The following is a 144,179-nucleotide window of genomic DNA, read 5'->3' as shown; positions in this document are numbered from 1 at the left end:
TGCTCCCCTGCAGTGGCCACGTGACCAACTTCTGGCCAATGGGGTGCAACAGAAGTCTCACCTGGGATTTTGAGAGTAGGGGCACGCCCTCCGTTTCCTCTTCTGCCTTCCTGCCCTCTGGAATGTTCTGCCAGGGCTGGAGCTTGGACTCTAAGGAGGAATCAATGTACTGAGGGGTAGTGAGCAACAAGATAGAAGTCACTGAAATTTCTAAGCCTCAGAAGGCCTGACCAGCCCTGGACTTCCGAAAAGGGAGAAGACTTCCATGGTGTGGTCTAGGGAAGGTGGGAGATGGGAGGTAGGGGAGTGTCTTGACACAAACTGAGCGAATCCTTCCTAATTTTCTCTTTAAAGAGATGGTCTCCTGAAGGTTTTGTAAGAAACACTGTAACAATTAAAGAGCATCTTAGTGGTGTACTATCAAAGGTCGTAAGTGGGCAGGACTGACCCCAAGGTGCCAATCCAGGAAGCATAAAGAACTTCCTGCATAACATCAGACGAACGTGGTCCCTGTCTCCTTTTGCCCATGCCCATAGCCCTAGCCTTACTGTCCTGGATTGCCCAGGGCTGGTCCCTGATGGACTAGAGGAGAAGAGGACCCGATCCAGCTAAGAAAGATTAATGACATGCCCAATACCACTGAGTTGCAAACGGTTGAATAATATTGGGTTATGGCTATTTTTCTTATTATAAAAGCACAAGAATGAAAATCACCAATAATTCCACGATCGAGTTATCATTTTTGATCTATTTTCTTTTAGTCCTTTTCAATGCAAATATAGATGTTTGTCTTTTTTATGAATGGTAGCATAGGACATATATTTTATAGTTTGTCTTTACAACCTTTTTAATATAACATTTTCACGTATCATTATGAATCCTTCTATGACATGATATTTAATCATCTTTATTCCAGACCATCATATGGCTACACTCTAATGTGTTGTCCAATCAATGCCTTAGTCAGGAAGACATTTCTCCCACCCTCGCTCTTAACTTCTCTCTGCCTCTGTCTCTGTCCCTGTCTCTCCCCCATTATAAATAACACTGGGATGAACATCCTTGCAGATAAATATTTGCACACAGCCTGATTTTTTATCACGGTGAGTTCCTGGTGCTGGAATACGGGAGGACTGAAGCACAGCGGCTGCTCCCCCTTCTGAAGACCGATTTTGACATGAGTGGTATTTCACTGTCTCAGCTGCTCGGGCCACTCTCGGTCAGATTCCCAGAACAATAACCCGTTGTCGGGCTTAAGCTAAATGATAAGAGAATTTGAACAATTCTTGTTCTGAAATATTCATAGGTTTTTGTTTTCATCTTCTGCCCCTGCAAGCAGTTAAAAACACAGCTCGGAGAAGTGGCATTTTTCTTTCAGAAAATGAATTGGTAATTTATTCAAATGAGGCTGGGTGGTTGTTTTAAATTATTACCTTATGCAAACCTCTAATGGAATGAAGTCAGTTTACATCTTTAAATAACCTTTAATATTTGTACAAGTAAATATCTTCATTTGACGATAATGGAAATTGTCAGAATTTTCATTTTCTCACAGTTTGGCTCGCTCACAATGGCTGTCAGACAACCAAATGATACGACGCAGAGACTGCTAATTGTTTCAGCCCGAGACAGCGTTTCGGAGGTAAGGGAAAGGAGCGGCAGACACCAATGAAGTTTTATTATCAGAACATAGAACTGGGATTGTGACAAGAGACAATGATGGCAATGACATGTAGTTAGGGTGTTAAAGCTTGTGACATCTCTAGCTGGATCTCAGGGACAGAGATAGTGAGAAGGCTGGGCTGATGGACAGCCCTGGATTAAAACAGATCAGGTCTCAATTTATCTGGCTGGAGGGAAAGCAAAAGCAAAGCAAAAGCAAAAAACAAACAAACAAACAAAAAATGGGAAACAAAACACAGAACAAGCCGATCTGTGATCTATACAATACACAAGGGTTGTGAGAGTAGCCTTGACATGTCCGAGTGGTGCAGTCAGCACACCTGGGTGTGTTCGTTCTTGTGCATGCTGAGGTAGGGACAGCTGGCTCTGATGGATCACAATTCTGCTAAGGATTCCAGTTTTGGAATACTGTTTTATCAGGGATTTGTGATTATTCTTCAGAGGAAGGGGAAGGGAAGTGAAGAGAGGAGAAAAGGAAGGAGAGGAGGGTCCATCTTCATCCAAATTGGAGCCCACAACTATCAATCTCAATGAGATGGTCACTGCAGAGTAGCCCTTCCCATTTTTCTTTCATTCATTCACTTAATACATTTTTTATCGTCTTCTAAGCACCAGACACTGCTCTACTAAACACAGAGGATATGGTGGTGAATACGACATTTGAAGCTCCCATCCTCACGATTTGTGTGCCTCGGGGGGTTAGAGAGATAACTAACCAATAAGAAAATACATCAGATAGCTCTACATGTCATGCAAAAAATTATAACAAAGTGAGGAGATAGAATGATGGGAGGCTATACTTAGAGCATCTGCAGTGTTTTCTGCTCACTCTCCATCCCCATGAGCGGCGCAACCCCCCCCCCCGCCCCCGCCCCAATACACACCCTGACACACTATGCACTCTTGAGCACTTGCCAGCCTGAGCTTCTTGCTATGTTAGTTCAGAGAAAGAAAAGTAGTCAGAAAAAAACGTAGAAGCCAGCGAGGCAAAAAGGTTTAAACTGGAAGAACAGGAAACTCAGACCAGACAAAAAGAACAGCTACAGAAAGACAGAAGGGTAAACGGGAAGAAAGAGCCTCTTTGAGGTGTGAGTTTTAGTTAGAGTCTTTTGGGGTACTTAGAGTGAGGGGAGGAAAGACTTTTGAGGGCTTTTCTATATAGGTGGGAAGTAGAAAGAGAGGGGGAGATACAGAAAAATGATTTTGAAACATTTTGTTGCGTAGTTTTAACATAATCCTTCTCACTCTTAGGTATACACTCAAGAGAACTGAAAATGCACGCTCATATAAATCTTGTACATATGTGTTCCTAACAGTATTATTCATCACAGCCCAAAAGCGGAAACCCAAATGCCCACCCACTCATGAATAGGTAAATGAATTGCGGTGTGCTCACACAATGGAATATTATTTAGCCATGTGAGTAAATAAGTACCAATACACGCTACAACATGGGTGAACCTTGAGAACATTACGCTTTGTGAAAGGAGCCAGTCACAAAATAGCACATATAATATGATTCCATTCATATGAAGTGACCAGAATAGGCAAATGTTTAGAGACAGAAAGTAGATTCATGATTGCCTAAGGTTAGGGGAGCTGGAAAATGACTGTGGAAGGGTGCAAGGTTTATTTTTGGATGATGAAATGTTCTAAATCTGACTGTGGTGATGGTTGCATAATTCTGTGACGGTACTGAAAACCATTCCACTGTACACATTAAGTGGGTGAATTGTAGTCTGTGACTAGCTTAATAAAGCTTTACAAAAACAACAGCAACAAAACCCGACTGACATGTGGGAAGGTGGGAAGTTGGTCCAGAATCAATCTGTATAGTTGTCTAACTGCAGTGGGTTTGAGTGAGTATCTCTTTAAATTGTAGGGTCAGTATAGAAATGACCCATCCGTGCCAGGTCTGTGTAGTGTTGTTGCTTTGCTGTGGTTGTGGTTGCTGCTATCAAGCCACAGTGTGGTAGACCAAACTGAGGTCCCTACCAATAAAAAAGCCAGCAGCACACACATGCGGGAATGGTCTTCCTCTTGCCTCTTGCACATCACACGTTCCATCCTGGACAATGTTTGATAATCACCAGTTATTTCATGAAATGTAGGGCAGTGTAAAACCACCTCATTTCTTGTGGTGGCGGTGATAGTGGGAAAGGATTCAAATCATTTCCTCTCTCCAGATTCGAAGCCAGTCATCTGGCGCAATTTTGGAGGCCGTCCACGCTGGAGCCTGATTTTTAGACCAGACTATGAGGCTGCCACAAAAAGCAACCATGGCAAGAAGGAAATGAACTCTGTCACTGTTGTGCGTTTGGCATATAAAAAAATGTAGCATTTGGCTTTTGTGTTAAAATCTTGAATGGGTATCAGTAATTGTTATTCTCCTCCACCATCTTTCAGATATTAATTGACTAATCTGTGGACTAGTCAATAGACAATAGTCTATGATTGGCTAATAAGGTACAATGAGAGCTTTAGTTATATTAACTACCAAAGGGAAATAGTTTATTTATTCATTTTAAAACAACAGCATTTCTTCTTTAACTAGAGGATTTGTACTCTTACATTAATTATTGAGGGGGGAGTGTTAATATTTAGCACTAGAATTAACATAAAAATATAAAAATATAACATTGTATGTATACATATCATAGTAGTCTCTTAAACCAGTTCACTGTCTCTAGCCCCTGGGGAGGGTGCTGACTGACAGTGGAACAGAATGTAGATGTGACTCAGCTGCATAAATGCTGTGTGACCCTCAACAGGTTGCTTAACCTCTCTGAGGTTTATTGTCCTTAGCTCTCAAATAAAGATCGCAATTCTTCACTACTCTCCTAGATATGTATGTTATTGCTTGCCTTGTCCATAGACCCAGCTAGCCAGTAATTTATGATTTACTATTAAAAAAATAGGGAAGCATTCAAACAACCAGATTACCTCTTCCAGCAATGTGAGCGAAGGGATGCGTGTTGGTGGTCGGCGGGGCGTACAGCAGAGCAGGCACGAGAGCTGCCCTGTGGGGCCGTGTATGAATGAGGAAGCGGGGAGGGAATGGTCAAGAAAGAGAAGATTGTGTGCAGGAACCCTTAGAGAAACAGAGACACGGGAGAGAGGCCACGTGGCCACCAGAGGCAGAGCAGCTTGCCCATCCAGTTCCTCTGAAGCCTGGCCTCACTTTGGTCACACTGTCCTTGGATACTTCGAGCTTCTAAATGTCTATGCTGAACCTCACTTTTACTTACTTTGAGCAAGCTTGAGTGTGTGTTCTTGAAAAACAGAAAAGGTGGTGTGTGATGTAGACTCATTTAGAACATCTTCATGGTTACCTTACAGAATTAGATCAAGGACCATATGATTTCCCCTGTTGAATGTGGGCAGGAGCCGTGCATTTTTTAACATGTGTGCTATTAAAATATTTGCTTAATTGAAGTGAAATTGATAAGGTGTGTGAAGATACTTTGAAAACTGCAAAGCACAATGGTGATAGAGAGCATAAGCGATTATTAATAATCTGATTAAAATTGTATGAAACCCACATTGGTCATTTGTGTGTATCTAGCACAATGAATAAAGCGAAAAAAAATGGCTAAGATATATAGAGACATTGGGTGAATGTTCACGTCTTCATCTGAGCAACTTAAACTTGAACCCTCTTGTAAAATGAAAGGAAAACTGAAGTTCTCTTCAGTCAGTAAGCAAGGCAGCTCCTGTCCAGAAGCCACCCTCAGGTCCCTGCAGCATGCCTCTTCCTTCTGGAAACTCTCTAACAGGGAGCTGCCAGGGCCTAGGGAAAGACCAGCTCTTCCATCTCAGCTGAATTCCTGGCTCCTCTGCTGGAGATGAGCTGCGACAGGAAGTGAAGGGTTGCGTCTCTCAGCTTCCCAAGTCTCCAAATGGGCATCATGGCAATAACTAAGCTCCCCATTATTGAACAAGGGCTTCTGGGGATGCCCAGTTGTCCAGGTCATCTCTGTTGGCCAACTTCACTTTGCGCCTAAGCTCCAGGCTATGTACTAAAATGTGGAGAAAAAAAGAGAAGGCACCACGACTCAAGGATGAAAGAAAGACAAAGGATGCAAGAAAATGTGAACTATTCTCTTCATGGTGTGGCCACCTGCCATGTCCAAACTTGTGGCGGTTTCCATTTTGCGGGAGAAAAAAAACTCCCAGATGCAGGGGTATTACAGAGGGCACGCGTACATTCAGATCGGTGTCTGGTAGCTGACTGACCCCAGGCGCTGTCTTTGGTCCCCTGGCGGCTCACTGCTCTGTGCTGGCCTCAGCACGATCCCGTCCCGTCTCCCTGTCACCACCACGTTTGATAAGGCAAACACATGTGTCAGAGAGGATGGAAAGGAGGGACCACCTTTAGAATGTCGGCAAACAACCTCTCCCCGTTTCTGACACAACCTTCTGGATTTTAATTACTCCCCGAAAGTGAGAGCCATCCCAGGATCCTTCGGTGACATTTTCCAGTTTCCTGTCGGCTCCACTTACGAGAAACAAATGGGCTGGCTGGCCTCCCTCTAGATTGAGTTTTTCATGAAGTCATTACTTCTGTCACGGGGTGTATTTTCAAATTGAAAAATCTGAAACAATAAATGATGGTGAAGCAGTTAATAACTGTTAAGAAATCACATTTGGAAAATTGCATTTAAGCAATAACCTTTCTCCCTGTAATTAAATGACAGAAAGGTCCTGGTTTTAATTAAGTCAGCAATTTATAGTTATGAAGCTATACTTCACTATGCAGATTAGCAAATGATAGGTCACAGAACACCCTGAGTGCATTTTGAGTGGGCCTGATATGGTAATTACTCCACTGTTCAGTGGTGACCACATTGAACCGTATCTCTAGATGAAACAATTTTCTTTTCCTTGCTCCATGATGTATAACTAGGATGAGTAAATGTACCACGAGCACTGCCTTGCGCATCTTTAAATTAAAATGGATTTTAAATGAGGGGGCGCGCGCGGAGAGAGCGTGTTTGAAGAACGGCCCCGGGAGTGAACGGGCCGCTCGTCAACGCCTGCGAGCGGGGAATATATCATTGTTTTACAGGGCTCTCTATCTTGTGCCTGAGTGTTTGCCGCAGATTTATGGGGAAGTAAAATGCTAATGTTAGTGTATTTATAAACATATGATGGGGGTTTCATCTATAATTTATTTGCCGGCCCTACTCTCTGCCTCCTTGGGAAAGGAAAATGAAATGCTATGCTGGACGGCCCAAAGGGTCATTAATACCGGCTCTCACATTTTATTTAAATAACCCCAGCTCATATTACACACTGATGATCACATTGTGAGATGGGTTTTGAAAGGCTTATTGTGTCTTGTCTCCCGTCTGCCCCAGCCACGGCTGGTGCGGGGTTCCAGCAGTCCCCAAACCACTCCAGGTAAACCTGGTGGGAATCGGCTGAGAGCGAGGTTGGGGTGGGCGCGCTCGGAGGGAAGGAAAAATCCACCTCCTGTCTTTTTCCATTTCTCTTCAAGTTTCACAAACATCGGAACTCTAGACTTGTTTTCAGGTGTTTCATTTCTTCTCCAAACCCCCCGTTTTTCTGCCTCTCTTCATGAACGCGTATCTCCACCCCAACCCAGGGGAACTCAGGCTGCGGAGGGAGAGGTCAGAGCGTCGGAAGGCAAGCACATCCCGCCTGGCGGAGGGGGCTGAGATGGAAAGCCCTCTGGTCCAGAGCGTGTATGTGATGGCGGTTTGTCTCCCGGACAGAAACCGCGACCCTCCTGTTTATCAACTTCATGTCAGGCCCTCTGTTCCCGCCGCTGCACATACAAGAGGTGAAGGGAATCAGATTTGATGTAAACTGACCGGTAAATCACCGACTGCATCACAGCTAATAGTGATTCACTAACACTGAGTCCCTGTCCCGATGAATCAGGAGCAAGTCAGGAGTCTCCTAAGTCAGGAGTTTCTTATTGAAACATATTGAGTCTTCTTGGAGGAAAAGAAAAATGACGCAAAAACATTTCCCACTCAGCCTTTCTTGGGCGTTTTGGAACCCTGGAAGAGGGGTCAAAATTATTGTATTCCCAGAAAAATTATCTATATTATATTTTAAAAGAAAAAAAAAAGTATCACCATAACATTTTAAAGAATCGTGTCATGCACATTTAATTCAAATGTCAGCCACATGGATGTTCCCACCTCATCCAGCCTGCGGGCGACATGCTGGCCTTTGAGAATTGTTTTTTTGTTTTTCGCCTCAAACCATCATCTAACATACAGAGGGGAACACAGGGTTCTTCTCGATTTGTCGAGGGTGACTCTTGGGGTGGCTCAAATTTTCCAGGCACTCTGAACTGAGTTCCTCTTTTTGTTGAATTTTACAGCTCCTCTCTGTTTCGCCTTCCAGGCCTCCCACTCTTTTTCTGTTCTGGGTCACCCCATCGGGCATCACCCCGATGTTTTGCTTCCCTGGAGTACTCCTGGGCCAAGGGTTGGGAGGCAGCAAGCCCCTCCTGAGGGTTTGAAGCAATGGAGGAAATGTCTTCCCCACTCAGGAAATAACTTAAAATAGAACTTTAGACATTGTTCTCCAAAGCATTTTGCGTGTTCCCAGTACCGAGAAGTTCCTGAAGGAGAACCGACTTCTAATGCTGTGTTGATCTCAGTCCCTCTTCCCTCAACGGGGTTGCTCCTCTCTCCTAACTCCCAACTTCCTGTGCGTCACTCAGACCGGCTCTGTGGTTCTCTCTTAGTCCTCCCTCCCAATTTCCCAATGCACTCCTGCCATGCTGAGGGGCCTCATCCTCAAGATCTAACCACCTCTTTCTTCCTGAGAGGAATTCTGCTCTCATCTTTAAAACTGCCTTGTTTGTTTTGCGCCACTCGCGCAGAGACAATAAAGCCGTACCCCTGAAGGAGGGGCCCTCTGCAAGGAAAGCACCTGGGTGCCCTGGGGACAGGCAGTGGGGACCGAGACGGCCCAGCAACCTTGGGTTAGGCGGTGCTCCTGAGTCTCTCCGTGTCATTAGCGACGGTCTTTTCTAGAAGACAATTCATCCCTCAGTTGTTTATTTCCTGTCTCTCAGATCCAAGAAGCCAGTGGGCCCCTGAGCTTGGATGTCTCCTCGAAGCCTCAGCCTGACGCATATGTCAAAACTATGTCTGGTCCCCGGTATCAGTTTAGGGTGCAACTTGGAGAGAATCTCCAGGCAAAACAGGAAGAGACGGCTGGCCAGAATTTCCTCTGGACTGACCCATGTGAGTGAGGGTCCCACCCCGGGCCAGATCCCACGCCTGTGCCCCCTGCTGGGCTGGGAGGACAGCAGTGCAGGGCAACGAAGGAGGAGAAAAGGAGTCAGCCTTGCTTGTGCAAAGACTTGGACACGTGGTTTCAGACATGTGGCCCCTTTATTTACAAAATAAAGTGAGATGGTATGTGTTCTTTTTGGCAGGAGAAAAGTTTCTCCGGTAGAAAGCTTAGAGAAATGTTTCTTTTACAGTTTCTCTTTGTAATCTTTTAAAATTTTTTTTAAATATTCCCACAGTTGGGTCACCTGACATACAGAGAAGATGTCTGGCTGAATTTCCAAGTTGATAGAGATACACACTAGAGAAGTCTTTTCTTCCTCCTTGAAGGTTTGATGTGTCTTCAACCAGAATTAAAGTATAGATTTTATATAAACCAGTGAGTCTGGAAGGAATAGTTACCAGTTGACTTTCTTACACATTCATCCATGTAGCTATTTTTTATAGTGCTCACCATAGCGAGCACCTGGCACTCACTGTGCCCTGTGCTGGGCAGTAGGGATATGAAAATGGATAAAGCCAACCCATGCCAGGGAATTCTCTCCCCTCTGCACCCCTGCAGCCAGGGGTGGGGTCAGGGGGAGTGGGTGGGCAGCAGACACAGAACAGGTCATCGTAATGTTATATCAAAGAACTTAAGAACGAGACTTGGAGTCAGATCATCACAGATCAAGCTCTACTTCTAGTACTTATTGGCTGTATGACCTTGGAAAAGTCACTTAGCCAGGTTTTGTTCTATCTTCCTCATCATTAAACTAGAGATAATAACTGTGTCTACCTCATAAGGTCATTAGGAAGACTGAATGAAATAATATATATAAAATTCACGATGCACATTAAGTACTCAAATGTCAGGTATTGTAACAGCATGTGACTCACATGATAACAATATTATCTGACAGCACGGAGGAGCGGTGGGCATCTAATTCAACCTGGAGGGAACAGAGAAGGCTTTTTAGAGACACTTATATAACTTGAAATTTAATGGCTTTTCAAGTAGGGCATTCAGTTTAGGAGTGATGGGCTAAGCATTCATGGAAAAAGTGGGTAAATTTGAGTTGAACCTTATGATTCTGATCCTGAGCAATCCATCAACAAATTTTGACACCCTTATATCTTATGTGCAATGACTGGAGTCAAGGCTACTGTCTTGGAGAAGGGAAAGCAAGGGTCTTTGTGCTTGTTGTGAGCAAGAAACCATGAGCAGTGCTTCTTCCTCTCATCACATGCAAACAAATGGTCCCTAAAACCCCCTCCAATGCTGAATTCCATGGTTCCATTAGGTGGATAAATTCCGAGCCTTCAAGGCTACAAAGCATCATCTCTTGTGCATGCTCGTGGAAAGGCAAGAAGACAGGACTTCCTGTCCTGTGCTTTGATGCAGGAACTCCCCTAAAAGAGTTGCCAAGGCAAACAGAAGCTTAACTTTCTGATCTTCTTGAATACTCCAGTGAATTATTATCAAGTGGAAATGCATGTAATTAAGGTGGGTGGAAGGCAGGAATTGAATTATGATAAAACCCATGCCTGCTGATGTGTTTGATGACAGAGGAGAAAATCATAAAGGGGAAGATGATGAATTTCTGCCTTTGCTCTGGGAATAGCTGACTTAGAATCAATGTAATGAAAAATTGTCAAGTGAACGCAGAACGGCACAGGGGAAGGATAGGTTTCTGATGGAAGTATATTAGCTCACTGCAGAGCCACACTTTCCATTTTGATCTCCGGGGGGAAAATACTGCCAAAAATGTATTATTTGGAGAATAACTCTGATCATACTACTTTCCTATCAAAAAGCTTTCAGGGACTTTTCCTCATTTCCTACAGAAAAAAGTGCAGAGTTGTGAAAATGGCCTTCAAGGACTGTTTTAAACCGACCCCAGTCTTCCTCCCCAACCTTATCTTCTACTGTACCTCATGCACACATATGAACATATGTGTGCACACGCATGCATACACATCCACACCCCAGTACCCTGTAGACTGAGAGTATCACTCACCCTGTCTTAAATACAAGTACCTGTATGCAGGTCCCTTGCTCATGCCACAAAGCCCTCCCACAAATCTCCAATGATCAGATGCCAAGCTCATCTAAGGCCCAGTTCAAATATCTTTTCTTCCCTCAAGTCTTTCCCAAAGCCAGAATTAATCTCTCTATTGACGGATATTTTTCTTATCATCTTCTAAAAACTTTGAGGGCAGAAGCCATGTCTTATTTATTTTTGTAGCTTTCATAGAGCATGGTACAGTGTGTTGCATGATGCTGGCTTTAAAATAAGCCCCACTTTTTCCTTTGACTGTTGGGAAGCTCAGAACTAAGTTTTCCAACTCAATTACAGTTGCTTTGCATTTGGGTTTTCTAGTACAATGGTTCCCCACCTTTCCTTGCTTAGCTCTTACCCTTGCACTCTCACTTCATTGTTCTACTGTACTGGGCCTTTTATTATAAGCTACCCCAGATCCATTCTGGAGGTAGCTTATAAAGATTGAATTGGAGTCAGTATTGTATGATGAAGTTATCAGATGTTAGCATTGTCCAGGGTACAGCCCAGGAGATAAAAAGAAATATAAAATAGATCAGATAAAGATAACGATAACATCTTACTGAGCTTTGTAGCCCTCAGAATTACTTTACATTTGATCTTTCCATAAATTCTGTGAAGAATGTATGAGATAAGAATCTTCATTAATTTTCATGTAATATATTCAGCATGGACTGAGGCAGATTGAGGCTGAGAGGCTAAATGACTTGTTCAAGATCACGCAATCATTTAGAAGCAGTACCAGCTGTAGCTCTTTGAAAATCTTGTTTTCAAGTCTCTTGCTGTACCAGTCTACAAATGGTGAAGTGTGGTCAGTGAATATCCATCGCAGGGCCTGGTGGGCTCAGAGTGGTGGGCTCAGGGTGGAAGTGGCTATTCACCGCTAACATGGTTGTGATTTCTGGCTTTCTCTATTCCTCCCTGCTTGACTTCCAGCCTGTGTCGGAGAGTAGATTGTTATTTGGCTTGGTTCAAAGAACAATTGCGATTGAGGGCAGATCAGTTAGACACTTTTGGCTGCAGGTAACCAAAACTCCAATTGAAAGTGGTTCGAAAGATAAGGTTGTTGATTGATCCCCATAACCAGAAGTTTAGGAGGTAGATGGGCTTCAAGGTGTATTTCATCCAGTGGCATCTGCCTCCTGTTATTCTCTTGTCTCCTCTCTGTGTCGGCCTCATTCTCAGGCCAGTAGCAGGATGGTAGCCCTCTTTCTAGACCTCAGAAAAGAAAAGAGAATAACTTCTGGGGGCTCTCCCAGGATGAGAAAACTTCCAGAGACCTCTAGCAAACTTTCCTTGCATTCCACTGACCCCAAATGGATCATATGAGCATTCCTGAATCAATCACTTGCAAGAGGATGGAATTAATCTCAGCCAACCAGGTCCACCTGGGAGTGGGGTCGGTTTCTCCCAAGTCACAGTGGCAGCCTGGGAGATGGGAGAGGCCTATGGGATGGGGAGAAGCATGGCCTGATCAAAACAGGAGTATTGAAGTTCTGCTAGTGTTGTCTTCTAAATAAACACAGTCTCTCCTTTCCGCTCTGTCATTGGCTTATGCCTGAGGCACTTTCTCTAGCTACAGCCTTTCTCTACTTCCCTCCCTCCTTTTCTCCTTCCCCTCTTCCTCCCTTCCATTCTTTATTTCTTTCTTCTTTCCTTTCATTCATCCATTCAGCAAATATCCTTTGCACCAGGCCTGTGCTAGACACTGGAAGTACCTAGATGGTCAAGGCACCACTGTCCTTCATGTGGGAGCTCCCTCCTGACATATGTGGCCTGTATCCTGCGGAGTCAGTGAGCAGCGCCCTTCAGGTGTCCGACGGAGGTTATCAGCAGATAGGACACAGGCAGTCCTGAGAGTTATGACACTAATCAGGAAGTTTGTTTCATTTAAAGGAGAGGGCAGCGAGGCAAGGAAGACTGATTTTTGTCCACCCAGAACCGAAATATCACATTAAAATGCCTCCTAGCACCGAGAGGTTTGTCCATTAAATTTAATTAAGCTTTCTTTAGAAGCACATGTCTCAAGAAATCTATTACACCCAGGGGACAAAGCATTTGCTTTTTCAGCTTTTGCTTTGCTCTTTGTATTGTTTTTTTCTTTCCAGAAAACCCCTGTGCCTCTATTGTTTAGCAAAGTGTTCATATTTAGTAGCCAAAAACAGGCATGTGAATTGTGGAAATTCTTCCTGAACAATCCTCCCGCAGTTTCTGGATTCAACAGCCTCTTCAGCAAGAGCTCTGAGGTCCATGAGCTTTGTTTTTTTTCTCTTAAAACAGAGCACCTTTAACAGATTTGCATTGTTCCAGCTTCTCTGGGTCTCTGAGATTCTCGTAGCTCTCAAGCAGCTCAGACATCCTAGGAGCTGAGATTCCTACAAAGAGACCAGCTGGGAGCGGCGTGTGCCCAGACCAGCCTCAGAGTGGGTGTGAATTCCTCAGTTCCAAAAAGGAGCAATTCTGTCTAATGGGCTGTCCGTGCCAACTCTTACCCTGGCAACTTTCTTGGTAGTGGAACCCTGGCATGATGCAAGGAAAATATTTCAGTGTTTCCCAGCTCTGGGGACCTGCTCCATCCTTTTCCTCCAGAAAAAAAATATGCCACTCAGAGCTGCCACATTAATGCTGTTACTGACAGCAGCCACTGACACCCCAAGGGATGGTATAACACACACATGCCCCCACACAGTGTTCCCCCAAATCACAGCGCAGAAAGTTGAAGAGGGTGAGTGTTCCAGTAGCAACTGCCATTTGTCCCAAGGGTGTTCCCAGAATATTCATAGGTATTTTGAGGGGCTTGTAGGGGAGGCTCTCTGGTCAAATATGCAGAAGAAACACTGGATTAAGCAAAAATGAACAGGTTTATTGCAGGGCCTCTGGGAACCTTTAATGTGCTGATGTGTCCTGTGAAGGGTTAGCATGTGCCGGAGGAGAGAAACCACAGTATTTGTGTTTTCCAAAGTAATGTGACCATAGAACCTTTTTTTCTTGGAACATCACCCACCTGGAACTGATATTCAAGGGAATATATATTTTTTTTCATACAAACTTTCCTTGATTCTTGCTCATTCTTCCTTCTAATATGAACACTTTATTTTCTGGTGTTTTTCTGTTGCTTTTGAAGCAGGGGTTCTGGGTATGCCTAGTGACCTGGTGGAGTGGACCCTGCAGGGGACCTCGAGAGAAATGTGTGGCTTCCTGCGAGAGATGCATCCTAGGAAAGAAGAATGAGGCAGACAAGCCTGACCCAGTGGCAAAGCCAGACTCATCAGAGGGAAGACGCAAACGAGAGCATAGTGGGACTCTCAACTGGCTGTGTCGTCTCTGTTGCATTGAACGCATGCCTTAGAACCGAGGCGAATTGCAGGACTAGTAATAAACACTCTGGCATGCTTCAGGGCTCAAGCAATGTAGCCGTGCAGCCCTCTAATAGAATTCAACAGATAAGAGGGAGAAGTGCTTTTCCTCCTATTTTTGCAACAGAACCCTGAATAACTCTAGCCTGTGCCTATGCTGGGCTGGAGGGGCAGTGGAAGGACTCTGGAGAAAGGGTCCAGGAAGAAATATCAAATAGCATGTGGTTACTGACAAGAGAGCTGACCTACCTCGTTTGTACACAGATGAGATGCTTCTGGGGAATCTCTGGCATAATTGCTACCACAATCCTGTACTAGCAAGTGGGACAAGAGCTTTTTGGACATTATTCACAATGAAATTCAAGTTGTGCTCCTAGGGTGGTGAGGCTTGGAGAAAATTGATGACTAGTGAGGGTGTTTATCTTTCAGCTTTAATAGAAACCTGAATAACATACAAAAAATAGAAAAAAATACTTCAGATCAAACTATTGTTAAGATTGAGCAGCATCCCTTTAAAGATGTGACCTGAAAATTGCACATAACACTTTTCTTTATATCCCATTGGTAAGAATTCAGTTACATTGCTACAATGAGATGCCGAAGACTTGGAGACATAGATTCTTCCTGAGTACATGTATATTCCCAAGTAAAGGCATGGAGAATACCTTTAATGCTGACTATGCTATCGACATCTGCAAAAACCAAAGTGGCTTATATCTGCCCTCTGAAACAAAGTTTTAGGATGAGAATTCTTTTTTTTATCAATAGGCCCCAGCTGGGATTAGAGGTTACATGACTTTTGGCTTCAATTTAGGCTCAGCTGATTCAGCAGAGATCAATGCATATACTTTTTCTGAGTGGGCTCCAACATGTTAAAAACTCTACTTGGACGTCTTTGGTGACTGTGGGTTAGACATCCTTATGAAGAAAGCAAGAAAGCTGACATCTATATAGGGTCTTATTTCTAGGTAAGTTTAAGTCATCTGCTCTTTATGATTTGGGTCTCAATTTCCTAGTCCATGGAATACAATGGTTGGTGATGCTCTTCTCTGTGAAAAGAAAATGGCTACTGAAGTCTTTTGTGACAATATCATAATTCAGTGAGAATTAGGTTAACAGAATGACTGTGGCTGGTGTTGTTTAGGATGTGTTATAGACTAAACATTTTTGTCCCCTCCCCAATTCATATGTTGAAACCCTAACCCCCAGTGGGATGGTATTTGGACATGGGGCCTTTGAAAGGTTGGGTAGATGAGGTCATGAGGGTGGGGCCCTCATAGTGGAATTAGTGGCCTTAAAAAAGGAGACATCAGAGAGCATGCTCTTTCTCTCTCTGTCTCTCTCTCTCTCTTTCCCATATGAGGATAGAACAAGAAAGCAACTGTCTACAGGCCAGGAAGAGAGCTCTTACCAGGAACTGAATCAACTGGCACCTTGATCTTGGACTTCTTAGGCTACAGAACTGTGAAAAAATAAACTTCTGTTGTCTAAGCCACCCAGTCTATGACATTTTGTTATGACAGCCTGAGCTGACTACCATTGGATGCTTAAGTTGTAGTGACAGAAAGTCAAAGTGGCTTCTGTGATGAGAAGCATACAATATCCCACAGTGAAGCAGGCTCCGGGGTTGGTTTAGACAGGTGGTTCCAGCTCAGTTTTTCTGACATTCTCTTGTCTCAGCCATCTTCTGTGATGCTGAGATGCAATGACCACAGCAGGCCTTGTATCCCAGGCAGGACAACATCCACACACAGGGAGACTGGCTTTTCTGTGGTTCTCTCATAAGCATAAGGACAATTTTTCCAGAAGACTGCATCAACTCTCCTATGTAACTTACCCACCCGAATGAGACTCCATTGTTTATTCTTACACAAATTCTTGTGGCCAGAGAATGCCACGTTCTGACTGGGTAAACCTGAGTGTCTATACCAGAGGGCAAAGGGGTCCCCTGGCAGTTGGCTTGGACTGTTCAGTCTACCTTAGAGCTAGAACCAACTCCGTACCCACTAGCTTACATCGTGGAAGGGAAATAATGAGTGTGCAAGAGGTCACCAAAGTGCTTAGTTCATGATCCTTCAATTTTACTTTCTTAAAAGGATCTAAGACTTTAACCCAGAAAAAATTTTTGCATGAGCCAATATCCTATAAACACTATCATTAAAAAAGCTCATCTCCAGATCTGTAAATTACTCTTTATTACCAAGAGGTTATTATATCATAATGATATTGCCAGTGAATCACCACAATGAATGTTACTAAAGTCTTTATGTTCACTTATTGGTTGACAAGGAAAAACATGAATTTAGCAAAAAAAAAAAGCATGCTTTTGACAAGTTATAGTTTATTCCTTGCCAACAGATTTTCCCCCCTGAAATGAACTCATTTGTGAAAGGATTTTGCTGCCTTGGTTAAAAACCATCCAAGGCTTGTAATAGCTAAATGTCAGAGAACAATGGGATGCATGCATCTTGATTGCTGCAATAATTTGTACAAACCAAGGGGAAAAATTACTGATGGGCCAGATACTGCAGGTGAATGAGTAAGTCTTTGGGTACATTGAAGACTTTCAGAGGGACATTAGCTTTCCACGGTCATTAAGTAGATAAAACTTTACTTCTTCCATCAAATAGCTTAGAAATTAGAAAATGGACACAGGCTGAGGTGGAGGGCCATTGGCGAGCCTGTGACTTCAGGCACGTTAGCTAGGCACTGTGGGCCTAGTTTCTTCCTCTGTAAAATGGAAATAATAGTCTCTACCTCTAGTGAATTTGTGAAGATACAAGGTGATGAATGTGGATTAACATGGTATTGGGGACATAGTTGATAGTTAATGAATGACGGCTGTCCTTAAAATGCCCAGGGATTTCCAGAAACTGCTGGATATTCCAGGAAGTGGGCTTTTAAGTGAACTTGGGCTTGTCTGGAACAGCAAGCTCTTGGTGGACTCTATCAAATCAGAGACTGAGTTGGTGGTCTCTCTCTGCCACCCATGGTGACTGCAGATTAGGAAATGTTTTTTTTCTTTTAAATTAGGAAGTGTTTTGAGCCTGAATTTCTCATGTGGATTCATGAAATGGACAAATATTTTATGTTAAATAAGTCAGCCTTTGATAAAAAATGGCAACTAAATTTAAGGTAGAAAAGTCTCTGGTCTTTTTTTTTTTTTGGTCTTCTTCATAGGTCCTCAGTTGATGGAATGGAAGATAGCACATAAAAAAATTGCTATACATTTTGTTCTTCCATACAACATTCAACTAACTTAATTTTTTTTGGAAAATGTGTAGTATACTTTAAGAAAAATTTCAGCAATGTTAACAAAAGTGAGAATCCCTCCGTGATACAAATTCCCCTCAAGATTTGTTCCTATCACTCTTCTAGAACTTTTAAGCACATGTGAATATAATAAAAGTACATGGAGACAGACATATAGTATTTTCCAAATTTTTCTGAGCTTCCATTATTTGAGAAATATTGACCAAAGAACAACCTAAAAACCAAGTCAAAAAATACTCCCAAATACACCATTTCTCCTTATTGGTAAAACAATTTCCACAGTATTTCCTCTAAAAGCAGAAATTCCTCAGTTCTCACAATATACTATACAAACATATTATTTTCTTCTGGTACATTAATTTTTGGATTACTTTGGGGGACAAAAACACCACCAAAGTAGTGGTTTGGCTACTAACTCCCTTGACATCTGGCCAAACCTCCAAATAACAAGGATGTAATTGCCACAGAGATTTCCTGGCCACTTTGCACATCGATGGAAAAGTTAGCATTTATAGTTTTGTGGTAATAAGACCCACAACTTATCATAATATTTACCAAGTTGTGATATGATAAAAGCACACTTTGGGGGACATCAGGAATAATATTTAGTGTAGTCAATTAGGGCATGGTGAGCATTGCCAGCAGTGACTGTTTCCAGAGAGCTCGCGGGTTTTAGCTTCTTTCCCATGCCTGAGATGTTCCTTAAGATGCACAGAAAGCCAGGGTGAGTGTGTGTTAACTAACTTGGACTTGCTTTGCTCTTCCTTGGGCTTTCCAGTCTTACTTAGTCTCCAGAAATATGACTTTCTCCCACAGAGGGTCCTTCTCTGAGCCTGTGTTTTCCAGAACATGGGATACACACCTCTAGTGGCCAGAGAGAATGTTTTCGGTGTTGCTCAGCATCCAGGCATTGAAGAACCATGAGTCATGGGGTGAGAAAGTCATCTCTCTTAATTTTCCTTGAAGCTTTCTGATTATCCAGAAGAAAGCTTCTATTTGCCTTTATCACCCCACAACACATACTAACCTCCCTTTCCAACAATGAGAATGCGGGCTTCAGGCTGGACTCATCAGAATTGAGGTAGAATTTAATAAACTTGGACATCTATTTTTTAAAAGATTTTATTTATTTACTTATTTTTAGGGACAGGAGAAGGGAGAGAAAGGAGGGAGAGATATCAATGTGTGGTTGCCTCTCACACACACCTTACTGGGGACCCAGCCGCAACCCAGGCATGTGCCCTGACTAGGAATCGAACCAGCGACCCTTTGGTTCACAGCTAGCACTCAATCCACTGAGCCACACCAGCCAGGGCTAACCTGAACTTCTATTAATCTTTATAATTAGCTTCCATTAATGGCAAGCCAGTGTTATAGATTTTCTATTTATGGTAATAATGTTAAATTTCCCTTGACAGTGCATTTAAGTGAAGCTTTTAAAAAGTGAGTCTTTTAAAAAATAATACAAGTGGGTCATAGATGTGACCAAATCCACAAGCAAGGTACAGGAATGATGGAGTTCTAGAAGACTCTGGAGGAAAGTTCTGAGCTTATTCCCAACATGGCCCATTCCCTTTCTTCTCATTTCCTCTCCTACACCTCACTTCTATCTAGTTGGTTTCCCCAAAGTTTCCAGAAGATGCCTTGTGTCTTTAAGCAGTCACCTCTGTGGTTCCCTTTGTTGAAATTTCCTTCCCCCTAACTTCTGGTAATTCCTGCTTGTCCTACAAGAACTCTCTCAAAAATCAGGATCTTCCCCCTCATTATCTGCTTCTCTTGGATTTACCACCAGAGTTTCCCCATTGAGGCACTTCCCACACTGCATTGTCATTGTAAGTTGAATGTCCCTCTCTATGAGCTCTTTAAGATCGAGGATTGTGGCTTATTTATCCCTCTCCCCACCTGCTATGTGGTGCTTGGCTCACAGTAGGAACCCTATAGATGTTGAGTGAAGGAGAGACGGTGAATAAATGAAGAAGGAACTTCTGGCTCCTTCTGGATTCAAGTTTCAACCAATCTGCTAATAAATAAAAACAAAGCAACGTCTAGCCACAATACAAAGGACAATTTCCACGTTCATAAACCTTTCCCTGGTACTAAATTGAGAGCAGACATCAATATGACCTCTGATGAGGTTAAAGTGGGCCAGTAGATGCATGGAAGCTGGTATTCAGGGATCCTCAATATGAGCGCCCTAAACCTTGGACATGGACAGACTATTTCAGGTCACTGGTTCGTGTGTGCCTGACTGATCACCTAATTTCCCTTTTTCAGACCTCAGTAATTTCTAGCAGAGTGTATAGAGTTCATGACACGAACACATCTGGATTTGGGGGTGTGGATCTGAAATATTCACAGGCCAATATGTCAGGAGCAGATGTTGACTTGGCAGCCAGGGATGATGGGTGCAATCTCATTGGAGTCCCCATCTGGGGCTTTGCTTGGAGCAACACAGCCTTGTCTGCTGATTTCAGCTGAGCCTCAAACCTGGGTGCTTTCTTGCCTGGCCCAAAGCATCTTGTAGTTGTCTCTCTAGAGATGAGGAGGTACCCCAAAACTTGGCATCACCGCATCTCATGCAGAAAATGCCAAGAAGGTGGAAAACTGTTGCTTTTTAAAGGAGACAAAGTGCCACCAATCAAGGCCAGTCAGAGCCAGACTCAGTCAGTGCCCACCCAGAAAGGAACTCCTGGAGACCAGACGTGAAGGCAGGCCCCGCTTCCTGGGCATGGTGCGGAGGATGGCCCCGGGGGCTGTGAAGCCACACTGAGCTGATTCTGAACACAGATTTATCACTTTCTAGCCATTTGATATTTCTTAGGCAAGTCACCTCTCTGACATTCTGTTTTCCTCGCTATGAAAACGGGAATATGAAAGTCACTTCACCAAATTGTTCAGAAAACTAGACAAGTGGCCGACACATATAGGAGGGGCCCTTGCTCCACCCTTTCCCTTTATGTAACTGTTTCTAGATTGCACATTATCATAAGAGACCCATTTGTCATGGCCAAACTGGCAATTGAACAGAACACAATTCAACGAGTAGAGCATGGCCCTCCTACATGCCAGGCACTACAGTACCTACTCTTTTATGTACTTTCTGTCTCGGAGCCATGTCTCTTGCTTTTGCTTGCCTAGAAAGCTTTTCTCCCTTATTTCCACCCATCCTCCTCCAACCAGTGCAGTTCTCAGCTTCTCACTTTGATTCACCTGGCAGGATGTCTCCCTTTACCACAGTGCTCAGGCCAGAGGCTCTCAAATGTTAATGCATACAAAAGGCATCCAGGAAGTTGAAGGCTCTGAGCTTTCTGTCCACATCCACAAGATAGAAATAACCATATTTCTCTCAGACTTGTTTGATGAGACGTTGGGTGAAAAATATCTAGCACAGGGTTGGGAACACACTGTATACACAGTAAATGTTGGCTAATATAAACATAGCAGCAATATATTACAATAACTAATCATAGTGTTATATCATATAACAAATTTCGACAATACAAAGAGGAGGAGGAAACACTGCAGGGCGGGCAATTGAAAAGAGCAAGGCTGCAAAATCTAAATGGACTCTAGACACCAGCTTCTTCTGGAAATGTGACTATAACTGCTCGGAGTTAATGCGTTTCTAGAATAAAGTTCTATGTAGAGAGAAGAGGTTTCAAGTGCCAAGTTCTATCCATTCCAATTCTCATGCATTATAACCCTTGGCAAATCTTCTTCACCCGAGAGTTCTGATTCTGGCTTGGCTTTCTAGCATGGTACCAGTTAATTATGGTAATAGGATAAGGCATTCTCAGGCAGCAGGGAGATGCTGGACATGTGTGGGACAGCAGGGTTTAGGGCAAGAGAGTTATTATAAGCCAAACAAATGGCATCGGAGAATCTATGAGGAAGTCCTTGTCCACTGAAGTTAAGTTAAAAGCTGGTGGGCAGGCAACTTGTAAGGAAGACTGGGAGGATACTGGAACAACTGTTTCATGGTAGTCAAGGACCGTCTATGTCAATGGTGAATATGTGGAAGAGAATTGGGTGGGTTGAGAGAATGCCCTGGATGAAGACAGAACCAGTGCCTGTGAGAGGAGGTGAAGCGGATCTATCAAGGGCCACAAGTTTCCCACAGTACCCTGGAGCAGTCTTCCAGGCGCCAACACCAGGTGGCCAACATGGGTGCCCTCCTTGCAGTTGAATATAGTAGCCCAGCTGTCTTGGGAAGGCAGCCTGCTACCTTCTTCACCAAAACAGCCCAGACGGAAGCCACGGTAAGGCTCATCTCTGGTGGCCCTGAAGCATGCATATGGGTCTTAGGAACCAGAGTTCCCTGAATCTGAAATGTTAAACACCAGTAATTCTTTCTGTCTTTGGCATCTGCCTGGTTGGCCCATGTTCCTGTGGTTAGCACATGACTTGGGTTAGATGAACCTGAGGTGGGATCTTAGCTGTGCTGCTCCCTTCCTCTGTCATGTTGGACAAAGGACCTTACATCTTTGAGGTGCAGGTCTGTCAACTGTAAAAGAGAGATCATTAAACTTATCTTACAAAGTTGTTGTTAGGAGAGAATGAGAGGATGTGGAAGGTACCCAACAGAATGAGATGAGGAGGCTGTAGTTGGAGAAATGTCTTTCTCAGCAATTAACAATCTGAGAGCTGCTTAGCTCATTTCATTTAATCCTCCCAACCATGCTGTAGCTCAATCCCTATGTTATGGCTCAAAGAGGCTAGGTAACATGTTGGAGGTCATAGGACTACAAATTGGCCAAGCTGGGATTTGAACCCAGGTCTCTCAGACTCTGTAGCACTAACCCTGCCTCCCATATCAAGCACATAATGCATCTGTGCTTTATATTGTTTCTGAGCACAGCCAGGGTTGGCTGCTCTGCTGGGCGCAAAGCAAAAGAAGCCTTCCTGACTTGCTGACACTCACTGTAAGAATGCTGTTTCTTGCCCTTTCTCTTCTCATTTATCCACAGACCCCCCAGATGGCCGTGGAGGTAGCCAGGTGGCCAAGAATTTCAGTGTGAGAAAACTCCATTTGCTTTCCATCCAAGATGACCGCGCACTCTCCAGGTAAAGCCGGGAGCTGCTAATGCACAAGAGCAGTTGAGTGTGGCCTGGGCGGCCCCTTCATTTCTGACTCAGTCCCAGCAGAGGGCTCGCCTGTGTTGTTTGTGTCCTTATTCGTTAAGGATTCTCTGTATTGAGATGCAACCTAATTAGGGTTGAGCTCAAAGCCTGTTCGTTTGGGGGCTTGGTTCATAAAAGATTAATGTTCATTTTCCTTGGGTTTTGTTGCAGAATTCAGCTGGAAAAAATCCAGGGTGCACTTCTTCCAAGAGAAGTAGCACTTTGGTGGTTTGCGAAAATCCCTTTTCCCTCATGTTAAAAACCTTGATTTCTATGCTCCCCTCCCTGTTGCCCCCATTCTAGCATTTAGTTTCTGAAGATGTAGAAGAGAAAAAAAGGAATTCTGTACTCAGAGAAATGTATTGGAGATGTTATTCAAAGGGAACGTATTTCCTTATAGATAATTTTTAAAAACAGGTGGCCAGCAGAACAGGGCACAGTGGAAACCAGTTCCGCATTCATTCATTGAACAAACATTTATTTTGTTTTTTAAACTTTTCCATCACCATTTATCTCCCATGTATTCTCTTCCACCTCCTCTTCCCCCCGCCCCTGTGATCACCACACTGTTGTCTGAGTTCATGAGTTCTTTCTCTTCGTTGCTCGATCCGTACAACCACTGACCCCCACCTCCCAGAGCTGTCAGCCTGGTCTCAATCTATGAATGTCTCTGTTTTGCTTGTTAGTTCAGTTTGCTCATTAGATTCCACATATGAGTGAAATTACATTGTATCTGTCTTTTTCTGACTGGCTTATTTCACTTAGCAAAATGTTCTCCAGGTTCACCCATGCTGTTGCAAAGGTAAGATTTCCTTTTTTTTATGGCAGAGTAGTAGTATTTCATTGTGTAAATGTACCATAGCTGTTCTATCCACTCATTTACCAACAGACACTTGGGCTGCTTCCAAATCTTGGCTATTGTAAACAGTGCTGTATCAAACACTTATTGGATGTCATTCAGGAAAATTTATTGAGCACCTGTTATATGCCAGACACTGAGCTTTTATGTTTTGTATTTCATCCAGTTTTTCTTTTTGTGATTTGCTTGAGCAACTAAATTCCACTATTAAAGCTAGTAGGAAGTGCTAATATGAATGGAGAGCTGTTACCATTACTCAACAGTAAGAAAAACATGCCTGTCTAATAAAAATCAACTGTATCTCTGACAACAAAAATAATAGATGATAAAAATGCTCAACAATATGGATTGATTAAATTGAAGGCAGAACATTCTTTTACAATTCCAGCCCCCAGAGACTTCGACTGTTAACAGATTTGTGTCTATTCTTCCAGATTTATTTTAAGCAATAAACTACCAACCACACTGTTTCTGTGTCTATGAGTTTTTGTGTGCCAGAGGGAAAGAGGGACCGGGAAGGTACTGAAAGGTAAAGGGGGACAAATATATGGTGACAGAAGGAGACTTGGCTTTGGATGGTGAACACACAGTACAATATATAAATGATGTATTATAAAATTGTACCCTTGAAACATATGTGCCTTTATTAACCAATGCCACTCCAATACATTTAATAATATTGTCACTCCAATACATTTAATAATGAACCATAATAACAATATAATTTTATGTATCAGAATGGAAAACAGCACTTCTGTTCTGCAACTTGTGTTGTTCACTTAATACCAATGTGCTTTCCACGTTAGCTCCTAGTGAGCATCCCTGTTGTTTTAACGACTGCATAATATTCCTTTGTATAACGTCATTTATTCCACCAGTTGCCCGTTCAAGATAGTTTGGTTGTTTCTAACTTGCTCTCGTTCCAAGCAGTGCTTCAGAGGACTTCCTTGTAGCTAATTTGGGCATTCCTACGAACATTTCTGTGTATAGGGTCCTAGAAATGGAACCCACTGAATCAAAGTGATAAGTGTCTTTTTCCCCTCGTTACTCAATTGTTGTATGAAATGTCAAAACTCTTTGTCCTCTGACATGTTCTCTTCTGAGTACTTCCCCTCACCCACCCTCTTTTCCCTAACTCTATTCCTCTCAAAATATCTTTAAGGCAAGCTTAAAATGGTAACAGGTTTGGAGGGAATGTTGCTCTAGTTTTAAAAGGCAAGAAAAATAGAACACAAGTGAATCTTTTTTTTTAGAGCAACTCTGGCTGCCTGTGAGCAAATAAAAATAGTCTCTTCTCTTCCCTGGAGTCAATATCCCCGCAAATTCTCGCTGGGGTGATGGTCCCCCTGGAAGAGGCAGAGCCTGGGTTCGCTGTTCCTCATGTTCCATAGATGACCCGGCCAGCAGCACATGACAGTAGTCATGGATATCTGTGTGCATGGGGGGTGTATTCTAGGAGTATAAGAAGTGTCCATAACCCTGAAGGAGACAGGGGTGATTTGGCCGATTCTCTAAAACCCTGTGAAATAATAGCATCACCACAATCTACAGCCTTAGTGAGGTCAAAGGAGTCATTTCCGTGTTGGGTGAATTTAGGAATAAAATAGTTCTATTCCCAGTTCTCCACTTTAAAATATTTATTAACACGGATATATCCCCAAGACTTTCACTTTATAAATTTTGACATTTTTCTCTGTTAAAATTGAATCTAGAGCTGGGTATATTGTAGAAATGCAAATATAACTTTGTGGGAGTCTAGCATTCTTACTTCTGTTTTTACTGGGCCACACCTAAACGGGAAACCTGTGTCGTCTCAGTTAAAAAAACCCCCGAAGGTGGCTTTCTCTCAAGGCTGAAGCCAGAGCTTCCTCTGGCTCCCGGCTGGTTTTGCTAACTCTTTCCAACAGAGGGCAATACGTCTCTCTCACTGGCCTGCTCAAGTCTGAAAAATACTCGGTAAAGACAGATGATTCTCAGTATCTTAGAATGCAAGCACCTTTCTCTTTACTAAAATCACACCCGCACAACACATCTGAGAACAGTCCACCAGCAGCTATTCCACACATAAGATGGACTCAGGAGAGTTAGCTACCCTTAATGCCAGAAATGGTGCAATCGCCTAAGTTCAAAATTATGGACAGGGTAAAAATTGCTTTCTAAATGTCCCGAAGTCATTCCTCTTTCCTGCTGTGGTTTTCATTTTGCTTTCCTTTTTGGTTCTTATCATCTCACCATCTTGGAAGTTCAGGAGAGTTGGTTGTGAAGACTGTGTAATTATAATCTAATCTCTCCCTGACACTATTTATTACCAATATTTTTCTATTGTCATATTTTTAATGGGGAAGATAAAAAGTGCCGGGGCCTGATGAGTTCTGGTGCTGGGACCCAGAGGCCAGGAGCGAGTGCACTTTGTTGTATGGATGAAAAGACCTGCAACTACTGGCAAAAATAATTTGTCGCCAATAACAAACAATCCCACACAGTTTCCTGGAGATTGGCACAGTGGTTTTCAGCATAAGGAAGAGTTGGGTCCAGTGCCAGTCGCTGCTTGGCTGCCAGTTAGAATTCCAGCCCAAGGGAGAGGGGGCTGAGGAAGAACCGCCCAGAGAAGTCTGGGAGGAGAGTAGGAGAAAAGGCAGAGGAAGGGAACAGTCATTGCCAGGACTTGAGCTTTGTCCCCTCGGGTCACTCTCTGGAGATGGGAGCCTGCTGAGCTTCTATTGCTTTTATTCCCATGATAGCTTGTCTCCCAAGCTGGGATCCATGACCAGAATCTGCAGCCTGTTTATAAATTTCATTTCAATTTGTTTTCAGCAATCTGTGTCTTTTTTGTTTTTATTGTTTGTTTCCAGTCTGTTGTTAAACATCCATCTTAACATTGGCTAGCTGATCAGAGTCATATCGTCTAAAGATGGACCAGTGGCGGGAAGTTTTGGTATGTGATGTGTTTTTGGCTATCAGGAATGGCAACGGACTTGGAGTGAGGGCAGCTGGGTACAGCTATCCCCGATTGGCTGTGTGACCCTGACAAGCCACACTGTCAGAGAGAGCATTGGTTTCCCCATCTGTAAATAAAAACAGTGCTCTTGACTTATTTAGGGTTATATCACAATAAACCCTTGGTAAGTTGTAAGTATTTTACATTTAAATTGCAGTTAATACACCTAACCTACCAAACATCTTAGCTCAGCCTAGCCCACCTTATATGTGCGGTGAACACTCACATTAGCCTACAGTGGGGAATTATCTAGCGTTTCATGTCAAGATGCCTTCCTCTTTTTCTCACCAGATGCAGGAGACACAGATGGGCACTTCATAGACATGATGGGATGCAAACACACAAAATGTAATATCCAAAAGACACTGGCAACGCAGTGCACTGTACAGTATCACTTGTTTACCCTCACAGTGGCGTGGCCATGAGGCTGGAGCTGAGGCTCGCTACTGCCACCCAGCATCACAACTGATTATTATACTGTGTATTGATACCCCGGGAAAAGATCAAAATTCAAAATTTGAGGTACGATTTCTATTGCATGCATATTGTTTTCATCGCCACTGTAAAGTTGAAAAACCCTAAGTGGGGCCATCAGAAATTGAGGACTATGTGTAGTTAACTGTTCATGTACCCTCCGTGCTGCTAGGAGGGTCCAGGTGGTGGTGTCCGGGGCTGTGCAGTGCATGACCCAGGCCAGCGAGAGGCTGGCCCTGGAGGGGCAGAGTCCCCAGAATCTGACGCCAGCCCAAGGCAGGCCCACAGCCGCTGTGAGAAGGCTGAGAATCTGAATAATGAACATCTTATTCAAATGGGGCTGTGGCCCCGTGGAGTGCTGAGAAGTCATTTTCCACAGTTCACTATTCTCCTAGTCAATGGGGCTTGACTTGATTATCCTTCCTCCGGGCTTCAGGAGATGTGGGTACCATTTGAGATTTGTTAAAAATTAGCTAAATAAAATTGCCCCCTCCTCCCCAGCAATAGTTTTTGTGAGTGATGGGGCTTTTATAGGGTAATTTCTTAGGTGGATGTAATTTCTGAGAACAGCAAATACACTTCGTATGTCTGGATAGAATTTGGTTAGAACGCTTCCTACTTAAAGGAGAAAAGAAACAAAACAAAGGAGCATCTAAACAAGAGTCAGCCTCGTGGCACTAATTTCACTGCCACACACATGTCCCTGTCATCTCATCCGTTGGCAACTGTCTGTCAGGCAGACTCCGTGCTGGTGTTTTTTTTATTGTAGCGCATCTTCAAACAGTTTGAAATGTTTCATACACAGGAGTGACATTTAAAAGTAAATTATTAAAATGTTGTTAAAAGGAAGATGTTTACATAAAGAAATTACCTGTTTTCCAGATTTGAAAAGTACACTGCCAAATTTGAAAAATGCAGGAAATAAAAATCACCCACAGCCTTGCCATTGAGAAACCATTTCGAGCCTTTCCCGGCCCTCTCTCTAAGGCAACACGCACAGCTACACAGAAATGCACAGGCAAAATCGGAACATGCCGGGTATACATGGTTTTCTGGATCGCTTTTTTTCGCCTGACATTATGATGTACACATTTTTCCCCTCTGTATTGTTGAACAGCTTCCAAAATCATGATTCTTAATGATTGTGTAATTTCATCAGATGGCGAGAGCGTGATGTATTTAAACACTCCCTGGTTGCTGGAACTTTAGGTTGAATTGGAGTAACTTTTCAATGCAAGCAAAAAGAATGCGAGCGATTTATGAGGCTGCAATGATTTCTCACCCTGCATGAGCAGCCAGCAATAAAAGTCAGCAACCCAATTTGCTATGTGATGAAAGGTCCAGAAGTGGCCAGGAAGTAGATGGGGAAATCGTGAGGGGTGAAGTGAGGTATTAGTGTTTATTATTTATATGGTACAGTAAAGATAAACAGCTTAGGACCAAACATTTGCTTGTCGGGACTTGCAACCAGTCAATGGTCCCTCAGAGCCTGGATGCGCTTAAATCCACAAATCAAAGCAGCACCACTGAGGGACACGGTGCGTCAGCCCTTCCTGATGACAGGGCCCCTACTGGACCATGGATTTCATTTTAGAGGACAACACCTACAGTCCCCTGATGACTTCAAAGAGAGACAGAGAGGGAGTGTGTGTGTGTGTGTGTGTGTGTGTGTGTGTGTGTGAAAGAGGAGGGAGTGGCCTATTTCCATTGTATCCTCCGTAGTTTTGCCTCCTGGGACAGCACCTTTCCATGGTCCCTTACTTGTTATTCTCAGATGAGAGAGCCTCTATGGACTATTTTTAATTATATTTTATTGATTGTGCTACTACAGTTGTCCCGATTTTCCCCCTTTATCCCTCTCCACCCAGCTCCAGGAGAGAGAGATTATTGTCTCCAACTTACAGGTAAGGAAATAAAGTCAGATGGAGGTGCAGTGACTTGACCGAGGCTTCTCTTTGCAAATGACAAAGGAAGTCTAACACTTAGGACCCCCAAGTCCCATGTTATGACAAGATCCCAGCTGCCTCCATAGGGCAGCACCTGTGAGTATCTTCCAGGCTCTGCGTCCCTTCCTCTTTATGCGATCTGCAAGTAAAATCCCTTCGGTGAAGTAGGGAGAGGGAACTTGTGAAAGAAACTCTTCCTCATTCTTATGACCACAAGTGGGACTTTCCCTCAGCCACCAGCCCTCCCCAGCATGCCTGATGCCCCTGTCCCGCTTTATTTTTCTCTAAAGCACACAACCTGTCTTAAGATGGTATAGATTTTTCTTAAAAAATCAACATGTCTGCTTATTAGAAATAAGCTCCCAGATGTAAGTCCTTTCAAAGCAGTGTGGAGACAATAGAATATAATGGTAATAGCTATGACTTATTGATTGCCTACTATGCATCAACACTTTTTAGGTATGAACTCTAATTTTTTGAATAACCCAGTGGAAGTAAGCAAGCATTTTTACAGGTGAAGGGAAACCACAGCTCAGATGGGTGACGGAGCTCCTCTGGGTCATAGAACCCACGCAGAGATTGGATGTGACCCATGTCAGCATGAATCCAAAGCCGTTCCCCTTCATATTGTGCTGGTTTTGGAGGGTTGAGAGGAGGGACAGTTGGGTCACTAGGTCTGTCCACTCTGGGCCTGGGTGATGAGTCAGGGACAGGGAGCAGGTCTTGGTTTCCAGAAAGAGCTCCCACGCCCCTGGTTTCTCAACTACCATCTGTTCCTAACAGGCAAATCCCCTGGCTTTCTTCTTTCTCTGAAACCGCTACTTGTCCCTTTAAGGCACAGACTTGGGCTATCTCAAAGATTTTGTGAATGGGCTTATCAGATTCTGCTCTGGGTGCCAAGAGCCAAAGAGCCCTTGACAGTCCAGAAAGGGGGCCATTAGAACACCGGAAGTCACATTCCACCCACATCCATGTGTCCTTCTAAGCTGGAACCAAACCCACTATATGAGCTTGGGGAGTTTCAAATAGACATGGAAAGTGTCTGCAGAATGGCCTGGAGAACACGCAGCTGCATCATTTTTAAGGAAGGTACTGTTTTGAACCCCTGTATTCATTAATTCAGAAGCAGGCAGCTCCTCGGGGAGCTGGATCCGGAGCCAAGGCCTTACCCTTTGCCAGCTTCCCTGACTTTCTAGACAAATATTTTAACCCTCCTCCCCTTTTTCAATAGCATCTAAAGGTTTGCATCAAACAAAATCTTATCTTGCAACTTGGTATGACGGGAATGCTTGGGCACGGGGTGGAAGTCTCTCCAGCAGGCCAGCCCAGTCTTGCTTTGTCCTCCTAGCCCGACCCTGTCTTCTTCTGACGAGAAGCCTGGAAACCCCGGAAAACCCTGCCTTCGATCATCTGACCCAACAGAAGACACCCTCCAACAGACCCAAAGACGCCCAGGGTCTTCCCACAAGTCTCCATCTCTGTATAGGTGGTGTAGAATCACTGAAAAAAGTATGTTCAGGTAAATTCAGTTGGACAGCAGTTGTAACCCTGCAAAGACCATCCTTAAACCACCACAATCCCTGAGCCTAGGACTATCAACCCCCCTACCCCCAATGCCAGGAGCAATTTTACTGGGCCACCCACATGGGGCCCTGGGCACAAGGAGGGGCATATTATCTGAATATGAAATTGGTAGTCTCTCTCTGATATGGTCCTATTTTTTCTTGCCATGAACTTTATAATGTTATATTGACTCAGAGAAAATAAAATATTGGATTAAATTTTGGATTGGATTAAATCATTTATATCACTGATTTTATTCACTTATCTATCCTGCAAATATTGTTGAGTAGTTACAATGTGCCAAGTGTTGTTCTAGGCACCAGAGAAATAATAATAAACAAGACAGGTGAAAATCATGTAAGTTTCACAGCTTGATCCTATTTTTGACAATTACAATCTTTTCCTTGGAGTGACTGGGGATATGTCCTTTGATACCTTCCCCCCTGTGAATGCCTAAAAGTTGAGTTCTTCTCTCCCCTCAAATCAAATCTGCCACCCCTGTACTCTACAGAAGAATTTTTACTCTGAAGTTCTTCATGCCACCAGAATGGTTATTTTAAACTGCTCTTTAAAAAATGCATATATTCAGATTTGCTGCGCTACTTATAACACCAACTTAAAACAGTTTATGATCAAATGGCATTTTTTAATTTGTCTTGATTCATGCGAAAGTAATTTGGATTCACATTAGTATTCTGGAAACTGATCATTAACAGTTTTTAGCTGATTTTGTAAACACATTTTCCTTCCAAAATAAACATAAACAGGAAAGAAGAGTGCTTAGTGTAGCTGAGGCATGAAGACACACACACATTAAGGGGAAGGGCAGGATCTCCAGCATAAAATGGTGAAGGCATTTGAGAGTCATTTCATCACCAACACGCTTCGTGAAAAATCTGCAAGAAATACGTGAATAATTTCATTTTTGCCTGATGGGGGGATTTCACACAGCAGAGTTGTTTGTGTGTCTATCACGGATCATTGCAAATAATTAAGATGGTTGGGAGGTGGGGACTGATTAACATTTGATAAGGCAGGAGAGGAACAGCGTGTGGCAGGGATGAGCAAAGTGATGAGGCTGCTTCCAGGCTTAGCCAGGGTGGGAGGTTTGGAGATACACGAAACTGGGAAAGTTTGGTGGTCCGGCCCTCCTCCAGTCAATGCTGGGACTGACATCCTCACTGAGGGGCTGCCCCAGCCTCTGCCTGGACACCTCCATATCAGCTCAGCTCACCTTCTTATGACACCCAAGCAATTTGACATTTAAAGATGCATCTTATAAATGAGCCTGAAATAATCATGCATGTCTATTGAATCAGTGGGAATCTCATTTGGAACCCCACACCCCACAACACTGTTATACCCCCTTTTCCTTGTCCTAGTCACCTCACATCTTACACTCTCTTAGATAGTCTTCCTCCAAACTTTCCTCAAATGCTTCCAACCTGCTCTAACTCTGGGACTTCTAGCACATGTCCTCTTCCCATTTCGCTCTAGATTTTTGTATGCCAAAGTATGAAATAACCTGGAACTCTCCTGGAGGGCAGGAAGGGAGCAGAAACTCCATAAGTAAGACCCTTCTATCAAGCCTGTCACATTGAACTGCAATATGACTTAGTGTAGCTACTTTTTTCCCATTCATTCATTCATTTGTTTATTCATGCATTCATTCATTTTTTATATTTTAGAGAGAGAGGAAGGAAGGGAGAAGGGGGGGAGACATCGGTATGAGACAGAAACATTTTTGTTTTCAAACATTTGATTGCCTACCATATGCGCCCCAACTGGGGACTGAACCATTAACCCATGCATGTGCCCTGACTAGAAATGAACCAGTGACCTATTGGTTTGCCGAATGATGCCCAGCCAACTGAGCCACACTAGCCAGGGTGACCTAGTGGAACTTCTGAGTGGACAGGGCATGCATGGTTTAGGAGCACGGGTTCGGGAGTCAAGCAGACTTGGGTTTCCATCCCAGCTCTGCCACTGGGTGAGATCCTTCATCTTTCTGCACGTCACCTTCCTGATCTGTAAAACAGGGAGAATGATGTTTCCTCACTGTGGTCACTAAACAGATGAAATGTCTGCCAAGCATTTGGCACAGTGTATGTTCGATAAATGGATGGTGTAACTATTCTTATCATTCCAGTCTTGCCTCTAAATGTTCCAATATCTTTTGCTGCCAGAAATGTTCTGAGTTGTTTTTTAATCAGTGTCAATCCAATCCAACAAACCTCAGCTGGGAACTATTCCTGCCAGGAACTGGGCTGAAGCTGCAGGTTTGCAGGGGACAAAAATGAAGTCTCAGTCCCTGAGAAGCACCAACTGTCACTTGTTACTCCTTACAGAATTCGGGGAATGGAACAGATCAACTGAAGTGTACATTAACAGAAGAAAATGAAAATAGTCTGCTGTAAGGTAGGTCCAGTTCTTTGCTGGTTGGAGACTGCTGACAAGGTGCAGACAAGGTGCCCTATTACCACTTGGCAACAGATGGGTCGCTGGCCTCTTGAAGACTCAGTTTACTCCTCTGTGAAGTGGGGATCTTGTGGCTTGGCCTGCCTGTACCTCTAAGCTTCACTGAAGAAAAAAAATGGGAGAGTGAACATGACTTAGCACTATAAGTGCCATGTAAATTTAAGGACGTTGCTATCCTTCACCCTGATTAGTGTGAGTGAACTCGAAGTCCCCCAATTTTTCCCCAACCTACTCTCCACAATTGGAAGAGGTAAATCCCCAAGGCAGACAAACACTCCAATCCCTTTTCCCCTGCCCTGACAAGCTGGAAGAACCACGGGGTCCTCAGCCATGCTCCTGTAAAAGTCTGAGGAATCTGATTTCAGGAGACAAAGGGCTCTGGTTTCATGTGACAAGGATGCAACTCAAACTATATTAAGGAAAAACATAGGAATGTACTGGCTTATGACATCCAAGAGAGGGCTAGGTCAGGTAGTCATGAGTCATGGGGCAACACAGAACATACTTTTGGGAAATGCCTTTTTGAAATATATAGTTTCTGGAAAGAACTGCCAATTATACTTCTCTGGCCACAGTGATTGGTCCAAGATGGACCGTGCAGGGGATGCTGGTGGTGCCCGTCTGACCTGCCCATGGGGCAGGCCAAGAGTGCCACGGAGGTCATGAATGCTCCCCGAGCAACCTATAACCGATGAGGGACAGCAGTTGGTACATGAATACTCCAGGTTCCTCACTCTGCAGTGGGTGTGCATCAGGGCTGCGACTAGGCACCAAATGTGAGGGAGTGCCAAAAAAAATTCAGTAATCAAGATAAAATGGGCTTTAAAGAACCTATGCATCCCAATGTTCATAGCAGCACAATTTACAATAGCTAGGTGCTGGAAGCAACCCAGGTGCCCATCAGTAAATGAATGGATCAAAAAACTATGGTACATTTACACAATGGAATTCTATGCAGCAGAAAGAAAGAAGGAGCTCCTACCCTTTGCAGCAGCATGGATGGAACTGGAAAGCATTATGCTAAGTGAAACAAGCCAGGCAGTGAAAGACAAATACCACATGATCTCACCTTTAATAGGAACCTAAACAACAAAACAAACAAACAAGCAAAATATAGTCAAAGACACTGAAATAGAGGACAGGCTGACAATGACCAGAGGGGAGAGGGGAGGGGATTTCAGGGGAGAATGGGAAGGGTTTACAGGAACAAATATAAAGGACACATGGACAAAAGCTAGGGGGAGTGGAAAAGGGAGGGAGGTGGGGAGGGATGGGTGGGTGGGCTGGGATGGGAGTAAAGGACAGAAAACTGTACTTGAACAATGATGAAAATAAAATTAAAAAAAGATAAAATGGGTTTTGATGCCATCTTTTTAAAACATCAGATTAATGCAAAAACTCCATGCTGTACAAAATATCAAAATTTAAAATAGAGACAACATTGGCATTATAGATTTTTCCCTCACCTCAGGCTCTAATATGGCTCAACTAGGCACTGGTGTGTGTGTATCTTTTAAGCTCTTGTTTGCAAGTTCAGTAGAAAAGGGAAGTGCAAGTACCTTAGAACAGGCTGAGGTGTCATCCTCACCTGGCCTCTAATTGAATCCACCTGTGGTCTGCTCGAACTCGGGGTGCCGTCATGCCGGTACTGCAGCCCAGAGCTCTCTGGGTTGGGGGAGTGGAGAGGCAGGAACACGTATGAGCAGTAGACTGAGGACATATGGGCAGTTTATTCTTGATGTCCTTGGAAGAGTGGTCACAATTTGCCTGATGTAAGCCAACGACCTGGACAGAAAACCCTCAGGAGAGTGAAGGTCATTTCAGCTAACAAATCACTTGTTTCATAATGGAGAAAGCAAACAACAGATAAACACACAAACGTGGTAAGCCCCCATGAGAGGGCTTTAAACCAACTCGTTCTCCCTCTCTCTCTTTTCATCTGTGGGTACCTCTGTCAAATGACACAAAGCACGTAGCCTACAGGAGAATGGCTTCTTCCTAGGCACACCCCAAATGACAGAACTACCTAGATATTAGTGCCTTTTTGGTGGGGAGAATTTGATCCTTGCACCATTATAAACCAAGCTTGGGGGAAGCCAAGCCCATGATCAGAATGTAATTGAAGTATGTTACCTATAATAGGTTCAGATGTTTGTGATCTTCAGCACTTTATGAATTCTGCAGCAGATGGGCGAGGGCCAGGTAGCGGGCGAGAACAGACTGGGTAAGGCAGGCTGGCACTCTGACAAGGGCAGCCCCAGCTGTGGTTCGGGTGTTATTCAGCAGGCCCACCCACTGCACCAGCAGCCTGCCTTCCTGAGCTCTCGGCCGCGGCCGCCTTAATGAAGAGTGGAGGTAAGCACGAATCCCAGCTTTCTAGGGATCGCAACATTTGAGAAACCCAGAAGAATCGACATGATGGAAATGGTGCCAAGTTCTTTTGCCTCTTGCTTCTCCACAAAAACTGAAATAAAAAGGAGAGAGAGAGAGAACCTGCTAATAAAATGCACATCTAAACACTTTCCAGTTTTCCTGGGCTTTTAATTTTTTTTCCTCAAAAATTCTGTGCTGGAGAAGGGAAAGCAAAGGGCAACAGCTGACAAAAAGAAATCTTGAATGGATGCAAGAACGCAGGCAAGCTGGTGGGCCACGGTGCTGCAGTTGGAGTTTTACATCCTTGACCTGTCATTGTGTCCCATTGTGTAACTTCAGGCCAGTTTTCAACCTGCTCAGCTTTGTTTCCTCATTTGTGAAACGACCAAAATCATATATGTCTCATAAGCTGCTTGTCTGCATCATGCAATGAGGTGATATATGTTAATAGCTAATGTTTAGTGAGCACTTAATATGAGTCAGATTTTTATGCATTAACTCTCTTATATCCTCATAGCAATCCTGTGTGTTAGGCCATTATCATTCTCATTTACAGATGAGAAAAATGAAGATAAAGAATGTAAATCATTTGTCCAAGATTTTAGCCAGTAAGTGGCAGACCCAGAAGAAGCCAGGCCAGCTCCAAAGCCCGCAGTTTTGAGCCCTGAGATGTTCAGGTTCTCAGACTATTACCTGCAGTGCCAAATTCCTAACAACCAAAAGTTCTTCTAACTCATCTAACAACAGAATTGAACGTGACCTGAATTATTTAGCACCAACACCTCAGCTGAACTGACTTGAGATTATTTATAGCTTTTATTTGTCCCACGTAGTTGTACGTTCATATATTTTTCACAGCAAAATAGATCCGTTTGTGTGTTTCATCATGGAGTGCTGGCCCAGTCATTGTTGGGAGTTGGGGAAGATATCCCTTATAAACATTTGGAAACTCTGAATTGTGGAACCCCCTGGCTCCCAGGGCTTCACCATGGCATTGTGGACTCTGCCACCCCTCCAGGGTGGGCACTCCTCTCAAGTGTGATGACATGAAGTTTGCTTTATGGAACACACATTCAGCTAGTATAACAGCCTCAAATATATTCATTCATGTATTCATTCAACAAACACACATTGCATGTTTACCATGTGCAAGTTCTCTTTTCGGCACTGGTGGTAGAGTGAACCAAATACCTGTTTCCCTCGTCCACCCCAGACTTACAATCTAAGTGATATAACAACAGGAGAACATGAAAGAGGAACGTGTTTTAACAATAGGGTGCTATGGACCCAGATATACCAGGGTGCCCTGCATTCCTCTGTGCCTCTAAGCACACACAACAGAAAGGAGCACGACCTGTAATAACAGAGAAATAAGAGAATTTGGGAGAAAAACAACACCCCATAATTATTCTAAGAGACTAAAACTGTGTGCCTTGAAATATTGAAGTAATTATCAGGTTAAATTTCTATGATCCCTGCAATTTCCATAAAACCTGGAAATGTTTGAAGCATAGGCCTGGCATCTCTCTTAAAGCAAAATTATACTCCTTTTCCACTCAGACTAAAAGGTCATAATTAAAGATATAATGAAGCGAAGTGAGTAACGGGATCTGTGCTTCACTGGGGAAGTGAACGTTGCCTGGGGCGCACTCCTGCCCCTGGGGGTGGGGGTCACCAGGTCAGCCGGTCCTGGGAGTCCCCACAGGGCGCCTCACTCTTAAGGAGGGGAATGCAGGGTTGTCATCAGGACCCACAGGAAGCGGTCCATGAAAATACTGGGTCAGAGAAGAAGCTTCCCGATTTGTTTGTTTTTTTCAAGATTTTTAGCATTATTTTTTTTCCGGCTATTAAACAAATACATACCCATAGTAAAATACAGGATGGGGCAAAAGTAGATTTACAGGTGTGAATACATGAAACACAATTTATCCTTGTATTATGATTTATTAGTTATTGTATTATTTTCCATATGAACAACTGTAAAACTACTTTTGCCCTACCCTGTCTTTGGAATGCTTTTTACAGAGGCCCAAATAAGTATGGAAAATACCACCTGTAATCATCTCACTACCCTGAGAAAACCCCTAGTAGTGTTTTAATATACTTCCTTCTAGATTTTTCTATGTGCTTTTCTTCGTAGTTAAGATTTGCCTCCTTTTGTATTTAAAATTATCATGAACAATAACAGTTACAATTCATTGGCCACTCTCTATGTTCCTGGTTTAAATCCTTAAGCAATCTCATAAAATTGGTTCAGTAATTGGCAAGTACTCAACATCTTTGTGGCTCAGTTTCCTGTCTATAAAATGGGACATTTATATATCAATAGTGCCAGCCTCATAGAATTGTTGTAAGAATCTCCAGTTAAGACATCTAGCTAAAGCACTTGGAACAGTGCCTGGCCTACAGGAAGCACTTAGATGTGTTGACTCTTATTATCATCTTCCTATTTTGCATATAAGGTAACCAAGGTGAGAAAGACTTAGTAGTTTGCCCAAAGTCAGTGACTAGAGGGGGGCAGGGGCAGGACCTGAACCCGGACAGCACGGCTCCAGAATACACGGCTTTAAGCCAAGTTTAGTAAGAGCCAAGGTGCTTCTGAAAGAAAGGACTGGAATTTGGTCCTCGGTTGGAATTACGACGTATATAGATGCATCTGATAGGTTTCCTGGGGCTCTGATGGAAGCCAAATTGCCAGAAAGACATGGGTGGGGGGTGGTTCTGAGGGAAGCCTCCTTGACTGAGAAGCTATTTCTATGTTCTTTACTGCTGGATCCCTAGTTCCTAGAATAGCAGAATAGCACTGATGTACAGTAGGCATTCGATAAATAGCACTTGACTAAATCTTGCATGATGCAGCCACACTCAGCAAATGGCTTAGAGATCAGAGGCATTGATGGTTTCAGGGTAGCTGCTGGCATCAGAACTCATCTCAACTTCTTCACTTGGCAGAATGTGTACTCCTTGAGAGAAAGAGCCATAAAAACTAACTATGAAAAGGGGCCTCCCTAAACTATAATGCCTGAGATTCCCTGCTGTGGGATTCCCATCCTAATTTAGCTGCACCTTCTTCAGCTCACCTCTTGGAAATGTCAGTGACCAAGGCAATCTGTGACAGTGTCTCAGCTGCAACAGGGTCTCACCAGGTGACGGGAGAAACATGTCCAAACCTGCCCCACACAGACATGGTGGTGGCTACTTAGGGTACAGTAGAATTCACAAAGCTTGAGTCAGAAAAATGAGCTGTGTTACTAAGCTTTGGAGCATTTAGGGTTCTATCCACCATGCATCCCCACCTATCCCAAATGCACATAACCCACGCCAAGGACAATCTCGCTCATTTTGCAAGTAAGGGAACTGGAGAGAAATCTACCATGTGAGGGAAGCAACAGCAGGGCCCTCTCCTCCTTGACTTCAAGACATTGCTAAACAGTAAAACTTAATATTCTCTCTCTCTCTCTCTCTCTCTCTCTCTCTCTCTCTCTCACACACACACACACACACACACACACACAGGGTAAATGTGCTGACTATGTTCATTAACTCCTCAGTGGAAGAAATCCTTTCACAATGTAAACATATATCAAATTACCACATTGCATATTTTAACATCTTACGATTTTATTTATCAGTTATGTCTCAGTAAAGCTAGGGAAAAAAAGGCGTTGTCAGAGATCAGCCATGCCAAGAATAGCAGCGGGACAGGGCTGCTCATGGCGGGCCTGCTGTGGACGGAGGTTCTCGAGCAGCAGCTCAGCGAGACAGGCCCGCAAGCATCAATCTGGACCAAGCCATTGCAGTCTTTGGTAGAGAGCCAGAAGCATCAGGGGCAGGGGATCCTTCAAGGGGCCTGAACTTCCAACATGAGTTGGCAGAGGTGTGGGGTTGGGGAGATTTGGCCACTAAAAGGCTAACAGAATATTTGGGATGCAGTCTCTCTCCAAGTAACATGTATCTGGGAGGCAGAATGAGGTGCTTTTTTAAGGCATGGACTTTGAATTCAGATAGATCTGGGGGTGAATACCAGCTCTGTTTCTTGAGCAGATTATGTATCCCCTGTAGCCTTGGTTTCCAAATCTATAAAATGGGAATGATAATATCTACCCACTGAGCTCTCTTGAGGATTAAATATGCAAAGCGCTCAGGGAGAGTCCTGGCATTTGTCATCTACTGTGAAGAAAGCATCCTCCTGCTTGGTCATAGCACGTCTATGCATGTCACCTCATTAACTCCTTGCAATGACCCCTCAAAGCAGGTATTATTATCATCTCCAGCTCATGCAGGAGGACACCAAGTCTCAGAAACCTTGAGTGATTTCTCAGACCACACTAACTATAAGTGAGGAAACTTCTGGGTCCCTTAAACCATAGCAGATAAGTAATTTAGTCATGACAATAAGCTCATTGACGCATGAAAAAGGTTGGCCTTCCCTAGAGCAAAATAATTCTGGGTGCTGGACTTCAACTGCAAGCAGCCCCAGACTTAAAGTGGTGGCTACCTGTTTTGCAGTGTCTGGGCCCCCAAAGTGGGCAGCCCCTCCCTTCAGAAGCACCATCTTGTTTCTCTGCTTCTTTAACGATGGCTCGAACGTGAAATTAATTAAGGATGTGGGTAAGCAGAGGTTCTTTGTGGCATTGTTTAAACTCGTGAAAAATGGAATATCTCCCACGTAAGTGCTCAGTCATGGATCAGCTGATTGAATTATGATGCAGAGACATAATGAAATGATACAATTTCAAATGGTGTTGCAGAAATACATTCAGCACTAAGGAAAGTTTATCATGAAATATTATTACAACAAAGTATGTTATGATTCTTTTTAAACAAAATACATAACATGAACATAGAAAAGACTCTGGAAAGCTATTGACATGTTACATTGGCTGAATCTGAGTGAGAATAAGGTCATTTTTAATTGTTCATTTTGCCTATATAACCTAATGCAAGATCATCCCAAAGAAAGTTGGGGTGAACTGAATACATTACCTAGAATTAGATATCAATAATTTGCTTCCCTCCAAAAGAAAGATTAGATTCAGATCAAACATTCTCTGAATATTGGGATTCATGTGCTCACATAAATCAGCACTCTCATTGTTCCCTAATGCTCTCATCCTTCTACCTTCTTCAGAGCACGTACAACCAACCACCTCATAGTGTTTGCCTACTTGATGGCATTCAAAACACCCACTAGGAATGGATAAGCTCCTGAGAGCAGAGAATTTGTTCACTGTTGGCATGGACCTGCTTAAAACACATTTGTTGAATCACACTTAAAAAAAAGAAAAAGCAATCAAATAATTGAAGAGGCTTATGTGACCCACTCTTCTATGAGAGGCAAGTCCTTCTCTTCCAGTGCAGCACCCCTCTTTCCTCTCCACCTTCTCCCCACCCCCATCACCATCATCCACTCAGATTGATTAGTACCACGGAGCACAGAGGTAACCTTGACGTCAGTGTTTGTAACAATGGTAAACAGCTCTTGAGCTGTGTGATGACTTTCTGTATCTTGTGTTTTCTCGTGTTTTCCTCCTATCAGTCTTCAAGGATTGTGGCAGTTGCTTGGATGCTGAGAGAAGGCAGGATGTCCTGGACTTTGGGGCTGAGGATACGAGGTTAGGCTCTGAGGGTGAAGAAAGGATGAAGTGCGAGTGATCATAAACTTTCCAGGCGGGTATTGTTAGCCCAAGCCTTAGATGGGGAAAATGAGGCACAGTGAGGCCCTGTGACTTGCCTAAACCCCTGGATTGCTGAGAAGCCTCCCTTTGGGGACCCATGACACTCTCCACTAAGGCACCTGTGCTTGTCTGATTCCCACTAGACTGTAAACTCCTGAAAACAGAGGCCTGGGTTTTGTTTGCTTTTGTAATCCCACCGCCTAGCACAGTGCCTGACACAGAGCAGCTCAGGGACCATTTATTAACTCGATTGCCTGAAGTAACATAGCCAGGAGGCGATAACATTTTGACTAAAACCCATGCCTGTGATTACTTTTGCATTAGGTACATTCTTGGGATGATCTATTTTTAATGAGATGAATGTGGACCCCTCTGTCCTTTGAGTATCTTCATCTTCTCTCAGCCTGTTCTCAGTCCACAGTTTGCTATCGCTCTGTCTTCATACCAGCCGCTCTTTGGGCTGGTCCTTTGGTGGACTTGATAACAAAACGGTGTTTCGGGGGCAATCATCAAAAACCATTTTGCAAAGTGAGTCTCGTGCGCAGTCAGGAGAGGTTGGGGAAACCAGGAATACCCCAATGCGCTGGCCGTTCACGGATGGGAAATGTTCCAAAAAGCAGCACACGCAGCCTCATCATCCCTGCTTGGAGAGCAGGGTGAATGGGTAGGGATGCAGCAGCAGGCTAAAATGACAAGGAGCTACAGAAATACAGCGAATGGTCATAAAAGCCCCAGCAAGGCAGGCTTTGAATAAAATTAGTAGCTAGTAGTCAAACTTCACTTAAGTGCCAGCCAGGCTTTGTGCTAAACACTTTACGTGGAACTTCTTATTCAATCCTTCCAGCAATCCCAGGGGACAGGTCTTATTATGTTCACTTTGCAGAAGACAAAACAGAGGGCTGGAGAGGTTAAGTGACTGGCCCAGTAGCACCCAGCTCGTGAGTTTCAGAGTAGATATTAGAACTCAGGATCGCCTGTCTCATGAGCCTGTCTCATGGGTGGTTTTCGGGGCGTGTCCAAACAAGCCCCAGCCTGGCTGGAGACTCACAAGAATCTCTAGCAAACGCTAAATGACTGGACCTGAAATAGCTTGCAGGGGGCCCAGGAGCTTTTCCAGAGAAGCCTCTTCCTAGCTCTCCGCAGCCCTCGGCCCCGCTGCCCAGCGGGTATTGCTGCCCTCCTGGCAGGCGCTGTCCCCGAGCGTCCAGGGCGCAGATCCCGATGCGCAGAGCAGACCGAGGGGTGGGCGCGCAGCTGCTGTGGTTTGGCCGGGTCGTGGCGGCGCGGCCTAGCAGATGGCACCGGCGGGGGGCGGCCGTTTGGCGTTCGTAGCACTTTCCTTTCTCGCATATGTTGCGAGCAAGCAAGCGGGCAAGCGGGCGGAGGGGACGACCTCGAGCCCGCTGCGGATGCCAGTTTCCAGCCTGGGAAGCGCGCCCTGGATGGTAGCCCCAAACCCCAACTCCGGGCAGCGGGCCCGCGTCCAATGGGAGAGGGGGGTTGACACCCATGCATCTGTTCTGCCCATCAGGTGACAACGACACATTGCACTTCTTATCCTTACCATAGGGCTACAAGAAGGGTCTTAGTCCCATTTTACAGCTGGCAAACTGAGGTCCAAGAAGGACCTGACCGTTCATGGGACCAGGATTAGAGCCCGAGTTCACTGACTTGAGTGCTCAGCTCCACACGGAGACTAGCATATCCCCAGCCCAAGGGTCCCACCAAAAAGCCAGTGAACTTTCTTGATATCGCTTTTCTGTGTTCCAAAAAATGTCCTTCCTCCTGTAGGACCTTTGCAGGTGAGGTCCTTTTGAACCCTCTCCCTAATCCTCTTATCATCCCCTACTTCCTTTAATGGCTCCTTCAGATCTCAGATGGGGTCGCTTCCCAGAAGCCTTCCCTGAACAGCACCAGAGCCCTAATCATGGCTATGACCAATAGATTAATGTGCGTGCTGCCCCCGCTCCGCCCCAAACTCTAAGCTCTAGGAAGGCAGGGAGAGGGTGTATTTTTTTGCTCAGTGTTTTATTCCCAGTACATAATAGGCACTCAGGGAACAGTTATGAATGAGTGGTTGAGTGAATGAATGAATGAATGAACGAACAGGCTTTATGAACTAGCACCTGCGTCCTCACCGTCCAATGATCTCCTGGTTGTGGGTGTAGGGAGGGCGGGTAATACAAGAATGAAAGGTTGCTTGGAAATTCTGGGCCTCCTCAACTGCAGCTTTTTATTAATTAAATGTGTCCTGTGGCTGATTCCCTTCCTTCTCTTCACCCCCTCCCTCTGCCCTGTGACTGGAGACCCAACCCCTTCTCTCCTGTTGACAGAATGGAGTCTTCCTTATGCTGATGAATGAAGTGACCCTTAATAAGATGCAGCCAGGCCAGAAAGAGCCAAATGAGAGAGTTGGCAGCTTTGGAAGTGGTTTTTATGGGGAAAAGTAGAAAAATGGACAGTAAAATGAAGCCTTTAAGATGCTTTTCTGACCTGCTTGGTGGGAGAGCTGGGGATTCCAGGACTTTGGAGAGCTTCCCAGATGGAAAGAATTCAGATGCAACAAATACTTACTGACACACACTAGGTGCCAAAGGCTCCTTGGGGCTTTCTGACAAGCAGCTCGAAGGATGCTTGGCCTTCTCCAGGCCTTGTCTGAACCTCCCCGAAAGTCCATTCTTCAGAAAAGGGGACATCGGTGCATGCGGTCAGAATGGCTGCCCATGCTCTTTGACACAATGTTATCCAGAAATGGGTTTCGTGACTTTTTGAAAAACCCAAATGTAATTTTTGCGTGATTTTTCAAAAAATCTCGTAAATTTGTGAGTACTTGACTTGCAGGTTGATAAAAAAAAACTATGTCCTCACTGAGAGGTCTGATTGACGGAGCCTGAGCTCCCTCATTGACTGAGCTCAGTAACTTTTAGTTCTTTGCAGTGATCAGCGACGATAATTCCTTAATGACCGATAGCTACAGCTTGTTTGTACTCATCACTTATTGGCTAAGTGGCACTATTAAATTGATGTGTCATTATAATGCTTTTTATACATTAGCTCATTTAAACCTCACGACAGCTCTATTGAAGTAGGCACATTTATCTCCATTTTATGCATGAAGAAACTGAGGGTCCAAGAAGTGCAGTAACTTCCCCAAGGTCAAGTGCTACTGAGTTACAGTCAGGATTCCAATGCAGACAGTTAACTACTAGGTGCTGCCTACTAGTGTTTTTGTTCAGAGGGTTCTCCAAGGATTCCCAGAGTTCCACCAGGGGTGAAAGAGATGGATGCAGAGGGACATCTGGTCGGACAGGTGTGAAAGTCTAGTCCATCCAACCAGGGTAGCTCTTTGTTTATCCCATAACGTGGATCTGTAAGATTTTATTGAACAAAGAGATTTCAGTGCTAAAAGAGCGTCTTAAAAAACAGCTCCAGGAAGGCCTCTCTTGTCTCCTCTGTGCAAACGTGTCTCAGCAAATGCAAACTGCATTGAAGGAAATACGTCAGAGCATACTGGGGTAGCTATTCCACTGCATCTTATCCTCTGTTCCTTCCAAAGCTTCCGTGGGCACCTGCAGCCATGTAGAAAAGACCCTGGTAGATCTACCATCAGGCAGTGGTCATAGAGAAGAAGCACTTTGTGCAGGTCAGAGAAGAGACTTGGTGAAGGTGACCTGAGAGCAAGCACAGGGAGTGCCTTGATGCTGTGGCTGAAATTTGTTCCCAGGCATTTCCTGGAGTAAGTGGGTAAGAAACGGCAACAGCCTCAGGGTAGAGGAAATAAAAGCCTCAGGATTTGGAGACAGGGAAGAGGGCTTTGTTACCTTTTGAGAAGACAATGATTCTGTCTTTACTTGATGTTGAAGACTGAGGCACTCATAGTCAGCCTGCTGGGTGCCCACCCTAACTCCCTATCCAAACCTCTCTTCATCCGTACTTACAAATTTTTGTAGTTAGTATCTTCAAGGTTACTCTTATGTTGATTACTTATTCACATTCCATTGAGTTCTCCAGTGTTAGATGTACAATAAAATTGGGTATCAGCAGAAACCAAAAACCTAGCAAAAACTAACTGGAATCAGGTAAACATAGAAATTAAAAATAAATGGTGAAGATAGAGAAGAGAGTTAAGATGCAGGTGTGCACATGGTAACATCCTGAACAACTACTGAAGTTGAACTTCAAAACTAACTTTGAGCTTCCTAGTGGCCAGAGTGAAAAGGGAAATACAGCCCATATATATCCATATATATATTCCTCTCCAACATATAATGGATTATCTATGAGGATGTGCTGAATTGCTCAGGAGATGGTGAGCTATTCCCAGACTTAAACAGAATTTTCTTGTGCAGGGCCTCATCTACTAAGAAATGTAGATTGCAATATGTTGTACAAAATGCTTTGTACAGAAAATTCAATCAGCAGTTCTCATTTCACAAGACCAGATGACAACACAAAATTGAACCTCGGTGAAAATAGTGCTTTACAGGGCCATGTAGATACAGTTCTGATGGTCCCCGAATGCAGATATTAAAGATAAATTTCATGGAGGAATAGATGGAACCACAAGACTTTCAAATAGTCCTCCCTAAACAGTGCATCTCTCAGCAGAGCTTTGGCTAGGACGTGGGCAGTAGAAAGTCCAAGCTTGGAGTGTGGGTACTGTGCTTTGCTGATTAAGTGCAGCTCCAGCCTCAGACTTTCTATCCAGTCTATTCTCAAGTTCAGTTACCCAGTGAACATTCTTCAAATCCAAAGAGAAAGATGCCTAACTTATGTGAAGTGGAACTCAACCAAATACGTACTTTTGTAGTTCTTACAAATAACACTGCATTGATGTTATATAGGCACCTCTCCTACTGCTTTTTTCCCGAATCATGGTCCAAGCGAGTTCTACTGGTCTGTTCAGATCTGGCCTGGCTATTTCTGGTTCATTTAGCAGGTGCACCATTCATCTGCAAGGAAGGAAGAGAATGAAGATGCCATCGATAATATTCCTACACAGCCTCCAAGTCAACCAAGTTCTCCTGGTGTGGGAAGCAGTAATTTGTTCTCTGATATATGGGGATTGCTTTTCTTTGGTAGTGGAGACCCAATTAGTCTTCAGAGGTGGTTGTAATTAATAGGTAAGGGAGTGCAAATACATCTGAATTAATAGAGCCACTAGGTGTGACTAACTATAATATGATTACATGTGAAATTAACCCAGAGATCAAACCTAATCAATCCAGACTAATAACTGCCAGGACAACAATTTGTGGTTTTAGATGAGTTTACATGGAAAGGAACTAAGGAAAATGAACTCTATTGAAATGTAAAGTCTGCATTTTTTTAAATGTAAGCAGCATACTAAGATTATAAATATGTATGTTGATTATATCAATGTTCAGATGTCAGATAACCAAATCATCATTTATATTGGCAAGTGAGAGTAAACACAGTGAGAAAACCAGAAATTAAGAAAGAGAAGCACAAATTGAAAAAGTGAAACTGATGTACTTGAACAACAAGAAAAACAAAGTGAAGCTGAAATAGCATCACATCTGAGACTTCCAATATTGTAACTTTTATTATTTATTTAACTAATCCCAGTAACTTGAAAAAGTTGCTACACAATATTTTATATATATGCCATAAAGAACAAGATGATAAACAGCCATGAGCTTATAAGCCAGCTTACGGACCCTAACACTCACACGCTCATTGCAGTTTTGTGGGTCACATCCTGGTTGTAAAAATCCCCGCCCCCACCCTAGCAGTAAATGCTATCCTGATTTTTGTCTGTGGTGATGGATTATATTGCCAGACTCAATTCTTTGCCCCTCACTGTATCCACACCTTGTTCTATATAACTTTGCAGAGGCCACCTCCCATTGTGGTGTGGCCACCATTTTTTATTTATGTGTTAAAAAATTAACACATAAATTTCTTTGGCCAGTGAAAGGAAGCAGAATCATGTCAGTTCCGAGCCTAGGCCTCGACAGTCCTTCCGTGTTCCCACTTGCGTTTTTGTACCCTTTCCATTGTTGATGTAAAAGACATCCAAACCTGTAGAGAATTTGTATGAGTTTATTTGCATCAAACCAAAGACAATTGCTGGGAAGCAAAATCTCAACGGATAGAGAAAATGCTCTGGAGAATGGCAGTTTTGCCGTTTATTTCATACATTAGCATCAAAGGAGAAGGAGTAAGGAGGGTTACAGAAAATTCACTAGTGGTAGATTAGGGAGGCAGAGAAAACAAAGCAGGGAACTCTCTGAGATGGGACAAGGAGTTTAGTAAATAGTCACATACTTCTTTTTCATTGGTGGGTACAGGATAGTTAACAATGAACATGTACAGCACACAAAGATAGCATTTGGACAACAAGGTAACAATGAAGGGTTCTGGAGGGAGGGTGTGCCCCGAGGGATCTGGGAAAAAAGGGACTTTCTCTGACATCCCAAAGGTCTGTTGTCACAGATGCCCAAAGACACTGGATGGGCTCAATTAAGGTAAAGATTGACCTTCGTCAAGGAAGAGACCGGCCTAGAACATGGCTACCTGCTATGACTTGCTTTTAGTTAGGAAGTTTTAATGTTGGATGATGGTATGTAGTTACTTTCAGTCTGACTTCCATGCTGGCCTCCCCTGAGCTTGTCAGGTTTAGCGCGTGGCCCTTGTTCATCCACACCGTCACCATGAGAAGAACACGCCCAGGCTAACGGGCCAGTGGAGCAGAAGGACAAAAGGCGTGGAGTGGAGCGGAGTTGCCCCGAGGAGCCCAGCCCCGATCGGTCAACCCCCAGATCCCTGCAAATACAACTGTGGCTTCAAAAGCCTGGGTTTTACGTGGTTTCTTATATGACATTTTCTATGGCAATTGCTAAGTTACAAAGTCTTTCTTTTCTTCACAGTCTTATTGCAGATATGTACTGTTTCATTGTACATGTTTTTGAACTTTATCTAAAGGATACAAGAACGTGTGAATTCTTTTGTAGAGCTGACATTAGGGTTTAAAAGCTCCAAGTCAGTGATTGAAGAGAGCCTGATACAAGCCAAGAGCTTAAAAAATTACAATAGTAAGCAGGTAAACAGACTTTCGGATGGGCATCTTGCCAAGGAGCATCCCAGCCAGGTCAACATAAGTGATTGTAGGAGCACACAGATGATGGTGCTGTTGGGCAGCACAGCAAAACGGATAAAGAATGAGCCCTTCAAGTACGGGCGCCTTCCGTCTGAGGGGGACCGAGGTACGATGGAAGAGCTGTGGAGATGTGGGGTCAGGCAGACCTGTTCAGAGCCCCATGCCCTCCCTTTTCACAGGTGTGAACTTGAGCCATTATTTTACACTCTCCGAGCCTCAGTTTTGCCATCTGAGGGATGGAGACCATAACCTCTCCGCGCAGAGGACTGAAAGCCAGTTCATTCACTCCTGTGAAACCATGGGTTTTAGTTCAACCTTTCACAGAGGGGATGAGAGGGGGTGAAATTAAGGTCACGGGATGGAGAGGAAGAGGAACTCTTCTTCTTCTGAGGCATGGAGAATGTGTGAGTTGAAGGAAGTTCGTGAGCTTTTATTTGTTGTTTAGATGAGCTTCCACTGGCGCTCTCAAACTTGTCGGAGAAGGCTTTCTTCTCGGCGGAGAAGGCTGTCCTCTGCAGGCTTGGGAGAGTCACGAATTGAGTCAGGGTTCTATGGAGAGAGCTGTGAACAGCCAGAGGAGGCAAAAGCCGTTCTCATTGCTCTGTGTAACAGTTCAGATCTTTAAGCACTGCCCTGTGGGTAGGAGTGGGGCAAATAGAACCAGATGGCTCCGCGGAGTAGAGAACTTTGAGGAAGTGGAGAGGAGCCCAGGAACAAAGAAAGACTGGGAAAGAAGAGAGGGGAGGAAGCAAGAAGAGGGTTCTGACAGACAAAAAGGGGATGGGACCTGGGGCAGGGGAGGACCAGAGAGAAGTCCTTGAGGGTGGGTACTGCCAACAGACTTTTAAATATAGGGATGCCTAACATTCGACTTGATGTGGTTTGCTATTTGTGACTGCTAAATCACTAGTTAAAAAAATTTTCCTACAAACAACTCCTTGCTGGAGACATCAAAGACACAACCAGCCATCTCTCAAGTGCGATGCAGGGCTAAGGGAACAGGTGAAGAACCATGACAGGCAAGAAGATCAAGAATTTTGTGGAGGAATTGGAGCAAAGGCATCCAGGGGAGACACAACCACACACACAGACTACCAGAAGTGAGGGAGGATGCCAGGTTTCCCCTGGCACGTGCGATGGGCACTCCAGCTGGGTTTTGTTTTGTTGTTGTTGTTGTTGTTGTTGTTGTTGTTGTTGAAGTACAAGTTCTCACCCTCAGGCAGATGAGAGTCAACGGGATAACCTGATTTTTAAAAAAATCACTGATCTTTTTTCACTGAGTTGGATTAAAACTTAAATCCTTTTTTGAAAATGGCAAAATTTACTTGTTCTGAGGCTTTCAGAGTTGGTTAAGAATAAAATGATTAAGTTACCTTGGAAAAAGAAAATCATATTAACCAGAGCTCCTCTTCAAGAGCATTCTGTGTGGAGTCAGAAGGAATATTCACTATGCCCTTTAGAATGACAAGAGGTAACAGTTACTGAGTATTTCAAATAGGGCAGGCCCTGTTCTGAGTCTTTTGTGAGTATTATTTAATTTTCACTAGAACTCTATGCAGTAGATACTACTATCATCCCTACTTAATAGATGATAAAACTGAGGCACATAGAGGTTGAATAATTTGCTCAGAGTCACAAAATGAGTGAGCGGTGGACCTGGAATTTTATTTCAGGGAGTTAAGAAACCACCTAGAAGTGGAGGGTGGTGTGTGACGCCGGTGCCTTGTGGGTAGAGGCCAGGGACGCTGCTAAATATCCTACAATGCACTGAACTGCCTCCCCCAGCGAAGGATTATCCAGCTCCAAATGTGCCAAGGTTGAGCAATCCTGCTTGCAACCCCACCCTAGGCCTCCTGTTGGTTAGTGTGTGTGGGAGTCCCGCCCAGAGGCATGCTGCACCCATACTGTTGGTGTTACAATACATTTCCTTCTAAGAAAGCAGGCTTGGTTTACTGCAGAGGTTTTGTTTTACTGAAAGGGATGTGCAAATTAGAAGCCAGGGCTGAATTGCTTAGTACAATGAAGGACCAACTGAGCATTTTGTGGTGGAAGGGTGGCCGCAGAGATTGGCCACTGGAGATGGTGGGAGAAAAGATGACCATGAAGGACACCGACATCCAGATGAGATGTCTGGACAATTTTGCTGTGTAGGGTACATGTAAGCCCTCCCTTGCAGCTCTCAATCACCATTATATTAATCTGCATTGCTTGCAAATGTGTTGCACAGTGGATGTTCTTTTGGAGGGAATTAAAATATATCCAAGTGTACGCCCTTTGACATACACATCACAGAGTAGAAACAGGCTTCCTGCTCATGGGGGACATGAAAGTTGTATCAGCACATCTCAGCCACTTCTGCAGCGTTCTGGGAAGGATGAAGACCACGTGCCACTTGTGTCCCTGAGCACCACTTACAAACCCTTGGACAAGTTCCTTCACTCTCGTCACTGCGTCCTGATGACTCTCAGATTTCTGTGTCTAGCCCAGTCTTCGCATCTGAGCCTCAGACCTGTTATCCACCTTCTTCCTAAATATCTCTACTGACTTCTCAAAAATAAACATTTTCAAAACTGAGCTCATGACCTATCTTTCTCTGTTTCTACCTGATCCCCACCATAGCAGTTGACGGAATTTCCCTGCGGCTGTCGTTCAGCAAACAGTCATCAGAGATTTCTTTCTCTCAACAACTTCCCCGTCAAATCACCAAATCTGTTGCTAAAGTATCTCTTGACTGGGACCCCCCTTTCCATCCACAAATCCCACAATGATACATCTGCTGTTGTTAGGAATATTCAACACCAAAGTGGAAAGGCAAAAACACAGTTCCTCCAAATCAATATCTCGGGCTCTTTCTGCCTCTAGTTTTATAAATGACCCAGAAAAAAAGAACAAATGTAAATTCATGGTGAGTGCTGATGATACAGAATTATGTGGCAAGCTGGGGCCGGGGGCAAAGAGCAGGAAAGATTCATCATGACTTCAATAGCTCAGCAATTGAGCTGACACGTAGCCAATTAAGTGTGTTCATGGGAAGCACTGGAGAAGTCTGCGGCGAAGCCCACGGAAAGAAGGCAGGCATGGACCAGCTGATTTGGAACCAAATCCGATCAGCTCGCCTGGAGAGAGAATCTCAGCTCCTAAAAGGTGAACAGATAGGGCTGAAAAGAGAGGTGTGGCTCCACCAGTCCCAGGCGGGGATACTACCCACCCCTCTCCCCGTCCTCTCTCATATCAGCATCAGCATCAGCATGGTCAGTTGCCCTGGTTTTTACAAGGATTTTTTTTTTCAGCACTGAGCAAATGTGTCCCTTGGGGCAGTTGAATCCTTTAGTCCTGTGAACTGAGAATTGTAGATTTTGTCAAGCTAGAAAGGACCTCAGCAGTCAGCAGTGCTGGGATCCCCAGGAGTGGATGAGGAACATCTGGGGAACCTTGGAGCTATGCAGGGGATGCTCAAACCCACACTGACATTATGCCTGTCTATGGGTTGCATCAACCAGTGAGGTTGAATCTCAGGATTGTGGCTCTATTCCTAGGTAGTTTGTGGTGGATTTTAGGCTTCTATGAACCCTCTTCACTGAATGCAAATATTTTTGTATGTATGTACATTTGATCATTTTTCCTGGGAGAAAAAGACTGTTGCATTTTATCAACATCCCAAAGGAAGCTTCCCACCTGAGTAAGTACCATGTGTGACCCTTTCTAAAACATATTATATTTTGTTATAATTAATAAACTAAAAATTCATTTAAAACATTGATTTTAAAAAAGTAGTTTTTGTTATTGTGTCTTTTCTCAGTCAAAAGGATACTTTAATACTATACACTATGACCATATGGGAGTCCTTGAAGTGTAACATTTTGGTATTTGCATTAAAAAATCCCTCACAAAACACATAGCTGATAGAGGGTTTGAACCCAGAGTGTACAAAGAACTCCTATAGCCAGTAATAACACCAGATCCTGTTGTATGACATTCTGGGAAAGCTGAGACTTTAGAGACTGGGACTGATTGGCGGTTGCCAGGTCTGGGGAGGGAGGAGGAGATGCATTACAAAGAGGTACAAGCAAATTTGGGGGTCGTGGAATTGCTCTCTATCTCATGTATGGTGGTGGCCAAATGACTGTCAAAACTTACCAAATTCTATACTAAAAAGGGTGTATTTTATTATATGAAATGGACTTTTTAAAAAATCCTTAGTGACGAAGCCCTTGTATTTGAAAAACTTACTGATTTAGTCCAGTCATTCTGTGTGTGAAGACACCGAGACTCAGTGGGGTTGATGACATATCCATTTCCCAGGCCATTTTCTGCATCTCTGTGCTGTAGCAGGCCTCTTGTTCAGTGCGCCCACCCCTGGGTGCAGGCCTGTGTGAGGGTGCCTGGCAGGGAGGGGGTGATCTGCCGATTCTGTGTCATGCTGAGGTTCTCCTGGAAGAGATCTCACCCCGTGGAAGGAGCCAAGCACCCCAAGCCAACCTGGGGGAGCCCGTCCTTGGTCCCCAGCGGGGTGAAACCTCTGTCCTGGCATCCCACCTCAGACAGAGCTGTGGACGAAAGTCGACAAGCACTGCTTTTAGAAACTGCTCACAGACTGTGAGCCACGGGAACAGCAGCCCTTCCAGGTGGACCCCTTGGAATTCTCGGCATAAAACTGTGGCTTTCCTGTGGCCGGGCCTGCTACACCAGTAAGAGGATGGTAGCCCTTGGGGGACACCGTGATACCTTATGGAAAACATCAGAAGTGGGAACAGTGCCCCAAGGTCCTAAACAAGCGAACTTATGCTGTACATATAGGGCACCCTCTGGGAAATCTCAGGAACATGGCGTAGTGGGGGCTCGGGGGGAGGGTGGCTTACAGGAGACTGAGGCCTTGTCTGAGCAGGCAGAAACAATTTGAACTGTTGCTGTGTGTGTGGACCCATCACTGTCCTCAGACGCTGGGGAAATTCTGGTTTCACACAAGCCACACTGGCTGGCTAGTGGCTTGGAAAGGGCTAGATCTCATGCTTCCTTGTCAGAGCCGACTAGTACATTTGATTCCTTACTGCAGTCCCTGACTCCACTATAAAAAAAACAAAAGTCAGGTATGGCCGGGGGCATGGTTGGGACTGGGGGCAGACCTTGACACCCTGTATTATAGGGGCTTTTAAGAGCCTGTTTCTTTTTAGGGTGAATATCCATCAATACACAGTTGTTGAAGTTTTTTGTTTTTCCAGTAAAACTTTTTTAAAGCTTCCTTACCTTCCCAAAAATCTCCTCACAAACCCACCTGTTTCCAGAGTGAAGTCCCAGGGGCTGGCTAAGCTGTAAGGATATTTTGGGAAGGTAAGTGTGAGGATCAGCTGCAGACTCAAGCGTGACCAGGCAAACTGCAGGCCCCAGCGAGGGGTGTGGGGCATCTCCTGGGGGCCATTTGTAGGAGCAACCAAGGCCCCTCATGGGGAAGACCTCCTTCTAAGTATGAGATGGGGAACTTTGGTTCTTCAGAATTCCTCTAAGGAAAATCATGGAATCTGTTAGAAGGAATGATTTGATGAGCTCTCTTGGGGTGAGCCCCTGGTGGGTACGTTGGTTGGTGCCAAGGCTAGAGTGTGCTAGAGGAGAGGAATTTGGATCCTCCAGAGGTCAATCGAAGAAGAAGGAGGAGGAGGAGGAGGAGAGGCATAGAGGGAAGAGAGCATGCAGTGTGTTTCACAGTGTCATCCTCTTTCCCCCCCTGTAGCCACTGTGTTTGAATCAGGCCTTCTCCTGGAGACAGATGAAGACACTGAGGTTGAGGTCTGCATGGTGGTGGAAGGGGGGTGGAAGACGGGATTCACATGCAGAATGCGGACAGCACATGTACATTGAGGTGTTGAACCACTGCACAGAAGTCCTTGGAATTAGCGGACATGGTGCCAAGAACTTGAGACCATCGCAGGCTGTAGAGATGGCTACGGTCCAATTCCTGTAACTCTGAGCATATTTGGATTACACAGGAAAAGGGGAGAAATGCGCTTGGCTGAGGACAATGGGAAAGGCTTCACTATTCATATTTCCATCCCTACCCTCCTCCCAGCATGAGGGCCAGGAGAGAAGCAGCTCAACAGCACAGTGACCCTGCTCGAGCCCACCAGCCTCCTCGGGAGGCTCTGTGGCAGTGTGTCAGCTTCAGAGGGGGAAATCATGGGTGACACCTCATGGCATTTGAGATCAAGTGTGGGGAAGCCCTTGGAACTCTGGCCTGAATGGGAAGAATTTGAGAGGGGGTAGAAGTCTCCTAAATTTATAGGTGAGAAGGGAACAGAGGAATATTGTTTTGCTATTATTGTTCTTTTTTATGCCCAGTTGTGTACTAGTAGGATGACTCACACCATTTGGATGTGTTGACATCTTGGCCATGGAGCAGCCATCTGGTGGGAGAGTGTAGACCCAGATGAAGTGTTCTGGGGATTTAGATGAGTCAGTGACTGATTGGCAATGGCCAGAGGGCAGGAAATAGAGAGAGGAGCCATAACGTGGCGCTGGATCAGCATCCAAACACCTGTGTGCAAGTGCCTGTCCTATGGATGGGCAAACTATTTACAGCCTGGGATACTGAGGTGACATCAGTAAAATGGGATAATATTACCAATACCACAAGTACCAGACCATCTCTGCTGCCTGCCTTCCCGAAGCTTTTAAGGTGCTGCCACAGTCCTTAAGGATGGTGGGTTCTTTCTGCCTCTAGCTTCATAAATGAAGCCCTTCAAAATGAACAAACATAAATTCACAGGGAGTTTTGTGAGCCTCAATTTTCTCATCTGCAAAGTAGAGCCAGTAACCCTGACCTCATATGTTTATTACAGGGATTAATGCAATAATGGATGTAAATGTACCTCAAAAAGTGTAAAGGGCTACCCATATATAAAATATATTATTAGGTTGACCATATGAAATCACCACTACTCAGCCATTTAGACCTACAGAAATGGCAATTTCACATGGGTCAGTCTAAGACTATCAGTTCCTGAGATTATTACCCTAAGCGGGGCAAACTCTGCTTGTTCAGATTTCAGGAAAAGGAGAAGTCTGGAAATGAGTTAGTAGCAAACAGGATGTTGTCACAAGCCTGGCAGCAGGGGAGAGAGGTGGCCATGGCACCTGGGCCTGCCTTGTTGGCCCACTGGTCCCCAGACTGCGGGAGAATTTTGAAATGAGAGAAAGAGAGAGAGGGTTCCTGGCTCCCTGGGGCAGCAGAATGAGTGAAGAGAGCCTTCAGTTCTGTCTCTCTCGTGTCAGCAGCATCAGCCCCACATGGCACGGGGCTCCTTCTGGAGAACAAACCAAGGAGCTGTCGACCCCCAGGCAGAGCGAGGTCCTGCTGAAGGTGTGCAGACATTGGAGAGAGAGAGAGAGAAAACACCTTTACCTTGATCTCTCAGAGCTCTGCACCAGATTCGGACCCATGACATAAACTTGTTGATTTGTACATGACAGCAGTTTTGGTTTAGACTTTGCAAGCCTTACTGAGGACATATGGCTCAATCCAACTTTTATGGATGACTTACTGAATCAACAACAGCAACAATATTAATAGCTAATTTGCCAAGTGCATTCAATGGTCACAGTGTTAAGCTCTTAAATGCAAAATTTAGGTTGTGGGGGAAAGACCCTTTTGAGGTGTTAAGGCCTGAAACATCTGTTCCCAGTACCTAGCTCATATCTGAGAACTCTTGTGTTAGGGCTTACCTTTATTAAATAATGAGAGAGCATGCCCAATGAATGAGGCACATTTGAATATATGGTAGCACCACTGGTTCCCTCTATAGCAAATTCATCCCAGTTATTTCCAACCTCACAGTACACATCCCCACATTTTATGTGACTAGACTTTTTAATCCTATTTTAAACATTACGTGGGGAATTTATTGTATTTTTCCTCCCCATGTAACTGTTTTTTCTTGATGAGAGGCCCCTTAGTTGATAAGAGGAAAGGTAACTGGCATGGAAAAATTTAGGCATTTCTGGTTTCTTAGCTGTGATAGCATCAGGTTTAAAAATAGAGTGTGTGTATGTATGTGCGTGAAGGTCTTTTACTGCCTCTTTTGCAATGGCTTAATTTTATGGCTGGTCTTGGTTCAGCTTAAGGTAATCAATAATCAGTCCTAACTTTGCAGTATAAATTGCTTGAAAAGGATCACATGTTTGCAAATCATAATAATAGCATTTAATCTGAGGTCCAGACACTTTGTCTTGAAAACAAATGTTGGCAGCCCCAGAGGCTATTGATGAAATTTGTATGATTCAGGAGTGAGATCTTGGGGATGTGATTTTGCAGCTTGGCATCCTAAATCTCTTTCCTCATAACTTCTGCCATTCTCATTTCCAGACCCTTCCATCTGATGGGAATCAATGGATGTCTTGCAAGTGGCTCATATTTTACTGCTGGGTACCTTCAGCAACTTGACAAGTGAGGAATGATCTTAGAAATAGCTCTTTCATTTTTATTAAAATAAATACTGTCTTCATGATATAGAGGAGGAAACTGAGGCTTCACGAAGATAGGTACATTTCCTGAGCATTTACAGCTGTACCACTTTCTGGAATTATGTCGGTGGGTTGTCTTAACCATTGTACCCTTCGTGCTTAACAAAGAGCCAACGCAAAGCAGGCACTCAATATTTGCTGAACAAATGAATGAAGTCTTTGAAAGGGGGTGGCAGACTGGGAGGCAGAGAAAAATCCCAAGAGATCCCCAGTACAGCCCTATCTTCCCACCCTCCCTCCCCCAAGAATGGGACTCGTTCACTTCTAACTAGTCTTCTCTGCTCCGGGGCTGGCACCTCGAGGGGCAAGAGGCGTGGACATTCTCTCCAGATCAGCCACGAAGCTTGGAGGTTAACGTTTGGCTTACAAGTTTTTCCTTGGTAAGAAGGTAGTTTCTTTTTCTTTTTTTCTCTTCACCTTATGGGGATCACAGCCAGAAGGGGTCAAACGAGTTCTCCATGGTTCTTTAGGAGAGGCCTTAGCTGATCCTGAGCTCCTCCCCTGTCTATTTTCTGGGGCGGGGCCGTAATGAGGCAACATTTCCACTTGGAAAATGCCCCCTGTGCGCTCGACAGCAGAAGGGCTCACTCAGCTTCTCAGAAAAGTGGCCACCTGGGTGTTGACAATTTCTTGCTAGTCACCAGTGAGTTTAGACATAATCCCTCATTACACAAATAAAAAAAAGTCTTGTTATTTTCCCAGAAACATGCCAGTACATGTGTGGTCTCCATGGTGGCCATGTTGCTGAGGACACTCGGTAATGTGGTTCCCCTGCTGCCCTTGGAGCCCTTGCTCGTTATATTGTCTCCAGGGACCTCTTACCCTGAGTGAAGCACAATGGAATGACAGCTCTGCAGCCTCTTAGCGTGAGTGCGATTCCATTTGATTCATGGTTTGCCTAAGGGCTGAGGGGCCAAGAGGGCTCGGGGTTAATTCACTCACCCAGTTTAGGTTCAAACCCCTCTACACGCAGAAATGGACTGGGTGGGTGGCAGTCAATTTAGCATTTTAACCCAGAGCTGCCCACCCCACCAAAGCCTCGTGGCTTCACAGGGTGTCTGCCTGGAGAGAGCCAGGTGGCATCGGGGGGTTAGAGCAATGCAGAACCCCGTAGCCGAACTGTGCTCCTGAATTAATGAGCTTTTAAAAACTCATTCTTCCAAGGGGCTCTCCTTCCCTGAAGGGAGATGAAATATCACTGCATAGAGCAAAGCAACTCAGTCGCACTGGTGGGTCCCGTCCAGCCAACCACAAATTGACCTAACTGAAGACCCAGCAGCCCTTTGGGACACAAATTCTGTTATGTCATTGAAAGGGAACTGTCCTTTCATTCTCTGAGCCTGGTTGTAATTGGGCCTTGAATACAGCTGAGGACTTGCTGTGTGTGTGTGTGTGTGTGTGTGTGTGTGTGTGTGTGTGTGTGTGTGTGTGATGAAAGGGATTCAACACCAGAAGAGGTAACCAGGCCATGTGGCTGTCACTATACTGAAGGCAGTAGAGTCTAATGGTGACAGTCTAGTTCTAGAGTCAAACTGCCTAGTTTACATTCTTCCTCTGCCACTTACAGTGTGAATTTGGGAAGGTTTATCAGCGTCTCTGTGCTTCCCTTTTCTCAGTTGCAGAAGAAAGGTTAATAACATTTCCTAACGCAATAGGTTGTCGTGAGGATGAAGTAGTTACTACATGCCAAGTGTTTAGCATATGCCAGGCATGCGGTGGGGACACGGTAAATGTTAGCTACTATTGATGGCAGTTTGGTGCAATCATATATTCATAGAGAAGGCAGAAATGAGGAGAAAGTAAGGATCCACCTATGCCTTGGGCTTCAGCTTCTTGTTTCTCCCTTGATTCTTTCGGCCTCTTTTTGTCCCTGTCTCCCTTCAACCTGCCTCATACCCCTGCACACCTCCACCACGACCACCAACTGTATGTCAACAACAAAATCTGCCTGGAATAAAACATATTTTTAAGTTGTTTTAAGAATATTAAAGAGTATAAGAATATAAAGAGTATAAGAATGTTAAGAGATTGATGTTTTATTTGGCTTAATTTTCCCAGAAAGCTCTGGCCGCTGTTTAAGTTTGCTTTTGAGATCCTTACTTTACAGCACAGAGCTCCAAAGCAAATAGCCCTAGGTTAATTCACCTCCATAGAAAGAAACAAGAAAGAACTCAAGAATGGTTTGAAAGCTCTTCAAGGATCCTAAAGGTGTTTCTTAGGCTTTGGAGTAGGTCACGGTTTACTTTTCTCCCTGGATTTTTCAACTGGCAGGAAGACTGACCCCCAGGACCACACATGGAAACTTAAAGCAGAATCTTCTGCTGGAGAAGTCTTGAGAGCTCTTGTTCCCTGGCTTCCAGGCCTGAATCAGCTTGAATTAAGTGTAGGTAACTAGAGGTGGTTTAGCCAATCAGCAACTTGTTTTCGAGGGGTAAGCTGGAGTTCAGAGGAGCTAGGTGACTTGCCTAAAGTTGCACAGGCATTTAGCGATAAGACAAGGACTCCAGACTGAAAGGCAGCACACTGCTTACACAGTGCAGCTTCTGACCTCTGCTGAGCACTCCACCGCAGACCAAGCTGCTTCCAGGGGGTCTTATCAAATCCACATCCTTCTTTTACTGGTTAGCTCATTTAATCTCATTTTGTTCTGAAAGGAAAGACCACAGAGCCTCCACCCTCAGCAACTCATCCATGAGCCTGGCCCACCCAGGAGTTAAGGTCATTTGTTCTTCACGGAACACTTCCAGTTTACCTTGTGGTGGATATTGTTCCTACACAATGTAAGAGTATGAGGTCCCAAGACTCAGAGAGTCCCAAGCTGGGACCATGGAGGGAAGTGCAAAGTCCCAGGCAGGCCTGGACAAAGCTCAGGAAATCCTGAGACTGCACATGAGCAGGACTGCATAGGATCCAGTTTGTGTGTGTTCCACTTTAAGAAGCATGGCTCGGCATGGTGGAAGGGGAGACTGAGTCCCAGCTCTGCCACCAACTAATGTGACTTGGCTCTTCACATCTTTGAGCCTCAGTTTCCTCTGCCAAATGAGCAACTGGATGATCTCTGAGTCCTCTTCCAGCTCCAAAAGCCTTCCTTATGAACCTGAAAGTGTATTGTTAAGTGACAAAGTGCCTAGACCTTGCCATCGAAAAGACTTGGGTTCACATCTTAGTTCCAGCATTGTGTGGTCTTAGGCAGGTAACTTAACTTTAGGCATATACATATTCACCTGTAAAATACCGAAAATGGTACTTTAAAAGGTTGTAGCATAATATCTTCACAGTGTTCAGCCTGGTGATAAATAAATGTGAGCAGCCGCTCCGTCCGCGATCTTCCTCATCATCCAGAACAGAGGTCCGAAGCCCAGTTAGATAACTCCGGCTTTAAGCTACGTGCCATGGCCTTCATACAAACCTTACAGGAGTTGCAGCTGAACTATCTGATTTTGTTAGGACTAGGAAAAAGTAGAGCACTCTGCTTTTCATTCTAACTTGGATTTGTTAACAACACCAGGGGGGACTAGCTCACTGATTGGCTTTAGTTTGAACCCCCTACTTAGTCCCTTGCTCTGTGAGTTCCAATTTAGATGGATCCTCTGGCCTGTGGCCTTAGCCTGAAATCCCAGCATTCTGCCTGATTTATGCTAAATGGCATTTCCTTGCAAGACTGGAAGTGTTATTAAAGAATCGTGAAACTAGGTAAGGACCAGATAAAAGGAAGCTTCGTCTTGCCTGCACGTCAACACCATGAAACGCGTTTTTGCAACGACCGAGCTGTCTGATGGTATCATCAGTGGCAACTGGTCAGTGAAAATGTTTTCTAATTGTGACTTGAATGTGTTTATCAACCTCGTTTGTGACATCGAGAAGACAGTAACAGAAACACGGGGAGCGGCTGTCCTCCGGGAAAACACTAGTCATCTGTGAGTGCGCAGGCCCTGGCAGATGGTCAGCTCGTCTCCTGAAGTCAGGCTTCCGAGCCACTGTGCAGCATCATGGCCGCAAACGAAGAGTCTCATCTTGACATTGAACGTCTTTATAATAAAATTACTAAGTGGCAACTAAAACCACAGGTTTTTGAGCTGAAAAAAAAATCTTGTGAAGGTCGTTAAGTGATGGGCTGCATATTCTATAATAAAAACTCCTCTTGAATTTGCACTGGGGCTATACCAGGACCACTTTGGATGCTCTCCAGGTGATCTCAATCGCACTGAGATTTTTAAGTGCAGCCCTGAAGAGCTATTTAAAAATATTCACATATATCATAATATCACAGTAGTTACATTCCCACTTTTTAACATCTTTAATTATACTATTTTGCATTATGGTTTCCAGGATCTCCCCAACCCCCCTCATATTTGGCAACTCCACAGCATCTGTCAAAACAAATTAGCACTTTGGGTGGTAGAAATATATTTTTTTATGAAAGCAGCAAATGTGTCAGTATTGGACAGAAGCGTAAACCTGATTTATTGGTTTGTTTTCTTGGTTTTCAGACCCAATAGGCAGAAGCTTTTGCAAGAATTTTCCATTCGCATCACCAGTGCGCTTGCAAAATATGTAAAACACATTCAAATTCCACCAGAAAGAGTCACTAATTATGATATGTATTTGCATATGTTTAATCACATATATCTTATTTCATTTTGCTATTTCTGCAGGGCCCCTCACTTCGGGGAGGGGGTCCTTGGCGCCGATACCGCTGTGCACTCAGCAAAGTTCTCTCGAGCGAGCATTCTGCTGGCGTGCTATTAGTTTTTGTGTTATCTTTTCCAATGAAATTTGAAATTTACAATTTTTAAATGATGTGTGTGAAATTATATGACTCTATTATGTCATAATATTACACATCCCAAAATATTGGTAAAGGGTTCCCCCACTTCATCACCTCCCCCCCAACCAGAGATCAGAGCATTACTGAGAAAATAATGATTAACCTTTAAAATCAGATTGGCATTTCTTTTTTCTCCAAATCTAGAATTAATACGCATTTTTTAATCATTAGTGTAATGTTCAGGATGATACTTTTGTTCTTTTGCCTGTTGAACTGTTACGGCTGCTAGTAACCCTTCAAATTGTTTGCTTCATTCAAGCATTCTTTCCTGAATAATTCATTAGGCATTATTATCCAAGCGTGGAACCCCTCATTTAGCACTGCTGATCTTTTCCTTATGTGTAGCTGACAGGCAATCAAAGTTTTTATCAGTGCAGAAAATTTGCAATTCAGAAATGTAGTTGCAGCAATTAGTAGCTATCAGGTAGCATTGGAAGGACAGCTTCATAAAAAGACAGAGTTGAATGAGCTCCACTGATGTTAGCACAAAAGTAATGGGTAAAACTAACCAGCTGTTTCTAAATTTACCAAATGGAACATTCCCTTCTTCTCAGAGTGGAGGCTTTAATTAACTTGGAGTTCTGTGTGGCTTCCCAGAGGGGGAAGGGAGCGAGTTAGGACCCTTCCTTCACTTGGGGCTGGCTCAGCTCTCCTACGGGGGTACCAACGGGAGGGGCTCTGGTCTTCCCTCTAATCCAGTCCTGGAGGCAAAGGGACAAGTGAGTGACACTTAGGCCAGAAGGATTCCAGAGGAGAAATGCCCCATGCAATGCCAGCCAGGGTCCCCCTTTTGGCATCTCAGATGGGGTAGCTCTGGAAGCTATCATTTGTCCTACTCTTAAACTTCCGCCCTTCACCCATGACAGGCCCCAGGACCCAGACTGAGGCTGAAGTGAAAGGCTCATGCCTTCATTCCTTCATTGGCTGATGGATTCATTCTTTTCTTCAGTCCTTCATTTCTCAGTTCATGTTCATCCATTCATTTGTCCATGAGTCTGTTAGATTATTTATCCGCTCGTGTGCATCCATTTATTGAAACCTCAATGAAATGAGAGCCTGAATTCACTCATGGGGCTCCCGGGTTTTCCATTTCCCCTGCGAGTCTGTCTGCAGGACTCACAGGAACTCAGCCCTAATCTTTCCATCAGAACAGGCTCTCAGGTCTGAGGAGTGTGTTTACTCAAGAGGTAGAGTGCAGCCCCTCTAGCAGGGGCTGTTGCTGGGTAAAACACTGGCCGCCTCGCCAGTTAGCCTGTGGGGGAGGCTTTCTGGGGTCTCCAGAGCCACAGCATGATGGTAGCCTCTGCCCCATGTCCACTTGAGGTTGCTGCCGTCAGGAGTTCATCCAGAGACAGTGGGGAGGCTGGGAGAGAGGGCTGTGTTCTCTATGTCCTACCAACCCCATGTGCCAGCTGGCTGCTAGGCTGCTACCCCAGAAGCAGCGAGAGGGAGAACCCAGGCCACAGCGTGAAATCCCCAGAAGGCCTAGCTGGGTGACCAGGCAGACTGTGGCTACCCAGACCCAGACCTCCACGTTCTGTCTCAATTTCAACTGTGTCCAAATTTGGGATTAGAGACAGAAACGCACAGTGCCTCAGAGCCCAGACTGGGGAGTTAAACAGAGAAGGATCCAAGTTCCTTCTTTGCCACTTATGAGCTACTATGTGCCTCTTAGAACCTTAATTTTATCATTTGTAAAATGAAATATTACTTTGTCCTTCATGGGGTCATTGTCAGAATTAAATAGAGGAAGAGTGTAAAGTGCCTGGTGCACAGATTTGAACCAGAGTGCTGGGTTCAAATCCTTACTCTATTCCTTATTTGCTCAGTAAACTGGGGCAAGGAACCTAACTCCTCTCAGTTTCCTCATCTGTAAAATGGGAGTTCTTTTTTTTTAAAGATTTTATTTATTTATTTTTAGAGAGGGAAGGGAGGGAGATAGAGAGAGAGAGAGAGAAACATCTATGTGCGGTTGCTGGGGGTCATGGCCTGCAACCCAAGCGTGTGCCCTGACTGGGAATCGAACCTGTGACACTTTGGTTCGCAGCCCGCACTCAATTCACTGAGCGACACCAGCCAGGGCTCTAAAATGGGAGTTCTAATAGTATCTACCTCACAGAACTCTTCTAAATAGTAAATAGATTTGTATGTATAAAATTCTCAGAATAGCGTCTGGCAGGGTAAGTGCTACATGAGCGTTGCTCATTTTTTCAATTACTATAACTTCTGGGGTTGGACAGTGCGCATCTAGTGGCAAGCTTTTAATATGTATTCATTGAGCAAATGAACAAAAGTCCCTAGACATCAGACTTCCCAAACTCCTTATTTTTCAGATGAGACTTAACTAAAGTTAGTAACAGAAAAGTGACCACATCCCAAATCTCTGGACTCCCAAACCATCACCCTCTGCACACTCACACTGGAGGGCATCTCGTCCTTGAGCCTTGAAAGCTTTGCCAAGAAAGCCTCCAGCCCCTCTGCCCACAGCCCCCGCTCTGGCCAGAACCCGTCCTCTCCTTCTGTAGGAGGGCCGGGGCAGCGGGGAGGCACTGCAGAGCTCCGAACCAGGAGAGTGGTCTGGTTTCTGGACCTGCCTTGACTTCCGGCAGGTCACCACCCTTACTTTAGAACTAAGACTTCAGCACAGATTAGCTCTGCTCTCCTTCTAGCTCAGCGGGCTGTGAGCTGGTGGATGTGGGTTCCCTGCAGTCTTCAGACAGCTCCATTGCCGGGGGAAGACAGAAGTGGGCCTCCTGTGGAGGATGCCATTGGCCACGGCTACCATGGAAGCGCCTGGCTCATCTCGTATAATATTTAGTCTTGTTGCTCAAGGCTTTATTTTGGTCTCACTAAAATAAGGCTTCTGCACGCTTCAGTCTAGGCTTGTACTTTCACAGGCATAGTCCAGACTCACAATGAACTGAGTCGAGAACCAATCTCCCAACTCCAGGTCTAGGTCATTTCCTACCTACCCCTTTTGGAAAGGGAATTCCCCCTTTGAATTCTGGAGGACCAAGGTCAAGAAGTGTTTCTTCAATAAAAAGACTTCCTGAGTATCATGCAGCCATTAAAATAGATCTGTATTGGCCTGCACAGATGCTCGTTGTTGAGTGAAAAAAAAGCAGGTTACATGATGTGTGTGATATAATTACATTGAAAAATATATGCATGTTTAAAAGTCTAAGGGAATATTTAACAAATGATTAATGATAATTATTTCTGGGGACATAAGATAATGGGAAAACTTTTGTTTGGGCCTTGGTTCATACCTTCATATTACTTGCCATTTTCTTTTTTTTACAGGGAGCGTGTATTGCTTTACAATAAACAAAAATGATGAAGTTGTATTTCTAGAGAAGATACTAGGCCAGCAGGACCTGAGAAAAAGGAGGATGCCTTGGGAAGCTTTGGTGTGTTATCATATTCAGGTCAGTCCCACTATGTGGTCACCAGGAGCATCAGATCACGACGGGAGAGAGAGGAAGGTGCTGGGGGCAGGGATGGAGGGAAACTTTTTGCTGTGGAAGGGGGTGTACATGGGGAAGGGGCAGAGCTGGGTACCACACAGAGAAGCCCTCGATGACAGAGTGGGAAGTGCCCAGCAAATGCTCATGTCCAAATAAGGTCCCCAGGGCAAAGTTAAGCGTGTTCATCTCTGCTTACTCCTCTTCAGGCAGAAAGAGGGAGGGGCACGGCTGGTGTGGGGGAAGAGAAGACAGAGACACCCCAGGAAATGGAGTAAAGTGATGGGATGCGTGAAGTATCAGAGCCCAGACGCCTATGAGCAGCTTGGTGCATTGACACAACCCTCTTAGAAGACAATTTGGCACTTTTAGCCATATCCAAACCTTCATACCACACGTTGTATAAATGATTTTGTTCTCCCGGCTGATGACAATTTCTTCTAAAGCATGTTTGTGGAAGCCCTGGCTGGCATAGCTCAGTGGATTGAGGGTGGGCTGCAAACCAAAGTGTCTCAGGTTCGATTCCCAGTCAGGCCACATACCTGGGTTGCAGGCCACAGCCCCCAGCAACCACACATTGATGTTTCTCTCTCTCTTTCTCCATCTCTAAAAATATATAAATAAAATAAAATACAGAATGTCTGTGGAGAGAAGAAAATCATATCCTTTGGCCTAGCACTTTGACTTCTAACAACTTGTCCTACATAAATACTCAGAAAATTGTCCAAAGATAACACGTATTCTGACTGAAGCAGAATAACAGCTGACACATACACCACACCTGATGTTTTAGGAACTTTACATATGTTCACTTATTCAACCCCGACAAAAATCTTAGGAGGTGGGTGCTATTACTGTTATTTCCATATTTGAGATGAAGACACGGAGGCACAGAGAGGTTAAATCTCTCGTCCAACATTGCAGAGCTGGAAAGGGAACCTAAGCAGCCAGGCTGTGGAGTCTGCATTCATCCTCACATGCTGTACAGTTTCTCAGCATTGGCATTTTTAAATAAAAAATAAAACTCTGGGATGGGGAAGCTCTGGAAATCAACAAAGTGTCCACTGGTAGTAAATTGTTTAAATTGTAGTTCATAGCCCTGGCTGGTGTGGCTCAGTGGTTGAGCACTGGCCTGTGAACCAAAGGGTTGCTAGCTCAATTCCCAGTCAGAGCACATGCCTGGGTTGCGGGCCAGGTCCCCAGTAGGAAGCATGCAGGAGGCAACCACACATTGATGTTTCTCTTCCTCTCTTTCTCCCTTCTTCCCCTCTCTCTAAAAAATTAAGTAATTTGTAGTTCATTCATACAATGGAATAGTACGTGACTATGAAAACGACTCAGGCAGTCAATCTACAGGTATGACAGGAAAAGACTTTCAAGATATACGACTAAGTAAAATAAAGTGTGAAGTGGTGTGTGCAGTAGAAATTTGTTTATGTAATTAAAAAGATACATGACGTAAATGGATTTGCATGGAATTCTCTTGACGTACCCGCAAAGCAATGTGATTGTCGTTACCTCTGGGATACAAGCAGAAGTAAAGGCCAAGGAGGTGAGTTTCATCTTTCTGGACCTTTTGAATATTTTCACTATGAATAGATATTACTTTTGTTATAAGAAAAAAATAGGACCACCCTACTCTCCTCGGGATGGCTACTATCAAACAAACACATGCTGGAGAGGATGTGGGAAGTCTGGAACACTTGTGCACCGCCAGTGGGAATATAAAATGATGTGGAGCTACAGAAAATAGCATGGCGATTCCTCAGAAACATACAAATAGAATTATCATCTGATCCAGCAATTCCATATACACCTGAAAGAATTGAAAGCAGGGTCTCAAAGAAATGTTTGTGCACCTACATTTATAGCAGCCAATAGCCAAAGTTGGCTACTTGCAATAGCCAAAAGGTGGAAGCACCCCAGATGTCCAAGGACAGGTGAATGGATAAACAAAATGTGGCACATATATGCAATGAAAGATCATTCGGTCTTAAAAAGGAAGGGATTTTGTCTCATGCTACAGCATAGATAAACCTTGAGGATGTTATGCAAAGTAGAATCAGCCAGTCACAAAAAAGACAAATACTATATGATTCCCCTTGTATGAGATACCCAGAAATAGTAAATCCATGGAGACAGAAAGTAGAGTGATAGTTGCCAGGGGCTGGGAAGGGAGAGAAATGAGGAGTTATTGTTTAATAGATATAGAGTTTCAGTTTTGCAAGATGGAAGAGTTCTGCAGATTGGTTGCACAACAATGTAAATAAAATTAACACCAGTAAACCGTGTGCTTGAAAGTAGTTAAAATGGTAAGTTGTATGTTATATCTGCTTTGCCACAATTATAAAACAAACAAACTAGGGGTTTGTTTTTAGAGAGAAAAAACATGTCATCTTTCTACTGCTATCCCCTAAGTGCTAAATTGTATCCCCCCGGGCTTTCTCACTTTCTCTTAGCCACTCAGAAAACACTAGAGAAGGACCTAGAAACGGAGGGTCCAAATTTCAGCTATAAACACAACCGTTCCTATTCGTGCATCACGTAGTGCAGTTTACTGCGCTTTCCTCATTTGGTTCACCTTGCAGTCCTGGGAGTAGGGCAGGGTGCATTTTCTGTCATTCTGATTCTGTGGGTAGCACCTGAACAGTGATTTGTCCACGGTCGGAGGAGGGGCTCAGACCCAGTCCTTTGGCTTTAGACTCACCAGGGATGGCCGGATAAGCCCTGGGAAGTGTGGACAAAAGGGCAGAGAAGGGAAGGAGGCTCTGAAGGACCAGGGCAGCCCAGTGGCCCCAGGCACCCTGGGCTGGAAGGGTTAGGATGGCTCCCAGCCTTTGTGTTACCCATACCAGGAGAAGCCCCCACCTCAAAGACATAACAAAACAGCCAACTATCATCTGCTGCCACTGCAGTAATGCCAATGGGACAATCCTTTAAACAGAAGAATTTAGCTTTATGAAAAAAATTACATATTTTTCTACTTTTTTACATTTCCAGGAAGCCTGAAGAAAAAGTATGACAGCCATCCATCATCATTTGAGGACTTTTGATCAATATCGGTTGTAAAGTTATTCACAGTGTTTATAACTGATAAAGATAACACCAACAATATTGTGCAGGAATATTAATTAATTTAAGATTCAAGGTTATCTCATGTAATCGGTGAAATAATGCCCTCCCCACGTTGCCCACATCCTAATTCCCAGAACCAAGGAATATGTTATATTACATGATAAGGAGGAATTAAAGTTGCAAATGGAATTCAAGTTGCTAATCACCTGATCTTAAAATAGAGAGATTATCCTGCATTACTGGAGCCGGCCTGGTATAATCACAAGGGGCCTTAAATGGGGAAGATTGGGGAGGAGAGTCTGAGCCGGAGCAGTGGCCTCATGAGGAAGGTGGCGCTCAACTGACCGTTGTTGGCTCTGAAGGTGGAAGGTGGCCACAGGCCAGGGAAGAGAGCAGCCTTTTAAAGCTAGAACAGTCAAGGAATGAGTCTCCCATAGGGCTTCTAGAAGGAGCACAGCTCTACCAACACCCTGATTTTTGTCCACGGAGATCCATCTTGACCTCTGGCCTGCAGCACTGTCAGATAATAAATTTGTGTTGTCTTCAGCCTCTAGTTCATGATAACTTGTTACAGCAGCCACAGGAAACTAATACAGACTTCGTGCAGCCTGCAGAAAAGTATGGTGCCTACCTGCAGCTGAGGACTTCTGATCAGTATCAGTTACAAAGTTGTTTAATAACAATTTCTTACTGGTAATGATGAAAGCAATATGTGTGAATGAGTTTTAAATAATTTTTGAACAGTTTCAAGGTCATTTAAATTGCTTCCCTGAATGGGTAAAAAAAAGTGGGGGGTGGAATTATAGGTGCAACTGAAAGTCATGCTTAAGTCATAGCTGCCTTGCTTTTCTTTGCAGAGGAGCAGTTACTTTGGGCTCAGCACTGTCCTCAGTGTTTTATGTACAAATCACATTCACCTCCACACCCTGCAAACCTTCGAGGTGAGTACTGTTAATATTGCTGGTTCTCAGACTTGGGAGTTTAAATCATTTGCCCAAGGTCGCGAAGCTGGTGAAGTGATGAAGCCAGGCTTTCAACTTGTCATTTATATGACACAGCTGGCACGCGTGTCAGTGCGTGGGGCATCCTCATGCTACCAGTCAGGTATGCTGTCACACCTAAAGAAGGTCTTATGCAACACTGCTGCGCTGACCGGGCCACCACACCCTGCCACTGTCATCAGGGAGTGGCAGTCTTCTCCCAGGTTATAAAAGAAGAAGAAGAAGAGGAAGAAGAAGAAGGAGGGGAAAAGTTTAAGAACTTTAATGAAAAGGCATACAGGTGTGAGCAAAAGTAGGTTTACAGTTGTTCATATGGGAAACAATACAATAATTAATAATTGATGAATAGTAATACAAGGATAAACTCACAACTATACACCTATGTTTGCCAACCCCTGTAGCTCATTTTAGCTTTTTCTCTGATACATTTTTCTCAAGCTTTTGTTACTTGGCTACTATTGATCAAGCATCTACAGTGTGCCAAGCATTAGGTAAAATGAAATACATCATTTTTGGTCATTTGGTCTTTATATCAGTATTATTGATCTCTTTTACTGAAGTGGAAACTGAGACACAGAGATGTGAAGTAACTCATTCAAAGTCAAACAGCTAACAAATTGGCAGAATATGGCCAGGGCTCTCTACGACTCCATGGCCAGATGTAGTCACCAACTATAGATTTAAACCTTTAAATGTTAATGCTTCATCGTTTTCTGCAACAATCCTCACGACTGTCAGATGCTTGGGCACCAGCCTGCAAACCTCTAGTTTGGGATTTGTTCTTTTGGTCACCTGCTGTCCCCCACAGGCAGACGATTTGTCGGGACTGTCCTCCCAGTTCCCTTGGGCTATCATCCTGAGACTTCAGAGGTTTCAAGCAAATCAGGGACTGACTAACAACACATTCTAAAGCAGGTGAGTCATGGCTGAGTCTTGCCTACGGAGGAGGCCAAGCTCAAAGTCTAAGGGGATTCGAGGGGCTTGCCCTCTCTCCTTCCTTTCTCAGCCTGCAGTCTGGCTGTGCTCCCCAGATGCGGGCACAGTAGCAAAGTCACGGCTGTTCCAGCACATTAATGGGAGGGATTCCGGGATCGATAAAGGCCAGAGAATGGAAGCACGAAGAGAAGCTTTTGTGTCTCCAAGCCGCCGACCCCTTTGATGAGACAGATGCTTGGGCCGGGTCCTCCTTTTGAGGAATAGCTCACCCTCATTAAACAGCAGGACAACTTCCTCGGTGGCAATGGACAGCCCGCACATTGGGTTCTGCTGCAGCAGACGGGCTGGGAAAGAGGTGGTCTCCTGTCATCAAGCCCAGCACTCCCCAGAGACTCCGGCGCTGGTGTCTGTGACACGTGGTCACCTTGGAGGCTTTGATTTATGGTTGACTTTCAGAAAGGCCAGCCTCTGATCCTGGCAGCCTGTCGCCTCACCACTTTTTCTCTAGGCTGGGAGGACTTCCCTTCAGGATCGATGAGCCCAGCCTGGTCCCAAGACAGAACTTCTGAGAGACCCTTCTGGTGCAAATGGAGCAGGAAAGCTTGAGAAGGAGTCCTTTCCTCATTCAGCAGCATCCTCGGGGCGCTCTGCAGACTGCTGTGGGGAAATCCAGGACTAAGATGCCCCCAGGAGCCGAATCTCAGGTCAGCATGTAAAGAGGCTATGTACCATCCCCAGGTTCATCTAGCTTTCCTAGGTTTACTCTGAAGCATCTGCTCTCCAGCTACCTTCCCAGGCAGGCTGCTTTACAAAACAAAACACATGACTCTTGCTCAGATCCTGTCAAGGAGTCTATATGAAGTTACGGTGTGAGTTTGGGTAGGGTCAATTACTTCGATAAAATTGCAGATTTAGCACTATCTTCCTTGTACTGGAAACATCGGCATGGAACATATGAGCCAATAAGAAATTAGCAATGGACCTAATGGGTGGGTGTAAAGAAGGAAGAAATATGTATGAGCTATCTTTAATTAACTAGTAATTATTAGTATAATTATTATTAGTAAAATAGTAATAGCTGATATGTATTGAGTGTTTATCATGGGTCCAGCACCATGCTAAGGACTTGACATGTGTTGTCTCTTCAGTTCTTGCAGTAACCCTTTGTGGTTGACAGTCTTATGATCCTTATCTTATAGGAAAGAAAACAGAGACACAGAGAGGCTAAGTAACTTGCTCAATATTGCACAGCTATTGGGCGACAAAACTGAACTTTGAACCCAGGCTCCTTGGCTCCAGAGTTCATATCCTAACCACTATGATCTTGCCCTAAAAACTGCCTAAGAGTAAAGGAAGAAGAGAGTTAACCCTCATAAGACAAGTGAATCCTACTCAGAGTCCACATGGCTGCGTAAGTGAGTGACACATGAATACACACATCATGAACTGAGAACTCATGTAGCCCTCACAACACCCACCTCCTGGGAGCCAAGTGGCAGGGCTAACCTCCCCAAGTTTTGGGCAGGCCCTGAAACTGGGGAGGCCTCGCTTCTGCCAGAGGCTTCCACCGGCCGAGCTGCCGGGAGGTGGCGCTGTGTCACTTTCCTACTCTGGAGCTTTTGTTGTCTGCGGGCTGCAGGCTGGAGGTGGGGAGGCCGATTTTGAGACGAGCCTGTCGCCAGTTTCCCTGATTCGAAACCTCACTCTCTTCTGTCACTTCCTTCAAATGATCTTGGAGATGTTCATCGAATGACAGTCCTGAAACCGAGCCAAGCAGTTCTCCTAATCCCATCTCAGGTTGGATTTGAAAAGGGTGTTTCCAAACAAGGAGCAGATGTCATCTGTCAGAGTTACACTCGGGCTGACCTCTGGCTTTCAAAAGCAGGAAAGAAAAACACCCACGCTCTCAGCCGCCTTGGAAGCAGCTTCTAGAGCATGGTGAAGAAGACTCCTGTGCTCACTGAGCCATGGGTTCGGGCCCTGCTCACAAGGAGGCTCACAGCCTGTCCATCCGCCAGGCTTAGCTGAATGCACCCCAGAGCATCATATCTCCCCAGGCCTGTGTGTGGTCGCCTGATGCTGGTCCACGGTGGCCCACCTCTTGCCCTTCTCTTTCCAAAGAGCTGAGTTCTGGAGGGCTCAGGGCACTGCTGGCATTTGCAGACCAAATGAGCCACATATCACAGGAAGGATCCGTCAGCATCGTGATGCTCTGGGGAGGGAGGAGCCATGGAAAATAACTGGGGCCTCCCTGGCTTCCAGGTAAGGAAACTGAGGCCCAGAAAGAGGAAGTAAATGATGAAGGTGATAAGAGGGAGAGTGGAGGCAGCTCGTTCCCAGCATGCCCCGGCCAGGATGGTGGCCACTTTGGTAGGGTAAAATTTTACCCCTGAGGCATAGTAGAGACATTAGAGCTTCAGATTCAGACAGGCCTGGGTTTGCATCCCAGCTCTTTCTTTAAGTTACTATCTGGTGACCCTGGGAAAGTCACTAAACACCCCTGAGCCTCAGTTTCATCTGGAAAATGGGGACAATAATAGCATCTACATCATGGGGTTGTGGTGAAGAAAAAAATGAAACAACATACACATAGGAGGTGTCCAACATATGTTTCTTCATCTTTTTTTGGTGTTATTTTAAACCCCAGTCAGAGAGACCACTTAGCATTGGGCTGACGCAGTGGTGAGCGCTGTGCTCCGTATCCTTCCCTCAGGCCACAGGCTACTTAAATCTTGGCTTGTCAAAGTGTAGAATTGTCTTCTCTGTCCTTTAGATCTGGAAACTGAGCCAGCCGTAGGCATACACAGACATCCACATAGCAGGTAGTAGGGGGTCTGGGAAGGCTCACCATTCCAAAACCATTGTCCTATCTTTCTAATACATATCCCCTGGCAGCCACAAGTCCTAAATGCTCTGAACAAATGCTCTAATTTTGGTGCAGATCTTTCCTTTGCACAAAATCAAATACCCTCATGAATGTGTTGTGCTATCAGTCACTAGCACCTTAGTATGAATTTTTTTGATCAGATTGCTTTCTTGCTAATATTTGCATTAAAGAACTAGGCTTTTTCATAAGGATAAGGAAAAGGCTGGAAAACAAGGGGTGCGACTTTGAGATGATACAAGAAGTATGAGCAGCAAGAGGTAGCACAAGAGCAATGGGGAAGAAGGAACCGGGTAAGGAAGGGCCAGGATCAGGAAACAGAGGCAGGAGGGCAGCAGTTGACCCTGTCTCCCCAGAAATTTTCATGCAGCAGGTGTTTATGCAGGCGAGGTGACTCAGGAGTACCAAAAGGCTCAACACCACACTTCCCGCACCCCCCCCCCCCGCAAAAAAAAACCCCACAGCATTTGTAAGGGCCCATGGAAATGCCCAGCCCTTAGACCTGACTCAGAGATTTTCCCAAGAAGCCATGAATTTGAACTTTCTTGACTCAGGTAAGGCATGTTCCCAGGGGCTGACTTGGGAGGAGACTTTCACTCTATCCACAGCTTTTTACTCTATGTCAGCCTAGGGAGATGAATTAAGATCCTCAAAAAGGATCTTAGGCTACAGAAGGTAAATGAAACATACATGTCCCCTGTGCTCTCACATGGACACTTCTTCCCATCATCTCAGAGGCCCTACAGAACCTGCTCCTCACTCCCCATCACCATCGCCACGCCAGTCTCTCCTCGTATCCCTTTTCACCTCCGCACTGCAGCCACACTGGCCCGGTCCTGCCTCCCAAACACCTGAAGCTGAATTCCCGCTTCGGAACCACAGTGCTGGTGGCCCTCTCTACCAGGGACGCTCTTCTCACCAGGGCCCTCTCCACCAGGGACGCTGGTCTCCACAGGGTGGGCCCCTTCTCCTCATGCAGGTCTCAGCTCAAAGGTTGCCTCCTCAGAGAAGCATACCCTGACCTCTAAATTTAAGCCCACCCCCCAGCCAGTCCCCTCTGTCTTACACTGCATTGCAGCTCCTCACGACAGCGACAGCCCCTCAAGAGCGGAAGCTGTTCTCTGTCCACAGCTGCCTTCCAGCAAACGAAGATGAAAAGCAGGCTCAGGAGGCTAGTAGTAATCTGAATGGATACACTTGTCTCCCTTTCTTTGCTCTCCCTCATTTGCTAGCTCACCCACTTGTTGTTTTTCCCTTTGCCTAAAACACACTCTCTTTTCTAAGCCCCAACTATAATTCAAACAGAAAACATGTTGTTTCCCCTCAAGCCTTCCAGACCCCTTTCAGGGGTTCCCTTCTCTGGCTCAGGTCCTGCCTCACCTCCCACTCACACCTCAGCAGCTTGTATGGACCTTCTGCCTTCACCCCTTGGCCGATGGCACTCCCACAAGCGGGGCTGTCCCCAGTAGCCACGCAGGTAGTGCACTATGTAACTCCAGCGTCACCGTTCCCACAGACAAAGGTGCGGATGGCTCCCCCTGGAGGCGTGCAGCTTGTACGTACCTGGCTGTCATGCTCAGCAGCCACGGAACCACCAACCATTTCCTTTAGTCAGTCTTCAACCATCTTGTTCCCTTGGCAACACAACACTGTTGATTCTCACCTCCCTGGCTTGATGAGGTGCTATCTCCCTCCAGTTTCCTTTCTACCTCTCCAATGTCCCCTTCCCAGCCTCCTTCCCTAATTCTTCTGGCTCCTTCCTCTCACTAACTGTGAGTGCGCTCCCAGGCTCCCTGTTGTCTCCTCACAGCCTGCCGCAGAGATCTCCACCCAGACTCCTAAGGTATCAACCGTCATTTCCACACAAATGGCCTGCCTCTTCCCTCTTCACATTCTGGTTGGACCCCCCTACTCAACATGAAGGAGACTCCAAAACCCAGCTCTGCCTAACACCTAACCTTCCTGGGGCCTCACTCTCTCTGGACCAGGATTGAGGTCATGCAGGATGTACCTAGAGACATGGCGCTGGGGGCGGTCCTCGCATTCCTTAACCTGACAGTCCTTCATCGAGATTCCCCCCGACCTCTGTTACTGAACCTGGGCCTCCCTCATGAATAAATTGTTCCCACAGTAAAGAATGACTGGTGAACGGGTGAGGAAAAACATCCAACCAAAACTGTCTCTGCTGGGAAAGAGACAGGCCGATTCCAGGCACTTCTCAGGTCACCAGTAGCATCCGCTGAGGAGGGAATCTGTCCGGAGAGAGATTGGAGGGAGCCAGCTCTGACAGGTGCAGAACAAAGATTTGGCAGGGACAGCGAACGTTTCAGAGAGAGGGGGGAAACCCTGACAGCAGCCTGACCCGGTAGTCAGAGCCTTCTATTTACACTTGACTTCCAATGAGGATGTATGACAAGAATGAGCACAAGGGAAAGAAGGGGAAGGGAAGAGAAGGGAGGGGAGAGTCGCCTTGCTCTGGCCCCCACCTGTCAGACTGTGAAGAAATAGTTCTGGAGCCAAGAGATGGATCTGGGCCCTGCTGCCTCTGCTTTGGCTGAGGGATGCCCAAGTCTTATAGACACAGGTGACCCATAATCTGCGGGTCAGTGCCCTTGGATGGGAATGGGTGTGTTGCTCCTCAGAGACCAAATGAGATAGTCTTTGGATAATCTTATTTCAGAAGCCTCCATGAAAGTCCACCCTGAAGGCTGCTATACTTTCTCTGAATTTGCAGGCCTGGGGAGGACCGGAGGGAAGCTCCAGGTGCACTTTGTTTCCCTCTGGTTCTCATTGGTCCTTCTCCAGAGAGGGCGCCATTTCCCAGAGGAGAGCTGGCCTTTTATACCGAAATCCTGTTTAGAGTCTGGAGAGTCAACTCTTGCTATACCGGGGTAAGCCAGGAAATCCGCCCCCCCACATGGGGCAGTTGTTCAGCTCTGACAGAGCTGCACACACTCCTCAATGACCAGCTCAAATCCGCCAACCCCAGTGAGAGGGGAAAGGACTCACTGGGACAGGGACATGCCCCATTCAGAGGACAGCCAGGCACTGAGCATAGTGCTACTCAGCATAAGACCCACACATACTGGGCCACCGACTGTGACTGGACCACACATGACAAGAAAAACCGATGTTAAACAATGAGAGACTATTGTTACAATTGGACATTGCTAGGACATGCGAGCGCATGACCTATGAACTCATCTCACTGAACTGGGTTGATCCAGGCTGGCTTTTGGCAACCTTGCTGGTAAGTTGCACATGGCAGCAATAGGACCAGGTATTGATTGGAAACTTAAAAATCTGACGTAGCACCACAGACAGTTTGAGAAACACTACTTTAGCCTATTAAAATCTCTGACAAGTGCTGCCATAAAGAACCACTTACTTTGATAAATCTAATATTTTCCAAACTTATTTAACTATGAACTCCCTGTGCAGTGGGAAAGGGGGTGCTACCAGCGTACCGGAACTGCTGCTCCTCAAAGCGCATTCCAGAGAGGGCACCCTAACTGGTGAGAATGGTGAAAGGGTAAGCCCTTGGTCCAGAATCTCCACACATTTTCCAGGTCACAGGTCCCGTTTGGCTAGATGAATCAGGGCCTTAGGTAACTACTCTGTTCGGAGCAACTGGAATAAGTTAATGACTACTCCTGATGAGCTGGAATCTTGGAAGACCTCTTCTCTTGCTCCCAGGGGCTCGGCTTCCACCCAGGGTGGGGCTACAAGAACCACCAGCCTATTAACTCAAGCCTCTGGTTTTAATTAAATTACAAAATGGCGCATCCAAGGTAACAATAGAACAGCGTGGCCAGGTGAGTTGGTCACTGAGGGAGAGGAATTAACTCCTTCACGCCACAAGGGGCCCATTTACTGCAGCCTGGAGCTGGACCAGGGCACCTGGGATCTAAGAGTTGGGTAACTTCTAATCCTTCCCCCTTAGTCCTCTGTACATGATAAACACACAGTTGTACATCCTCATCTTAAGCTTTATTAGTTATACTTACTACTTCAAGTGCCAAGATCTACAAACACTTCATTTTTACTTTCCTTGTAGTAAGTGATATGCTGGTAAATGTTTAACAACCGGCTCACTGCTGAGACAGGGAGGCTCTGTTTTATAGCACTTGCCAATTTCTGTGGTGTAAATACTCCCACCATGGCCTAGTTCAAGCTGCCATTGTGACCTTTCTCACTACAGAATTGAGAAGTGATCCACACCATCGGCCCAGGTTCCGTAGCCCACCAAGTTTGCTCCAGCAAAGTGCTGCTTTGAATTTGACTCCTTCTTCATAATATTATAACCTGGTTTTCTGAACTATAGAATGTCTGAGCAGGAAAAGACCTCAGAAATAATCTAGTCTAAATTTCCTCTTTTGACCAACGAAGCAACAGGCCCAGAGAAGTGCAGTGACTTCTCCAAGGCAACCCAGCAAGATGATGGCAGATGGGATTCATCCAGACCTTCTGGCTTTTTTATTCCCACTATGGTTATCTTTAAGCATATGGTTTTATTTGATCCTCAAAATGACCAGGCACGAATTATTGTATCCACTTAATAGAAAGGGCAAACAATGAAAGTGTTCAGAATTACCTGAAGCCGTGCGTGGAGCTAATAAGTCAGAGTCAGGTCTGCCTTCCTTCCAGATTCCATCAAAACATCTCCACTCCACATTTCTTTGGCTAACAGCTGTCCCCAGTGACACATGCTCTTTTCTGATTTTTCAGTTCCTAACGAGTCTTGACCAGTGAAAGTCAAAGATGGGTGCGTTTCTTTGTTGATTTCTAAACTGTTGCTCATTAATTCTCCCTTCTGTGTATTGCCGTAGCCGGTTTTAAGGATGTATCCATGATTTAGGTTAGGAAATGTACTGAGCTGCTATAATAGAGACCACACCCACTGATACAGTGGCTGATATAATACTGATTTTTATTTTTCTCTACTTAAAGTTCGGGTAGAGAGTCTATGTTTTTAAGCTGACTCAGGAACCTCAGGGACACAGACCCCTTCTGCTTTGTTTTTATGCTCAAAATGTGGCCCAGGCCCTGGCTGGGTGGCTCAGTTGGTAGGATTGTCCTGTGCACCAAAGGGTTGTGGGTTTGATCCCTGGTCAGGGCACATACATCAGGCAACTAATCCATGTTTCTCACATCTCTCTCTCTCTCTCTCTCTCTCTTTTTCTCTCTCTCCAATCCCTTCATCTCTATCTAAAATCAATAAACATATTTTTGGATGAGGATTTTAAAAAAAAGAAAAACAAACAAACAAAAGAAAAGCATGGCCCAGAGTAGCTGTTCCAACTCCTTGCCTCATATCCATGTTCCAAACAGAGGAAAGGAAGGAGGAAGTGGAAGGATAGGGATGCTTCTTTCCCTTAATTGTACTCCCATATATTGCACAGGTCACTTTCACTCACATACCATTGGCAAGAAGAATCATGGGGCCACACTAGCTGCAAGGAAGGCTGGGAAATGTAGTTTTTAGCTGAGCAGCTATATCCTTAGCAAAAATTGGAGAGGGCTCCTGAACGAAAAGAGGAGAATGCATATTGAGAACTAATTAGCCATCTCTACTATGATGCCTGAGATGCTGGAGCTAGAGGAAGAAATGTGGGTTGGAAGGAGGAGAGAAGGCAGTTGTGGAGTGTAACGGTGGCCACACAACTGTGTGGGAAAGTCCAGTGCAAGGAGAAGAATTATAATCAGCTTGTGTCCTCTTCAAGTCAAATGCCTATATTACCCTAACAAGTCTGCATAATTTAGAAAGTTTCTGGTGATAACTTCTTTAAAAATTATTTTGAATGAGATGTTCAGAGAGTTTTCTTCTGGCTGCATGGGGTCCAGGCTTTCTGATATGTGATCCCACATTCAGACCACACTGCTCAGGACTGCAAATGTCATTGCCCTGTGGGGACAATGACCAGGCAGGTGACTCAGGTGCTTTAACTGCAGGCTTGTGGAATAAGTTGAACTATAAATGTTATGTTATTGCCTGTCTATCTTCTGGGGAGCAGCGTTTGGCTTTGCATTCTCTGCCCACCTGCACCCCAGCCCTGTCTTCTATCCACCATTATGGAGGCCATAACTGGGGCATTAGGAAAAGGCCTGGTGAAACAGAAACCAGAATAAGAGGCCACATGACCTTCTTGAGTCTCGGGAGTGACCTGAGGTGTTACCTAATTAAGGGGACCACACCTCCCAGGGCATCCTATTTCCTGCCTGAAGGATGAGAATCTCTATACCTGCCCCCATCTATCCTGAAGTATAAGGACTCGGGTGAAAGTTCCAGATGCTCTTCATAGGAAGAAAGCAAAATCAAGATTCAGCGTCTCTGAGAGGGGTTCTTTGGGGTTTTGCTATTGAATTACTTAATCCTCAGACACATTTGAGCCATCAGACCAGAGGGTCAAGTTCTAGAAAACTGCTCCCTTTTCTGCTTTTGATTCTCCTAGATTTTGCAAAGATTCCCAGGACACGAGGGGCTGCAGCAGGGTTGGCAGTATGCAGGCTCAAGTGGTCACCCAGGAAAACAGAATCTGAGTGCGTGGAAAGTCATGTGAGAGCAGCCCACAGACGTCACGGGGAGCCCCTGCAGGTATTGTGTTCAGATACTTGCTCCTCTGCTGTGCTCCTTAACAGAACCTTGTCTGACCCATCTCTGCGTCCCTTGGGCTCCCTAACACAGCGCCTGGCATAGGAGGGGCTGGTATTTCTGGATGCATTAGTGGCCTCTTTAACTCTGCCCTGAGGTCTGATTTTACTTTTTTAGTATCTTCCTTGACAGTGTTGAGCTTTACTGAGCTTTGTGCTCCTGGGAAATCAAGACAGTTAAGAAATCTCCTCCTACCCCTCTCCTGCATTCCAGGAAATGGCTGACTTTAAAGAACCATTCTTCCCCATGTGACTTCCGTAAGACTCACAGACGATGCCCTTGTTCATCTTTGACAAGGCCAGACTCAGACCCTCCACATCCTCTCTTTGTCTCATTCGTGATTAGCTGAACTGTTTGTCCGCACTGACCACTCTGCACAAAATGCCCAGTAACTTGACTTGGCCACATTTAATCAGGGTTCTCTTCTTCCTCCAGGTCCCTGAACTTTGGTCACCCTTGAGCGGTAGAATGTAGGACAACTCTTCTGTAATTTAAGGACCCCCACCCCCAGAGAATCAGCTGACCTCAGGGAAAGACATTCCCTGATCAACTGTCACATAACACAACTCACTCATCCCATTCCCCAGCACTGGTTCTCTCTAGTTTTATTTACTCCCTCCCATACAAGCAAATTCCTTTCTGCCTGACTATTGGGACACTCACTAACCTCATGGTCGCAGCATTCTCCTTATTGCAGAAGCCTGCCTCCCTTATTGCCATTGTCTTTACAAGTGTCTCTGCTAACCTAAGTGCAGAGTTCTTTTCAGACACCTTCTGCTTCAGTGCCCTGGGCCTCTGATCTTGACCTTGGCCTTGCAACCCCCTCCCCACCCTCAAGCCCTGCAGCCAACAATGCTATTCCTTGGGATTTGTCACTGTCTTTATTTCCTTCTCCACAATTTTAAAAGTTAGTAAATGTTTTCAGAGAATGCTGAGTAGAAGACTTGATTCAGAATACTCAACAAATAATGCCTTAAACAATAAAGACATTTCATCATCTCACCAAAATAGAAGCCTGTAGATAATGTCACTGAGCACCCATGCTCCATCCACTCACCCTCTCTGCCAATCATGTGCATTCGATTGCTCAGAATTACAAAAATAGTCGAGCTATCCCATCATCACAGGATACTATCCAAAGCATGAAGGAAATGAAAGGAGAGAGAAAACTTCCATTGAGGGTCACTCTCTTTATCGTGGAGGAAAATATATTCAGAAACCCCTAAGGAGATCTTTCTTTACATCTCATTGATCCGAGGTGGTCACATGGCTACTGTTAGATACAAGAAGGTGAATTGTAGGAATGTTTTGCCGCAACCATGAGTGGTGGTGGGCTCTGCTAGAGGAGAAGGGTTCGGGGGTGACAGTTACAACCCTTAAGATTTGTTCTACACTCTCCAAGGAATCAGTTAGCCAAGTTGACAAATGAATCCCTGGGCTGATGGACTGGAAGGTCTCTCCCTTTTTAGTCTGCTCGACAAAATCAAAGCTTTTCTGAGTGCAGTGCCCTGCATGTCTGTCCAATACCTCAGTAAAGATGTCTATCTCAGGCTGGTAGAGTGGTCAGATGGGATCTTGGAAACCTTTCAAAGGAACACCACTCAGGAGAGCATATTCTCCAATGCCTCCATTTTTCCACCTGTAAAATGGGACAATAATACAATTCACAAAGGGTTATTGGGAGGGTTAATGAGATGGTGCTGTACAGTGCCCATTGCAGTGCCAAGGACATGGTGAGGGTTAAGTAGAAGCTAGTTTCCTCTTGCCATATAAGGGGAACAAGCCTGAGCCTCAGCCTCAAACAGGCCACTCTGCCTCCAACTCAGAGCATAGCAACAGAAAACAGGGAGAGCTCTATGCATCCCTCTGCCATCCTGGGGAGTCTTTTTTCCTTAGTTCAAACCCCCCAGAGTGCATTAAGTGCCTGCTCTGCATGAGGTTCTTCCCAGGGCGCTGGAAGGAGATGTCAGATGCCATCTCTGCCTAGGCTGAGTGTGTATTCCAGCAGCAGGAGGACCAGGATGAGAGTTCACATAAGTATAAAGCAAGGCAGACATTTGACGGTCTGGAACTTGCCTCATTACCTCTGAAGGCTCTTTTGCATAGCAGGGAGTTAGCAGGATATGGTTTTCATAGACCCCAAAGTGGCGATTTCCATATTCAGTAACTTTGATTATTTTCCTTGAGGAGACAAAGCCCTTTGGAAAACTCTAATGCATTCTTTGCCAGGCACAGAGAGCTGCTTTGAACACCCCAAGTTAACTGGAAAAGTCCCCTAAAATCATGCTGCACTCTCCAAGGTAATTAGAAAGTTTGTGATCAATATTCAGGTTGTTCTTGTGAGTCCAGCCACTGGGGTCTTCACACTTTTTAAAGTCACAGCCTCCTCTCTGAGAGCCGTGTTATTAAACTGTTGATCTGTGTTTTACCTTTGAAAGTCATGCAAAAAAAAAAAAAAGAAAGAAAGAAAGGAAAAGCTCTCAGATTGAGGAAAGTCTTTCTATTTGATAAAAAACAAATCTTCCATTATGAGAAATGAAACTGCCTCCATAGACAAAGACAGAAATTCCCCTACAGTGAAGAAGTGAAGGATACCATTGCATTCATTCATTCATTCATTCATCCACAAACAATTATTGAGTACCCACTGTGAGCCAAGCTCTCTGCTAAGCTCTTCTCTTAGCTTGGGCAGCTATAACGAAATACCACAGAGTGGCTTTAATGGCAGACATTTACTTTTCACAGTTTCACAGGCTTAGAAGTGCAAGATCAAGGTTCTTGGTCAACAAATTTGGTTCCTAGTGAGAGCCCGCTTCCTAGCTTGTGGCAGCCAGCTTTACCATGTGTGCTCACATGGCCTTCCCTAGGTACATGGATATGGAGAAAGCTCTCATGTCTTTTTCTCTTTTTATCAGGACACTAATTTCATCATGAGGACTCCATCACATGACTTAATCTAACTCCAATTACCTCCCAAAAGCCCCACCTCCAACATCATCACATTGAGGGTTAGGGTTTCAATGTTTCATCTGTGGTGGCTCCAAAGACACAGATCAGCAGCCCTCCAAGTACCCCATGTTGCTTCATATCTCTGCACCTTCACCCGTGCTGTTCCCAATGTCTCTCGTTCCACTTTCTTGCCTGGCTAACACCATGTTTCAAACACATTTCAAATGTTGCTTCTGCTGTTAAACCTTCCACCTGACTGCCTGCCCTGGCAGACCTGACCGCACATGTCTTTACCACCTGCATTCAGCAAGAGGCCCACAATGAGCCGGGCAAGGTGCCAGGCACATGCATATAGAGATAAACTATCAACAGTTCCTGGCTTCAAGGAGCTCACAGTCTGAGGAAACAGATTGAAAATGACTAACTTCATTAATGCTTCAATTTAATTAGCTATAATCTATTTATTCAAGTTTTTTGATTCCTCCTGATTCAGATTTGGAAGATTATATGTTTCTAGGAATTTACCCATTTTGTTCAGACTGTCCAATCTGCTGACATATAGTTGTTCGTAATATTTTCTTACAATCCTTTGAGTTTCTTTGGTGTCAGTTGTCTCCTCTTTCATTTCTTATTTTATTTGTTTGGGCTCTTTTTTTTCCTTGATAAATCTGGTTAAAGCATTGTCAATCTTGTTTAACCAAAGGTTTATTAACCAAAGAACCAGCTCTTGGTTTTATTGATTTTTTTTGTATATTTTTAGACTCCATATTATTTATTTCTGCTCTTATCTTTATTATTTCCTTTCTTTTACTCGCTTTGGGCTTTTTTCTTTTTTTTTTTTTTTGGTTGTTCTTTTTCTAGTTCTGTTAAGTGTAAAATTACATTGTTTATTTGAGATTTTCCTTGCTTCTCCAGGCAGGCCTGTAATGCTCTGAATGGCCTTCTTGCCTGCTTTGGCAGCATGCCACTGATTTTGGGTTGCTATGTTCTCATTTCCTTTTGTTTCAAGGTATTTTTTGATTCCTCCCTTGATCTCATTGCTAACCCACTCATTCTTTCATAACATCTTATATATCCTCCATGTCTTTTTGTGTGTTTTTCAATTGTTTTCTTGTGATTGATTTCTAGTTTTGTACCACTGTGGTCAGAGAAGATGCTTGGTAGGATTTCAATCAAAAAACTCCCAACAAACAAAAGTCCTGGATCAGATTGCTTCACAGATGAATTTTACCAAACATTCGGAGAAAAACTAACACCTCTGCTTCTCAAACTATTCCCAAAAATTCAAGGGGAAGAAAGACTCCCAAGCTCATTTGACAAGGCCAGCATTGTTCTAATTCCAAAACCAGGTAAAGACACTACAAAGAAAGAAAATTATAGGCCAATATCCTTGATGAACATAAGTGCTGAAATCCTCAACAAAATATCATCAAATAGAATCCAGCAACACATTAAAAACGTCATACACCATGATCAAGTGGGATTTATTCCAGGGATGCAAGGTTGGTACAATATCTGCAAATGAATAAACATGATATACTGCATAAACAAAATGAAAGATAAAAACCACATGATCATATCAATAGATGCAGAAAAACAATTTGATAAAATCCAGCACCCATTTATGATAAAAACTCTCAGCAAGTGGGAATAGAGGGGTCATACTTAAACACAGTAAACACCATATATGACAAACCTTTTGACAGCATCCTACTCTACAGGCAAAAACTAAAAGTGTTTCTCTTATGATCAGGAACAAAACAGGGAAGTCTGCTTTCACCACTCTTATTCAACTTAGTACTGGATGTCCTAGCCACAGCAATCAGACAGCAGGAAGAAATAAAAGGCATCCAAATTGAAAAGGAGGAAGTAAAACCATATTTATTTTCAGAAGACATGATACTGTATATAGAGAACCCAAAGATTCCACCAAGAAACTATTAGAACTGATAAATGAATACAGAAAAGTAGTGGGATACAAAATTAATATTCAAAAACCAGTTGCTTTTTAATACACCAACAATGAACTATCAGAAAGAGAAACTAAGAAAACAATTCTATTTACAATTACATCAAAAAAATCCCAAGGAATAAATTTAATCAAAGATATAAAAGACCTGTACTTGGAAAACTATAAGACACTGAAGGAAGAAATTAAAGAAGATACAAATAAGTGGAAGCGTATACCTTGTTCATGAACAAGAAGAATTAAAATGTCCATACTACCCAAAGTAATCTATAGATTTGATGTAATTCTTATCAAGATACAATGGCATATTTCACAGAATTAGAACACATATTCCAAAAATTTATATGGAACTACAAAAGACCCAGAATAGCCACAGCAATCTTGAGAAAGAAGAACAAAGTTGGAGGAATCATGCTACTTGATATCAAACTATACTACAAGCCATAGTAATCAAAACAGCATGGTAGTGGCATAAAAACAGATACACAGATCAATAGAAAAGAATAGAGACCCCAGAAATAAGTCCATGCTTTTATAGTCAATTAATATTTGGCAAAAGAAAAAGAAATATACAGTGGGGGTGAAGATAATCTATTCAATATAAGCTGTTGGGAAAAATAGCCAGATATGATTTTTACTACTTTCTTACACCATACACAAGAATAAACTCAAAATCGATTAAATACTTAAACATCAGACTCAAAACCATAAAAATTCTAGAAGAAAACATAAGCAGTAAAACTTTAGGCACTTCTCATAGCAATATTTTTTCTGATATATCTTTTTGGGCAAAGGAAACAAAAGAAAAAATAAACAAATGGGACAACATTAAGCTAAATAGTTTTTGTACAGCAAAGGAACTCATATCCGCAAAATGAAAAGACACCCCACTGAATGGGAGAACATACTCGTCAGTGCTACATCTAACAAGGGGTTAATATTCAAAATATATAAAGAACTTATAAGTCAACACCAAAAAATAAACAACCCAATTAAAAAGGATGAGTAAAGGATCTGAATAGACAGTCTCCAAAGAGGACATACAGATGGCCAATAGAACTATGAAAAGAGGCTCAATGTTACTAATCATCAGAGAAATGCAAATTAAAACCACAATGAGGTATCACCTCACACCTGTCAGAATGATTACTATCAACAAATTAACAAACAAGTGCTGTCAAGGATGTGGAAAAGGGGGAACCTTTGTTCGATGTTGGTGGGAATGCAGTCACTGTGGAAAGCAGTATGGAGTTAACTTCAAAAAATTAAACAGAGAACTGCCTTATGACCCTGTGATTCCACTTCTGGGAACATATCTGAAGAAACCTGAAACACTAATTTGAAAGAATATGTGAACCCCTATGTTCAGTGCATTATTATTTACAACAACCAGGGTTTGGAAGCAGCCCAAGCACCCATCAGTGGATGAATGGATAAAAAAGTAGTGGTACATTTATACAATGGAATATTACTCAGTTATAAAAAAGAAGGAAACCTTACTTTTTGTGACACCATGGATGGACCTGAAGAGTATTATGCTAAGTGAAATAAGCCAGTCAGAGAAAGACAAATATCATATAATTTCACTTAAATGTGGAATCTAGTGAACAAAATAAACTAACAAACAAAATAGAGACAGACTAATCGCTGTCAGAGGGGAGGGGATAGGAGGGCTGGGTGGAAAAGGGGAAGGGATTAAGCAAAAAAAGGAGAAAGAAAAGAAACTCATACACACAGACAATAGTGTGGTGAGGGGAGGTAGAAGAGGGTGAAGGGGGGATAAGTGGTGATGGAAGGAGACTTGACCTGGGGTGGTGATCACACAGAACAACATATGGATGATGTATTATAGAACTGTGCAGCTGAAACCTATGTAATTTTATTAACCAATGTCACCCCAATGAATTCAGTTTAAATAATTAAATAAGACAAATTTTTTAAAAAGCAAAAGCTGGGGCTTTGAAAACTAATAAATTATACTACACAAATCTTTGACAGATTTGTCAAATCTTTGAATGTTAATTAGAGAGAGAAAGACTATATGAACAATTAGGAGTAATCACTAAGTTTAACATAATTTGTTATGGAGCAATAGAAAATTGGAACAGATTTTTATGCAACAAAATTAAAGTAAAAAACCAAATACCCAAGTGGTACAAAGCAGAAAAAGAGAAATGATAAAAGTCCTAAATAAAATATTGACAAACTGAATCCAGTCATGCATAAACCAAGATAACACATATGGCCACATTGGGTTTATCCCCAGATGCATTATTAGAACTTTGATTAACAAAATGCTCCCCATTAACAGCAGTTTAAAGGAGAAAAACCATACGATCATTTCAGCGGATGCAGGAAAAACAATCAAAACATCTAGTTAGAATTTTTTAAAAACTTCTCAAACTAGGAATAAAAGGGAACTTCCATTATCTGATAATAAACACCTTGAAAAAGAAGGAAAAATTACCACAAATATCATTCTTAACAGTGAAATGCTGAAAATGTTCCCTTTAGGTTGAGGAACAAGATGAGGATGGTCATTGTCAGCATACCTACTGCACTTGAAGGCATCTTTCAACAAAGTACCGGTATGATGAGGACTGGAAACCAAGCAGAAACTGTCATATCGCAGACGACTTAATTACTTACCTAAAAAACATGCTAACTTACAGAGTTTTAGAATTTGAGAGTTTAGCAGGGTTTCTGGATGCAAAACAGTATTAAAAGTCAACTGTATCTTTAAACACCAACAAGTTGGAATATGTGATTTTTAAAGATCCCATTTACAATAACAAGAAACATATAAAATAGATAAATAGAATGATCTGGCAAATGTAAAATATTAAAATTTGGAAATCTTGGGGCAAATAAATTCTTTGTACTAATTTTACAAACTTTCTCTAAGTTTGAAAATATTTTAAAATAAAAAGTTCTATTAGAAAAAAAAATTCCTGAACAGAATAAAAGAAAGTTTGAAATTGAAAATATATTTACAACACACGTAACTGACAATATAAAGAAAGCACTCTTCCAAATACGAAATAGGAAACCCAAAGAAAAATAGACAAAACGGTTTAACAAACATTTCACAGAAGGATGTGCACATGGTCCATAAATAGATGAAAAGATGCCTAAACATATTAGTCATCAGTAAATGCAAACTAATGTCATAATAAAATACTATTTTACACTCACCAGAACGGCAAACATTTACAAATTGGTGAACATCAAGATGGAGAGGTTGGAGGACAATAGGAACTCTCGTCTGCTGAACACGGAATTAAAATTCGTGCAGTCCCTTTGGTAAACACTTCGGCATTATCAAGCGGAACACATGCATGCACTGGAAGCCGCAATTCTGCTGGAGGTGTTTGCCCTAGAAAAGCTCTTACACATGTGTGCCAACAGATATACACAAGGATGTTCATAGCAACACTGCTAGCAGAGCCAGAAACAATCCAAATTCCCATCAGCAACAGAATGGATAAATAAATTGTGACATATTCATACATTGGAAAACCATGTAGCAGGAAAATTGAATGAACCACAGCTCCATGAATCCATCTGGGTGAATCGCTAAGACATAATGTTAAAGAATTAAGCCACCAGACAGTATATAATGAATCATCCCATTATATAAAAACAGGCAAAACTAAGTAATATATACATATATTGATAATAAAGTAAAAAGAACAAGAGACCTCAAACAAATGGGTGGTAAATACATGAATCTTTTATCACTAGTCTTTAAACTGCAGATACATAATATGCATTTTTACATTTAATATGTTTCACAATTGAAAAAAAAATCTATGAACACATAAAATACTGATGAAAAGTACCTGTGAGGTTGGGAGTTTACCTCATTTCCGTCTGCGGCCCAGCCTCAGAGGGCCGAGCCTGTTAGAGCCACTGCACGCGCACTGCCTGCCATGCTGCCTAACTGTTCCAAGCTGGGGAGTGGACAGTACCCTGGACAGTAAATGAGCATTAAATGAAGTAACTGACATACCAAATACCTAACACGCAGAAGGCTTTCTTTCAATAGATGGTAGTTTTTTTAAAAAGTGGCAACCCCTGGCTGGAGTAGCTCAGTGGATTGAGCTCAGGCTGTAAACCAAAGTGTCGTGGGTTCGATTCCCAGTCAGGGCACATGCCTGGGTTGCAGGCCATGACCCCCCGCAACCGCACATTGGTGTTTCTCTCTCTCTCTATCTCCCTCCCTTTTCTCTCTCTCTCTCTAAAAAAAAAGTAGCAACCCTAGTAGAGTGCCAGAAACTTCACTTTTTTGATTTTTAAAAATTTTTTACTGTATTTTTTCCTATTACTATTTAACCCCCTCCTTCCTGCAATCACCACCACACTGGTGTCCACGTCCGTCAGTCCTTTTTTCTTTTTTGTTCCATTAACCACACTTTCAGCTACTCTTTTCCTGACTATATGGATACCAACCAACCTGCAGCTCTACCACAGAGCCCTCCTTGTTTGAGGCAATTTTGTCTGGGGTGGTGGGGGGAGGGCACACGTGGGGGAGGGGGTGCAGCGGGGGAGAGGGGTGATGGTCCTTATTTGCAGACCGTGGCTCCCATCAGGCCTTGCCAGCAGGTTTCTCTCTCCTTAGCATCCCTGCGACTCTACTGAAAGGTGCCCCAGCCTATCATTTAGTCTTATTTTAAAAATACACACTGGGCGCCTGGAATTGTCCCTCATTAGCAAAAAGTCAGCACGATGGTCCTCAGCGATTCACCTCCAGGGGGAATTTTCTTTTTCAAAACAATTTTAAAAATTCTTGTACACTTGAAAATTGAACACATGCAGGCTGAGCTGAAGCCAGAGCCACCTGCCTTGGACAGGGAGGTGTCTTTGTTAGCTTTGACCCCAGAACACTGGCTTCAGGAAGGCGGTGACGAAAGGTCAGTTGCTCTTCTTGCCTGTATGACTGCCCAGTCAGACAATGTGAGCCCCTCAGGACCAGGAGGGTATCTGACTCATTTCTGCATCCCTCATGCAGTCCTGGTATAGAGTATAAATGCTCAATGGAAGCTTCTTGAGCTGGAATCAATTGCCTGAGAAAAATGCCTGTTGTCCAGTGCCTACAAGTACATCCAGAGAGCCATTTGAGGGTCAGCAGCAGCTTTTTACATCTTTACATGGTACCTGGCACCATGAAGAAATAAATTGCATATAGATGAATTAATTAATCAGTTGATTGACTGGAAGGCTGGGAACACTGATTCCTTGCAAATGGAAATGAAACAGCGCATCGTGCCAGCTGAAAGGCGACAGTAAATGGACTTCTCTGGACTATGAGTGAAACAGAGGGAGGGTCCTGGTGCTGGTGTCTAGAATGAGGAGAGTCTCTACCTGACTTTGCTACCTGTCTTTGGTGAAAATGATCTTCCAGCAGTCACTGAGGGGCCTTGTCAACACTTATAAGTCATTTCTATATTATAAGAACAGCCTCTGTTCATAAATCCCACCCTCTTCTCAATATCGGAAATCCCTAATGAGTCAGGAGCTTTGGAGGGCTTATTAGTAGCCTCGGCCTGCCTAACTAGACTGAGCTGAAAATCACTGTCCCTGTGAAGTCTGAATCAATAGGGAACTCCCCTGACTTTCAACTCAGACTGAAAACCACAGTGCTGGGTGGAATGTGGTAATTAACTCAAGTCTGTGGGGATGCACACCCAAATCTGGAGAGGGGTCAGCCCCCCCATGTGTGGGAGGGACAGGCTTACAAGTGAAAATTAGAGTACTGTTACCAGGTAGCAGGTGTGCTGGGCAGGCCCATGAGCCAAAGGCTACTGCCACCACCAGGTGTGTTTCTGAAGACGAGTCATTTGGGGTGGGAGATTTGGGGTCATGGTTCTGAGTGGTGACTCCTCAGAGAAGGAGCACAGCCCAGTGGAACTCAAGGCTCAGGGTGGCCACTCACTTGGTACTTGACCTTGAGCTAATCACTTCTTCTTTTTGGTCTGCCATTTTCTTCTCTGTAAAAGGAGGAAGCTAGGCGAGGTTTTCACAAAACCTCTTCAAGTCCTAACATTCCACAGGGCTCTTATTTCTCATTTCTGCCTGTCACCTGAACAGGTGGGAGGGAGAATAATTACCAGCCCTGGGGTTACCCTGGCAGTGGTTCTTTCAAACAACAAATATGAGCTTGTTTCCTGTCACTTGTGAGGCAACTACTTAATTGAGGTCAAGTTATTTGAGATTGTTTTTAAAAATTTTTTAACACTTTTATTTTTACTTTAAAAAAATTGTTTAATGTTGTTTAAGTGCAGTTGTTTCCAATTCCCCCCCACCCCAGCCATCCCTACCTCCCACCCTTGATACTACCCACCTTTGCCTTTGTCCATGTGTCCTTTATACATGTTGCTTGGTGACCCTTCCCCTTTTCCCCCATTGTCTTCTCTCCCCTCTCCTCTGGTTACTGTCAGTTTGTTCTTTATTTCAATGTCTCTGGTTATATTTTGCTTGTTTTTTTCTTTTGTTGATTATGTTCCACTTAAAGGTAAGATCATATGGTATTTGTCTTTCACCGCCTGGCTTATTTCATTTAGCACAATACTCTCCAGTTCCATCCATGCTGTTGTGAAGGGTAGGAGCTCCTTCTTTCTTTCTGCTGCATAGTATTCCACTGTGTAAATGTGCCATAGATTTTTGATTCATTCATTTACCATTGGGCCTTGTGTTGCTTCCAGCACTTGGCTATTATAAATTGTGCTGCTATGAACATCGGGGTGTACAGATTCTTTTGAATCAGTGTTTCAGGATTCTTAGGGTATAGTCCCAGCAGTGGAATTGTCAGGTCAAAAGGCAGTTCCATTTTTAGTTTTCTGAGGAAATCCCATACTGTTTTCCACAGTGGTTACAGCCAGTCTGCATTCCCACCAACAGTGCACTAGGATACCCTTTTCTCCGCAACGTCACCAGCACTCATTTGTTGATTTGTTTATGATGGCCATTTTGACTGGTGTGAAGTGGTATATTTGAGATTGTTTTTGATTTCTTATGGTGGTGATATTGGTAAGCATTGTTTGAAAATTTGGAATCTCACATGTCTCTCTATATTTTTAGTAAACTGGGCAAAATGTCATATGTAGGAAAATCCATGAATAAATTGAATAAATTAACCTAGTTTCCTCAAATACAGAAAGTGTATCTTACTCGGTTTTGTACTCCCAGTACCCACAGCAGTTCTTGGTGTATAATATGAGCCATCTGTTTAGTCAACAGATATTCAATGAGCACCTACTATGTGCCAAGCAACTTGCAAGCCATGGGGATACAGTTATGGATGAGACAATGTCCTGGGACTCAAGGAGCTCCTGGTCAAGTAGGAGAGACAGACAGTAAGCAGACAAATGTGATAGGCCATGGCAAAGAGGGGAAAAAACCGGAAATAACAGAGGGTCATTTCTTGGGGAGTCAGGGAAACCTTTAAGGAGGTGTCACCCAAACAGACTTCTAAAGCTTCAATAGGAGTTGCTGAAGCAAGAAGCTCAAAGTGCTGGAACTTTCCCACTGGAGTGTAGCATGGCAACAGGAGGGCTTGGGGGTGGGGAAGAGAGAGAAGTAGAATCCAGTTCATAAAGGGCCTTGATGTCTCATTAAGGAATTGCATTATGGGCAGTGTGCAGCCAGCTGTAAGCTTTAAGCAGGGAGTAAATACATGTGCATTGATTAATAAATGTTGGTGTATTTTTTCACATGGAAATTTCCTCATCTAAAAATACAAGGGTTGCATTAGATGATCACCAGGATCTCTTCCAGTTGTGACATTCTGTGAATCTCTAAGTTTCCACTCTGATTCAGGTCAAAGTCTCCTGATATTTGCCTCCTTTGGGCCGCAGCAGAGGTTGCTCGCAGCAGAATAATGGAATCAACAGAGCACGTGGTCTCTCTCTCCCCCCTCTGCTAGATGGATAAACACGTTCCATTACAGAGGATGAGATGCTTCCTTGTGACCAGCTTTGCACCAATCCATCCATCAGCCGATTAACAGTGGCTGAAAGCCACTTATCAGGGGGACTTCTGCCCTTATCACTGTCACCGGCTGCAAATAAACATCGACTTTAGGCTGAGTTTCCATATTTAACCATGTTTAAGTAACTGCTGATACTTTCATTACATGACATTTGCACTTCGGAATTTAAAAGCAGACACATGTAGGCAGCTCTCCCACGAAACAGAAAAGCCTGGGTTGTTTGGGGCCTTCTCGCCATTTGTTTTCAAAGACAGGGAGCTTCAAAGTGAATCCCACAGAACACAAGGGTCTCTTGTACTTGAAAATCAGAATCAACAAGAAAGAGATCAGGATGATGTAGTTTCATTTTTCTTTCCAAAGGTCGGTGCCTCGTGTAAAAGCTGTAACGCATCCATAATGGATGAGATGCATAAATGATGTATCAAAGTCAGCAAGCACAGTCCTCTGAGGAGCAGGAACGCCTTTTTTTAAAAAAAACTAAATTTCACAATATAAAAGCTTAATACCGCACAGAAATTTATTACTTAATGATGAAAAAGAAGGTTGAGCTAGACTGAGCATGAATTACCAAGCGTGTATTAAGGGCTTAGTGGTGTGGGTGCAAATTCTGGGCCTCTAGGTTTTAAAAAAAATGACTTGGGATAAATTTATCTCTTTGAAAAGAAAATACTGTAATATGATCTTTTTTTTCAGTTAAGACACAAGGTGTTGAGGCTTATATCATAACATGTCCTTCCCGATCCATAATTTTTCTCATAGTCCCTTTTTTGATCTCATTGGCTGGAAGACTTTTTTCACTTCTATCCCTTAGCATTGAATCTGGAACATAGTAGGTGCCCAATAAGTGTGATTTACATGAGTAACAGAGTAAATAACAATTGTTTAATGTTGATTAAGTGTTATGTACTAAGCCACATGGTAAATATTCTACATGTGATGTCTTACTTAATCAACACAAAGAGCCTGGATCTGGACATTATTAACATTCCCATTTTGGAAAAAAGGAACTGAGTCCCAGAGAGACTGAGCAACTTTGGAGTGGGCACATGACTAATAGTCTGCTAAGTGGTGAAACTAAATCAGACGGGTTTTACTTGAGCCCAGAACTTCCATGCTTAGCCACAATAGGATAATGAATTGATAAACTTGCTGTTTTGGCCCAGCACATTCAGAGAAGAGTCTTAATGGATTTCAGGGATCAAAGTCACTAAAAATAAAAGGCACTAATTGATCTTTCAGACCTTAACATCGTGTAAAAAAGAGAGAGCTCTGCAACTGTATGCTCCCTCAAGAGCCATTTATTTGACACCTAATGTGTGCTGCTTAAAGGGCTAATCTCTACTACCCAATAATATGGCAGCCATTAGCCAGCCACATGTGGCTATTTCATTTTCATTAAAATTAAATAAAATCTAAAATCATAACTATATATAGTATCAGATAGGAATGAGATTTATCAAAATGATCATTTCATAAGTTAAATAAATGTCTAATCATGGGGTTGTACACCTGAACTAATATAATATTGTATATAAAATATAATTTGAATTTTTAAAAATATTTAAACAAAATCTACTTCTTCAGTTGCACTAGCCACCATTTAGGTGCTCAAAAGCCACTTGCGGCTGCTGGGTTTGATAGCACAGATCTAGGGCATTTTTCTCATCAGGAAAAGTTGGGCAGTGTCTGGTGCAGCTGCCTGGACACGGTTGTAAACAGCACAGAGCACCTGCCCTGTTGAGCTCACTGTCTACGAGGGAGAGGGGCATGCAATGCACACTAACAGCTATGACCCCGTAGGACAATGCGGGCAGATAGAAGAGGTTCTAACCCAGTTTAGTGCAAGGTGAAGGGGATACAGGGTGAGGAAGGCAGAAATAGGAAGGTGTCACAGAGCATCGCTACCTGCTCAGAGTCTTGGAAAAAAAATGAGAAATTAGCCATGAGGAAAAGAGGGGACCTCACAGAGGAGGGAGGGAGGTCCAGAGAGAGGGAACCAAAAGTTCAAAGGCTCAAAGAGCAGAGGAAGCAGGGAATGGCAGGTCATTTGGAAATAGGGTTCCATGGAAAAGTGAAGAGCGATGAGGCTGGGGGAGGCCTGGAATGCCAGGATAACAACTTCCAGGGTCTAGGATGTGGTGGAATACAGGAATAGGCAGCACCAGCAGCTCTGTGCTTTAGGACAAAGAAGAATGTAAGAGTGTCTAGCGATTATTTTTGTATTCAATTCCACATCAAAGTGAAGCTACAGGCTCTGCTCAGGTTAGCTGGGTTACTTACTAATCTAATAACTCAAGTAACTGTAAAAATGAATCCTAAGATCTCAAAAGAAGTGTGTGTGTGTGTATGAGAGAGAGAGACAGAGATGGAGACAGAGAGACTACAGAGAAGTGGGGGGGGGAGAGAGAGAGAGAGAGAGAGAGAGAGAGAGAGAGAGAGAGAGAGAAGTATTAACATCAGATACTTCTCTGAATGTGTTCCAGGTCAAGTGGACTTTGACCGGAGCCTTCTTTCTCAAACCTCAATTGCCATTCTCCAAAAGGATGTTTGCTTATTATTTGTTGCAGATGAACACAGAATGAGTGAAATTTCAGCCTCAGCCAGAGCCCTCCTTCAGGACTTTGACTTAACAGCTGTCTTCTCAGTATTCACGTCTTAATCAAGTGGTCTGTCCATCTGAAGTTCCCCTACCTTCAGTCGCTTTCTTACATCTTTCCATTCTATTTCCTTCAGAGCACATTTCACTCCCTGTGCATGTGTATGTTCATTTGCTAGTTTTTTTTATGTGTCTCTCTCCACTGGGATTTAAGCTTCTTGCCAGCAGGAACCTTTCCCTTTGTTCACAGCTCTATCCCCACCATTGGAGTGTGCCTGGTGTACAATAGGCCTCACTAGGTCTATATCAAGTAAGTGAGTGAATTCAGCACCTACTATAATAACTAAAGTTGTCGGCTGAAGTAACAATAACAATAGTAATTGCAATAGTAGTAGTAATGGAGAAGTAGCAGCTCACATTTACCAAGGTCTCATTACATGCCTGGCCCTAAGCTAAAGGATTTATTTATTTATTTAGAGATAGGACAACGGAGGGGAGAAAGAGAGGGAGAGAAACATTGGCTGGTTATCTCTTGTATGCCCCTAACTGGGAACAGAACCTGCAACCCAGGCATGTGCCCTGACTGGGAATTGAACTGACAACCTTTTGGTTTGTGGGAGGACACCCAACCCACTGAGCCACATCAGTCAAGGCTAAGCTGGGTGTTTTAAATGCAGTATCTTGGGTGTTTCTCATAGCAATCTTCTGAGTAGATCTCTTATAAACCCCACATTGCAGTTGTGAACATTAAGATTAGGGAAAAGAAACTCACCCTAGTCACACAGCAAGTGAGTAGGGAAGTAGGAATTAAAGGCAAGCCTCAGAGAGTTTATCAGTGAGCTCCTAACCTCCTCACGCTGCAGCCTTCTCCTTACCTTACCTGGCCCTGCCTCTCACATTATGCAATCAGCAAAATTAAGTCTGAAAGGCAATGGACTTCCAGGGTCACACAGTCCGTGTGTCAGTGAAGAGTTTCTAACTCATCTCCTTTCTTCTTTTTAATAAAGATGTTATTTATTTTTGGAGAGAGGGGAAAGGAAGGAGAAAAAGAAGGAGAGAAACATTGATCGGTTGCCTGTCACACAGTGGCCCCACAATCCACTCAGCCACACCAGCTAGGGCTCTAACTTGTCTTCTGATTCTTCACCCACAATGCCTTGCCCCCTTTGCTTGAAAGATTCATTGACTTTAGTATCTTTGTTTGGCTCAAAAATGCTCTCAGAACAGTGCCTGGCACAGGGCTCAAGCAATATTTACTGAGTGAATGAACACTCATTCATTAATTTCAATACATCCTTTGGACACAAGGTTTCATGATACCATGTGGTGGGATATTCAGGTCAAATTACCAGTGCCTATTATTCAGGTAAAAGTACAAACGACTACTCTCAATTTTAGGAAGATTTCAATACATGAACAGATAACAGCAATCCTGGTGTGGGAAATTAGGTTATGCAAATACCTTCAAAGGCCACATGAGAGGCTATATTCGTTTGTGGGGATTTATTAGCATTTCTTACCTATTTTCTTTCACATGCCCGATTTTACATTTCTGCTGCATTTCAGTTGAATGCTCCATCCAGACAATCTCCAGCACAAACATAACAGCCAAATTAAGGCTAGTGAAGAAGTAGTGTTTTTTTTAATAGTAAGCTTAAGTGCCTGAGCAAATTATAGCCCCGCCAGCCAGAGCGGCAATGAGCCATTCCAATTGTAAATAAACACATGCATGGCCAGTGGACAGCCAGGGTGCATCAGGGACATCTCAGGCAATTCATTAGAGCCTTCAAAAGGTTAAACTGGAAGGCAAGATTGGGTAGGAATTGTTGTGTCCCCAGCACCTAGAACATCAGCAGCTAAATAAATGCTGAACTGATACATGGTAGGTGCTAAAACAAATATTTGCCAAACAAGTAAGCAAAGAAATGGGTTCGGTTTCCTAGAAATGGCTCCCAGGGTGGCCTGTTTACCTGATGTTAACGATCATGTGATTCCTGTCCAGGGTCATGAGGGCTCAGCTCCTTTATCAAAGCAATAATAACCTTGTCTGAGGTTTGTACCTCAGAGGAGGAACTGTGGGAGCACCATAAAAGAGGAGTGCTTTTTAATGGACTCATGTTCCTGCTGGGCTGGCATTCATCCTCAGGTGACGCCTCCCATTCTCTCTCCGGGGACTACCCGTCTTCCATTCTCAGTCAGTGTTGTTCTAGACAGAGACAATTCTTTGTCCAGTTCTAGGAAAAGTATGTAAGCCAGGCTGGGCCCAACAGTATAAAATCCCACTGACCAGTCACATGAATCAACTGAGGTCAATCAGAGCCCATAAGTCTCAATCCTGGAATTTTGCTAGAACTAGAGGGAAAGAGGTATGCTCTTCCCACTAGGGTTGCTGGGAAGGGAGAATGCAGGTGGAGCTTCTAGCATAATAATACGAGCAAAATGAAAAGACCACACCTAAGAATTAAACCAGAAGAGAATAAAAGCCAAAGGATGGGAGAAGAAAACCAAAGCCCTGGGTCCAACCATTCCTGAATGCATATAACCTCTGGAGTTTTATTAGATGAGCCAGTAAATAAATGGCTTCTTTTGCTTAAGCATGTTTGGTTAGGGTTCTAATATTATTTATAAATATCACCCTTTTGAAAGATGAAAATTATGCACTACCTCAAATGTTTGACATTGGGAATTATCATCTAGCAAGCCTCAGCCCTGAAGTGCCTTGGTAAGCACATAAACACTGGAAAAAGGAAAATCTTAGGAAGATACATAGTTAACAAGTCCACCCTCTTTACCAACGTCATAATTTCTACTTCCCATTGTGGATTGAGAGCCATAAATTGTTTACCTTCTGACCCAGTACTTCCAATTCTGGGAATCTAACCTGAGAAAACAATCTTAAATAGTAAAAAAAGTTGTATACTCATAGATATTTTTCAGCATTGTTTATAATTACATGAAATAAAAAACAACCTACCCTAAATCTCCAATATATGCAAATGGTCAGATAAATTTTACAACAAAATGTTATACAGTTATTAAAATGACTTTGTTACAAGTTTTCAGGAACATGTTGGTAGAATAATGTTAACTGGAAAGAGAAGAAAAGTTGTATGTATTGTACAATCACACAGTACCCAAAAAACCCATGGGTAGAAACAAATGGAAAGAAGTATTGCCTAATACTAACGTTCGTTATCTTTAAGTGGTGTGACAGGGATGGTTTTCTTCTCTTGTTTTCTACTCACTTATAAACAAGACTCCAAAGTTTCTGTAATTAACAGGCATTATTTTATAAAGGAAAGCATGTCATTAAACTTTTAAAATAATATTCCCTTCCAGCTCCCTGACAGAAGTCAGGCAGCCTTGCCTTGGGTGTGTCAGGCCGGCCTCCTCGGCCGGTGAGAGCTAGTGAATACACACCGCAGCTCAGAGCCACGGCCACAAACCCCTCCCATCGCTGAACTTGGGCACGTGTCAGTCACCCAGTCCCTGAGCTTAAAACGGGAATGCATCGAAAGCTCTCATCACTGATCTACTATTACGTCCACAGGGCTTAGCAGCAATAGCTGGTATTGGAAGCCTCATTTCATTATTAGCCTTATTAGTGGGGAAGATTCAAGGAAAATCCTGAAATAAATATTCTTTAAAATGATGTCCTTCAGGTACTTCTGGTTTCCAGGGGCGAGAATGGAGGTTCTAGGGCAGAATACTGAGATCCTGTTCCCAGAGTACTCAGTTCTCTTGGCTAAGCCAGTAGGCCAGGCACAGAAGGTGCCCCAGAGTGTGATCTTGTCCTTATTGAAAAGAATCAGAAAAGAAACAGACCAGGCCAGAGCAGCAGAAGTTAGGGGACACACTGACAAAATCAGCGGCCGTGGCTATGTCCGTTATGAGCTGGTCTGAGTGCAAAAGATGTGTCCAGAACTACGGACCTCAACGGGGACCCTGTGCAAACATAGCCCTCCCAAATGCCAAACTCCCTGTCACTCCGTGTCCCATGGAAAGTCAGTTATTTTGGCCATTTTGCTTCTCGATCAATGAATATAAGGCATATTCTGGGCCCCATTGCTAGAATAGTGTACTGAATAGATACAAATATGATAATTTTTGTGGGATTACTTGGATGAGACCTGCAAGCAAAAAAAAAGTGAAATAAATATTTGTCACAGAGAAGAACAAACACTGGGGAGAGTTTGCTTCCTCACACTCCTGCGCTTGCCTGGGACAAACGGAGAAGCAGCGGCTTCTCTGCAGAGCTGTGACCTCGGCAGGGCTTGCTGCTCGGTCTCCCTTCTCCCATCAAAAGCTGACAGTAAGAACGGCTGTGGCAGCAGTCACACCCAGCTTGGCAATAACTGTATCACTTGGCTACGTCTGTACATTTCATGTTTGAGGTGTCTGGAGCAGGCAAAGGCAGCCGATTCCAGAAAAGAAAGACGATAATTCAGCATTTACCGTGACCAACTTGACACACATCTGATCCTCATAACAGCCCTCTGAAAAAAGTATTATTAGCTTCTGAGCTCTCGCCTCCATTTTACAGATGAAGAAATCAAGGCCTGGAGACTTGAAACAAACTGCTCTGGGTCACCCAGTTAGAAATAACCGAGCTGATTAAAACTTGGGGCAATCTGGTTCCAGATCTGGGACCCTAACTACTTTGCTCTCTAGAGATGGGCAGCCTAGACATACTGTTTTCTATGCTCTAGAAGTACAGGTCAAAATGAGACCACAAGCCACATGACAATATATGTATGTATATCAAATCGTCACACTGTGCACTTTAAGTATATACATACGATTATATTTGCCGATTATTCCTCAATGAAGTTTTTAAACTTCAAAGAAAAAAAAAAACACTAAACCACAAGTCCGAAGGAAAGCACGGCCCCCACGGCACCCTCCGGCCCACCCAACACTTGGAACTTCTATTTGCAATCCAATTTCCCAATAAGCAATGAAGGGCATCGGACCCCGGCAAAGGACTCTCAGACCCCAGCCGCTACACAGGAGAAATGTGTGGGGACCGAGTGGCTTCTGGGTGAGCCAGAGACCTCACACCATAGGCATCCATTCAGGTCACTTTCACAGGGAGCCACGGGAGGACCCTAGGACATGCTGTGTGATCCACCAGCAAAGGGACCAGCAAAGGGGCCAGTAGAGGTTCCACAGGGCTAGGGAAAGTATGGTCCACCCCCACACCTGGGGACAGCGCCTCTGGTGGGCATGCCTTCCAGGAGCCCCTTAACAGAGTTCAGTGCCTAGCTCCTACTGGGCAGCAGTGTGTCTCTCTGTGGTCTCAGAGGTGCCACCAGGAGACCAGGGAGCCAGGGGAGAGGGGACAACAAGCCATATAGGACTCTCCTCTTAGAGGACCCAGCCCTCTCCCTGGAATGGGAACAGAGGGCCTGGGCCTTCTGGACAGGCTTTTCTGGCACCATTTCTTTAGCATCTGTTCCCTAAAACAGGAAGAAGATAGAGGAGAGCTAGGATCCCAGTCGTGAGAGTGCAGCCTCCTGTGTAAAAACACTGTTCATCCTTATCTAGAGGCCACTCTCTGCCCGGGGCCCCTGCTGTGTTTACAGGGTGGAGCTGGGTGGGGGAGACTGTGGGTGCAGGGGAGGATGAAGGGAGCTGTCATGGCCCACATCACCATTGCCATTCCTCCAAATGCTCCAAAGGGATATGTGGCAAAAGAGGGTGGAACTCGGGGTACAAGAAAGCCAGGAAATGTGTCTGGAGCACTGGGCAACCTCTCCCCAGCAAAGCTTCTCAGAAAAGGCACTAACCCAAACATTCAGCCATTGGAGGGAACAGCTCACCCTGGATGCCACCCTCCCCATCATTAACTGACACTGGCAGCCCTATTAAGATACAAGTCTGATTTGTGTTTAATGATCTTGAAAGTAATTGCTTGGGTACTACCATTCAAATGTTCTTAGAAGCATAGATAATATTTACAATTGGATTGTCCTTTTCGAGGGGGCAGGCAGGCAGCATCCCCCCCAGCCATTCGAAACTGAGGCTGGGAAATAGTGACCTCAGAAACTGGCTGGAGGGTCTTGAAGCTCAGCACATGCTTTCCTTTCTTCTTTTCACCCTCGAGAAACTACTGGGCAATAGCCCTTCCCCTTTCCTTCCAGGAAGGGGGTGTGGCAAGGAGAGATTTTATGGTACAGCTTGGAGTACAACCCAATTGCCTCTTGAGGGAACAGCAGAACGCATTTGTGTTGAGTCAGAGGCTCAGGAACTTGAGGAGAGCAGACTCCATGATTCCTGAGAGAGGAGTGAAACCAAGTGAAAAAACAAGGATGAAGGAGAGAGACCAAATGACGTCAGAGCCCAAACAGATGAATTTAAATATAAGCCAAATTGTGTTAGCAATGTCCGTTCTCCTGTCCACAAGCAGCCTTGAAACTGGAGCATCAGTCTCTGAAGCCAACGTTGCTATTCCAGGAAATACACAGCTGAATGAATGCATAGAGACCAGGAGGCTGCCTGGTGCTGACCACCTGAACTATGGAGACAGTTCCCCGCCGGGCCACCCAGTAGCTGTATGACCTCGGGAGGAAGTAATTTACCTTCTCTGAGCCTCTGTGCCCTCATCTGAAACAGGGGAATGATCATTGGGTAACTCCTTCACAGGGTAACCATAGGGATCCAAAGAGATTCTGGAAGCAAAAGGCTTTGCACAGACCCTGGCAAAGAGAAAGTGTTCAACCAATGTCCTTGATTATTAGTAAGTAATATTAGAAAAGGTGAATGAGGTTCGCACTGCCTTCAGTACCCAGCTTTACATGATCACTATTTGATACCTATGTATTTTATGTGTTCAGCAATAGTAGCACCTGGGCCTCTGGCTCGGTGCTTGGTATCCCTGCGTCCAGGAGGGTGTAGGCACCAAGGCAGTTCTGCCCATTGTACTGATGAAGAACCTGCTGAAAGCCTTGCCAAGGCCACGACCCCTCTGGCAGACCTCAGGCAGGAATGAGCTTGGTTTGGTTTGTGTCAGGATTTCCTCGCCCAAGCCATGCAGTCTTTCATCCCCACCTGCCGTTTATGGGCAAATCTGGCCTATACATCTTCCTTTTGGGCTGAAAATCTGGGCAGGACACTGTGGAGAGCAGTGAACCAACACAGTGAGAACAGAACAACCATTTTCTTCTGAATCTGGAAGACAAGAAAATACAGCAAAGGAAAATCATCTCATCCAACCTCTAGATCGTGGGGTGCTGGCACCCAGCAACAGGCTAAAAGTGGCGGGTGGCATCATTGTTAATATTCTGAAAATGCCCAGCCTCAGCGTTTCCCCCTGCCATACCTGTGCTGGTGTGGTGGTAGCTGGAATAGCTACAGGTGATGTCTAGACAAGCAAGTTTAAGACAGCCTCCTTGTAGGGTTCCCACAGGTCACAGAATGCCATGGGGTGTGGGGGTGCCAGGTGAGGTCCTGAGAGCTCCAGAGTGGCATGGAGACATATGGGACCCCAGAGCGCTCCCCACATTTCCCACAGCCCCAGTGTGGCATGAAGGTGACTGACAAAGAACCAAACCAGGAGAGCTCTTGAGGTCAAATGAGAAGCTTGCAGAAGTGACTAAGATCATGATTGTCATGTAGCAGGATGAGAGCTGAAAGTAAAAAAAAAATTAAGTTCATTTGCAGGAAAATAATGTTCTGTTTCACATTCACCTAAGTTTGTGCTCATCAAGGTTCCATTTACCTTCTTTCTTACAGCAGCGCCCTCTGATCCACGCTGGCATTCTGTGCCACATGCCTTCAGTGACAATTATAATAAAAAGGGTCCTGAGAGAAGGAGACTCAGGGGAAAATGAAGAGGGAGAGGGACATTTTATCATTTGCTAAGTTATGAGAACTATTAAACATATATTTAATGTTTTTAATGCATAGGCTATAAAATAAGATATAAAGAAGATCATGTGTGATAGGGTTTGTTTCTGAGTCATAATAACAGTGGTTGGTTAACCCGAGTGATTTATACGTACCACATGCTGTATGTGCGTATCCCATGTCAATAAACCGTCACGCTATCTCCTCCACAGGCTGAAGCACTGATGTTCTGAAACACTGAAGAAACCGAAGCAGCCTACCTGGGAGCCAAACCCCAGCGTTGGGTGGGAATTCAGCAGGAACCCAAGCAGTGTGGCTGCAGGACGTAGGTTCTTGGCCACCTCGCTCTAGGGCCTCTGTTGCTTTAACAGTGACCAATCAGTGGCCCAGATCTTGCAAGCTCACTCCAGGCCTCCTCCACCCTGGATAGTTCAGCAAAGACTCCCTCCCTCTCAGCGACTTTGAAAGGGAAGACCCACCTTTAGGAAACTGCTCTGGCCCAGCTCCGGGTGAGGCCTGAGTTTGCTTTAACAAAAAAAAAATGTTTGTTTCATGAAGACAAGTGCCAGTGGCTGTCACAGAAGGCAAGAGGCTAACTAAACTGCAAGGGGTCAGACAGGGTCACACCAACCTCGACACTCTGCTCAGAGTCGAGTGAAAACACAAAATACACTTGAGTATCAATGGGGGACACAGTTCAGTCCTTCTCTAAATAAACCACAGCGGGAAAGTGTGTCCAAGTTCATTTGTTTTTAGATGGGGTATGAGAAGGAAGTACAGACACAGCCCACTGGGTCAGGGCTGTGTCTTTGCTCTCTGACTTGACATTCAGAATCGGTGTAAGTAACCTGAGTGCATGAAGTCAATGAATGGACTCAATTCTCATTGCTAATAAATGAACATCAGATATTTAAGGCCTGCTGATGGATGCACGTCTGAGTTACTCAGCCCGAGGCCCAAGCATGAATACAGTACTGTGTGTCCCTGCTGCCACCTCGCTGAACGGTCTCACCTGCTGCCGGGCACAGGGGAAGGGACCTGATGTGCCTCTGGGTTATTGTTGGACACCAAGTGGTCTGGCTCTGGGTCAAAACAAATTTGGCCCTTTACAGTCTCTAAGGGTTGGGGCGAGCCCTGGAAAACAATGGCGAGATCATAATAGGTCTTTTATGACTTTCTGTTCTCAGACGACATTGAGCCTGGCGTTCACAGGCGCTGACCTCAGAAGTGCCATCTCAGAAGCAGCCTGGGGCTGCAGAGAGGCTGGGCTATAAATGGAGGCTGTGCAGCTGTGAGGGGAGCTATTTTGGGATCCCGGGGGACCTCATTTGTACTTCAGGTTAGGAGGCTTCCAAATAGAGGAGCAGCCTTCTGTGGGTGGTGGGGAAAGACCAGACATAGCCCTGCTGCCCCCCACCCTCCTTTCCTCTTGGCACCTCAGGCCCCATCCCCTCTTCGTTGGCACAGGTGCTGGAGCTCTGTGGGAAGGGAGAAAAAGGAGCGAGTTGTCTCCCAGCCCAGAGTGTTTGGGGAAATCGCTTCCTCTGCTGTGCTGCAGAGAAGACAGTCTGACCTTTGCAGGGGGGAGGATGTGCCATGGCTTGAGGCTCTAGCTGCCTTTTGCATCCACTTCAGTGGTTTTCAAATAGGAAGTAACCTGAGAGCTGAGGTGAGAAAACAGGGCGTCGGACTCATCTTCACAGCTCAGTCCAGCCCACTCTGAGCGGCAAAGAGTCAGGTTCCTTCTCCACCGTGGCCCCTGCGCCCCAGGCCTACGCTGGTGCCCAGTGAGCACTACAGTTCTGAAGGGTGGCTCTTCTTTCCCTCCCCTTCTAACTGGCTTGAAATCACCTCATCGGTCATGTTAGGTTAAAAGAAATGGTAAATTAATGGTGTCTGCTCCCTTGGGCACACACTTACTGGATTACATTGATGGCTGCCATCTTGAAAACAGACCATGGATCCAATGGGCTAGCTTCCATTGCTTAAGCATGTGCACTTCCGAGCACGCAGACCTGGGTCGTGCATTGCTACACCTAGCTGTGTGGCCTTTTGCAAGTCTTTTCTTCTCCCTGGGACTCAGGCACTCACTTGCAAAATGGGGACAATTAATCATCTTATCCATCTCATGGGGTCCCTGTGAGAATTTAATGTGGCAAAATACTCAGTACCACGTACAACACATGGTCAGTGCTCCAAAAAAATGTAATACATTTTTGTAATGTATTCAGTATTACATTTTTGTAATGGATATATGTTATCTCCATTCTTATTAAGGGATGGAAAGAGAGACGTGGTTTGGATCCAAACTCTTGAGGTTTGGAGTGGCATAGGACCCTAGTTTGGACTTACCTTGCCATTGTTGAAGGACCCCTCCTGAGCTGAGGAAAAGGAGAGTGATGAGGTGGGAAGGAAGGAGCAAGGAAGTAGTCACACTTTTGCTGCCTTCTAATCAGGCCTCAGGCTGGTGGTGGCTGACTGAGCCCAGAGGAGCTCCTGATACTGAGCGCCTGTGTTCAGGTTGCAGCTTGTGAACAAACCTCTCAGCCATCCAAGAGAATTTTATCACTACAGCTACAAGAGTCCATATCCACCCTGGCTGGTGTAGCTCAGTGGATTGAGCGCGGGCTGCAAACCAAAGTGTCGCAGGTTTGATTCCCAGTCAAGACACATGCCTGGGTTGCAGGCTATGACCCCCAGCAACTGCACATTAATATTTCTCTCTCTCTCCCTTTTTCTCCCTCCCTTCCCTCTCTAAAAAATAAATAAATAAATAAATATTTTTTAAAAAAGAGTCCATACCCTCCATCCCCTCTCCTTCCACCTGGGGAAATAAGGCTCAGAGGGGTAAAAGGACTTACCCAAGGTCACACCACTTGAGAACCTACACAGAGAACTGGGTGCCTCCACTCTAACTGAGAATTGTGTAAGCACTGCAAACCCAGACAGTATTGTCAGACTGAATTTTTAGAAATGTCCCAAGTTGAGTCAAGTGGCTTTGTGGTGTTGTTTTTAGGTACTATCGGTTTGAATGTTGTCAAGTGAAGCATTTGACTTCTCATGGAAAATGTAGTACATGATGGTCTGGATTTTATTGTTCCCTGAAAAGAAATCTTGTTAGTGGATGGATGGGAGAGAACATGCTCCCAGTCCCATTAAAAAGACCCACAAAACTATTTAGGAAGCAGCAGGCCTAAAAGCTTCCCCAGAGCCCCAAAGAGATTCAATAAAAAACTCTCCAGCTGACCTCACTAGCCACTCTCAAAAGCCCAGGATGAGCAAATGAGCCATGAAGAGGTTCTCTGTTGTAGAAATTTTTGGTAAACAAGAGCGTTGACATCATGCAAGTATCAAGATCCACATGCTCGACATTGGAAACTTCCCCAAATTCTAGTTGCTTTTAAGCAAGTGTAGAACTATGTACCTCTCAAAGGATGTCTCGATTCTCAAAGGAGCCCAGCTCATCCTCAAGGCCTCGGTCTTTCCAAACGTCATATCAAGAACCTGTCTGCATCCCCTCAGTAAAGGCAGATATTGAAACCGTGATCTGTCATGTTATTTGATGTCCCTTACAAAGAGTGTGACCCTGTAATATATCATGCAAACTGATACACTTTGAGTGTAAAAGTGAGCACTATTAACAAGTTCCCTGAATTGGATGTCAAGGGTATGAGAGAAAAACCTAGGATGATTCTGGGGTATGAGGGCCTGAACAACTAAGAGGATAGAAGTGCATTCCCTGCATGGGAAAGATAGGAAAGATTTTGGATGGAGCAAGTGGGAAAGGGAAGAACTGTGACAGTCAGGAATTCCATCTGGGATCTGAGAAGTCTGAGATGGCTATAAGATGGAGCTGTCCAGCAGGCCACTGCACAGGGGATTCAGGCCAGAGAGACGCATTTCAGAATCAGCAGCACGTGAATGCTATGTAAAGCCACGGGAAGGATGCCCCTCCCCAGGTGTCCCAGACCACCTCTTGCACCTAGAAGCAATGCAAAAAGGCTTTTGCAGGTCAAATTTTTGTTTCTGGCCAAAATAAATCAGAATGCTCATCCTTCAAGGCCCATCACCAATCTTAATTTTTTATGAAGTCTTTCCTAATTACTGCAGTCCCTAAGGGACCTTCTTAATTTATATAATTGTCTGCCTCACTGATTCATCAATTAACAACTATCTATTGAGCAAATTCTGTGTGCAAAGCCCAGTGCTGGGTGCTGTGGGGCATGTGAAACAAGAACACGTGGTTCCTACACTCAGGAAGCTGACGTCCAGCTGAGCAAACAGAACAAATATTACTCAGAGCCCTGAAGGACATCAGGTTCTTTAAGGGGTCAGAGTCAGTGACACGGAGAGAGCGCCCCTTGAGTTAAGTCTCAAATTAAAAAGGCAGATTCTAGGGACACATTTTTGGAAAATCTGAGAGAGTGGTCTTTCTCCTAAAAGTATTCTAGTTCTAAAAATCTGTATTTCATCCTGGTGTGACTCAGTGGATTGGGTGCCGCCCTGTGAACTAAAGGGTCGCTGGTTCGATTTCCAGTCAGGGCACATGCTTGGGTTGTGGTCCAGGTCCCCAGCAGGGTGTGTGAGAGAGGCAACCACACAATCATGTTTCTCTCCCTCCCTTCTCTTCTCTAAAAACAAACAAACAAACAAACAAACAAACAAAATCTTTTATAAAAGGTCTGTATTTCTATAAATATTAAGAAACTGAATTTTCCTCCAGAGAAGGAAGAGTAGGGTGGGGTGGAGCACACTTTGGAAGTGGCAACCCAGGTATAAAGAGAAGATGGGTGCAATGTCTTGGAGGCAAGAGCAAACATGGGTGGGAGAGGAGCTGATGAAAGACAAGGTCCGGGGAGATGTTTCAGGTGGCGAGCTGCAGAAAGGAACATCAGAACCCAGCTTGTTCAATGTCATAGGGATTAGGGTGGCATGATGACAGTTGTGTTATGGGGGTAAACTGCCAGAGGGGGTGGGCAAAAAGTAGGGGTGAAGTTTTTGTCATTTTCCAGACATGAGGTAATAAAGACTTGACCAAAAGAATTGATTACAGAGGAAGTCTAACTACAGAATAGGAGAACTTTCAAAGGAAAGAAAGGACAGTGTGACAATGGAGGAGAATAGGAGCCAAGAAAGAGAAGCGTGACACAAAGACTCCACTGCTGAGAGGAGAAGAGTAGTCATGGGGTGGGGAGGCACTAACTGGTAGGGGCATGAGGATGGCACTGATAGAGAAGAGCTCAGTTAGAGTGGATCAGTTGTAGTATGAGTGGAACATCTAAGAGCAGGAGAGGGTCAAGGTCAGACATGGAGAAGCGGGAGTCAGCCATGTGAAGCCATGTTGAAGTCATGGGGCAGGATATGCCCAAGGGGGACTGGATAGCTCATGCTTAGGAATTAGTGATCTCTGCCCATCTGCTTGTTTCATTTCCCCACCTAGGTGCTTGACATACTTCCTGCTTGTGTCCTCCCAGCCTGCCGGGAGGCAAAATAACATAGCAATTAAACACATAGGGTCTGGTATCAGACTTCCTCCATAGGAGACCTGTTTCTCCCCAGCACTGGCTCTAACTGTGTGACCCTGGCAAGTTACTTAACCTCTATAAGCTGGAGTTTTTTCATCTGTGAAATGGGGGAGACAACAGTAGTTGCCTCAGAGTTGTGAGGATTAAAATAGACTTGGCACATGAAACGTATTCAATTAATTGCCATTACTACACATGGTCATATCTCAATAAATATTCACTGATAGCAATGAAAGTAAAGCCCGTGGAACTAATATTTAAAACCATGCAATCCCCTAAGCCAGTTCATCAAAGGGAAAGTTAAGGGAGAGAATGAACACCTATTGACCTGCTATACACCAGACACTTTGCTAAATGCTCTGTTGACCCTGACAACAACCCCAGAAGGTAGCTTTTATTCCCATTTTATAGACTAGGAAATAGTGGCTTATAAAAGTCGACAAGCTTGCCCAAGGTCATATAGCTAATAAATGGTGCCTATTTTTATGCAATTGTATATTCTAAAAAGATACATTCCAAATTATCTTTCTATTTTATTTAGCTCTGTATTGTTCAAAAATTTCAACAAATACCTCATGCTCTTATAATCAGCAAAAAAAATAGTATTTCCATTTTGGTGGTGGAAGGGACATAGTGAGTGGAGCTGGGCAATCTCGGGCAGTTATGCAGAAATGAAGGGCCTCAAGGCTCCATTGCAGAACAGGAGGCCTGTGCTGTCTTGTTGCCCTGAGCCCCAGGGAAAAGAGTAAACTCTGTGCCGCAATGAGAACTTAAGAAATCAGGAGGGAAAAGACAATACAGGAAGATGGGTGAGCGTGTAATGCATTTGAAAGAGATTTCCATCTAAGATTGTTAAAATAATAGAAAAGTTTTCATGCTTAAAAGGATAAACTTCCTTAATCTGTCACATACTCTTAATCCCTAGATGAGATGTCTCTGCTCTTGCACAGTGTACACAACTTCCCTATATGTTGGTCCCTTGAGTCTCAGACAAGGCACAAACATGATTAATTCTGTAACACCAATGTATGTTAAACCAAAAATGAAGAAGGACTCTAGAGTCTATATTAACTCTGAGGTCAAAAGCTGTTCTTATCACATCAATTAATAACCTCCTGAAAAAAAGTATGAGAGAAAATCCACTGATGAGGGGAAAACCATCTCTGTACCAGGGCTGCTTCAATTAACTGAATTCTGCTTTTAAAATAGAATCTCTGGTCAGTACCACATTACTTGTGAATTTTGAATCTAGTAATAATGGCAGATATGTCAGATATGTTAGAGGAGGTTACTTCATTTTTAAATAATTTTTAAATTTCTGTGCTATGTTTGAAAGAAGAAGATTCATCTTTTACATGAATAAGAGAGGTTTGCCCAGGGAAAGCAAAGTGGTCTGCTGGAGAGCAAGATGAGGTGACTTCAATGCAATCTTGACCAGGAAGGAAGGAGGGAAGGAAGGAAGGAAGGAAGGAAGGAAGGAAGGAAGGAAGGAAGGAAGGAAGGAAGAAAAGAATCTTTATGAATGTTTATATTTTATATATTTCCTTCTAAAAAAGTTTGTTTCTGGTGGGTACATGAAAATGTAACTTAAGTCAACCAGTGAGAATTCTGGCCAAGATGGAGGCATAGGTAGAAATGCTTTGCTTCCTCGCACAACAAAAAAAGGATAACAACTAATTTAAAAGCAATAAACAACCACAAGTGCCAGAAAACCAAATTGCATGGAACTCCCACAACCAAGGAGTTAAAGAAACATTCATCCAGACTGGTAGGAGAGGAGGAGAAGGGGGAGGGCAGCCAGATGAAGAGGACACCAGGCAAGGCAGTGGGACCATGCAGGCGAGGCGGGGCTGACTGAATGAGCAAGTAAAAACTCAGAGTCTCTAGATGTAAACTACTGTGGGGGTTGCCATGGTGGGAGAAACTCCCAGTCTCACAGGAGGGTTCATTGGAAAGTGGAGCTAGAGCAGAGCAAGCAAGTGGAACTTTTCCCTCTCAGACCCTTCCTACCAGACAGGACCACAATGCAGCAAGGAGGGTTGCCCTGCCCAGGTGAATACCTGAGGCTCCATGCCCTACAATATAACAGGTGCACTGAGACAAAGAAATATGGCCCAAATGAAAGAACAAATCTAAATTCCAGAAAAAGAGCTAAGCGACCAGGAAAGAGACAACCTATCTGAGCAAAGTTCAAAACACTGGTAATCAGGATGCTCACAGAATTGATTGAGTTTGGCTGCAAAATGAATGAGGAAATGAAGGCTACCCAAAGTAAAATAAAGCAAAATACACAGAAAACCAAGAGTGAAAGGAAGGAAACCTGGACTCAAATCAATGATTTGGAACAAAAAAAAAAAGAAATAAACATTCAATCAGAAAAGAATGAAAAAACAACAATTCAAAAAAAAATGAGGAGAGGCTTAGGAACCTATGGGACAACTTTAAGTACTCCAGCATCCAAATCATAGGGGTACCAGAAGGAGAAGAACAAGAGCAAGAAATTGAAAATGTATTTGAACAAATAATGAAGGAAAACTTCCCCAATCTGGCAAAGGAAATAGACTTCCAGGAATTCCAGGAAGCCCAGAGAGTCCTAAAGAAGTTGAACCCAAGGAGGAACACACCAAGGCACATCATAATTACATTAGCCAAGATTAAAGATAAGGAGAGAATCTTAAAAGTAGCAAGAGGAAAGGAGAGAGTTACCTACAAAGGAGTACCCCTAAGACTATCAGTTGATTTCTCAAAAGAAGCCTTTTAGGTAAGTAGGGGCTGAAAATAAGTATCTGAAGTCATGAAAGGCAAGGACCTACATCCATGATTACTCTATCCAGCAAAGCTATCATTTAGAATGGAAGGGCAGATAAAGTGCTTCCCAGATAAGGTCAAGTTAAAGGAGTTTATCATTACAAAGCCCTTATTATATGAAATGTTAAAGGGACTTATCTAAGAAATAAAAGAAGATCTAAAATATAACAGTAAAATGACAGCCAACTTACAACTATCAACAACTGAACCTAAAAGACAGAAACAAAAACTAAGCAAACAACTAGAACAGAAAGAGAACCAAAATAATGGAGGCCACATGGAATGTCATCAGCAGGGAGGGGGAAGGGAAGAATGGGGGGCAGAAAGGTACAGGGAATAAAAAGCATAATTGGTAGGCATAAAATAGATGGGGGAAGGTTAAGAATAGTATAGGAAACAGAGAAGCCAAATAACTTATATGTATAACCCATGGACATGAACTAAGGGAAAGAAGAATGCTGGGGGAGGGGGTGTGGAGCAGAGTGGGGAATTAAGGGGGAGAAAAAAATTGGGAAAACTATGATAGCATAATCAATAAAATATACTTTAAAAAGGCAACCAGTAATTAATTTCTGAACATTTATAGTGTTCCATGTACATAAAAATGAAGAGCATAGTCTCTCTTCTCAAGGAGGTCATAACTGATAGTGATAAATTCTATCCACACCCCCCCCACACACACACACACAGTACATCAAGATAAAGATGGGGCAGACATTAATTCTTTTGTGGACCAAAATGAAGAACTTAGTAGGTCAAAGAAAAACTACCAAGAGTGCCTTGGACTGAAGGTGTCCCAGCATACCAATGATCAATTTAGCATTCGTTTGCATCTTGCTCCCCATAAGCCTCTTGAGTGAAGAAATTAGTTCTGCTATTCCTAACTTTGCTTTAAGAACCTGCTTGCTATTCTTAGCTTTCAAGCAAAGTCTGGTGGGAAAGCAAAGGAAATTCTGGACCTTAAGAACAGATTGAACAATTTAAAAAAAGACCATATTCAAGCATTTTTTTCCTCAGAAGTTGGACAAATTTTAAAACTTATGACTTGAGTAAAAAGAGGCAAGATGTAAAAATAGCTTCTTCCCCTGGCTGGCATAGCTCAGTGGATTGAGCGTGGGCTGCGAACCAAAGTGTCGCAGGTTCGATTCCCAGTAACGGAACATGCTTGGGTTGCAGGCCATGGCCCCAAGCAACCACACGTTGATCTTTCTCTCTTTCTCTCTTTCTCCCTTCCTTCCCTCTCTAAAAATAAATTTTTTAAAAAATAGCTTCTTCCCTGCAATAGGAAACTGATGTTACTTGGTAGATATGAAAAGGAAAGGTATAACAATTCCCACCCCATCCCACCTTGATCTCTACTCCCTTCAAAGAAATATTGTCACCCATCAAGTGTAGGATCCCCTAAGATATGGGGATGAAAGAGACAGGTTATATTTTGCACACTTAGCATACTCTGCATCCTGCTACTTCTCTCGGGTTCCACCCCTACCTCAATGTAGTTGGCCAAGTCAGGGACCATGAAGTTTTCACGAGTTGGCTGACCATCTCCCAGGTCACCAACAATTCAATCTGGATAACATGCCCAGGTTGCTCATAGGGTCACCAGGGAGACATGAGTGAGGGAGCTCTCCTTCCTCGATCCTTGTCTCCTCGTAAGAGAAGAATTCAGACGAGAGATAACATGCATAGTGGAAATGAGATAGCAAGTTTATTTATGAAATACACTTGAGCACAAAGCTGCAAGCAGGCACCTAGCTAGTGTGCCCTGACTATTGGAAATTTTAGGGGTTTTATGCTTGTAATCAGCTTTTAGTTTGCCCCTCCTCCTCCCCTTTCCAGACCTTGGGCTTAATACACAGTTTCAAGGGCTTTCTTTCCCAGATAGTGGAAATGATACATACAGAATTCCAAGGGCTCCCCTCCTCCTGTGTGATCATGGTTTCACCTGCAGTCTTTGGAACACTTGGCAGTCTTATCAGACCAGGCTCAGGACTGCTGAGTTAAGCGGTAAGCCATGTCTCCCCTTTGTTTCCAGCCTCCTGTTCTAAGTTCTCATTAGGCCTCCTTCATTTCCCCTCCAGCTTCTCTTTCCCAACAATATGATCATTATGTTGGTCTTAAAGATCAGTCCACAGTGTCTTAGGTGACCAGAGAGCTCCCTGACTTGATGGTAATGACCCCAATGATGTGAGTTACTGTTTTCCTTGAAAACCGGCAAGTTCCTCAGTCTCCCACAGTCTGTCAATATGACCAATGGGTTCTTCCTTGCTACCTTTGACTACATTCAAAACTGCACATCTCAGGCCCCTGAGTTAAATACCTTCGGTCTTCCCCAGTGAAGGAACCACTGATTTCTCCAATGCTAACTCGCTCCTGGTCTTTTTGTCCCACATGCTGCCTTGGAGGCATTTAGATAATAGTTGTCCTTATTCAACCAGAGAAAAGGATTAAAATACAACAAAACAAAACCTTAGAAGAAGGTTTGACCTTTTCATGTGACTTCTTAGTTACCAACTTCTCCTCTGCCTCCAGTGAAGGGGAGATGTGTTTCTTTATCAGCTCCTTATACAGTCCTCTATTGTCTGTATGTGTCTGGTAAATTGGGCCTCTTCCTTGAGCTCTGGTAAGAAGCCAACTGCTTCAAGAAGGACAGATTCCACCAAAATGGTAGACACAAACATCACTGTGTGGCTGAGTCCACGCTGGATTATATTCCTGGAAACAGTCTCTTTAGAGTTTCTCTCTTCATTCATGAGTGATTTTTTTAACCACACCTTTCATATTATCAGTTTACAAGGCCCATACTCCACGTCTCCAGGAAACATTTTCTGGTTGTTCCAGAGAAAAGGCATGGACAGCTCCATGAAGAATAGACAGCTCTCCACATGGTGGCTTCCAAAGAAACCTGCCAGGCCTCAAGCACTCATTAGTGGTGAATCCAGGGTCACAGTAATTTGGGAGTCAGGTGGCAGCCAGCTATCAACCAGAAAGTCTCTGCAGGACCAACTTTTCATATGCAGAACAAGGGCCCAATCCTGAGAATTGAGGTGAGGTCCACCTCAATTTTGTGGCAAGAATAAAACAAGGATAGTGGGAGTGAAAATAAAAGTGTATCCCTACACATAGAAGCCCACAGAAGTGGAGTTATACTTTATGAAGTAACTCAAGCCAAGAGATCATCGTAGGGTAGGATACACATAGGATCCTGAGTTCAGTTAGCATAAATCATTATCCAAAGAGCAATACAGGAGTCCAGAGACCAGCCACAGGCTAAAGAAGACAAGGGCTCGGGAGTCTGGGTTCAGGTCCTAACACTACCTCTTACCAGCTTCTAGCATCTATAGATCTAAGCCATAGCATTCATAACTGCAAAACAGAGATAATAATGCAAGCTGCTTTCCTGGGTTGTTCTAAGGTTTTAATGAAATGATAGATAAAAGGCGCTTTTCTTCATGCTTAGCATGCATTAAACATTCAATTCAAGTTAGCTACTACTATTTTTCTACCCCATAGCATTGTACCTGGCACACAGGATATGTTCAATAACCATGTATGATTGGTAGTGGCTAAATGGATCCTGGGCCTCAGATAGAAACTAACACCAAACCTTACCAAAAAGGAAGAATGAGGCAACTATCAGTAAATGAATGGATCAAAAAACTGTGATACATTTACACAATGGAATACTACACAGCAGAAAGAAAGAAGAAGCTCCTACCCTTTCTGACAGCATGGATGGAACTGGAGAGCATTATGCTAAGTGAAATAAGCCAGGCAGTGAGGGACAAATTCCATATGATCTCACCTATAAGTGGAACCTAGTCAACAAAACAAACAAGCAAGCAAAATATAACCAGAGACATTGAAATTAAGAACAAACTGACAGTACCCAGTGGGGAGACAGGAGGGGATAAATGTGGGGAAAGCGGGAAGGGTTTTCATGAACAAATAAAGGACCCATGGGCAAAACCAAGAGAGGGGTAGAATCAAGGGAGGGAAGTGGGGATGGCTGGGGTGGGGGGAGTGGTGGGGGGTAAATACAGAACAACAATAAAATAATTTAAAAAAAAGAATGAGGGGGCTAGCTGGAGTAGTCTAAATTTATCTTGCTCTGGTCTAGTTCTATGTGGGAACATGAGCAAAGAAGAGGATGGCAGTGGTTATGGCAAAGGCAGGGGAAATGGGGCAGGAGAGCATTTCTGACAAAACCTACTTGCTTCGAAGCTGCCACAAAGATGGTTTTGGTTCTTAGAGTGTAGCCGAGGGGTTTGGGGGTGGGAAGAGAGGTATGCACGATGAGGCTGGACAAAGAAGCCTGGCATCGAATAGAGAAAATGCTGCACAAATGAAAGGAAAGAATGCGGCAAGAAGGTGTGTCCACCTGTATTTTTATAATAAAAAGAATATTGATTGCAACCATTAAGGAATGTCTCCTCAGATCAGATTCTGACCTAAAACCGGGGTTCTCCACCTAGGGTCTCTAAACTTCTGGGCACTTCATGAGAAAGCCTCAAGGGACCCATGGACCATCCAAAATCGTATGCACAATTCTGTGCGTTGTCATGATCTTTTCATGAGAGGAAGCAGAACGAAGTGGAGCTCAGAGCTGTTATCAGATTCTCTAAATGACCTGTGACCCCAACATTTTAAGAACCCCAGATTCTCTAAGAACACAGATTTTATAAAGTCAGTAAAAGAATTGTTGGGAAATATCCACATTGTGAAATGAGAACTATGTTCCACTCACCATATTGTGAGCTTAAGCATAAATTATGCCGTGATAATACTCAACTAGAGCATGGTGATAAAATGGAAGTTTCTGGAATCATTAGTTTTGCTTCAAACCTGACTAAGCAACATAGTAGTTGTGTGACCATGGGCAAGTTAGTTAAACCCTTTATATCTGTTATTTATGGCTGCCTAACAAACCATACCGTAATTCAATAACTTAAAATACTCATTTTTTCTTTGTTTTAATCCTCACTGAGGACATTTTTTTTCATCGCTTCTAGAGAGAGAGGAAGAGAGAGAGATTGATGCAAGAGAGAAGCATCTATTGGTTGTCACCTGTATGCACCTGTACTGGTACTGGCACCTGGACCAGGGGTCACATGCACCCACACATGTACATGGAACATGCAACCTAGGTGTGTGCCCTGACCAGGAATCGTACTCGCAACCTTTCAGTTACAGGACGGTGCTCCAACCAACTGAGCCACACAGGCCAGGAGAAAATAATCATTTTTTATTACTCACAAGTCTGGAAGTCAGCTGGGGGCTGGCCGATCGAGGAAGGACTAGGCTGCTGACAGCCCTGCCCCACACATCTATCGTCTTCTTCTTGGGACCAGAGCTAGCACACATATGTCCTCTTGGCGATGGCAGAGGCACAGGAGAGCCAGCCGAATATCCTAAGTCTCTTGGACCTGTGGTCCAGACTAACACACTGTCCCTTTGCCTCATGGCATTGGCCAAAAGAAATCACATAGCCAAACTCAGTGTCAAGGGGTGAGGAAATAAACCCTGCCTGTTTTGTGGAAAGAAAAGCAAAGTTACATTGCAAAGATAGTAGACAAAGAAAGGAGAGAAGAATTGGGGTCATTGTTGCAATTTTCCATCCTCTGCATCTCTGTTCTCCCAAAATGGAACAATGACCGATCATGCCTATAGCATCACTGGAGGATTAGAAAGATGCTGTATGTTAAGATACTCTTCCCAGTGCCTGGCACATAGATGTTCAATATGCAATATCTCATTATTATTATTAACGTCTATTGGTACTGCTACACATTTTGTGCTCTAGTCCAGCTTGGATGCCTCTTCACCTTGCCCATGTTCTCCCCTTCTGATACATTGATTTTATGGGTCGATGCTGTTGCTACTGTCTGCGGAACTATTTGCAGAAACTTCTCAGATCTTAAATAACACGTGCTTCAGCACCAGAGATGGGACCAACCGGCATCAGGGGCCTCTGGATGAGATGCACTAAGAAAGGGCACAATGTCCCTTCTGTGATATTTCCTGCCAAAATTACATAACCTGAACCTACTCATGAAGAAACGTCAGAGAAAACCATAGTGAAGGACATCCTACAACATAGCCAGTCTGTACTCTTCAACAATGTCAATTGTGAAATATTAACAAAAGGCTGAAGAACCATTTACATTAAAGAACATTAAGGGGACATGACAACTAAATGAAATGTGCCCTCCTGGATTGAATCCTGAACCAGGGGGAAAAAAACCTACTATAAAGGGCATTATTATTAGAACAATTGGTGAAATTGAATATGGACTTTAGACTAGATTAGAAGTTAGCAAACTACAGCCCTTGAACCAACTCTTGCCTGCCACCATTTTTGCAAATAAAGTTTTATCGGAACCCAGCTAAGCACACTCATTGATGTACTGTCTACAGCTGCTTTTATACTACAGGTGTGGGGGATGAATACTGGGGACAGGAACTTCAGGGCTTATGTGCAGAAAATATTTAGTGTGTGACTCTCTACAGAAAGAATTTGCCTACCTCTGGATTAAGTGAAACATTTTGCTAAGTGTCCTGATTTTCATATCTATATTGAGGTTATGTAAAAGAATGACTTTGTTCTTGGAAAACCTACACTAAGGTATTTAGGGGTAAAGTTGGCATCATGTCTGCAACTTGCTCTCAAATGTTCAAGGAAAGAAATTACAGAGAGAGAGGAAGGGGCGGGGCTGGGGGAAGGGAATAATAAAATAAATATGGCAAAATGTTAACACCTGGTGAGTCTGGGTAGAGAGTATGTTCTTAGGAGTTCTTTAGATATTTTTGCAATTTTTCTGCATACTGAAAATTTTCTAAAAAGGAAAAGATTTTTAAAAATTTGCACGGGCTTTGCTAAAAGTAACGTTAAGGAGACCCCTTCTCTTCGATGTGTTTTGTCAAATGCACACTTCTCCCTCGCTCCTCTCTGACAGCTGCTCTCTCCACTTGTTGGCTCTGTGGCTTCTGCTTCCCTCCAACCTGCACACAGTGTGCATCGGCCCACCGCCCCTGTGTTACGTGGCACTGTGGTTCTGTCCCGTGTCTGTCCCATGTCATCTCCCTCCCCCCCCCTTACAGTGGGTTAACAACTTCTGAATTCAGTTTCAGTCTGAAAAAATTCCCATAGTGGACAAAAACACGAACTCTGTGAAATTTCCTATATGTCACAACTGAGCATTGCCCCTGGCTGCTGGAGCTTGGGGACTTTTCAACCATTTTGTTCCCACTGTCACCTCGGCCATGAGCTGACCCAGTGAAAAACTCACACAAGCCTCAGCACCCTCTACCCCTGCGCTGCACACTTCTGGTCTCCCTTCTGCCGCGTTACTTTCCTATGTCAGGTGAGGAAGCTTGAGGAAAGGTGGTTGGCACTTACTATTTTCTTCTCTGTGGGGTTTAAATGGGACAGAATTTCATCCTAAGGTGTGGACTTTTTAAAACTCCTATGCCCGGAGATGTGCTTGCATGGAGTTCAAAAGCTGGTTTATTACTCTGGGTTCACACCAAGAACCAACTTCTGGCCCTGGATCAGGTTGGGTAGGACTGGCCTGGAGCCTTAAAGACAAGGTGGGGAACGACTCTCGCTTCCCTCTTTTCATGCATCATCTCATTTTGTCCACACGACAGCCCAGGGAAGGAAGTGGGACAAAATGTTCATTTCCATTTACCAGGGCGGAATGCTGAGGTTTGGAGCAGTGAATAAACTACTAACTTAGCTCCCGCGGTTAGAAGCAATAGCACCAGGAAGGCAACAAGACAAAGAGAAAGCACTGGGTGTCCTCAGAAAAACAGAGGGTGGAGGCCAAACCTCCTGGCATTGACCCTAGTTCCAAGGTTATAGAACCCCACACACTTTACTTAATGCCTCTGGACGTCAGGTGTCTCATCTGCAAAACCAGAGTGATAAAATCCACTTCCGGGATTGGTTGTGAGGCTTAAGTGGAAGAACACGTGAATGCCTCCTCCACTGTCTACCAGACTCAAAAAAAAAAAAAAACCATTGTTCCTTCCCTTTCTCGAACCTCTCTCTGTGTATACTCTCCTTCCTCTTGGATACTAATAAAAATCAGCACCTTGGGAGGGCTCTCAGTCTATGTTAGCTAATGTGATGTTTCACATTCTAAGTATCGAGTTTATAAATGGAATCAGGGAAGGGTTTACTGCTAAATAAAAGGCGATGCTCATGAGGATTATATTTGCTAAGCACAGCTTGTAAAATATGAGCTAGTAAACCTGGGGCAGCCTATTTACTTCTTTATGATTTTTTAGGACAGCCTTGGGTGATTTTTTACACTTTCTTCCATACTTTATAAATGTTCCTTAGGTTATAAAGATCTGATACCTGGTCTCAGAGACATAAAGGTCTAAAGAAAGGGATAAATCAGGCTCATTTTTAAGAATGATAGGAGATAGAGTTAATGTTTTATTATAAGGATTATAAAGCACCAAATATTTAGACTTCTCATAAACAGGACGTGTGCACTGGTACATCAGCAACACCCACCAGAACATGTTCTTGTACTGCGGGGGCACTGAGAGACAGAGTCCTGGAGACTGAACCCAGACACAGGATCTGGCTGGGACACAGCCCTTACTCAGCCTTCGGTCATAAACAAAAAGGCCACAGAGTTCTCACTGCCCCAAATGGAGATGTGATTTGGGAAACACTTGCATCTGCCCCGGATGTTTGTGCCACAGGCCCTCCCGATGGTACCAGATCTCAGGCTGAGGCGCTCCTCGAGCTTGTCTGGACTCTGTTCCCCCAGACACGACAAGGGGTGTCCCTTGGTGCTCTTGAACGTCTAGTCAGCCATGGTCCTGAAGAGGGCTCTGGCCACCTGGGAGGTCAGTGGACTGGACTCCTCACCCAGCCGGTCTGTCTCTCAGAGATGTGGCCTGGGGTCATGGAGAATTTTGTATGTGTGTCAAGCAAAACCGCAGAGCGGCCACTTCCCTCACACAAAAAGGGCTGAGTCTCACCGTGCCGGGTCACAGAGGCCATTTTTGAAAAGTTAAAAATGAACCCGAGCAAAGGAGTCATCATCCTGGGGACAGAATTGACTTTTGAGGGGGTGAAAGTAGCCTGGACTCTGTGTCTCCAGAACTGACAGAGGAAGGATGTTTTTATTCTCCTGCTTTAGGTTTCTTTCTAGCCACATCTCTCTTCTCAGCAGCTGCCTGGTCATTTTCTCAAGAGAGTAGAGTGGGGTGGGGTGGGGGTGTCTAGGGAGTGGGGACATGACTCGGCCATTGCATGTAAAGCATATTTGGAGACAGGGAACAGCCTCTTGCTTCATTAGAGATCAGGCACCAGAGCTTAGGGGACAGGCAGGGGGACCTCACTGTCTTCTCCCTCCCACATTTGGAGGGTACAGGCCCTGGAGGCTGATGGGAAGCTGCAGTCGGACAATGAGAAGCAGAAAAGTCAGACTTGGTGAATTTCCCAAGAGCCTAACTCATTGAGTTTCTGGGACCCCAAGCTGCCCTTCAAGCCCCATGAAGGAGTTCCAGGTTCCTGTTTGGATATAAGAAACAGAAAAATAATTTTTTGAAGTGAAGTGTGTCTCTTTATTTTTCCCTCCTATGGCACTAAAAGTCTTTGCGTTAGAATAATTTTTTTTTATCTTAATAGGCTAAGAGGCCCAAAAAACAGTTGTTCCTGGTCCCTTGTGTTCAGGCAAGTTGGAGCTGGCATCCCTATTTCAGAGAGCTCCGAGGGGTTACGAACTTCCCCAAGGTCACACAGCTGGAAGTGTCAGAGATCTGTAGGGAAAGGGAGTGGGGTTTACATTCTCCAGCTCAGGAACTAAGAAGCCTCTCTTGGTCTCTCTCTGTATGCTGTGGGCAGGTGGCTTTTGAAAGGAAAATTCTCTGAGTCCAAGTTTTTCCTCATCCTGGAGGAAGCCAGGAAAAGAAAAAAGTAGGAGAGGTCTCCCACAGCCCCTACAGGGCCTCCTGAGCTGCAGAGGGGCAAAGGAAATGCTGCCCCCTCATGTCTACCAGGACAAAGTTGGGGGGTGGCTGGCATGCAGTTTCTTACTTGTCCCTGACTTGGGCAGGGCCTAAAGGGCACCTCTGTCTGTGTGTCTACTGAGGGGCCTGGGCGATTCCTCTCTCCATCACACTGGGGACAGGCATGGGGACAGACATGCCCTCTGTTTCTCCAGAGATGTGCAGCTCCGTATCGTTACACCTTTTTCAGGCTGGGTAGCATGGGATTGTCGGAAAAGCCCCAGTGAGTATAGGCTTGTGAATAGCTTGGGCTCCAACTGGGACAGCTGATGATGATAATGATCTTGCATTTCTACAGACCTTTTCATCCAGATGGATCCATACAGCTCAGCAGAATTTACAACTGATTGTATAAGTGCAGGGCCAAAGTCTGCCCTCTACGAGGTGCTGCCAGCTTCCACCGAGGTCACGATACTGCTGGGGGTCTCAGGCAACATCGTCCCTGCAGCGGGGACATGCTCAGAACAAAACAGGGGGCAGCCACATAGCTGGGGCTGTGGGAGCTGCGCCTGTGCAAAGTGAAGCAGGATTCAGGTCTTTGCTGAGTGCAGAACCCCACCCCTGCACACCTGGCAGGATGGGGGTGAGGGTGGGGTGAAAGCTGGGGAGACAACCGGGAGCTCAGTAACTACTCATGCTGCCTCCATCATTTCCCTAAGTGTGTTCCACAAAACTTTAGTCTTTCCTGCAAGGTGCTCCTCAAACAGAAATCAATTTGGGAAAGTTTAGGGAAGGCAGCCATTGGATCCCTGACCTGGAGAGTCACACTGCCCATGAGCACAGTGAAGGTCCTGAGCCGTCCTGAAGGTCAGAGACCTACTTAACCTTAACCTGGTGCAGCCCAAGCTGACTGGACCACAGAGGCCCTCTTTCCTCTGCAGCATCCTGCACACAGGATGCACGCTTTAACCTAACCTGCTGTAGATTTGGACCAGTCTGAAGTATGTTTTCCAATTTTATGTTTTTCAACCAAAGATGTGTACATTCTGCGTAGACCCTGTAGTAACCATGGGGAAATGGAGACGCACAGAAGGCTGTCGCATGCCACACGCACACAGCAATTGGTGGCAAAGCCAGGGCCAGCCATGGACCTCCATCTGATTGCCTGACCCATTCTACATAACATAAGGGTGATGACCTATTTTTTTTTTAAATAAAAATATACACAAGATGTTCAGCAACAAAATTCTGTGAAACCCCTGCCCTGTTTCCTGGACTCAATGCACCTTCTGTTTTGTTCAGGTCAAAGTTTTTCTGGATGTGTAGAATGACGCTCCGTCATTTGGGTCTGAAATATTTGTGAGTTAACTAGATCGATGGGAAATTCTACAGCATTTCCAAATGCTCATTAATGCATGCACCACTCCCCCCACACACACTGTCCACATATACACACATGCACATATATAAGAAACAAATGTCAGAGAGACCTGAGGTGAGGAGAAAAAAGAACACTGAGGAATATGACCCTATACCTGCACTGTTCCTTACAGTGGCCACAAGCCATATGTGGCTAAAATTATAGTTTAAGTTTATTAAAACAGCAAAACAATTTAGTTCCTCAGTTACACTAGTGTCATGTCAGGTGCTCAGCAGCCACATGTAGCTGGTGACTACCATGCTGAGCAGTGCAGGTTAGAGCATTTCTGCCACCGTGGACAGTTCGTTGAGACAGTGGTGGGCTCCCTGCTGCATTTTCCTTGGGGCAGTGTACAATCCCGGTTTCCTTCAAAGAGCAGAAAAGCCTGAATGCTGAACTGAGTGCAGATCATCAAAAAGTAACTATGTCCTAAATGCAGGAGTTAAAGGCAATGATCACGGAATCACCGGAAGGCATAACTACAAGACGCAGATGATGTGGTGGCCACATTTCCCTGCCCCTGCCTCCAAACTGCTGTCCCCATCAAATGGACCACTCCACGCACCGAGACGTGAGCAATTGTGTGTTGTGTGGACGTTTGCGGTCTTCTCGATCTCTTTTACTACATTTACCTTGATAAGTAACCACTACTTGCCTGGTATCTGATTCCTTAGAGCCCTACAGTTGGCTTTCGGATCAGATGATGAACCAATCAACCAATCATACGCATGGTTGATTTCTTTTTAACAGCTGTTCGGTAACTCTTTACTCAGCCCTGAGTTGGCAACATTACCCCCAAGGTCAACTTCTTTTACTGTCATTAAAAAAAATCGTAGACAATTTTTTAGAGCAATGTTAAGTTCACAGGAGAATTGAGCAGGAAGTAGAGTTCCCTCACACCCACTTCCAGTAGCCCCAGTACCCTTCCCACAGCCTCTCCCACCACCACCATCCAGCACCAGTGTGGTCCGTCTGCTACGATCAATGACCGACACTGATACTCATTATCCCCTGAAGTCCATAGTCTACATGGTGGTTTGCTCTCGGTGTAGTACATTTCCTGAGTTTGAGCAAATGCGTAATGACTTGTCCCCATCATCAGTATCTCCCAGAACCGTTTCACTACCCTAAAAATCCTCTCTGTTCTGCCTCTTTACCCTCCCCTTTTTCTTTAGAAACTCTATTCACTTTCTGGACATCCTTAGCCCTAGCTGCTGCTGACAGCGGCCTTATAAAGCAGGGAGGACAGCAGATGTGTTTCCCATCTTCTAGCTGGAGAGACTGAAACCCAAAATCACAGCAGAGCAGCAGCAGGAGTAGGGATGGAGCCCCTGCCGCTGGCTTTGCTCGGCTCGTGGGCACATTTGCTGCACGCTAGAGCCCTCCCCCTCCTCTGTTTGTCACCATGACCTCATCCTCCCCACTGCGTGGCCTCCCAGCCAGACCCGGGCAGCAGGACCATCATTGCTGCTGATTTTATTCTGGGATTCGGATGTTCATTCTTTTCTCAGGATCCCCCAGGTTGCTCAGACAGAGTGGCTGCCAGTCAGCCCCAAGAGCCCTGGAATTTGGCCTCAAACCAAGTTTGTCTGGGGCCAGTGCTCTTCCTCTTCCCAGCCCAGGCTGGCAGTGAGAGGGAAAAGACAGAGAGCTAAGCTCCTTGGCTCAGGAAAGAGAGCATCAGACATGAGTTTTAACTTCCAGCTTTCTTAAAATTTCTGGATTCAGCCTTACATTCTCCCCAGGTGGCTAAAGTGTGCAATGTCTCCCCCTAAGCAGAAGCATGGTTTCTCTGAACTCCATTATCCAGGAGGAGCCTGGTTTCTAGGGTCCTTTCCAACTGCTCCACTATGGCAGAGCCTACACCTCCCCCATAGTAACAGAATTTTTAGCTGGGCACCATAGCCTCCCAGAACAACATTTTATTTCTCCATTTCCCTTATAGGTAAGTGTGATTTAAATTCTAGCACTGAGATTTGTGCAGGATAGGGGTATGCAACCTCTAGGAAGAAAGAGCACATGAACTTCTCTTGCTTTTTTCCTTCTGGCTGGCATGGGACATGATGGCTGGTGCTGGAGCAGCCCTCTTGAGTCATGAGGCAGCCTTGAAAATGCAGCTATGCATTATAGAGAAATAAGATAGAAAGAGCCTGAATCCCTGGCATTGGGTAACATCACATCAGCCCTGGTTCATTATTCTTGACTTTTGCATGAGAGAGGAGTAAACTTCCATTTTATTTAAGCCACTTATTTTGTTTTTCTGCCATTCACAGATGAGCTTAATGCTAACTAACACATCTGCCCCATGTATTAATATTGATAACAATAGTAAGAAAAACAATAGTCACAACTTAGAACACACTGTCTTCCAGGCACCAGGCTCAGCTTGTTAAATATAGACTCTCTTTTAGTCCTCACATACCACTTAGGTGAGTGGGAGATGCCATAATGGCTGCTTACCTAAGAGAAAACTATGAGTTAGAAAGAATAAGTAACCTGCTTAAAATGACACATTAATAAATGATAAAGATGGAACTCAGAACATTGTTAACAGGAAGGGATGGGAGGCCCAGAATTAGGAAAGGGAGAGAAGCAGCAAGTCAAGGGGAGAAGGGGACCCAACAACCTTCTGTCCCAAACGGCACAAGTGCCCTGGAGCACCGCAGAGAACCCTCAGGGCTGCCTCGGGGTACTTTAAAATTTCAAGGCAAACACAGCCGTACTCGACATCTGTCAGACCCAGTGCGAACCTCCAGTTCGAGGCAGCTCACAGTTGCAACATTATTTGTTGTACTACATTTCTTTAGATTCTGGAACTATTTGGGGGAAGTTGCACTGTCTCTGCTGAAGATACTGAGCAGGTATCAGTGACTCTGGAGTCACTGGTGGTCATCCCTGATAATGGAGCTAAAACAGCAGAAGAGCCAAAAGGTACGCGGGCAACATTTCTGACACCATCGTTTGGGCACCTACAGCAGCCATGCCTGAAGTCTTGCCTTTCCAGCATCATGAGCATCTTTTGTAAATTAAACCACTTCACAAATTGGCCAATGGAAGGGAGCTGGGCAAAAAAGGATCTTCCATTTAAGTAATTTTGGGGTCCCCCTTGTCAGCTAAGAACTGTTAAGAATTAGGGTGAAAGGGCTGAGATGAGGGGGTGATGTCATCTACTCTATGACCCACTAGGGCGCGGTGGCTTCAGAAGACATAGCCCACCTCTCTAGTGTTGAGATGTCCACAGTATTTCCCAAGATGACCCTCCCATCTCCTGTCCTTACCAACAGTGATCCCTCGTATAAGTTTAAATCCACCTGCCCCATTAACCAGGCTAGGCTAGGACTGAAGGCTGTTGACTGTTACCCCAGTCACATACTATGTGGTTTTGAATTGCTTCCTTGTCAAAACTCAGCTTTGTCATCTATAAAATGGAGATATTAATCCCTCTTCCAAGCTTGTGGATATCACGCTACAACATGCATGCCAACACACCTACATAGTGCTTGGCCCATGGTACACATGCTGTAATTGTGAGTTCCCTCTCTCCCTTTTATATATACAGAGCAGGGCACGTGAGGTGCTTAATAAACTTATGTAGGATAACTGATTGATTCTTATGGAGATTAACTCAGATTTGCTTTGAATTTGTTTAGTGCATTTACTCTCATCAAAGCAAATGAAGACTGCCATTTTATATTTAGTTTAAGACATCAAGATCTGAATGATCTCTAAACCTCAGGATGTTCTGAACATCTTCCATGTGCCCAGTACCACGCCTGGCCCAATAGCACAGGGGTGGACATGACATAGCCCTGACCTCAGGGAGTTCCCAGTCTGCACTTGACTCATTGGACTAGAGGAGACAAATAGATGAGGATTTTTATAGAGCAAAGGTGCCCTCTTCACAAACAGCTTAACTTTGGGAGCTAGAAATAAGATAAAAGGCCTTTTATTCCAACTACCTCTCCACCCCTGTCTGATATTCACAACCTCCATACAACACAGCCACGATTGTGCAGCCCCTGCTTGAACACTTCTCCTGATGGGAGACTCACCTCCCCCCAACATAGCCTAGTACATCTTTGCACAGCTCCAATCATTAAGAACTACAGGTAGGAAGTTTTCTCTGACTCGATAGGGTCAACTATTCTATCAGCTCTCTGCCTGAATCTGACAGAGAACAAAATGGGAATTAGATACATGTAGTGGTTTCAGCATGAGACAGTTACTCGGTTTAATGCCAAATACAAAACAGAGAAGAAGGGGGAATGCATTTGCCAAAGGGAGCCCTCTCCATGGGCTTTGGCCGGGCCCCAAGCAGTTGACAAAAAGCCACAAAGATGGCATGGTCAGAACACGCCCACCAAAGGGATGTCTTGAGCCAGGGGTGGAAAAATATTTGACCTCAACAAAAAGCTATTTTTAAAAATTATTATTAACAGTGCCTCTCAAATCAGAGTCTGCTTTCCTTTTCACTTTTTTAAAAGATTTTATTTATTTATTTTTAGAGAGAGAAAGGAGGGAGAAAGAGAGAGAGAGAGAAACATCAATGTGCGGTTGCTGGGTGTCATGGCCTGCAACCCAGGCATGTGCCCTGACTGGGAATCGAACCTGCAACACTTTGGTTCGTAGCCCGTGCTCAATCCACTGAGCTATGCCAGCCAGGGCTTCACTTTTTATTTTTAAAATTCTCTTACTGTCTTAGTCATGGAAGACTTTGCTCTTCAGCATCACCCCTTCACTTACAGCAGTTCCCTCCGTCTGGAGCTGCTCTGTTCAACACAGTAACTGCTAGCTACGTTGAACTAAAAATTAAAATTCAATTCCTCCCTCAAACTCACCACATTTCAGGTGTTCAGTGGCCACATGTGGCTAGCAGCCATCATACAGGACAGCACAGATGCAAAGCATTTCTGTCATTTTTCTGTTGGGCGGCATTAGTCAATGTTACGGTGCCTTTGACCTTTATTGGCTTATTAGTGTGGAGTAAACACACATGAGTTTTTAACCAGAGAGACCTCACATCTAATCTCAGCTACAATTCTTAGTGACTGTGTGGCTTTGGACAAGTTGCTGGACCTCTGCGAGCTCCACTTCAACTCCCTCCTCCCATAAGACGCTGCTCGAGGTGCCTCATCTACACGTTATTTGCACCTCTCATTGTGCCGTTGGCAGCACGCTACCTTAGATCTGAGTTACTGTTGCAGGTTTCCAGCTTTGCAGCCAGCCAATGAGCTCCTGGAGGCCCATTCATCTCTGCTTCCTCCATAGTGCGTGAGACAGTGTCCAGCTAGTGGCAGGGTTTCAAATGATATTCATTTGAGTTAAATCACCTTCTGTGTCATGGAGGCAGATTTAAATAGGGTGCAATTCATGATTTCTCTTGCTGCATCCAAAAAACCCCGAGATAGGAATAAATAAGAGTTTGGTTAAGTAGCACACTAGTAGATCACTATAGTAACAGTATAGTAGCAAATGTTGAGTGAACAGTTACCATAATGGAACACGGTTCTGGCTGCCTGCCGCTACAATGCAAGTGTGGTGTAAAGGAACGTGCTTTATTCCGGTGCTGGCAACCTGGGGGACGGGGGACTCATGTCTGAAAGCGCATCTCTATCTCTCAGTGGTGGCAGAGGCTTTTATAAGGAGGGCAAGGGGAACAGAACAGAGACCAAGGGAGGTGGTTGAAAAGTTCTTCATGTGCAGGCTAACAAAGACCATTTCAATAAGGCCAGGGATGGTCTGGTGCGTGTCATCCTGGTTTAGTCATCCTGGACTCACATCTTTCTGGCTTCACGTCATCCTGGCTCCATGGGATGGTGGTCAGCAAATCTCTTGGAGCTGGGATGCCAGAAGGTCAGAGTCTGTGTCTTTTGAAGTTCGTTTCTAGGATTTTTATATGAACATGCTGTTCACCTACAAGCTACATGTTAGTCAGAGTCAGCACTTACAGAAACAATGTGACAAGAATGGTGGGGTGGGTTACAATTTCCCACCGATACAATTTTCCACTGTGACGTTACCAGGAACCAGGCATTGTGCCAAACGCCTTCATGTGTCTAATAGCAACAGAAGTAAGATAGACACAAGCATCACCCACTGCTTTGCAGATAAGGAAGTTGATTCAGAGAGGTCGGTTGATTTCTTTAGGGCACACAGCCAGTCCCAGGTGGAGCTGCTGCAGACTCTGTGCTGACTGCAGGAGCACAGCCTGGGAATACTACTCAGTGACTAAGGGACACGCGTGGGATTGAGCCATTATCACCAATGAGATAACTGGAATGTTCCAAAGCTGGGATTTGCACAGTCAGACCTGCCGTGAGCATCAGGCTTACGTGTTGGAGGGTGAGGATATTCACATGGCCCAGAAACTGGGTCTGGGGTTGAGACACAGCTTCCCAAATAATTTTTTTTTAATCCTAACACACGCTCGGTATATCTACCCTCAAGCGAGGCATGAGTATCACTTTGACTCCGCAATTTCTCTTTGAGAAATTTTTCCTAAGGAGACCTTTCAGGAATGTGAAGTGTACCCCAGTTTAGCCACAAGAAAATTCATTATAGTATTCTATGTGAGAGGGGGAAAAAGAGACACAAGGCAAATTTCCAACAATTGGGGATTAATTAAATAAAGTGTGTTGTATTCATAAGTTGTAAAACTAGTATTCCCAATACAATGGTGAAAACGTGTATTTGATGTGGTGGGAAGGTTCCGTGCCCTAGTCATGGGGTGGGGGAGGAGCAGCTGCAACGCAGCTTGCCTCTGGTGGTTCCGCCTTTGCTACGTGGCAGTAGAAAAAGCTCTTTAGAAGAAAACGTACCAAATGTTAGCTCTGATGGGAAGACTGCAGTGTTTTCCCTTCCTCTGCTTATATGTGTTTTCTAGCTTTCCTACAACAAACATGTAATTTCTTGTGGAATGTAACATTTTTTTAAAATCTGGCTTTTTAAAAAACCCCATCATTTCATAATACATACCTGGAGTGAATCATTATGTTGCCTCACATGACAGTTTTCTCTCTGTTTAAAAGAAATCTATCTAAGGAGCCGTTTTGGAACCCACACGTGCACCCACCGAACCGGCCCCAGCCCCACCCGGCGCGGTCAGGAGGGACTGCCCTGGTAGAGGCAGGCTCTAGGGCTGGTGTGCAGGCCCCCCCCCCCCCCGCCCCCCACACACACAGCACCTTCCCCTTCCCGGGGTCACAATTGGCCTGCGGTTTTTATGGGCAAGGCTATTTATTTTCCAATCAGAGGCATTGAGTCGGGACTTCTGGGGGTAAACTGGTAGCTCTGGGCAGCTTTGAAGCATCACAAGTGGGAGGTTTTGTCCCCTGAAGATTTAGGAGGGCAGGCTCTCTGGACTGTTTTATTGGCTTCTTTTACATATGTATAGTCCCGGAGTGGGGTGGGGGCACTGCTCCTTGGGGATGGACCTCCCCAAAGCCAAAAAAGCTCAGAAACCAAGGGGAAAGTGGCAAACTCCTCCAATGTTGGCCCTTACCCCCCACCTAAATGCTACCCTAGAGACCCTCCTCTCCTAGATTTTCTTCTAATAGAAGTAGACCTTGAAGGTGAGGATAGTGGACTTTGGAGTCAGAAAGACATGGACTGAAAGCATAGCAAGTTACTTAATTTCTCCAAACCACAGATAAATTCCTCATCTGTAAAATGGACCAGCAGCAGTTGCTATGTCATGTCACGAGTTGTTCCTGGCAGCTAATGCACACTCAATTCTATGGTTGGTTACTGTCCTCACGTACTCCCTCCCTTCCCTCCTTCTTTCCTTCTTTCCTTCCTCCTCCTTTTCTCCTCCCTCCCATGGTAAAGCTATCACCATCCCGCAGCTAGGAGAGAAGTCTCAGCACCGTACTTCTCCCTACATCCATCCCCAAACCCTCTGCCCCCCAATTTTGCAAACCCCCAGCTGTGAACACACGCACATCTCAGTCCTGCATGCTATTTCAGTGCGGCCTTCACGTTTCTCATTGACTCAGGCCTCGGAGCAGGGACAAATTGGACGAGCAGAGTGTAAATGTTACCACTTTGGCTCCTCCTCAAGAGGGGCTGAGCACAGATGTTTGCAGGGGCAAGCGCAGCCCGGTAAGAATGGGGGCATTGTGTGCGGGCTCACACAAAGGCCCAGTGGCCCCACTCGCCTGCCAGCCTCCCGAGCATCCCCTCTTTACGCATTGATTTATTAGGCCAGGGATGAATGAAAACGTAATTAATATTACTGAAGCATTAGAGTCTATTTAATTTAAATGCCACTGAATATCTCACTTTCAGCTGGGAGTGACAATGTGCTCAGGCCCTGCTGGTGAAAGCTGGGGCCATCTGTTACCCGGCGAAGGAGGGAGGCTGGGGAGGCAGAGGGTGTGGGGCTTTGTGGACATTCCATAGGTCCGCGATCATCATTCAACTCAAGGGCAGCCAAACCACATTCCTCTGCACAAGCCCCTCGGCTGGAGGGGGCCTTATAGAGCAGGAGGGGGAGAACACAGGAAAGGAAGAGACCTGCGTCTTGGTCCTGTCCGCATCAAGAGAGCCCAACGGGAGGCTGGAAGGCTGGAAAAGTGGGGGGGCGGGGGGCTGGTTAACCACACAAATACAGGGTTGATGGGGGGACAAGGCCTGACCAGCTAGAACTGCTTTCTGACATGGTAATAACTAGCTGCGGTTCTTTCCATTAAAATTAAATAAAATCTAAAATTTAGTTCCTCAGTTCCAGTAGCCACATGTAGTTAGTAGCTACTGTGTTGGACAGCACAGTGGGACATTTGCATTGTCGCCAAAAGTTCTGGACAGCACGGTTCTAGAAAGCAGTTGTACCTGCAGAGAGGGAGAGTCACCCCCAGAAATCTGCCTAAAGAATCCTGATTGGTTGACTTCAGAGCTCTCTGGCCCTTCAAGAATTACTGATGGTCGAGAGCGTGTGCTACTGTGACAGACCCTGTGGGTTCTGATCCCACTCCTGTTGTTTGCCCTTGAACAAGTTATTTAATCTCTGCCTACCTCAGTTTCTTCATCTGTAAAATGGAGATAGTAATGGGACCTGACTCCCTGTGTTATTGGAATAAAGAATTGTAAGTGCCTCTGATGGCATCTGGCACACGGGAAAAGTACACCCCACATAAGCCATCATCTGTGAAAGGGGCCACAGGGGGAAAAGATCTTGACTAAAGGGGGAACATTGCCCTGATGTGTCTGAGCTGAGGGGACAGGTGGATTTTTAATTCAAGGGAATGAATCTTCAGGCAGACAGCTGGGGCCCTGGATCCTGGGTTTCTGGATTTCCAGAGCTGGGGGAAGGGGTGGGAGGATCCCAGGATACGTGGTGCAGCCTCAGTAGCAGCAGCAGCAGGAGGGGGAGGTTCCGTCCTTAGTGGGACGATAATTAGCCCAGTGGGTTCTCTCATAATTGGGATCATTTGTTCTCCTGGTTTTTTCTCTGACAAACTGATTCCATGCCAGGGGAAAGCTGTGTGACTCACACCTTGCCATGCCAATTAGCTGATAAACATCAAACATAAACAAAGATGGCCTAATTAAAACTAGTCACTGAACCTCTGTGAGCGTCTTGTCAAAACTGCACCAACATTCTGCACCCAAGCTTGTGCTGGGTCTTGGGAGCTAAATGAGGGATTCCGTGGAGAATCGTAGGTGCCCCCTCTAGAGGAACTCCCCCCACCCCCTGCCAGGGTGACAGAGGAAGCAGGCAGAAGGCAGAGGAAGGGATTAGCTCAGCCACTTGGATGGGGCCCTCCAGCTATTCCAGCTGCAAACCTCTACGTGCGAAGATTCTCCTGTGCGCATGTGGCACGTCCACAGCTGCCCCTTTGCACTGAGAAGCTGTCTTGTGGTTATTTTTGTTTCCACGTGTGGTTTTCAGATGGGTATCTGTTTTGTACTCTGGATGTTCCTAATCTTGAAACTCTCAGCTTACTGTCACGTAGTCCATGAACCTCTCTCTATGACTCAGTTTCCTCCTGAAAATGTGGGTGATGATTCTTGCCCAATTTACCTCCTGATGTCATGCCAAGAGTTCATTGAGCCTAGGTACATGAAACACTTTGCAAAGCTGAGTTCCACATTACATTGTTGTGTTTGGCCCACTGTAAAGAGTGCTGCTTTGGGAATTGGATGCACTTGGGGAAACCTCAGCTCTAAGGTTAACTGCTCTGAGCCTCAGTTTGCCACATGCGCACCTGGATAATGGGGCTGGTGATATGCACCAGAGTAAGGATTAAAGGCAGCAAAGCACTCACCAAGGCCTGGCATACAGTAGATGCTGAAAGATATTTGCTTCCTACCCTTTCACTCCTTTATAAAAGCAGGGGAGAGGGCTTACAAAACAGAAGGAGGAGGGGACAGAGCGGAAGAAGAGGAGAAGTCTCTCATATGCCCTAACCTCCATCTGCACATATACCCTTTATTCCATCCTTTGATTCTCTCTCCTTGTAACTTAACCACATTGGCTCCATGCTCATTAGCATAACAAAGGCCACCGGGATCTGGACCCTGCACTCTCCTGTCCCATCCTTCCCTGAGTCCTCCCTCCCTCCCACACACGCCCTATGTGCAGCCACACTGAACTACTAGCCGTTTCTCAAATGCACGGGCAGCTTCACACCTGTCATTTTTCACTTGCTGTTCCTTCTACCTGGAAGTACCTTCCCCACTTGTTGAACACTTTCTCAGTGTATACCTCTGTTCCAGTCTCTACAGAGATTTTTCTAACCATCCTCATCTCTGCCTTCTTCATCTTAGAGAAATGACCACTTGGGCTTTTCCTTTGTTGAAAACCCTATATGTTCAGCCACCATGAACTAATTCAAACATGCACGAATGAATGAATGAATGAATGGCTGGAATATGTGGTAGGTTCTAGTGTTTGTCCTCAAGAATGCAACTCTGGCACAGGAAAACAGACTTGCAAACTCCTGCATGCCTTCACACAGTACGAGGTGCTTAAGCACCTCTTTCCCTAACCCCACCCCCGGACTGCCATCCCCTGGAGGGTGGGGCCTGGTCTTAGACACAGTTGTGCTCCCTGCACCCACCCCCGCGCTTGGGCGGAGCAGGAGCTTCATACTTTTTTGAAGGGATGGATGAGTAATTGAATCAATGCAAGAATATGTAAAAAAGAAAACCCCTCTTTTCTGGTCCAGGATTTGTCTGCCATCTGCCCGCCTGAACCACAGGAGTCTCTCGGAACTGGTTTTCTGTGCGCACCCCCGAGAAGGGGCCCCGCGCTGCGTGTGCTCACCAAGGGGCTTCTCTCCCTCTTTTTTTTAACAGCATAAACCCTTTTATTGTTTTTGTCTGTCCCCACAGAGCACATACTGTAGAAAATTAAGACAGACAAATGAAAAAGTTAAAGAGAATCCCTCGGACTCTGCTCCCTCTAGACTGCACGAGCCAGCTCTAGTCAGACTGCCTGGGTTCGACTCCCAGCTGTGCCATGGAAGGGCTGTGTGAACGTGTGCAATATATTTACGTTCTCTGTGCCTGAGTTTCTTTGTCTATAAAGTGCAGGCAATCATTCTGCCTACCTCCCTGTTGCTTCGAGGGTTAACTATATTAGTAGATGTGACGTGTTTGATGCACAGGGTGATCTCTGGGACAGCTCAGCTCTTCTTACACTCTTCAGCAAAGATGTTCGGGGCCCAGCCAGTGACCTAAAGCCATCATAACCAAGAGGGGTGCAAGTGGCTTGCCGGTGACTCTGAGATGAGTCACTCAGTGCTGCAGCTCTGGATGTTATGACTATTTTTCTCCCAAAGCTGGTTTCTGTGTCAGCACTGAGAGCAAACCTGTGGCTGAAATGCCATTTCAGCTTAAGAAAATGCCAGGTTCACTGAACTCTCTTAATGTAAACAAAAGGATTAAAGCTGCTCTAGGCCTCTGCCAGGCCATGTTTGCCGGATACATAGAGACACAGTTCATGATCAGCATTCTTTAAACTGTGTCACCTGAATGAGGAAATGCCCACTCCCAGACAGAACGCAAGCCCTTACCTCAATCTGTCTGCCCACCAAGCAGAGCCCTCTCCCGCCTGCAGGACGGTACCTTAGAAAGGGGCTTTGTCCCCAGCCTGGTCCTCCAGAGTCTGGGGTCTGTATTGGGTTCTCCTGGCACCAGGAACCCAAGACTGGTTTGGGCAATGGCCCTGTTTCCAGAGCATTCATCATAAAAGCATGCAGTGTAATGGAAGGATTATATACTGTGGAGCCAGCCAGGTGCACATTCGAGTAGCTGGGTAGCTCATGCCTCCATTTCCTTGTTCAATAAAGGGATACATATAACTCCTGACTGCATTGCTGTGAGGTGACCTGTAATACACACTGTGACCCCCTCTGAGGTGGTGGCAGTGGTGACAAAGCTGGGAGCTCAGAGAGCAAGGCAGACTCCTAGCTGCCTGCTTTCCTCTTGGACAGCGCCTCCAGGAAGATCCTAGGCTGTGCTGGTGAAAAAGCGAGTCACCCCCTGTCCCCGGAGTGGAGGCAGTGGCAGCAGAATGGGAAGAAGAAGGGTTCAGTCTGTGATATTTCAAGTGGAGAAACAAGTCTTCTGAGTAAGTGAAGAAGAGCTGCCTTCACGTCTTCACTGGGACCTGGAAGGGCTGGGGGAATGCGCTCTGCCCAGATTCACCCCCCATTCCCAGCGAGAGCCTCATTGTTTGACTTTAGGCCCGGGTCCCTATTCAAATGCAAACACCAGGAGGCGCCTTTGCATTGTGGCCAAGCACTGAATGATAGGATTGACAAGCAGCAACTGTGCCGAGAGCCAGAGCTGATGGGGAAGGAATGGGAGAAAGGGGCTTGAAAGGATCTGGTCCGCATAGCCAGGAGGTAACCCAGCATGAGGAGGTGTGGTCAGAGTGGACTCTGCCCACAGGCAAGGGGCCCCTGCTCTAGAACCCCCTCAGCCCTCCCACTGAGCACAGGCTCTGGGGAGAGGGCCAGGAGACTGCATACTCTGGGAAAGGCAGCCAAGCACGAGCCAGGCTGCCGGGTCTGAATTCTGCTCTGCCTCTTGGTGACTGTGATGGAGCCTCCCAACTTCTCTGAGTCTCATTTTATCCCTCTGTCCAATGAAGATAGGAGCACCTACCCCATAGAGCTGTTAAGATGCCAAATCAATAGCACCCAGTACATGGTGCCTGGATATTTTCCCAGCAGAAGTGTGTTCAGCTCAGCTCTTTGAGGAAATGGCTTCAAGTCTACTAAAAACCAGCAAGCAGTATGGTATCATGAATTGTTATGCTAAAATAGAAAAAGCACATTTGTGGAAAAACTGGTTGAATCCAAATAAAGTCTGTCATTTAGTGAATGGTCTCATCAATGGTATTTGTCATTTCTGATAAATGTGCCGCATTGGGGGAAGGGCATACAGGAGCTCTCCAGGCTACCTCTGTTGGCCACTCTTCTGTAAATCCAGAATTATTTCAAAATAAAAAAGTTAAAAAGATAGCAGGAAGTCTTGGTCCTTCTGGAAAGAATGCAAACAGCATCTCACTGACACATTTTGAGAGCAATGGCCCCTATTCCTGTTCTTCCACGCACATTCCTCCACGTGGTAAATGATGACCCATAAAAACAGTGACCAGTGCAGCACTCGTGGTGGGTGTGTCGGGCTCCAGACAGGAGGTAACTCAGAGCAGGTTGCTTAGTAAACATCACCCCCTTTAATCCTGACAACAACTCTGAAAGCTGGTATTTCCATTCCCTTCGACAGAGCACACAGGCTGAAGCTCATGAGACTGTCTAGGGAATGGCAGGAGGTTCTAACCATTTTCGTTTGGTTCCCAAGTCCATGCTCTGTCCATTGGAGGAAAAACATGGGGAAACTGAAAGCTCCAAACTTTCGCCTTGGGCAGACCTAAGAGCCTGTGTCGGTGGGGCCGATCCGGTGGGTCACAGACCAGCTGTCAGAGCAGGAAGGTGTAGAGCCACACCGAGGAGCACCTAAACTTGGGATTCATGGAAGTGCTGATACTCATCCGTGTTGCTGACCGTGGCAAAAATAACAAACAGTAACAACAACTTTAGAAAATAGCCTAAATGTCAATCAAACATGTGGGAATTTGCCCAGAGTTGGTTCTGGCAAAACCATACAATAGCACAGGCAGCCATTTAAAGTACTTCTGCATGAGTTTTTTTGTGGCCATGGATCAGTTAGAACACTTTTGGCTACAAGTAACAGAAAGACACAAATCAACTTATTTAAATTAAACAGTAATTTATTCTCTGAAAACACACAAATGCAGTATAGAGCTATGGCAGTTTACATGGCAGAGGCAGGAATGACAACATATGGTAGAAGCAGAGAGGGCGCTGCAAAGTACCTCTTTCTGTCATCACAAAAATCCATCCCCCAAAGCCCGCCCTCAGACTTGCCCTTGCGTTAGCCAGAATTGCGTCTCATTCCATCACTCTTCCAGTCACTGGCCAGGGGAATGGACTGCTGTATTAACTAAGCCTGATCGTCTTTTACGCTGGAGACTGGAGATAGAGTCTGCCTTCCCGGAAACAAATTGCCACTTGTAGAAGAGCAGATGCCTGAATTAGAATGGGAACCTGTTAAGGAGGGAAGAAAGGACCAATAGATCTTGGGTAAGAAACCAACAGTTTTTGTTGCAACATAGAAACATTAACATATTATTGAGTGGATAAAAGAATACTTTTCAAAGAGCTCAATAGCATGATCCTATTTATATAAAACTGTTCACATATTTATAGGTGTATACATGTAGAGAAAATACCTGAAAGAATATTTTTCTTCAACAGTTAGGAGTTATCTCTAGGTGGTAAGCTTTCAAGACTGTTTTACATTATTTGTACTATTCTAAATTCTTTGTGTTGAGCTGTCTTGAATTATTTGCCATGAGTGTGCTTGAAGGCAGACCCTGCCTTTAAACACAATTAGTGTTTGTCTTGGGGGGTTTCTGTTTTGTTTTAAGTAGGCAAGTCCTCTATGTGGAAAAGCTACAGACTCCTGTCCCAGGCTTTGGGGATTCTTCCGAGGAGTTAAAATTAAGTTAAAAATTAAGACTTTTTTTTGTTTATTTGCATGTCTGACTGAAAATAGGTCCAGAAGTTTTTCAGCATTCCTTCTACTGCAGTGTGGAGTCCGTGTCCCTGCTGCTTGCACCTGAGCGGATCTGAGACTGCTTCAAAGAACAGAGCGTGTCGGAAGTGACGCCATGTTTGAGTATAGGTCATGAGAGTCCATGCCGCTAACACCTCATCCCCTGGGACATTTGCTTTTGGAGCCTTGGGTCTGTAGGTAAGAAGTCTGGCTGACCTGAGGCCATATTGTATGCAAGTCTATGCCACACGGAGTGACCATGGGTAAGCCACTCCAGTCAACAGCCCCAGCTAAGCCCATCCCAGATCCAGACGACTTCAGCCCCCAGCTGTTCAAGTTTCCTCCAGCCATTCATCTTCCCCACTGAGGCCCCAGATAATCATGGAGTAAAAGCAGGTCTTCCCCCTCTCTGCCCTATCCAAATTCTTGACCCACAGAACTCATGAATATAACAGTATGGCTGTTATTTTATAGAACTCAGTTTGAAGTCGTTTACAATGCAACAGTTCAAACACACTGGAGTAGTTTGTTCATATATTTGTTTTAATGTTATAGACCTGCTCTAACAGGAACAAGGCATGGAACCCAATGGTTTGTCCTTGAACTTGTCATAGAAGCTGAAGGCCAGAGCACACAAGAGGTTGAGAGGCATTGGGAGCCACAAAAGCTCCCCATATTTGGGCCGGAGGCACAGAGGAGACAGAAATATGTATCTCTAAGGCACAACCCAGATGAGAGTAAGGTAAGAAGGGCCAAGTTTTACAGCCAGTGTTATAAGAAAAGAAGAGAGATCTTTTGGGGAAGAGTGCAGAGCAGCGTGGGTTGCTGATAAAAGGCCGAAAACATCAGAGCTGTGAAGGTGGGACTTAGAATAATTTCTACCCTCTATCTGTGTGACATGGGACAAGCCACTCAAACTCCCTCCAAAATGGAGTACGCTTCTAGTCTAGTGAGGAGAAATCTGCTAATGCATGTAAGATGCAGGGACAAAATGCCTCTCCCTACCTGGAGGACAGATGTGCTCCAAGGACAAACACCTCCCTGCCTTTTCTAATGGCTGGGCATAAGATTGAAGGTCCTAGTCACCCTAAAAAACATATTCGTGGTGGCTGTGGGCTGTAAGTGCAGCCAGGAGGAAGGAGAAGCATATCAGAAAGAGAAGAAAGTATTAAGGGAATTAGCAGTAGGGAGGAAAACAGCGGGACCAGCGTGAAGACTGTAGCTACTGGTTAGGAGCCCTGCCTGTGGAGCCAGAAATGTCTGGGTTTCACCTGAGGTTGGGCCCTTGCCAGCCAGGCTGCTGTGGGTCTCCTGTTGGCCCCTCTGGAAAGGGAGGAGATGGATGAGCTGGCTGGCCTGGGGGGAGCTGGCCTGGGGGGAGCTGGCCTGGAGGTGCTGAAGGAACCTTAGCTCCACAGTTCCTGTGGGCACTTCCGGTGCCATCAAACAGGTCTGGATGTGCTCCTCTGTGCTTGTCCCTCTGTGTTACACTGCCTGCAGGGCTGACCATTTTCCCACAGAGCTATCCGGGCATTAGCTGCTTATGTTAACCTCATACCAGGCTGCAGCGCAACTAGTTGAAATAGCAAGAGGATGCTGGTGGTCACCCCAACCTACCCAGAGCACCCCTTGCAGCCTGTTCCCCGACCCCTACCCCTCTTTCCTCCAGGCTCAGGCTCTGGGTCCCACTGGAGTGGCTGCCCCCACCTCCCCAGTGGCATTGTTCCAGGCCCAGCATAATGGTGCAGCAGAGCCATGCGACAGTCCCTCATTGGCCTCCCAGCTCTAGGCCTGTGCCCCACCATCTACCCAACCCCCAAGCTGCCAGAGTGGTTTTTTAGAAACACATGAATTGTGTCATGTCATTTCTCTCCCTCGACTCTCAACCATGGCTTCATCCTTAGAATATGGATATGGAGGTGGCTGTGACATGAACTTCGTTCTCGGATGTCTTTCTGAGAAAGGGCATCAATGAGAGCTTGTTCCGGAAGTAAGTTCCCTGATTTCATGTCCAATGTCAACACAGGAAAATATATAATTATCAAATATGATTACCACTTGTAATTACCCTGCCTTCTCAGTCAACATTGTGAACTAAAGAAATGAGCCTGTTTCAATTTTGCCTTTTCGCCCCTTAAAAATATTTATTTTTCAGTCATCACTCCAGATAGTTTAATTATGTCTAGTTACTTAATTAGTGCATGTGTGTGGAATTTACAGGCCATCCAGAGTAAAGCTTCGTAACTTTCTAAATGTCTGCCTCTCACTGTGTGTCCCATCAAGTATTTCCAACTATTTGTTTCCAGGGTGCTGTTTCTAGATTGCTGAACACCACCATCAACAGCAGATGCTGTTCCAGTCAATGAGGGAGAAAGGGGAGTGGAGAGTATATCCCTTCCCTTTAAGGGCATGACCTTGAATTTTACACATCACTTCTATTCATACTTCTCTGGCAACTTCTAGCTACAAGGGAGACTGAGTAATATACCCTTTTCTCTCTTTTCCTGGGCTCAAAATAAATTAGGAAGTTTTATTACTAAAAGAAAGAGGAAAATGCATCTTGGATGATAAATAGCAGTCTTTTTTCGGGGGGTGTTTGTATAACTCAGTACTTCAGTATTCTTTTGACTACGTTAAGTTCAGTTGCTTTGCTGCTGTCATAGGTTTGTCAGGTAAAATATGGGGTACTCGGTTATATTTTTTGATAAATGACAAATATTCTTTCATGTGTGTCCTAAATATTAAGATTTAACTGGGTGTCCTGCATTTTTGTTTGCTAAGTCTAGAAAATCTATGTAGTCGGGAGCCAAAAATTGAGATGCCAGGAAGTAAACATGTGTTTTTCATCCCAAAGGGTAGAAAGTGGGTTTTTGTAGCAGCTCTATGGCAGGAAGCCCATTCATGCCCCTCCTACATGATGGGGTTTCTCCAGTGAAATGAATAGTCCCTCCCACAGAGAAGAGTCAGGAGTTGGAATGAACCATGGAGCAGCAGAAGTATAGGCCGCATGCAAACATGGCAGAAGCCATTAGCACATTCTCCAGGGAAAATAAGTGAATTGGGGAAATGCATGAACACAGGCAAGTGAGAGAGCAAGCTATGAACATTTCCTGCAGAGCAGCAGAGCGCCCCCCATGACAGAGTCATGGGGGTTTCTGCATCTTCCTGGTGATGAACCCCTGGAAGCACAGGGATCCCTCAATGAATGTTTACCTCAAACCCCAAGTTGTAGAGTTGGTTTGTAGGACTCCACAGAGGAGGTGCATGCTCTCTGGTAATGGAGCCATCCTGCACCAGCCATTTACAACCTATCTCAACCCTTCCCTGATTTCTTTCTCCTTTACCTTCCCAGGTGGGACAGTCCCGCAAGCCCTGGTGAGCTCCCCAGCCATCTCCAACAGCACCAGAGTGGATATCGATGGCTTCCCCATGCCTCAAACCTGGAATGACCACTAGCTACAGACGCTGTCTGGTTAGTTCTCTGTGCAATTAACCAGATCCTGTGTATGAGGAATGGCCTGAAGGGCCTTCAGTCTCAGGGTTGCCTACCAATGGTTTGGATTTCTGCCAAAGACCGAAAGCCTCCACCTAAATCCCAGCAGGCACCAGGGATCGGCATCCTTCCATAAGCTGGACTTGGCTCTCCAGTGTCCTGACCTGCTCCTGGGCGTCCCATCACCCTCAGACTGACCTCATAATACAACTGTCTCTCTGAATTGCATGGCCAACTGGACCCCCACATTCCTGGCTCCATGACGTCCCCATAGGATGGCCATCGGAATCAGGCCTGAAATCGCTGCACCCATCCGTGGTTCTCAGTCAGTGGGCGCATCAGAACTACTCACGGAATATTTTCAAAATCCAGGTGACCAGACCCCACCTAAACCTACTGGATCTCTTGGGAAAGGGTCCAAGAGTGTGTGTATTTAACAAAAAGTTGTATAGGTGATTCTAATATGCTCCCTAGATGAAGAACTCCTGCACAAGACACGTGCCTTGAGCTAGGGATGGCTTCTTGAGCCAGCTTAGTCCTCCCCACTCCCAACCAGAAGTTCCCTTCTTCACCTCCCTGCTGCGGTATCAGAGGGCCAATGCACCTCCCCCCCCCCACCCCAACTCTCCCAGAGTTGTGATAGTGCGGGAGGGGAGTAGATGATTACTCAATGATAACCCAGCATTTTAGCATTTCACCTGTTCAGCATTTTATGTATAACTTAGCTTTTATTAAGATTAGATATTTTTCCATGGTAAAAAAATATATATTCTCAAAAATACCCTTCAAAAATTGAAAAGCCAACCGAAGAACTATAGAAAGAAATACCTGGTAGTAGCTACAGGTGGTGTGAGCCATTCTGCTGGCCACTGGTGCTCAGGGGCTCCCCACTCTCTTCCACTGGAGCTGTCTGTCCTGAGGCCCACCTGAGGACTGGGAATGGATGGGGCAGAGAATTAAATGACTAGTGTCCAACAATCAGGTGGTTACATCTATACATATTAGCTACAATGTACAAAAATATTGGCTATCAATCTTCTTGCCACAAAAAAAAACAAAAAGGAAAAAAATCACAATAAAATGTGAAAGTCCCATTTCCTTTCATTTCCTCCCATCACCTCAAGACTTGCACAGCCCCCCTGGTCCTGAAGTGCACCCCTCAAACCCAATCTTGTCTCCAATTCACACCCTTCTACTTGGCTGGGTCTCTGGGACTGTCTATTGACGTGCCACCAACCCCGCCATTCGATATGATTCTGTCAGCCCACTGCGTGTTTAGTCAGCACACCGCCACACGTCAGGTCGAACTATGTTCTCTGAAATCCACCAGATTTTTATATTTCTGCTGAAGATATTGAGTCGATAGGACGTCTGTAGGCACAGCAGGACCTTACTCTATAATGAAAGCTGCCCCTGTGCTCTCTCTGTCTGGCAGGAGGGAGGCTATTTCTTCTCAGCCTCTTCCTGGTTCCTTCGTGCCCTTACCACTCAGCCTGCGTCTCTTCAAATGCAATTCATGTCCCTGTCACCAAGACCTTTCCCATTCCTACCTCGGAACCTAGAGAATTAGAGACTTCCCTTTGTGACACATCCATTCATTACCCGCCCCCCCCCCCCAATTCACCCATTTCCTAAGTACGTACCACATCCAAGGCATTGGCAACCCAAAGCTTATTCAGATCTAGAATCTGTGCCAGGGTGCAACATTAGCAAGGGGTTTTAGCTGCAGTTAAAGCACGAGGGGATTTGTAGAGGATATTAGGCAGATTAAAGAATTTCTAGGAGGGTCAGCTATGATGTTGTACATCATAAATAAAATACTGTGTCACCCACACCACAGGACTGTTCTACAGGTACTGTCACTCTTGCACCTCCTATCGCTGGCAACTATGATGCCAGAGACTGAACACTAGCATTGCTGTGACCCAGAAGAACCCAATGCTTCTGCCACGTGCTTGCCAGGATGATCTTCCCATATGTGGCCTCTCTCTGTTGCTCACTTTTACCTTCATCTGTCAGGTGCACAAAGCCAGTTGGTGGACCATGAGAGTTTCTGGGCATGTCCTTTTCTCTCTCTATCCTCCAGAGTAAGGGAAAAGATAAAGGGGGAGGGAGAGTTGAAGACAGAGAGAGAAGGTCAGAGGAGACTTCATAGTCTCCTTTATAGCTGACTAAATGTGAAACCTTGAAGGTAAGTAGGTGTTCGCCCAAGGGGTGAGAAAAAGAAAACCCAGGCAGAGGAAAAAGTTTGAGCCAAGGCACTGTATGTGAAAGAGAAGGCACATTTGGGGAAACATGAGAATTTAGTGTGGCTACAGCAATGATGAATGTGCTGAAAACTGGGAAGGCATGGCAGGTGGACGAAGACAGGTGAGTGGAGACAGCAGGTAGTGGCCAAACTGGGAAGGGTCTCATGCTCTCAGGAGCTTGGCCTGTCCCTGACTAAGTCCAGATTCACATGGTTTCTACAGATCTCACCAAAGCCTTCAAATTGTCAGTCAGGTGTTCCGGCACCAAACATTGACCTTCACTTCAATCTTTGCCTTATAAGTAGCTCCCTAATCACATTGTCCCTACTGAACAGTAAAGAAACCACTTATAAGAGGGTTGGATAGTTCTGTAAACAAAGTGTCCCCCTTATATTTTCAAAATATTTCCATTGCTCCAATGTTCTGAAGTGAGATCAAGTACGAACAAGATGATACTTTTGTTCAACCACCTCTCCCTTGCACCAGTTTTGTAGTGCTTTCCCTAATAGGGCCATGTGGTTTCACTTGGAAAGAGGGCTCAGCAGCTCCATCAAGGCCAGGTACTCACTGTTTTAAAGGGCACTTCTTGGGGTATCTTCTCCACCTGCAGTCCTCCTTCTCTGGGAACCATACTCCCTCCTTCCACCAGGGCCCTCTGACATCTGCCCC

At 44.6% G+C, this 144,179-nt stretch overlaps 1 long non-coding RNA gene across 1 annotated transcript in view; it reads right to left on the bottom strand.

Annotated features, from left to right (window-relative positions):
* Positions 1 to 136,952: 136,952 nt before the first annotated feature.
* Positions 136,953 to 144,179, bottom strand: part of LOC123810102 — a 51,200-nt gene continuing 43,973 nt past the window's right edge. Inside the window, exons 3-4 of the long non-coding RNA XR_006784179.1 lie at positions 142,090 to 142,194; positions 136,953 to 137,257 (exon numbers count right to left, since the gene is read on the bottom strand). This is a non-coding gene — a long non-coding RNA (uncharacterized LOC123810102). The remainder of the gene's footprint in view (positions 137,258 to 142,089; positions 142,195 to 144,179) is intronic.

Source organism: Phyllostomus hastatus, unplaced genomic scaffold, assembly GCF_019186645.2.
Source record: "Phyllostomus hastatus isolate PE091 unplaced genomic scaffold, TTU_PhHast_1.1 phas_scaffold_585, whole genome shotgun sequence".
Classification (NCBI taxonomy): Eukaryota; Metazoa; Chordata; class Mammalia; order Chiroptera; family Phyllostomidae; genus Phyllostomus; species Phyllostomus hastatus.
This window is presented reverse-complemented; position numbering and strand designations above follow the sequence as displayed.